Raw genomic sequence first — 144,179 nt, forward strand, 5'->3', positions numbered from 1 at the left:
CCAACGCCTTCCCTCATTTTTCTTAATTTTGTAGAATACAAATATATGTATGTATGTATGTATGTATGTATGTATGTATGTATGTATTTACTTACCAAATTTCCATTCCCTTCTTCAGTCATCTACCCTCCTCCCTTGGTCCCCATCCCACCCCTTTCAAGTACATATCCCTGTGTTTATTTTGTTTGAACTATGATTTTGCCTTTCTAAGGAATTACATTGTTTGAGTTCTCTGCTCAGTCTACCCTATTTCAGTTAATAGGTTGTGTATACTTGCATTCCACTCAATGTATTTACTTATGTATTCATAAACTAATTCTAGCATCCACATATGAGAGAACACATTTATGTTTCTTTTCTGGCATTTATCTCATAAAACATGGATTTTAAATCCCTGGAAAGATAAACAAAATGTTTTTTTTTTCTCCATGTTAGCATTTGTCAATGTGCAGAGGTATTTTTGTCATGCCCGGTGAAGGGGACTATTGGTATTTAATGAGTTGAAGCTGGGGATATTGGCAAACATTCTGTATTGAACAGAACAGCCCTACAACACAGGTGTTTTTGGTGAAAATATCACTCTGGATAGAGTTAAAAATTTCTACATGAACATAAAAGTGAACCTCCACTATTGAACATACATTTCTATTAAAGATAAATTTTAGCCAGGTGCTAGTGACTCACACCTGTAATACTAGCTACTCAGGAGGTTGAGATCTGAGAGTTGCCCTTTGAAGCCAGCCTGGGCAGGAAAGACCATGAGTCTCTTATCTCCAATTAACCACCAGAAAACACCAGAAGTGGTATTGTGATTCAACATGGCAGAACAGTAGCCTTGAGCACAAAAGCTCAAAGACAGCACCCAGGGCCCAAGTTCAAGCCCCACAACTGACAAAAAAAGAGTATATTTATAAATACATTTGATCAGAAGTCACCTTCTATTAGAATGATATATAAAACCAAAACCCTTTTAAAAAAATTTTATTGTGAAAATACCATACAGAGGGGTTACAATTACATGGGCAAGGTAATGAGTACATTAAGTTTATATTTACCTTTAAGTGATTGAACAGCAAAGTAGTATATGAATACAATGAATCGTGATCACTGATCCTGAATTAAATAAATCACTATTTTGTCCAATCATTTTGATGTGGGTGGTTTATAAAGGCAGAAAAGGGTAATTGTTAGGGAATCCATAAAAATGCACTAGTTAAATATTAATTTCTTTAGCTTTTAGTGCTCCTGAAATAAAAGTTAAACCCTTTTCTAGTACTTTGAATAAGAAATATCTACCTATTATTACTGTCAAAAGCCAGAGTAGGTAGTTTTATTTTAGTTCTTTATTATAAATTAAATCAGTTTTTCTAAGACCACAAGACTCAGCAAATGGAGGCCAATGATAAAAAAACATTAGTCTGTGGATATTATCGAGAGAGAAATAACATGCCCCAGGTACTCAGATAAATACTAAGCTAAAACTCAAAAGACTGATTACAACAAAAGTTTTGAGAGCGTATTTTGGATACCATTTATTATTTTGCTCTATTTGACACTGTGTGGTATATTGCAACTATAAATCAGTCACAGCAAATTATTTAATGATGCATTAACTGTAGAATTTCACATATATTACTGTTCTTTAGCCAATGTTGAGTGCTTTTTCAATAGCTTAATCCATCCCTGAAGTACTGGAACAAACAAAGTCATCCATCATTGGGAACACAGAGTTTGAAATGCAGTTTACTTATGTTCTTTCATTTTATATATATTAAAAAATCTTGCTATCACTTGTATGTTGTGTAATAACTAAGAACACCAATGTGATTGTACATACTGACTTTAATTATTCCTTAAAGTTTTTTATTAGTTCATTTATGGATAGGTTTTTTTTCTTTCTCAACTCCAACACATCTTATATGGAAAAAGTTAAACTAAATGACACTGGACAATAAATTTTGAAAAGAGGACTTGAAAAAATTAACATCATTATAGTATATTTGGATAAGGATAATTAAATAACGCATAAAATTTAGGTAGTTATTAGACAGAAAGTGAATTACTGGAGCTTTCATTAAACAGACAGAACTGAACATGCTTATTTATCCCTACTCCCTGCTGAAATTTAGCTGAAATGATGGTAATTAAATATGAAAGTTACTAATCCACTAGGAACCTACAAAATTAAATCTGGGATTAGAGTTTTAATTTTGAAAGACTTGCTGTATGTATATTGATTTTTTAAAATTCTTGCCCCAAAATCATGCTTTCTTGGACTATACTTCCTCTCAAATACCATATAAAAATCCATCATCAAATCATCTTTGCTTGAGTTTTAATGTATATCTGAGTTCTTACCACACCTGCCATGGCCCCAGAGTGATATTACATTTCACCTCAATTATTATTAGTTACTTTCTAATTATTTCTATTCTCATCCCTTTTTCTTTCCAATAAAGGCAACAGTTACCTTAAAATAAAAGTTAGATTATGACAACCATCTATGAAAACTCATGAAATTTATTGGAAAACAAATCCCTTTTCTAAGTCACCTATATGTCCTTGAGGAAGTGATCTCTTTTCTAATTCCTCTTCCACCTCTTGTCTTTTTTTTTTTTAATTGTATTTTATTTTATTTGAGAACATACTGTACAGAGGGGCTACAATTACATGGGCAGGATAATGCATACATTTCTTACCAAGCATTGCAGCCTCCTCCTTTGTTTACCCTTCACTTCCCTTCCCCGCCTCCCCCCTCCCCCCACCCAATTTTACCCCCCTCCCCCCACCCAATTATACCCCCCTCCCCCCCCCCACACCGACATTGTAAAGCTGGTTTTGACATGACATTTTGTACTTCTCATTGTTGCAACAGGTCCACCTGAATCCTTAAACGACTTGTTTGTCCCCATCTCCTCCACATGTTATACTGACATCAAATATAGTGAAAGCGGGGGTTACACTGTGGGGGAGGGACATACAAAGCAACAAAGAAATAATCTTATAAATGCGTTAGAAACACATGCATGAAAGAAACGAAAACATTAAAATACATATTTAAGGGTTCATTTTCCTAACATCACATTATCTGACCTTTTCCGCTTGACTCATACCTATACTAGATATTGCAAATAAGGGAAACCATGGGACCTATGCTTCTTTGGGCCTGGCTTACTTCACTTAATATAATTTTTTCCAAACCTTTCCATTTCCTAACAAATGGGGAAATGTCTTATGGATGATGCTCCACAGTTTTCTAGAACATCCAAAGGTCCTGCTTCAAAGTCTTTCAACTTATTCTTCCCTTGTGCTGAAATATCTCTTTCAGAATGGTTTGCACATCTTCTACTCATGTTTTACAGCAATGTCATTTGTGGTCACCTAAGAAATAATAACCTTGTCTCACTTGACTTCTCAGCTACGGGTCAATGGTATTGTCTGTCCATTTGCTGATGTCTGCGTGTTATTTTTTTAATTATTTATTCCTCTAAATTATAAAATAAACTTCATGTCCAGAAAATTTTGTGGAGAGCTGCGGGAGCCCCGACCAAAGACGGCCCGGCCGCAAAAGCAACATTGTAGCTCCTTGGTAAGATGGCACGGGCTCCCGCCTTCCGTCTTCCCGGTGATGGTGACGAGTGCTCTCTGTAAAAAACAACTCCTTATATGGCTATGACTTGGCTCCTAGTTTGCTTCGGTGTTTGCAGCCCTATCGGTATATGCCACGTGGCGCTTCGGGATTGGCCATCCAGGAGGCTTATAATCGGAGGGGGGGGACACACAGAGAAGCAGAGAGAAGCAGGAAGAAGCCGGGCAGGAGAGAAGAAGCTGTAAACAAGGTCCTGAATAAACCGCCTGAGAGAAGAACCTGTTGTCGCGTCATCCTTGCGGGTGGAGGTGGTCGCGACAAAATTTCCCTGTTCTGTACATAGATCTATAACTACCATATATATCACATATACATATATATATAATATACACATATATGTTAATAGAGGCATTTTTTTTCGGTCATGGGACTTAAACTCTAGGCCTGTGCACTGTCCCTCAGCTCTTCAGCTCAAGGCTAGCCACAGCATCACTTCCAGTTTTCTGGTGGTTAATTAGAGATGAGCGTCTCACAGACTTTCCTGCCTGTGCTGGCTTTGAACCGTGATCCTCAGATCTCAGCCTGTTGAATAGCTAGGCTTACAGGCATGAGCCACCAGCACCTGGTAAGGTAAATACTATTTTTAATAATCAGATAGATTAATAGCATTGGGATGCATCATCCATGATAACTTATCTGCCATAAAATTTTGGATTCTGGAAGTCCTCACTTTGACCTGTTTCCTATGTAGATCTTTGTAGGTTTCCAAAGTAATCCCATCAAGTATGCTTAAACTCAGCATTCCTCATGCATCCACATTTATTCATAAGCTTTATTCTCTCATTTGTTTTATAACTAAAGCAAGAAAATACTAGTCTTTCCAAATGGTTCTAGGTCACAAAGATCTTTATGTAGCTTCTCTCAAGCTCCTAGGGTTATGTTCATACTGAGAAAAATGCCTCTTCCTTTCCTTTGCTCTTATTGCCACAAAATTTCATAAACCTACCATTTTTGAATTTAGAACCAATAAAACTGTCACTGTTGTTAAGATAACCTATTAAGTTCTTCTGAAGCTTACTGTTTCCTATATGGAAGTATATTATAAATTATAGCTATCATCCCTCTCAATGATATAATAGAAAATATTATTACAAAAGGAGAATAAAACACATCCTAGTATAAATATCTCAAAATTCATATTTGTTATTTAACTATATTCTAACTGGAGATTTCCTGTCCCATGAACTCCAGTGCTATTCTCATGTTTACTAACGTTAGAACATATAGTCCTATTATTTCCTATGTTTCAATGTTCTATCTGAAATACCATGTAAGGATCATTCCTGACCTGTAGTATTATATTCCTCCCAAGACAAAACACTAGGCTCATTCATTCACAATAATGAACTTACTTAGAGAATTATCAGAATTTTAGCAATTGCTATTCATCTTTTAAATATCCTATCAAAGTTATCGTACCATAGTAAACATTTAATATCTTTTGATAAGGTTAGAGCATGCACATTTTCTGACAATAATAAATACCTCTTGATTCTTTGGATTTGTAAATTATGTAAATTTGGGCAAATATAGAGTAATCTTTCTAGGACCCTACCTTTCTGGGTATCTTGTATCTTATGTATGAAGAAAAAGTGTGATAAAATATTGCTTCAAATTTCTTTGTCTTTTAGTATCCTATTCTCAGCAACAGATAGGTCATATTGCCAAAACATTAGAAAAAATTTTCAAAATTAAATAGCACAATGGAACAAGTGGAGTTGATAGATTTCCACAGAGTATTTCACCTAACAGCTATAAAATAACACATTCTTCTCAGCAGCTTGTGGAACTTTCTAACACTCCATTTCAACATAGAATAAAAGCAGATTATTACTCTCATTTTACACATGTTTAAATACTACAGATAATGATTCAATACACATACCCATGAGTATTGTCTTTGTTATGAGATGTTGATATACTAATGGTTATGTTCATATGTGTAATTGTATTCTGAAGTACCTGTTGAAATTGTTGCCCATATACTTGTGGATGTTATGTTATTTGAAAGCAATTCATTTTAGAGGTCATCATTTAATTAAGATGTCATCATTACAATGTTCTCTAATCAATTTAACCAATATTTGAGTGAAAGGAGTGATGGAGAGACAAGAGTAGAAGAAGAGGCAGAGAGTGGGGTTATATGAAGTATGTGACACAGATGAACAACCTCTTCCAGAAGCTATGGAAAGACCAGAAAAAAGTTATTACCTAGAGTTCCAGGAAAGCTTGATGTGGCCAGCACTTTTTCTTGAACTTCTAGTCTCCAGTACTGAGACGATAAAAAAAATCTTTTTGAAAACACTCAATTTGTATCATGGTACTTTGTTACAGCAGTTCCTTAAACCTAATGCATTCACTCTTGTTATCAAATCCTGAACAGCTTTGCTGCTAAAGATGATTGTTGAGAGTCTTTGTTTTAATTGTGTCATTTGAACAGATTCCATAGTTCCAGTGGAAGTAACATCATCATATTTGAGGAATTCCAGGGATTTTTAGATAGTTTTGTTCATGTGAAGATTTGGAGTCCTAAAAGTTCAATGCTATCATTGAGTTGTTTTATGTGTCATTGTTGGACTTCCAAAAAATCTGCAGTTATCAAATAAAATTATCTGGGTTTGGAAAAGAAGAAATAAATTCTTAGATTAAAAAAAACATTCCTTAACTTATTGTGGTGACAGCTATTTTCACACATAGGAACAAACTCATTATTTGGAATCATGGATCGATAGTATAAAATTCAGAATCAAATATACTGAGCAATCATAGACATTTCAATGAGCAAAAGTGCATGACACAATATAAAAATTAAAATATTGAAAAACACCTCTGTTCATTATCTACTTGGACACATTCAAGTCTTATTTAACTTCATTTGATTTCAACGTGGCCCAGGAAAAATATGGGGCAAACGTTTAAATGGCACCTATTTAAAATGACATAGCAATGAAACATGGCAAAATGAATCTCTGGGGAAAGAAACTTAATAAGACTATAAATTTCTCAATATAAATTTAAATGAAATGCCTTACAAGATTGTGAAGGATTGCTGGTTAGCCTCTGGCTATCAGGGAAATGGTGGAACTATCCCGTGAGAACAGAGCTTCTGACAAAGAATGGTTTTCTTTAAAAAGGGAAATACTATGTTGGGAAATTAATCTCAGCTGGAAAGCCTAAAAGGGCGGAACTTAATGGGTTTTTGATAACCCTCATGTATATAGGTGGTATTACCTGGCTTTGAAGAACATTCTTTTGTGTGATGGGCTTTGATATAATGTATAACCCTCACTCATATTTTGAGTAATAAGTGGTATATTTTTGTAACCACCTGGAACTGACATGCTGTGTGTCAAATCAGAAAATGTTTCATTTCATATAAAAAATGCTTTTATCCCAAACTGTTTCTTTCCAGAGAAATACTTGCAACACGCATTTCTGACATACATTTAGGGGAAAATTCCATTTTTATTATCACAGAAAGTCACTTCAGGCTGTTCTGAGGTACTGATTAATGCTTGTCTGGGTTACAGTGAAGGTACTCATGTTTCACAGCGTTCTCTAGACAGTCATTAATCCCTTCCAATGCTCCATGCTAAGTCATTTCTTTTCCCACCTTGGAAGCACTTTAAAGAAAAAAAAAAAACCTTCTAACATGGGGTGAATAACACAGTCAGAAAAAAAAAAACACACAAAAAATAAAGCTGAGAGGAAGCTGAAAGGACCGTCACCCTTATGGCCTTGTTTCTGTAGCCCTAATTTAATTTTCCTGACTTGTGAAACTGGGTTAAACCAACAGACAGAAAAGAAAACTTGCCTTCAAGCTTTCATCTTCACATCATGGTAACAAATATAAAATAAAAATTGAGAGGAAGAATCAAGATATCTTTGCTTCCTATTATATAAGTTACGGTTTAAGGTGTAGGGCAATTTCTTCTTTCGAAATCTCTATTTGGTTCATCTGCATGTATTCTCTGATGATGGCTTCCGACATTGATTAGGATAGGAAAGGCTAGCCATGCACATGATGAGCTGACTGAAAGCAGTTATCCAGATATAAATTTCAGGCATTTCTCCTTTATACTCCACTGATCAACTGCAGAACGTCTTTCTTAATATCCTGCCAAAATCATCTTCCTATTAATATTATCACTAAAAAGTGTGCAACCAAAATTAACTACATTGTTTTTGTTTTTGTTTATTTTACTTTTTGCTGATCCTCGGAGTGTGGAACTGTTTCTGAGCTTCCTTTGCTCAAAGCTTGTGCTCTACCACTTGAGGCAGAGCTTCACTTAGTATTTTTTTGAGCAATTCATTAGAGGTAACGAGATTCACAGACTTTCCTGCTCAGACCAACTTTGAATGGTGATCTTAAGATCTCATCCTCCTGAGTAGCTAAGATTATTAGCATGAGCCACCAGTGCTTGGGATCTACATTATTTTTATGTCTTAGATATTACCATAACATTGACATGCACCAATATATTTAATTATCAGATTAATGCTACATACTTTGTGATAGTTCAGGAAAATATTACAATGATTAGTAGACTAGGAAATTAAGGAGCAAGGACATTTTATGAGTTTTGTTGAATTAGTGGTAAACAGATGGAGGAATTCAAACCCACTTTGGTTTCAATTCTTACTGAACAATCTTAGCTATTCTTGAACATGATGACAACATCAGGAATGCAAATTGTCCTTTGAAATATAAGAATATCAAAGTTCATGAGCTGATTCACATTTCTGTAAATAACTGAATTCAAATATTTGAGATGACATTTAGGAAATCAATTCATATGCATGATATTTTCAGCTATTGAGGTTATAAAATATTCATAAAAGAAAATATTTCTAATTCAATGTAGAGCAATGCCATTAAAAATCATTTCAATTAGATCTCCTATAAGTATGTCCCTTGGTCAAAGCAATATTTCAAATGTTATCTCTTCAATTCCCAGAATAATGGAGCTTTTTTTTTTTTTGGTTGGTCGTGCGGCTTGAACTCTGGGCCTGGGTGCTGTCCCTGAACTCTTCAGCTTAAGGCGAGCACTTTACCAATTGAGCCACAGCAGCATTTCCATAATGGAATATTTTATCTACTTTAACTAAATAATAAATAACATTGAGTTTGATCAAAACAGTATAACATGATGAACATTTCTGCAATTATCAATGAAGTTAATTGATTTTATAAGAAAATATAAGAAAATATTTTTTGTTTTAATAACTGGGAGGAAATTCCAAATTTTGACACACCCTTAGTTTCTACTAAGAAACACATTAGAAATAGAAAGAAAGAAATGCAAAGGAAGAAAGTTACAGGAAAAATACATTTCTCAGAAAGATCAGCAAATTACTATACCAATACAATAATAATTCATAAATCATTCTGACTTTTTCTACATAAATATGATTTGTCATTCCTGTTTTCCTCTCAAAGCTAAATTGTTATGAAGAAATCTTCAATTTATAGTGATCATATTGAAACATTATAAATTGGATTTTCAATGATTTCGCCATAAAGAAATGAAACATGTTGGAGAAGATTTAATATTTAAATCATATAAAATTGATTTAAATATTATGAATGTTTATATGTACTAAATAACATGGTACCCAGTAAATAGGTGCATTTTTATGATTTTTATGCATAAGATATAAAATGTCTTAAATTAACTATAATGCCTTTGATTAATAACCCCACAGATGCCTACATTCTGCTAAAAATGGCATCTTCTGTTTAGTAAGCCTGTCAGGCAAATCTAGATTAACCCAGGACACATTATGCAATGTAAAGCCTTCTGTTTTCTGTTCTTTTCTCATGATTCCTATTGCTCTAACAGGGTTATTACCAACTTGACAATTCAGGTGCTTCATCTCTGCTGAGCATATTTTCTAATGTGTCACTAAAGGCGTAATTTATCTCTCCTTGTCCCTTATCACTATGTATGAAAAATTTAATAATTGACATGTTACATTGTCTGTATTAAATCATTATGTCAGTAGCCTTTCATTTATTGGAATCCACACAATCATAGCTTTTGTCCCCTATGATTTGAAAAGAGAAAATAAAATCCATATTGCTATGGCACCATCTCCTCCATTGGTGGAACCGTTAAATCGTCTTCATGCTTATTCTCTAGTGCATTACAGAATACCTTGTATTTCCAGAAGTGACAATGAGTATTGAATAGAGAATTTTTACTCTGAGGTAGAAATGACCTTTTTCCTCAGAAGTCCAAACATGCTCATCTATAAATTGGGCAGCTTGAATCTAATGAGCACTAACTTCATTCCAGCTCTACCCTGACACAAAGCTGTGAAAAGGACTCATTGCTACATGGGAAATAAAATGGTTATAAAATTCATTTAATCCATTTTGTATAGAAGCTGAAAATGAAATATGAGCACATAGTTTACTGACCCTAAAGTAATGTCTAGTGGATCGTCATGTGATCTAATACCAGTGGAACTACTGATCCAACAGAACATTCAGTATCCTTTAACATCATCATAGTGTTTAACATTTACACATAGTTTCGGCCATAATTTTCTAATGCACATGGTATTATTAACCCACACAAAAATACCTGTCTGGAATCAAGATAATGCATACAGGTTGAGTTTCTAGAGAAAGGAGTCTTGTTTGTCACAATTAGAGAGGCAAAAAAGAACTAATCCTTACCTGTATTGTATTGTTTAATTTAATTGTTTAATGCCCTGCCAGCAGCATTAAACAATTTCTCTCATCACTGAAAAGTTTAAATTGAGGAAACCATTAGTATTATGAAGTTAAAAAAATCTGTTTCCCTGTAATTTTTATTCCTGCGTTGTATTTCTAAGTGTTAAATATGTGTACTAACTTTGGCTACTTCCAGGTTCAAGTTTTCTCTGAGGCAGATTGTTCATGATTAAACTATTCTTAAATAATTTGGACTTCAAACATTCACCAACCTAATTACTGCCAGCTGGGGACACTCATTTTCCATCATGCCCCTGATATATGATGCAGACAGTGAGACACATCACTGAATCAATATTTAAGACACTAAGGAGAATTAAGGCTGTGATTTTGTTTTTTAGAGTATTGACAACCATTGTAGTGGTTTTACCATGGTAATTTTCAGAGAACCCATGATTTGTGCCACCAGACATATTTGTGTATTCTTAGGCAGAATGAGAAGCACACTTGAAGTGAGAATTTATTACTCAAGAGATTTTATGGTCCCATTGCTACTGTTAATGTCTATTATGTGAATCTGTATCTTGGCAAACACTATGACATCAATGAATAGGACATACACATTGTTAAAATCGACATGGAATTTGTTAGGAAACCAAATATGTGTATGTTATGTTAATGGTAGTAGCAAAAATATTTAGAAGATCTGATCATTTGTGTGTTTTCTAAATACTTTAAAGACTGAAGTGCTGTAAACAAATTAGCCTTCCAAAATTATTTTAGATTTAGAAAAAAAAATAGAATGAAGGTAGGAGGAATCTGGAAACAGAATCAAGTAAGACAAGATAAGAGAAAAAAAGCTGAAAGAATTCAAAGAACTATATGACTATATTAAATTCCTCACAAACATAAATTCTAAGATTTTGGCCACTGTTGACAGCACATGATTCACAGGTGAAATAACATATATTTTTAAAATATTTTTTTCTGTCAAATCACTGATTATTATTTACGAAGAAAGAAAAAAGGAACAAACTTCAATTTAACTCATCAATATCAGGGCTTTCCTACCCAAGAATTTGACAGAGGAGTTTGTGTATGGTTAGTATGCTTTGTTTCACTTTACCTTCACTCTGGAGTGATCCTAGGATAGAGGGAAAATGTAGAAGGCTTATGACTGAGTATACAATGTACTCACTGATACTGTAAATAATGACTGTGTAACTACTAGAATTCTCTGAACTCAAACAGGTTTCTTTAATAAAAGCTCATTTGAAAGTTGGTGTACATTGAAGTCAAAATCAGAATGTCATCTCTTAGGAAAATGGGAGGAGTCAGGTTAGTTAGTATAAACACTCTCCTGTAACTTCTTAAGTATTACTTTTGTTTTAAGCAAACTGTCCTCCACTTCTAAGGAAAATATAAAATGTTAAATTGGAGATATCTAAGTGTTTTATTAACAAACTTTTGTGTGAACCTGGACCAACACCCCCCCCCCATATTTCCTATCAAGAAAAAGTAAGTGATCATATTTCAATTCTCCAGGGTATTTTTGTTTGTTTGTTTGTTATGTGCTCGTCCTAGGGCTTGAATTCAGGGCCTGGGCATTATCCCTGAACTTTTGTGCTCAAGGCTAGCACTTTACCTCACTCTACCTAGCCCCAGATCTACTTTTGGCTTTTTTGTTTTGTTTTGTTTTGTGTTTGGGGGAATGGTTAAGAGATAAGAGATATGAGATAAGAGCTTCCCAGCTTTTTCATGATCTGCATATCTCAGTCTCCTGAGTACTAGGATTATAAGAGTGAGCCCCTGGTACCCAGCTCAACTCATCAGTTTTGATCAGAATTCTCATGCTTCTGGGTGCCTTAGAAACATGCTTCATATATTATCCCTTATGCCATATCACACTGTTTGCAAGGTTGTATGAATAAGTGAGTACATCCATGTAGGAGATGTTCATACACACATCCTTATGTCTAAAAGACTTGCTATTTGTAACCTAAAGATCTTATTTTCAAATTTAATAGTCAAATCTCAGAAAGGGAAGACATGTTTGTGTGTGCTGTGTTGATTATTCTCTTATAAAAATAGAGTACAGTATTTTATAATCATATAATCTTGACTTTTCTAAGGCTTTTTTTAATCGCTAGTCAGTCTCTATCAATTCCTTTGTTAAAGAGAACTTTCCTAAAGATCCAATTTTAAAATGGCTCTTCTTTTCCACCTGATGGAAAAGGATATCTCAGGAAACACGAGTCATTCACCTTGGACTTCAGGTATTCTGGGGAAGGATAAAAAATACTCACAAATGTAGATTTCATGTGTGTTACTTGATATGACACGGGAGATGATACACGAACCATAAACTCTATTTTCTCTGCTTCATCTATTCACAAAGGCCAGATCAGTTAGATGAGCTGTGCCAGGATGGAAATGCACAACACTAGCCTTATGACTGGTCTCCAATAATGGAAAAGAAAAAAGAGCAGTCTTATTTGTTTACTCCCTCTTCAGAGTCAAACATGTCAGCAAACACATAAAAGCCAGCAACAACAAAAGACAATAACAAGTACTTGGGCTTTGGATTAACCTAAGTAGTGGAATTTCTTTGCAATACATTTACATCTCTTATATACTAAGGATAAAACTATGCGAAGGACACTTTCTCAAAATAATTCATTTTAGATAAGTATTTTCTTTCCACTTATCTATACCTTAAACTCATCAATGTTAAAGCTAATTTTATGTAGATCTAGATTCCAGCTTCCCACAAGTTTTTCTTTTTTTTCTTTCTTTCTTCCTTCCTTCCTTCCTTCCTTCCTTCCTTCCTTTCTTTCTTTCTCTTTCTTTCTTTCTTTCTTTTCTTTCTTTCTTTCTTCCTTCCTTCCTTTCTTTCTTTCTTTCTTTCTTTCTTTCTTTCTTTCTTTCTTTTCTTTTTTTCTTTCTTTTCTTTCTTTTCTTTCTTTCTTTCTCTCCCTTGACCTCCCCCCTCTTTCTTTTTTTATTATTGTGAAAATACCGTACAGAGGGGTTTTCTTTAAACAAATTATCCATCACTTACAAGGGTATCTTTCTCACTGAGATTCCTTTTCCTAGTCCCTCTATATTAGGGTGATACAAATTAAAAGTGAGTTAGTTTTCTCCCTCTTGTTGCAATAAAGACCTAGGAAAGAACATGTAGGAGCATTCCTGCACAATATCATTTTTTATTGTCCTAAATTAAGCAGATACCAACTGCTGCCTTAAATATCACTGAAATAATATCTCCTATTTTTATGATATATTTTAAGCATTCAGACATATACTAATAGTGATGGAAACTAACCTATAAAATATTGTCATTTGCTTGATCCATTCATCTACTGAGAGGTATCTAGGTTGGTTCCATATCTTAGTTATGGTGAATAATGATTAGATAAATATAGTTGTGTAGGTAGCTTTAGTATGGCCTTGTTTGTGATCATTTCAGTAAGTACCCAAATGTAATGGTAACTCCATTGTACCTCACCTTGACAATAAAAAAAATATTGTCATTTGGTTTTATATTTGTTTGTAACTGGAGACAGGTTTCTACAGACTTTTCTGCCTGGGCTATTTAATTTAATTTATTGTAAAGGTGATGCACAAAGGCGTTACAGTTACATAAGTGAGGTTATGAGTACATTTCTTACCAAACATTGTTACCCCTCATTTTTCCTCCTCCAACTCTCCCCACCCCTCAAGTTGTAAAGTTCATTTCCAACATAGTGTCCTATGAGTATCACTGTTGCACTGGTTCACCCGTTGTCTTTTGTCTCACCATTTTGTTATTCCCTTTCCCTTCCCCAAATCAGATACATGTAAATACAAGACTCAGGGCACCAAAATTTAAAAACAGTGACAAAATTTAAAAACAGTGATAAACCAAAGGGAAAAACATGAAAGAAAAAAGAAATAACTTCACACAGTGCATTACAAACTACAAGGACAACAACTAAACCTCTTGTTCTTTTTCTTTTTTTTAATTTTAGCTCTGTTGATTTCTTTTTTTTTAATTTAATTTTATTTTATTTGTGAACATACTGTACAGAGGAGTTACAATTACATGGGCAGGATAATGCGTACATTTCTTACCAAGCATTGCAGCCTCCTCCTTTGTTTACCCTTCACATCCTTCCCAGCCTCCCCCCTCCCCCCCAATCCCAATCCTTCTCCTTACCTCCCCTTCTCCCCCCCCCCCACCCCACCGACGTTGTAAAGCTAGTTTTGGACATGACAACTTGTACTTCTCATTGTTGCAACAGGTCCACCCCTGCTTTCACTATATTTGATGTCAGTATAACTTGTGGAGGAGATGGGGAAAAACCAGTTGTTTAAACCTCTTGTTCTTAAAGAAATACAACTCACAACTTTTCTTGGAATCTGTAAGGACAATGAATCAGAAACTGTGGAGTTGGGCTAAAATATGAGTATTTACAGGATTCCAATTATGGAGTGTTCTACTATGGTTTGAAAAGCACTGCTTTAGAGAAGTGGCAATGTTGTTAAAATGTACCTTTTCATTCTGCAAATCTGTAAGTTGTTCTAAGATTATTTCTAGCTGATTCTTTGGTAATTGGTTTACAGATTTCACTTTAAATACCAAGAACTCATGGAGTTAATCTGATCCTGGATGTTCCCTTTAGCATACTTATTTGAACTATGTTCATTTGGAGGTTGAAGCCAACATAATCCTATTGTTCAGCATTCATTTTGGTATGAGGTAGATTCATCAAACTGTGTGAAGCCTTATAGGGAAATTATTAAAAACTGGTAGGTGTAAGAGATTGCTTAAAATGGAAAACAATATATGTTGGAAAAGAATCTGGTCTATGTCTTTATCAATCAGATGAATGTTGTTAAAGAAATAAGACTAAAATGTGCGTTTTGGAAAAGACAGGTAATACAAACTCTGTTTTACAAGCCACCCCTCCCCCAGCTGCATGCATATGCATTGCATAACTACTGCCACCTTCCACATTCAGCTGCCTAAACCACCTTAGCATGCAGTTGTTGATTTACTCTGACACTCAGCAGTACATTCTGCTCCATTGCCAATGAGATACCATTACTCTAACCTTTGCTGCTGGTGATTTAGACTTTCTCTTTTCCTTTCTCTTTTGTTAATTTAAACCATGCCTCGATGGGTTGTCATAGCATGTATTTGCCCTCCACTGTCACATAATAGCTCTAGCTCATCCAAGCAGTTTCTATCTCTTTCAGTAGTCTCAGGCCCCACTTGCAATGATGTACTGGTGACCTTAGCTTCATTGGTATTCTGTAAATGTCAAAGATATGCTTGCCTCAGCTGCCTGGCTCCTCATGAGCAGGTGGAAAAGTGACCAGTTGAAAATGAGTTGTTAAGACCACTACAGTGAAAGGATTGATGCAATTAATTTTTCATTATGCACAGTGTCTGTGGATTCTAATCAGTTTGGATTGTTCTTCCTTTGAGGCACAAATAAAATGCAAATGGATTTGGAATGAAAGGGAGCATTCTTTATGGTATAGACTTTTCAACGCTGTAAAATGGTTCAGAACTAATCTGTGGTGTTAGAAATATTTTATGAATTAAGCCGAGGCAAGCTGATATAAGTTCTGTCTGGAAAAATCCAAGCTGTAATAACTGCACGAGGCAACTTAAAGGTGGATTTCAAGGGCACTTACAACCAACAAGAATGATCTATGAAGAAAACCTCACTGGTTTAAACAGCGGGTAGAGGGAATAGAGGATTTTATTGACTAAATTACTAAGGTATAAATAACCTAAAATCAGTCATTATACATGTACATAGATAGGTTTATTTTCATAATACATTCAAACAACTATGTGAAGAAGGAATATGGATTTTGAATGTTTGTTGCAAAATTGTATTCTATTTTTGTAGAGCTGCTAAATTTCACAAATGTATCATAATATTTGGAGATGGGCCATGTGGGTCCTAGAAGTAAAGTTCTGTTTCTTCTTAAAGATGTTAGTTTGAACAGCAAAAATATTTGTATTTTCCACTAATTGAATGAAATGAGGAATTAAAATATGCCTTAAGTGACTCTTCCTTAAATGAGATAACATTTTATGAGTTGTGAAAAGCTTTTGATAGCTTTATATTATAACATGACTTTAAAAAAAACATTTGAATCACTCCTACACACTGTAAGTCCATCCCAACATGAATGACTCAGAGTACTTAGTCATACAAACTTTTCACAGAGAAGATAATAGCTACAATTGTGTTTCATAATCCTTCATACAAAATCAATTTACCTTAGGGACAGAATGCACTCATTTTTGTTAAAGTTTCAATTCCCAATTTACCAAGTTTTTGTTTTTCAAATAATAACTACATGTATACACTTTAAAAATTAATTTTAATTTTATTGTAAAGGTTATATAGAGAGGAGTTAGAGTTATTTAAGTAAGGTAATGAGTATATATATTTTTTTGACAGTGTTACCCTCTTCTGCATTTTCCCCATGTCCCGCCCCATTCCTCTCCTCCCCACCTGTTATAAAGTGCATTTCTAACATACTCTGCTTAACATTCAATTAACTATGACAAATCTTCATTAGGAACATTCAGATATATGTGGTACAAAGTACAGAAACCTAATCATTCTCAATAAACGTTATTGGTTGCCCTGGTCATTTTTCCTAAAGTCTCCTCTACGCTACACAAAGCAATGAAGGATTTGTTGTTGTTGTTGTTTGTTTGTTTTTCTTCTATTTATTTCTAGCTGTATTTAATTTGCTCAAGTCAGCAAACTAAAGATCTGAAAATGATAATTGCAAATCACTAGTCCCCATACACTCATATTAAAATTTTACAAACAATGAAAAATTTAAAGTCTAAAAGATTTTCTAACTTGGGGGTGATGTGGAGAGGCATAATTACCTCTGTACTGTGAGAGTTGTAGAGATGTTCTGTCAACTTCAATATCAACTCTGCTTATTCACTCTCTCAAGCACTTAGAAAAACCTACCTCAGAAAAAATATTAACTAGATTTTAAAATTTTGATTGAGAGAAAGAGAAAGAGAGAGAGAGAGAGAGAGAGAGAGAGAGAGAGAGAGAGAGAGAGAGAGAGAGAGAGAGAGAGAGAGAGAGAGAGAGAGAGAGAGACTCCAAAATTGGGGAAAAAACAACTTCGAATGAGGTAACAGTACAGATTTCACTCTACATGTTTTTTTCTGGGTACTTTTCTTGAACTTGTGTTTTAGAGAATGGGAAAATGGGCAAAATTTCCATAGATTCCAGCTCTCATCTTACAACTAGCTTTTCATGTTTTTTGAAGAAAATAATAATATAGACATACTTGTTAATTACCTCAAATCTTAACCTTGGGAGATAAGAAAATCAAGGATATCAAACAAATTGTGCCATAATATCAGATATGTGAAAAGACTCATTTAGTGAAGTTTTGCTAAACTTGCAATAAAGATCAATGCCTCTCTTATTCTTATATGCATTTCTGTGGGAAGAAAATGTGGCATTTGAAGTCGACTTACTTAGATACAAACATTCCAATGTATTACAAAGTTAAATGGAAATCATGATAACAGATTTTTGTTAAATGATTCAACCTTTATATTATATTTATCCCCAAATGAGTGTAAAAGAAGGCATTAGTGAATTCCTAAAATACACCATTTACAATTTTATGAGAGTTGTTCTGGTGAGTGTTTGCTCCATAAAATGTTACCTTTAACTAAAATCAGCTGGTATAATGAGTAATAACTAATAAAGAGTCTTGAGAAAACATTTTTTTTGTTTGTTTGGTTGGGTGCTGTGATTGAATTAAGTAGAAACCAAAACCTGAGGTTATGTGACTTGAATGGCTAAGAAGTTTTAAGTGAAACTGAAGGAAAATCTAAGTAAGTTGAAATAGTCATGTGTCATACATCCATGAATTAGCCAAGGTTGGGCTACAATATGTGTATGTGATAGTAATTAATACAACTCTAACTGCTAATGATGTTGCAGCTGTCTTAGTACTTGTAAGTATACACTATCGTGTGTACATTGACAAATGTCTAATGACACATTTCTTACATAGCTCCCATAATTAAGTGATGTGTGGCTGCATACATTAGTACTTGCATAGTAAAGAAACTGTGTGATACACACCCTAAGTCTTGGCATAAAATCCAATAGCTGTCATTGATATAACCAAACTTCTTCTAGTCTCTTCTTGGTTTCATTATGAAGATGTCATAATACTTACATAAATATATAGGGAAAGCAGAACAACACTGCAAGCTAAGCAGTGCCTTCTTCTAGTCATTAGAAATTTTCGTTCACTGATTTGTGAAAAAAAATTCTGATGTAACAATGCACTTATAAAGTTTCATATTGAATTTGTGTTGTTTTAATGAAACAGACACAAGTTCATGGTGTGCTTCAATCCCAGCACTAGGGAGGATGAAGAGACTCCTGAGCTAGAGCCTAGACTAGAGAGAGAAACAATTTCTCAAAAAAAAAAAAGACATAAAGAATAGTGCATGTAGAATTATAATGATTTCTCATGCCAGAAAAAAGTTATTAGAGTTTTTATATGAGAATTTATAGGAAGAGAATATTTAAAATGAATTAAAAATTAAGTCTAAAGCTGGGAGCTAGTGGCTCACATCTGTAATCCTAGCTACTCATGAGGCTGAGATCTGAGGATCCAGGTTCAAAGCCAGCCTGGGCAGGAATGTCCATGAGACCAATAAACCACTAGAAAACCAGAAGTGGTGCAGTAGCTCAAGTGGTAAAGCACTAGCCTTGAGCTGAAAAGCTGAGGGACAGAGCTCAGGCTCAGAGTTCAAGCCCCATGACCAACAAAAAAAAAGCCTATTTGCATTTTCAAATAGAAGGTTTTATTTATTTATTTATTGCATCAACCAAACTTGGTAAAGACTCAGGGTCTGGATACTGTACTTGATTCAAGGTCACATAAATAACAAATCCACTTCCAGCTTTTTTTTTTTTTAAGTAGTTAATTCAAGATAAGAGCTTCTTATACTTTTCAGCACAGAATAGCTTTGAACCACAAGCCTCAAATGGCAATCTCCTGAGTGGGAAGGATTATAGGTGTGAAGCACCAGCTCCCCAACCATTGTTATTATTTATGAGAAGTATTAGAGTATCTTCAATTAAATAATAGTAAATATATTTCATTATGATAAATTATCCTAGATAAAAATTAGTTTAAAATAAATATAAAACAATTTAGATCTCCCATAAAGCCAAGTTTCTTTGGTTATTTTGAAATAAATAGTGGAACTGAGTATCATAATGAATAAATCCCTTTGTATATGCTCAAAAGTATATTGTTAAATTTCTATTGAAAACTATCTGTTTACAGTAGGATAAAAATCAGTTTTTGCAAGTCAAGTCACAGTGCATTGTATAGTCAATAAAACTTAAATTCATGTCTACATTGTATAGATATTTTCCAAGAAAGATTGGGGGAATCAATCCCTCAGAATAGTTATGAGGTCTGATATTCTTACTAAAACCCCTATGTGGTTTTATAGTGCCCTTGGATGCTTGATGATGGAGAGGGGAAATCTACATATAGTTCTTGTTTAGTGAGATAAATTTCTTTAAACTAATTTGATGGAGTGCAATTGTTACTAGTCAAGTAGTGTAAAAATAGCCTGCTTGTATTCTCTTACCATTCACTGTGACAATCCATTATCATCACAAGACCAGAGGTCACATTGTAATATGAGCATGTACAGTAGTGTTGAGCATTTGAAATATATGGATGGTGCAAGGAGACTAAGTTTCAAGTAAATCTGCCCAGAAGCTACCCTGGGAACAATTCTTTGTGTGTTTGTGTATGTGTATATAAATAATATAAAAATATAATAAATTTATATAATATAGAAATAATATAATGTAATATTAGTAATATATATGATTACTTTCAATGCCTATTTTAAATAGCAATCCTCTGTCATCAGGAATAAGCCTGAAAATGCAGTTCTCACAGTTAAAAATATACCATTCCATTGAGAAAGTATTTTCTGTAGAAATTTTAGGATTCTTTGTTGTATAATTAAACCTAGCAAAATAAAGTAGACAAAGATATTATATTTTGCATAGTCACTTGCATATAGAAGACAAATTCCAACCAACTATCTTGATAGACTATTTTTTTTAGTAGTTAATTCAAGATAAGAGCTTCTTATACTTTTCAGCACAGAATAGCTTTGAACCACAAGCCTCAAATGGCAATGTCCTGAGTGGGAAGGATTATAGGTGTGAATCACCAGCTCCCAAAAGGTAACAGAAAGTCATTGTCCTAGGAAGACAAAATAAAAAAATTGGTTGCCAACACTCCCATTTCCAGGAAATATTAGAGGTGAATATATCAATAAATTGTTTTCTTGGATGTTTTTTATACTTTTCAGTTGGTTACATTTATAATATTTTCAGTTCTTTCTCATATAAATATTCTTTCATGACTTATTGTATCTTTATAATTTTGTTTTCTTAAGCAGAGTTCTTCAAATTGTTTAAAGTCTATATCCTAGAGAATGGCATCTTCTTTCACTTTTGAGATGATTTAAACTGAAGAAAAATAACTATATGAACTTTATTATGCATATACATGTAGTTATACATTATATATACAAACAGAACTGTTGAAGGAAGATTTTTGGATGAAGATTTTAGAGATTAAGCTGTGCATGAGTCAAGCATCAGGGACTCCTTCTTGTTATCCTTACTACGCAGGAGGCTGAGATCTGAACCTGAGTAGACAAAATTGATAGACTTTAATTTTTCTAATTAACCAGCAAGAAAGCCAGAAGTGAAAGTGTGGTTCAAAGAATAGAGTGCCAGCCTTGAGCGAAAAAGCAAATATTCAATTTCTTGAGTCTAATCCCCAGTACTAGTGTGCACGCATACATGCACACACACACACACACACACACACACACACACATACAATTTTAAAAACTAGATAATTAGCTGTTAGGGTTTTGGCTTAAGAGATGAAATGCATGTAGAAGGAAACAGGGGTGATGTTACTCCACCTTCCAAGTCCTGTCCTCCATCTTCCAGTGCATTGCTTCCTTGTCTACCCCGGTGGAGAAGGATGGACTTACTTCCTCCAATTGCCCTGGGTGACAGGTACAATATAACTGCTTTCTTCACTTCATCTGTAGCATTGCAGGTACACTGCGGTACAGGTCTCACTGAAGTTCTGAAACCAAATATTGACTGTTTTCAAGAGACATTATTAATATTGTTGTTGCTGCTGCTGTTGTTGTTGTTCAGTCGGTCTTGGGGCTTGATCTCTGGGCCTGAGCGCTGTCCCTCAGCTCTTCAGCTCAAGGCTAAGGCTCTACCACTTGAGCCACAGAGCCACTTCCTGTTTTCTCATGGTTTATTGGAGATAAGCGTCTCACAGACTTTCCTGCCCAGGCTGGCTTTGAACTGAGATCCTCAGATTCTAGCCTCCTTAGTAACTAGGATTATAGGTATGAGCCACCGGCACCTGACTTGTCATTATTTGTAAAGATAATTCAGACACCAGATATGACCAAGCTACTTTGGCAATCTAATTTTTTTTATTTATTTATTTTGGTCAGGCCTTATCATCAGACAACTAAGAAATTAGACAGAACTAAGAAATTAGCATTACAGTAGAATAATGCAAATCATAATGTTTGAACAAATTCTTTTTCTCCCACCAAAAATCATTGTAGGCCGTTTATTTTCACTCTCTTGAAGAAAAACATAATTTCTTTTGTAATAAAATTTGTTTGTCCCCTCCACTTTTTTTGTATTTTTTGTATTTTTTTTTTTTTTGCTTATGTGGTGCTGAGGAATCAAACCCAGGGCCTCAGGCATGCAAGGCAAGCGCTCTACCACTGAGCCAACTTCCCAGCCTGTCACTTTTTTGGTATTTTAAGCATGTGAGCCTTCCAAATGAACAAAATATCTTCTGAACTCAGCAGTTTTTCATGCAAATAAAACTGCTTTGAGCAAGCTTTCCAGGACTGCAAAGGCTAACAAGAGACTACTCTTGGTCTTTAACCCATGCCTTTCCCTGAAGACAGACCTGAACTACTTGCTTCTTGTCTCTGTTGTACTCCACATGGGTCAATCTAGATTTTATTTTATTTTATTTTATTTTTTGTTGTGTGGCTTAAACTCTGGGACTGGGTGCTGCCTCAGTCCTCAGTTCAAGGCGAGTGCTCTACCACTTGAGCCACAGTACCATTTCCAATGTGCTAATCTAGAGTGTGCATTAAACTTCACAATCTGATAAACTAAAGGCATCATCATATTTGATTCAGAAAACACTCTGAAAGAACATTTAGACTAATTAAAATATATCATCAGTTAAGAAAATCCGATGAATATGGAAATTATGTGGTTTTAAAAAATCAGTAAAATTACAGTAGTTACATTAAGATGAAATAGATACTTGAAGTGAAGATAAATTTATCTCATCTTCATCTGGAAGTAAAATGTGACCTAGAGTAAGAATAGAAACCTTTAAAGGGTGGGAGGGAATCTTAGAAGTTTAAAAGTTAACATTAGTATTCAGTCATTACCGGACCTATGTAGCTCTCTGTACATCTTCTCTACATTAACAATAAAATATGTTAAAAAATTTAGTATTCAAGGATTATATAACACTTAGTGGTATGAAAATGGAAAATAGAAGAGCCCCACACCCTGAGGAGTTACACAATGTTGGCTTCTGTCTCAATTGCCAGACACTACTTCAGATTGACTCTAGTTGAAAAAGAAAAAAATCTCATGAACCCTGTTTTTTTGTCTCCTCTGTAGGTATTTTCCTTCCCTTTTATAATGTGACCTAGTTTGGTTTCCAGAGCCTTATTATTTGGCTGGAGACCTCAATTTTGGACGTTTTAAATTCTGTATGTTTAAAATTAGTATTTATCTTTAAAGCTTAATAAGAAACAACAACTAAGTTCTGGTTGAGTGAGGCCTGCAGTGACTTATATGGATCCTTATTATTTTTCAAAATCATCCTTAAGTAGTTATACAAAGGAGCTTCAATTAAACATGTCAATAATGTACATTGATCAATCTTTCATCTCTCCTAACTCCACCCAAGCCCATCCTTCAGTTTTCATAGTTCCATTACATGCATCTTAAAAATAATTGAAAAATCAAGCATACATCCTAACAACCCCTTATGTTTGCAAAATATAGACATCATTATCTAACAGTAAATGTCTGCAGAACTACTGTCCTTACTAGCAGTCATAAAAAAAGAAATTTCCAAGTGATGTCTAACCATAATAACAATGACAGTTTTGCTGCAATTAATATTAATAGCATTTACTCTGAGGACTATTAATTAGGATATCAGAAGACATTCTCTCCTGATTGACTATGTCTAGTCTGTTTTTGATAAAATACAAGAAAGTAAGTTTCTGTAACAATCATGTCAGTCCTTAGAGGTTAGCTAGATGACTTACTTGATGCTATATAATTTCTTATTCCTATGATTTATTAATATTCTCCATGTTAGTTGCTATTACTACTCTATTTTTGTTGCTTGATTTGCCTCATTTGTTTTGAGAAATAGTAATTTACATCAGAAAAAAACAATTAAATGTCAAAATTATATTTTATTTTCATTATGACTAAAGAATCTACAGAGACTTGATTCTACCAGAACTATTTAAACATATAAGGAGATTAAATCATACAGTTTTGCATATCAAGTAAATGTTTGCATATGGATATATATATATATATCAGGATTGATTAACCAAATGCATTGTAGTGCTGATGTTGTCATAGTGTAACTGAGTTGGCAGCCAACTTAGGAAAAAAAATAAGATGATAATGAAACTGAATAGAATTTTGCCAAAATTCTTACTTTATATCAGTGAAGAGATTTAACACTAAATTCAAGTTCAATTAAAAAGAAAATTCTAGAATATGTTTTGTTGTGTGGATGAACTTTGCTGAGGCTCTCGATTTTTGAGAAAACATCTTAGCTGTCTGTGGTGAAGATAGCAGCTGCCACACTAACAAATCTCCACTGTGACTTGTAGACAGGGCCATTGTTCAGTTCCTTAGCGTGGTATAGCTAAATTTGCTAAATAAGTAAGTAAATAAAATTTGCTAAGTAAATCTACTCACTCTGTTCAGAGTGAATAGATTAGACAAATGTATTTCAGAAATGACATCCTAGCAAACCTAATTACTCTGAATATTTATCATGCCTATAAATATTTCACATTTTACATTGCTATCTATCAAGCATTGAGTTGATGAAATTATGGTATGGCTGTGGAAAGGGTACAATAAGCTCATTGTCCTAAGAATGATTCCATTAATGTTTTTCTCCAGAAGTGACTTACTTACATGAAGAAACTCAGAAGCTACACTTCTGCAAGGTCATCTGTTTCTAAGTTACTTAAAGTGTAAATTTACATCAGCTATTTCAGTCCATTGCTGTTATATGCATATTATATGGGTTCTTTTACTACTTAAGAATAAACTACAATTTCAAAACTATCAATACCATATTTGTCTCCATTATAGAATAATTGTATTTCGAAGAATATTCTCCTACAAAATACTAATGTGTGGAAGCAATTCCACCACATATTCATCTCATCATTTTCTACATCTCTTTATAACTAATTAATTTTTTATTAACAAATATAATCAACAAATACAATCAACAAATACAATATCAACAAATACAATACCAATATTAACAGTTGACCAACAACACTGCTGTGGGAATTCATATCATTTACCATTTCAAGAAAATGGTCTATAATATGGTTACAATTTAAGTCAGAATTTGATCCATTAAAGGGTTTATTGAAAATCCTATGCCATCTCTCTTTATCTGAATGATCCACAAGGCATTTTGTACTTTCCCTGGTAAGAAAATAAATGAAATATATCAAAGATAAAAGCTCATTGAAACTGAGGTGACTGAGGAATTACCTCCTTTAATAAAGCACTGGGCAGTCTCTTCAATGACAAAAAAAAAATCCACCAAGGAGGTCTTCAGACATAGAAACAGACTGTAAAAAGTATGAGAATACATAAGTGAAGCTTGTTTCAACCTTGAATTCTAATACATAGTATAGAATTCCTGAAATCCTGTTGATAGATTCAATTGCAGATCACCTATACAGTACTTGTGTTAAAATGTATGCTTTTGTGATAATGAGATATATAAATTTGACAAATAACTCAAACTTTGCACATCCTCTTTTCTTTATGTGAACAATGAAAATAAGGGTATCATCCTTTCAGACAGTTGTACATCTCCAACAGAGAACCTGAGATGTATCTATGAATAATTATTAATCCCCCTCCAACATACTTTATGCAGTCCTTTGCCTGTGGGTAAAAAAAAAATAGCTGAAAGCTTTTGAAGTATTTTCCTTACCTAGCTTTGGTGCTATCAGTAAGGTAGAACTATGTAAATCTCTGGTCATTAACATCTATTTCTTGTCATGAAAATCCATAGAGCAACTCAGAATTGCTTTTGCCAGCTGCCTGATGTACCTCAGCTCTATATTCCTTCTGCTCACATCTCTTTGCCTCCTAGCTGTAAGCAGTAAGGGGCTCAGGGAGAGGGGCCAAGAAGCTAATTTCTCTATTGTAAACAAAGCTCCATCTTAGCTTTTTGTTTTTAACTTAAATTTGCCAACCTGCATCCTCATAGAAAATAATGTATTGGGATTCTGTATAGCTTTATGTTTCCACAATTTTAGAAGATAAACATAGTCTAATGAATGAATGAAAGTTCTACCCTAAAAAGGTAGTAACAATCCAACTACATGAAGTAGATCACATTTTGAAGATGATTTACTTCACTACACCACTGTATCTAACATAAACCAAGTCAAACAAGATGAACATATGCACATTGTTGAGCTGAGCGGAGGAATGGCTCTTTCTAGCAGCAACACACCTGTGTAACAACATAATTGCCAGGTAAATAGCTGTTTTATAGCTTATTAGAATTCAGGTTGAGATAGTGTTTTGAAGCATGAGCCAGAAAACACAGCGATTTGTGTGCATCCTTGACAGGAGAATTATGTGTCTGGGAGATGGAAAGGTCATTTTCACATGGTTGTTTTGTTGCTTTCACATCTGCTGATGAAGAAAATAGACATGGAAACTGTTTCAGTTAGCCCACCCACTCATCAAATAGTGGGCAGTTTGATCTTGCTAGATAGGTTATATGAAGCACGTTACTGAACTTTTCATGAAGATTAATGTGCTACTTAGCATGCTACCTGTAGAGTTTTGAGTACTTTTGGTGCTCACTTTGCATTACGTGTCAAAGTGTGTGTGTGTGTGTGTGTGTGTGTGTGTGTGTGTGTGTGTGTGCGCACGTGTGTGTGTTTGCCAATACTGTTCTTTAAATTCAGGGCCTTGAGTTCTTGTGTTCTTTTTCTTTTGTAAAAAAAATCATTTTATTGTAAAGATGCTGTACAGAGGGGTTACAGTTCCATGAGTAAGGCAATGAGTACATTTCATGTTGAGTATTGTGAGCCCCTCCCCTGTTGTTCTCCCACTATCCCTTCCCTCTCCCAAATCCCTTGCTCCTAACTCCCTCCTGCCCATGTTGTAAGCTTCATTTCCAACATAGTGTCTTGTGAGTATCACAAGAGAAAATGTCCATCCTGTGTCCTTCTTTCAACATTTTGTGACTCCCTTTCTCCTCCCAAAATCAGGTAAATGGATATGCAAGTTGCAGGGTACAAAAAATCAAGTACAGTGACAAATTGAATATACCATAAGGAGAAGAACATCCAAAGGAAACAAAAAAATCACATAGTACATTAAAAACAACAACAACAAAGAAAAAAACTCTTGTGTCCTTGTCTTGGAGTTTATTGCGCTTAGCATTATCTTATGTGGTCATATGTACATAGCTTTTGAGCTTTTCTGCACATCTGATAAAATTATCCTAGAGGTATACTAATTATTGCAAATGAGGGAAACCATGGGACCTATATTTCTTTGGGTCTGGTTTACTTCACTTAATATGATTTTTTCCAGGTTTTTCTATTTTCTAACAAATGGGGCGGTGTCATTCTTTCTGATGGATGCATAGAATTCATATATATATGCATATACATATATATATATATATATGTATTTATTTACCACATTTTCTTGATCCATTCATCTACTTAGGAGCATCTGTGTTGGTTCCATATCTTAACTATGGTGAATAATGCTGCAATAAACATAGTTGTGCTTTAATGATAATTTGGGTAAATGTCCAGAAGTGGGATTGCTGGGTCATAGGGGAGGAGCTCTATGTGGAGTGTTTTGAGGAACCTCCATACTGCTTTTCAGAGTGGTTGAACAAGTTTACACTCCCAACAATGCAGTAGTGTTCTCTTTGGGCTACATCCCCTCCAGCATCTGTTATTATTAGATTTCTTGATTATAGCCATTCTAACTTGGGTGAGGTGGAATCTCAATGTTGTTTTGATTTGCATTTCTTTTATGGCTAAAGTTGAGCATTTCTTCATTTGTCTATTGACCATTCTTATTTCCTCTTCAGAGAAGTCTCTCTTTATTAATGGGGCAGTTGTTTCTTTGGGAATTTCTTGTTGGAGGATTTAATTTTTTGAGTTCTAAGTATATTTTAGATATAAGGCCCTGTCTGTTGTATAACTAGTGAAGATCTTCTCCCAGTTTGTGGGATACTGAACTTACTATCTATGTCCTTTGCCATGCAGGAGCTCTGCAGTTTCATGCAATCCCATTCGTCCAACCTTTCTTTGATTTGTTGTGTTTCTTGGCACAAGCCAAAATTTTCTTTTTCACTCAGGGCCGGCACACTATCACCTGATCCACACCCCCACATGGGCTATAGGCTATGATTACAAACATTAGCCACCAGAACTCCTTACTCTGTACATATAAATATCAACATGGTTTCTTGTCCAAGGAGAAAGCTGTTATGAAGAACCTCCTTATACCTTTGGCAGGAAGCACAAATCCTGTGACTCTTATGGTTTTAGGGGAAAGTCTGAGGGAAATGAAAGCATAAGATGAATTAAGGTGCTTGAAACTACTGTTAATTTAAAATTAGTTGGCTTTTCCATCAGGAAACAAAATCCTCAGCAGAGCAATACAGAAGTAGAGTTGAATCACCTATGGCATCAAGTCTTGTTCTTTAATGATTTTCTTCTCCACATAAAGGATACACACCAATGGTTAGGAAAGAAAATGAGGAATAAAAGTCAAGGAATTATCTCAGTGAAAATAATTCAGACTTATTGTTTATAATTGAAACAACTGAGGAAATCTGCTTTTATAAATGATCCAGCTGGATTGACCTGGATGGGAATTCTTGTCTCATTTTTCTGTTAAAGAAAGAGCTTTCATGTGCTTGATGGCCAATGTTTGAAAACAAACATAGAAGTAAATTTTGCTCTCAGTCCAGATCTTGGCAAATAGTTTCAAACAAGAATTTAGGTAGAATAAAATGTCAAAACAATCACATTACATCAGGGAAAACAAAAAGAAACTTCATAACTGTATTCTAAACACAAAATAATAACTTAGCAAAATGATAGCATTTGTATCTGTGTTTTTCAATCACAAGTTTCACAAGTAGACTATATTTGCAAAGTTGTTGTACCTGGACAATGCTAATTATTTTGTTAAAATCCTATACAAATAGCATATTATGTTTACTAATGCCATCATGATTGATCTCCACTCATTTTCTTTTTTCTCATAAAATACTTGTGGATATAACAGTTATAGATCCCAAATTCCAAATATATGTTGTTTATGAAATTTAAATTTTAATTGTCTAACATAAATGAAAAACAAAAGCACATTACAGTTTTTCTGTGGAAGACTACCCTCTTGTGGTTGTAATTGGAAGTACATTAGTCCAACTGATAAGCCTGCATTCCTAAAAAACTTAGAATAGGAAAATTTGAGAAGTAAAAGTCACTTTAATAATTGTCTCATAAATTACATATTAAGATAACTTCACTTTGAAACTAGTGCACTGAAGTCTGTGGGTGCAGAATAACACGGAATTAAGAGACAAGCCTTAAAATCAAAATACTGCTTAATCATTTAATAGTTGGATTTGTACATTATCTTTACTATCATTTTATGTCATCAATTAACTAATATTTTAAATCTAGAGATGTATTTAACATAAAATTTAAAATTTATTCCCCATATTTTGAGCTTACATCTTTACAAGTTTATATGAGGATTATTTTTCCAGTAATTTTTTTAAAGTCAAAAAATGCAAATTTTATGTAGCATGAAATTATCAAATAAAGCAAGTTATTTATCTGGATGAACTGATATTTTAGAATACCTGTCAGAAAAGAAAAGTTTAATGCCCTAACACTAAATGGAAACAGGTAGTTACTAATTCAAGTGGTTAGGCAGTTCCTCAGTCTCAAACATATTGGCAAATTAGAAATCTTGAGGCCACTAGCGAGCTTAATTGTGTAGAATTAAATTATCATATAAGCCCAGAAAAAGACTGCAGTTGTAAGTTGATTCTAGACTACAAAGAAGACTCTTTTGTTTATTTTGAATCACTGTAGCCACAGGTGCCTAAGCATATATGAGTCCCAGTTCCCTGTGTGTGTAACCTATTTCCATTAGATTGGAAAACAACAGGATAAAGAGCAAAGGCAAATTCAATGTGATACCCATCAAAATTCCAACCTCATTCTTCAAGGAAATAGAAAAGGCAATCCAAAAATTTATATGGAACAATAAAAGACCCCGAATAGCAAAAACTATCCTCAACAGAAAGAACATTGCTAGAAGAATATCAATACCAAATTTCAAACTCTACTATAAAGCCATAGTAATCCAAACAGCTTGGAACTGGCATAAGAACAGACCTCAACCAATGGAATGGAATTGAAAACCCAGAAATGAACCCACAGACCTATAGCCATCTAATCTTCGATAAGGGAGCTAAAAAAAATAGAATGGAAGAAAGACAGCTTCTTCAGTAAATGGTGCTGACAAAATTGGTTAACTACTTGTAGAAAACTAAAGCTAGATCCTTATATATCACCCTGCAACAGAATCAACTACAAATGGATCAAAGACCTCGGAGTCAAAGCTGACACTTTGAAAACATTACAGAATGGAATAGGAGAAACCCTAGGTCTCCTTGGCACAGGCCGAAATTTTCTTATTAGAGACCCAGAAGCACAAGAAATCAAAGAAAGGTTGGACAAATGGGATTCCATGAAGTTGCAGAGCTTCTGCATGGCAAAGTACATAGCTAGTAAAATCAATAGAAAGCCCACAGATTGGCAGAAGATCTTCACTAGCCATACAACGGGCAAGGGTCTCATATCAAAAATATACTTGGAACTCACAAAATTAAATCCCCCAATAACAAATCCTCAAAGAAACAACTGCCCAATAAATAAGTGGGCTAAAGACTTAAAGAGAAACTTCTCTGAAGAGGAAAGGATGGCCAATAGACACATGAAGAAATGCTCAACCTCCCTGGCCACAAAAGAAATGCAAATCAAAACAACATTGAAATACCACCTCACCCTAGTTAGAATGGCTATAATCAAGAACTCTAATAACAACAGATGCTGGAGGGGATGTGGACAGAAAGGAACCTTACTGCATTGTTGGTGGGAGTGTAAACTTGTTCAACCACTTTGGAAAGCAGTATGGAGGTTCCTCAAAAGACTCCACATAGAGCTCCCCTAGGACCTAGCAATCCCACTTTGGGGCATTTACGCAAATGTTTACAAACAAGACCACACTACAGCTACCAGCACGACTATGTTTATTGCAGCACTATTTACTATAACTAAGATATGGAACCAACCCAGATGCCCCTGGGTAGATGAATGGATCAAGAAAATGTGGTATATATACACAATGTAATTCTATGCCTCCATCAGAAAGAATGACATTGCCCCATTTGTTAGGAAATGGAAAAACTTGGAAAAAAATTCTATTAAGTGAAGGAAGCCAAGCCCAAAGATACATAGGTCCCATGGTTTCCCTTATTTGCAATATCTAGTATATGTATGAGTCAAGCAGAAAAGGTCAGATAATGTGATGTTAGGAAAATGAACCCTTAGATATGTATTTAAATGTTTTTTACTTTCATGCATTTGTTTCTAACGCATTTATAAGATTATCTCTTTGTTGCTTTGTATGTCCCTCCCCCACAATATAACCCCTGTTTCACTATATTTGATGTCGGTATAATTTGTGGAGGAGATGGGGAAAAACAAGTCGTTTAAGGATACTGGTGGACCCGTTGCAGCAATGAGAAGTACAAGTTGTCATGTAGAAAACGAACTTTACAACTTTGGTGGTGGGGGGGGAGGAAGGGGGGGAACGGGGTTGGGGGGGGAGGCTGGGAAGGGATGTGAAGGGTAAACAAAGGAGGAGGCTGCAATGCTTGATAAGAAATGTACTCATTATCTTGTCCATGTAATTGTAACCCCTCTGTACAGTATGTTCACAATAATAATAAAAAAAAAAGAAACATAGGTCCCATGGTTTCCCTTATTTGCAATATCTAGCATATGTCTGAGTCAAGCAGAAAAGGTCAGATAAGGTGATGTTAGGGAAATGAACCCTAAGATAAGTATGCAAATGTTTTTTTTTCTTTCATGCATTTGTTTCTAACACATTCGTAAGATTATTTCTTTGTTGCTTTACATGTCCCTCCCCCACAGTATAACCCCTGTTTTCACTGTATTTGATGTCGGTATAATTTGTGGAGGGGAACGGGAAAAACAAATCGTTTAAATAGGGATACAGGTGGACCCATTGCAACAATGAGATGTACAAGTCGTTATGTCGGAAATGAACTTTACAACTTTGGTGGGGGCGGGGGAGCGGGGCTGATTGGGTGGGGTGGCAGGGGGAGGATGAGAAGGGATAGGAAGGGGAAACAAAAGAGGAAGCTACAATGCTTGATAAGAAACGTACTCATTATCTTGCCCATGTAATTGTAACCCCTCTGTACAACATTTTCACAAAAAAATAAATAAAGAGCAAAGGCAGGAAATGTGCCCCAAGTTATGTAAATTTACACTTCTATTCATGTAGCAGATTAGATTATTGCTCAGAAACATGCATGGGTCTGCTCACCTCCACTAACACAGCATCCATACTCAGTCTGGAATGTTGGGCTACACAATGTGAGGGATTTTTGATATCAAGATGTCATCAGATACATTCTGGTACACATTAATGAAATTATAATTGCTGTAACAAAATACCTTGGTCTGGGTTTTATCTATCTAACAATCTATAACATTTATTTATATATTGTATATATTGTGCATATTATATATTATTATAGATGTTAGATACAATATATTTATATTTGAAATTTGAAACACATAAGGATCAGTTCCGGAGGCTCAATGCTACAATGAACTCATCCCTGGAAAATTTTTTGTCCCTACACACCATCATGATATGGACTAGGGGTGCAAATAGGAGCCAGAAGAAAAGTCACATGGTAAGACAGCAAGCCAGTCCCATTTTGTTTTCTTTCATGATAATCTCTTTCATAAAACTGACCAGCATTCCAAGGAAACTGTATTAAATCCTACTAAGGATTGATTCCATATCACAGCTATGGTAAATAATGCTGCAATGAACATAGTTGTGCAGGTAGCTTTAGTGTGATCAGTTAATGTGATCATTTCAGTTAATGCCCAGGAGTGGGATTGCTGGATCATATGTGAGTTCCATGGTTAGTCTTTTGAGGAACCTCAATATTGCTTTCCAGAGTGGTTGAACTAGTTTACATTGCCACCAATAGAGTAGTTGCATTTCCTTCTGGCCACATCCCTGACAGCATCTTCTGTTATTTGTTTTCTTTGTAATGTCCATTCTAATTCAGGTAAGGTGGAATCTCAATGTAGTTTTGATTTGCATTTCTTTGGACAGAGATGTTGAGCATTTCTTCATGTGTTTATTGGCCATTCTTATTTCTTCTTTTTTTTTTTTTTTTTGGTCCGGTCATGGGCCTGAACTCTGGGCCTGGGCGCTGTCCCTCAGCTCTTCAGCTCAAGGCTAACGCTCTACCACTTGAACTACAGCACCACTTCCGGCTTTTTTCTTTTTGCCTATGTGGTGCTGAGGAATGGAACCCAGGGCCTCATGCATGCAAGGCAAACGCTCTACCACTGAGCCACCTTCCCAGCCCCTCTTATTTCTTCTTCAAAGAAGTCTCTTTTTAATTCTTTAGCCCACTTACTGATGGGGTGTTTGTTTCTAGGACAGTCCTAGAGGAGGGTCACAATAGCCCTTTATCTATGTACATATGACCACATAAAATGATATTAATTGAAATGAGCTCCATGATATGGAAACAAGACATTTCTTTTTTAGTGTACTGTTTGCAGTTATTTCTCTTTTTTCCCTTTTTTTAACCTCTGGTTTATTCTTTGTGATCAGTTTTTTTTTTTTTTTTTAATTTTGGTACCCTTTGTCTTGTTTATAAGTTTATCTGATTTGGAGAAGGAAAGGGGAGTCACAGAAACGGTGGGACAAAGTGTGCACCAGTCCAACAGCAATATTCATTAGACACTATGTTGGAACAGAACATTACAATTTGGGGTACGGCAAAGAGAGAAAGTGGGAGAAAATGAGGGAGGAGGTGACACTGTTCAAAAACAAATATGATCATTACCTTAACCTCTCGGTACAACACCTTTACAATAAATAAAATAAAATGAAAAACAAAATCCTACGAAGGGTAGTTTGTTCATCCTATTGACTCCTCATCATATTGCATCTCTTACAAGTCCCTCCACGTGTCAATATTACCAAGATGAGGAGAAAGTTAAAAGCTTATCAAAGTTAAAAGCTCCACACTCAAAGCTTGAGTGTGGAGAACACATTCAAACAAAGGGATAATCTTCGTGTTTCTGCCAGTGTCTGTTTGCTCATTTTTGCCTCTTTCATGACCACCAAAAAAGAGTATGCAGTTGGGTCAACTGGTCCCAGGAGGGAGAAAAAAACCCTTGAGCCTGCTTCTTTGAAACAAAATCAGGCTAAGTCTGTTGACTCTACCTCTCAGAGAATTCAGAACAAATTAAGTGTTGAATGATTTCATTTACTTTCATTGTAAAGGTGACATACAGAGGGGTAGAGTTACATGAGTCAGGTAATATTTCTTTTGGAACAGTTTCACCCCTTTCCTCATTTTCTCCTGTTTTTGTTTTCCCTCCAAATACCCCTCACCTACAAGTTGTAATAGTTCATTTTCAACATAGTATCTAGTGAATATTGCTGCTGCATTGGTTCACCATTTGTCCCACCATTTCTGTACTTCCCCTTCCGCTCCTCCAAACAGATAAACTTTTATACAAGATAAAAATTACAGAAATCATGAATAGTGGTAAAGGAAGAGGAAAATAAAGCAAAATGCAAAATAGCAAAGATACTTTTGTTTCCAGTTCTTGGAGTTCATTTTAATAAATGTTATTTAATATAATCATATGCACATATCTCTTGTGACTTTTTGTTAAATAGGCCACCACAAAAGACCACATAAAAGCTACCAGCACAACAATGCTCATTGCAGCCAAGATATGGAATTGACCCAGATGCCCCTCCATGAACAAATGCATCAAGAAAACTTAGTACAATGGACTTCTATGCTTCTATCAGAAAGAATGACATTGCCCCATTCATAAGAAAATGGAAAGACTTGGAAAAAATTATAAGCAAAGTAAGCAGGACCCAAAGAAACAAAAATTTCATGGTTTCTCTCATTTGTATTAATTACTATTTGTTTATAAATCTACAATTAAACACAATGGATGGTAAAAGACAAAAAAATACTTGTACATGATAAACTAAACAAGACTCTAAACATGTAAACAGTAAGACCAAAATGTTCATTAGTTATAGGGCTATACATGTGTGTGGGTGTGCTTTTAATTGGTCTTGCATTTTATAGTGTTGTCATTTTTCATAGAACACAACTTTTTTTCTCCACATACGTCGATGCTTCATCGTGACCTTGTAGTGATGCTCAGCCAGTTTTGCTCTTCAAATCTTTTTATACCTCATAGTTTTTCTTCTTAATATTAAATTAATGTCACCTTCTCAGCTTTAGCTGTCTGCTTGTCATCTTATTGACTCTTTCATGTAGTTAACTTGTTTTGTTCAAAATCATTTGAGAAAATTTCCATTTCTTCTTCTTTTTCATTTCTCATTGATATCTAATTCCTCAATCAAATATAACATGCAGGAAGGTAAAACCCATGTGTTCGCTGTGGTTTTACCTGCTATATATGCAGTCTAGCTCTATATTTCTCTCATTAAATATTTGAATAAAAAATGAATGATTATTGACATTAGTAATGTATCAAAGAATTCTATTATCTGATCATGTTGTCTTCTTGAAACAGCACTTTATAAACTTCAATTTAGATTTAATGTCATGCATAACTGTTCTTTCATTTCATCTGTGTCACAACTGTCATGGATTCAGTAGTTGATCAATACTACATTATTGATACATAACTTCTAGCTCTTAATCAAACAAAGCACACAGTTTTCTCAATTACTGTCAGCTATTTTCATCTGAAAACATTTCTTCTTGTTATTACATTGATCAATAAAGCAGTACTCACCTTAACATTGTGTAAAACCTGCATTTTTTAAATGAGAAACAAAACTGACTCCATAACTGTTTGTGGGTGTACTGCTGTTCATCAGTTTTGCAACAATGCATGTGTAAATATTGGAACATTTCTAGAGATTTCAGCTTGTGAATTGCATTTGCTGAATCTTTTTTCTTCCCTTCTTCATTACTCCCTTTCTTCCTCTCTCTCTTTCTCCTCTCTCTCTTTCTCTCTTTCCCATTTTCTGTCTCATTTCTTCTTCCTTTCTCTCTTTCTTTTTCCTTCTTTTTCTTCCTTTTTCCTTCGTTCCTTCATTCTTTCGTTCCTTCGTCCGTTCCTTCCTTCCTTTCTTTCTTTTTTCTTTCTCTTTCCTTCCTTCTTTCTTTCAATCCTTCATTCTTTCCTTCTTCGTTCCTTCTTTCCTTCCTTCCTTCCTCCCTTCCTTCCTTCCTTCCTTCCTCCCTCCCTCCCTCCCTCCCTCCCTTCCTTCCTTCCTTCCTTTCTTTCTTTCTTTCTTTCTTTCTTTCTTTCTTTCTTTCTTTCTTTCTTTCTTCCTTTCTTTCTTCCTTTCTTTCTTCCTTTCTTTCTTCCTTTCCTTCTTCCTTTCTTTCTTCCTTTCTTTCTTCCTTTCTTTCTTCCTTTCCTTCTTCCTTTCCTTCTTTCTTTCTTCTTTCTTTCTTTCTTTCTTTCTTTCTTTCTTTCTTTCTTTCTTTCTTTCTTTCTTTCTTTCTTTCTTTTCTTTCTTTCTCTTTCTTCCTCTCTTTTGCCTGTCCCAGGAACTAATCCAGAGCTTTGTGTATGGTAGGCAAGTGCCAACCCCTCAACAGAATATGAATAGAAAGACACATTTAAGACCCAGAAGTCCCACTTCTGGACATTTATCCAAATGATCATAAACAAGCCCATACTAAAGCTACCAGCACAACCATGTTTATTGAAGCATTATTTACCAAAGCTAAGACATGGAACCAACCCAGAATGCCCCTCATTTGATGAATGGATCAAGAATATGTGCTATATATACAAAATGGAGTTCTATGCTTCCATCAGAAATAATAATATCACCCCATTACTAAAGAAATGGAAAGACTTGGAAAAAATCATATTAAGCCAGACCCAAAGAAACATAAGATCCATGGTTTCCTTCATTTGTAATAGTTGTATGTGTCTAGGATAGTCTTAGCAGGGCATCACAATAGCTAAATATGTATGTACATATAACCATATGAAATGATGCTAATCAAAATGAACTCCAAGATATGGAAACAAGAGGTTTTACTTTGTTGTTGTTGTATTTAATATATTATGTGATTCTTTTTTCTTTTCTGTTTTATTCCCCTATGGTTTATCCCCTGTTGTCATTGTATTTGATTTTGGTACCCTGGGTATTGCATATATATTTATTTGAATTAAGGAAGGGAAGAGAAACAATAAAATGGAGAGACAAAAGACAAAGGGCAAACCAATGCAACAGTCATACTCACAAGACAATATGTTGGAAATGTACTTTATAACTTGGGGGGTGGAGAGAGAGAAAGTGGGAGAAAAATGAAAGAATGGGGTAACAAGTTTGAGAAGAAATGTACTCACTACCTTATGTATGTAACTATAACCTCTCTGTACATCACCTTGACAATAAAATTAAATTTAAAAAGTACTAAATGCCAAAATAAGAGTCAAAATGGAACAAGTATTGAGAATACAGTGAAAACAGAATTGGTAGGAATGTAATTGTATGTATTTTATTGAATGCAATTGTAATGTGCTATATGACATAATAAATTATAAAAAATATTTTTAAAGAATCAGATCAGAGAAGTAGCTCTGTAGCTCAAGTAGTAGGGTGCTTTCCTTGAGCTGAAGAGCTGAGGGACAGTGCACAGGCCCAGAGTTCAAGCCCCACTACCGACCAAAAAAAAAAAAAAAAAAAAGAATCAGATCACATTTTCAAGTCTTAACAGCTTTGGAGAAGAGATAAATACTTTCCACCATGAAGAAGCCAGGTAGATATTGTGATACACGATATAAAACAATGGCAATTTTATGACTGAGACTTCTCTGGCAGTTTGTAAGTTTCAAAAGCTGCATTTTTTAGAAATATTCTTAAGCATTTGTTTCAGATGGATGCCCAGCCAATAGAGGAAAACAGCTAAGCATAAGACAATTTGTGACATGACCAGTCCTTGATGGTAGACTAGAAATGAATAGAATGTCATTCTTACCGGAAGAAGACTGCCATTTTCAAGGCTGGAGAAGGGAAACTCATCTGCTAACACCTTGCTCTTGAGACTTGAGCTCCAGAATTGTGGAGAATAAATTTCTCAGGGTAGGCCTAGCAAAGTAATATAATGTTCAATATTAAGATCCCATTGTCAAGTTTATAAAATAATGGAAAAATGTTAAATAGTGAGGCATAGTTTCCCAGAAAGTACAATAAAGTTTTATTCATTGTGAAACAATCAAGTGCCATTTGGTTCATTCCAAACTGAACTTACCCTCTTTTTAACTTTGGAAGTGCTCTTCACATTTCAGGACAGAGGGAACACTGAAAATAATTGAATAAATATTCTTTCTTACTTTTCTTCTTTTCTTGGCAATACCAGGCTTTGACAAGACAAAAAGAAAAGAAAAAGAAAAACAGCAAAAATGAAAAAAGAAACAACTCTTACTTCCATTTCCTGGAATTCAGTTTAGTAAATATATTTAGTAAATATATTTAGTATATTTAATATATTATATATTAAATATATTTAAATATATTATATAATATATTAAATATATATGTATATATAATATATTTAATATATTATATATTAAATATATATTACATATAATATATTAAATATATTTATCAGTAAATATATAGTAAATATATTTATCAGATGCACATAGACATTGTGCCTTTGTGTTCCTCTCTTAAGAATACCCTGTTTGGTCTTAATGTGTGTGAATTCCTAGAGTCCTGTATAATTTATCAGTTACATTTATCATGTATTTTTGATCTAGCTTCCACTTATGAGAGAAAACATGTATCATTTGTGTCTCTGAGCTTGGCTTACTTCACATAATTTGCTCTTGGTGTATCAATTACCCTGAAAATAACACAATATCATTTCTTTCTAATGGCTGTGTAAAATTCCATTGTGTATCTATACTATATTTTTTGGGGGATCTATTTATTTATTGTAGGGCATCTGGGATGCTTCCAATGCTTGGCTAGTGTGAATAGTACAGCAATGAATATGGATGGGCAAGTTTCTTGTGATCTTGGCTTACAATTTCTGGGTAGATTCCCAGGAGTGGTATAAATGGGTCATAGGAAAGATCTGTGTTTAGTTTTTTGAGGAATCTCCAGATTGCTGTCCAGAGTGGTTTATGTTCTCATCAACAGTACAATAGCTTTCCCCCCACATTCTTCCCAATATTTGTTGTTGTTTGAATGTAGGATATTGGCCAATTTAACTGGGGTAAGATAAAATTTCAGAGTTGTTTTGATTTGCATTTCCTTTATGGCCAAGGATGATGAGCATTTCTAAACGCATTTCTTTAACACACACTTTTTTTCATGCCTTTCATCCCTGTAATGATATTTCCCTCTTGTTTTAATAGACTTAAGTAAGAAAAGGAAGAAAAAAAGTGTGTCACAAAACGTTTAGCAAATGGGTTTTTCTCTTACAAATTACTGTGCCACCCAAAACACCTGTTCTGACCTGTTGTGGGAAAAAGAGATAGATTCTAGTCAGCAACTCACACTTTTATAACAAAATGATTCAGCCTGGATAGCTTATATACAAATTCATCTTCTTAGATTTCTTGGTACTAGTCCATAATCCAGTACCAGCCAACAGGGTTTCTAGTGAGGGCCTCCTGGCTGTGAACAGCCATCTCATCTATTCTTTGCTTGGATTTTTTTCTATATCTGTCTCTGTATCTCTGTCTCTCTTTCTGTCTTTGTCTTTCCCTTTCTATCTCTCTCTGTCTCTCTGTCTCAATCCTTGTCTTTCTCACACTCTCTTTCTGTCTATGCCCCTCACTGTCTATGTTTTTGGCTTTCCTTCTGTCTGTCTCTGTCTCTATTGCTCTACCCTTATTCTAAGGACAAAAATCTTATTGCATCAAACCTACCTTAGGACTTCACTTAAAATAAATTACCTCTATAGAATGTCCATCTCCAGATAGAGCCATACTGAGAAGCCTCCAACCTGAGTTCCAAGGGAATAGATTCAACCCAAAAGAGTGGCTGATAGCAGAACAATAACTTCAACAAATATGCATCCTTTTCTGGTCCACTGGCTACATAGTTTCCAAATAATACCTCATGGTCCTGAAGGGCCAAAAACAAAAACCAGAAAACAAAACAAAAAAGCAAAACAAAAAAAAAGTATATGCTATGGAAGAGAAAAACACAGGGGACATTCAAAGTGCCTTTGCAAATCTCTGAATTTCATTTCTTTTCTTTCCATTCCACTGCTGAGATCCCAGTACATTTAGATCAGGACATCTGGTGATGCATCATTGCTACAGCAGCTGAAGACAATGGAACAAGCCTCAGAGCCCTCAAAAATGATTGCAATGTCTTATTAACTGCTTAGGCATCATTCTCCATTCAGTATTAGATGCTTAAATGATGTTGAATTAGATATCACATGACCACACATAAATGCAAAATTTTGATATAAATATAAAGCATAACATTATATATATATAAATTTTATAATAGAAGAAAAATATTTTTTTTACAGTGAGATTCTAAAGTACATTTTCCACAGGGTAGTTTCCTCTGTTTTAAAGAAAATTTGGTAGTTGGTTTTTGAAAGTGAAAGAGTTAAGAACTTGGACTATAATTTTAAAAAAATTGACATAAGTTTCTGGTTCTTGTACTTTGTGAACTTCAGCAAGTTATTTAGCTTTCCTAAGCCTCTGACTTCTCATTGGGAATAGTTGAGTATAGAGAATAAAATGGGAAGAATATAAAAGCTATTCCACTGGATCATTCTGAAAGCTAAATGTGCTGAAAAATTAATCTTGTAAAGCTATCACATTATTATTTCCTGCAATATAGTAAACACTAAGTATTATTACCTGTATTGCTGTAACAGATATAACCGTATAACTATAACTTTGGAAGTTGAGCATTATGGTAAGCCCCTAGACACCCAGCAATCTGAAGAATGCCATGGGATGGAGAGTTTAAGGCAAGCATACATACATATATATATATATATATTCATATATACCTACATATATATATGTATATATATCAAGACTGATTCAAACACCCAAACAAATAAACCACAAAACATTATTGACGAAAGAGCATGCAGAACCATGGTGGGCGAAAGGAAAGTGTCTGTTGAGGCAAGAGCCCTGGTCAATCCTGACTCTTGCCATGTGATATATCATGTCATAAGCTATATTAGGTCACCAACTAACAATTATACATGACCTGAATGTATTTTTACTAAAAATATCAAATTATGTGCACCTATGGCCTAAATGTTTGGGATTCCCAAACTGTGTGTTAACATCCTAATCTAACAAGGGAATGATGCTCACGTGATTAGATCCTAAAGACAGGAGTCCTCACAAATAGTGTTAGTGCCTTACAGAGCCGCAACTGGGAACTTGCTGCCCTATAGGAGGAATGGTCCATCGATGAAGAAACTGAGCTCTAATTAGACACTGTGTCTTCTGAGTCACTCTCAGAACGGCCTTCTCAGACTCTAGAACTGTGAGCAAAAAGACTCTTTCGTTTAAAAGCTCCATAGTCTGTGTTAGTATAACATCCCACATGTATTCCTGGTAGGGTACTTAACTGGCTTTTCCCCCCCTACGTGCTCATTTTCTACTTAAAAACACAAGAGAACTTTGCATTTAAAATTAGACCATAAAAATGATGCTAAGTGAAATGAACCCCAAGATAGGACACAAGAGGTTCTTTTTTTTTTGTTTTTTGTTTTTGTTTTTGTTTTTTTTTTCATCGGTGATGGGGGTTGACCTCTGGGTCTGGGCTCTGTCCCTCAGCTCTTCAGCTCAAGGGTAGCGCTCTATCACTTGAGCCACAGCGCCACTTCCGGTTTTCACAGCGGTTTATCGCAAATAAGAGTTTCTTGGACTTTCCTGTCAGGCCTGGCTTTGAACCCCGTTCTTCATATCTCAGCCTCTTGAGTAGCTAGGATTATAGGCATGAGCCACTGGCACCCGGCTTTGCTGTTGTTTTTAAATGTACTTATAATGTATTATGTGATTTTTTTTTGTTTCTTTTGTATGTTCTTCCCCCATGGCATAACCCCTGTTTTCACTGTATTTGATGCCAGTGCCCTGTATCTTGTATATACATTTTTCTAATTTGGGGAGGGGAAGGGAAATAACAAAATGCTGGCATAAGAATACCGGTTGATCCATTATAGCAATGAGATGTACAAGACACTAAGTTGAAAACTTTACAACTGGGGGCGGGGGGGAGGGAGGAGCTGGGGAGGCGGAAGGGAAGGGGTGGTAGGGGATAAACAAAGGAGGGAGTAAGAATGCTCGATAGGAAATGGACTCATGACCTTACTCATGTATCTGTAACCCCTCTGTACAGTATCTTTACAATTAAAAAAATTAAAAATAAATAAATAGATAAAATATGTGAAAACGTACTCACATATAGCTACAAGTATATAGGGTAGCCAGATAAAAAGAAATACAGATGTTTGTAATCCAGATTTCAGAGAAAGACAAAAAAGCAATTATAATATAGGTAGAGTTCCTGAGAGGAGGGGGGAAAAAAAGGTATTTCATTTGAAGATGAGAGCCACACAAGTTTTTAAAATCACCTGGTGAGGTGATTCTGATTTTTTTTAAGCTACTTAGGTCTCCTATATTAGCAATATTGACATTAGAGTATAATTCAATGTGAACATTTTCCAGGCAGAAATCACAAATCCTGGCTCTGTAATCCTATCATAATCTTTGCTATGTACTTGACTTATAGTGAGTGTTAGAATTAACACTCACTAAGCTTCTGTTCTCTAACTTTAAATGGGAAGATTAAGGTTAGGGTAAAAAAGAAAACATGGAATAGCAGATTTAATTTCTTGCTTTCTTTCTTTTCAAGTAGCTCAGAGCAGTTAGTTCCCAGAGACATTTTATGCCTGATAGAATTATTGCTGCTTGGAGAGAAAAAGAATCCTCCTAGCAATAAATTCTATTTGATCATTAGATAAGGAATATCACATAGAGTTGTGGAGGATGTACTTCACCACTCTTCTGATACATATTGAAATTTTCCTCTAATAATTAATTTTTATTGAGCTTTTATCATAGTTGAGAAATGACCACCTTAATCGCAAGCACATTTTTCTCTTTGGTTTAGATCATCTTGATGCTTTATGTTCCCAGAGCTACTTCATACAATGTTGTCTTTACTTTCTCCCAGAAATTATCTATGTACATGGGTGTGTAAGTTAACTTATCCTTTGAATTTTTCATTCATAAAGTCCTATCAGAGAGAATATCTACTTAATAATATATCAATGACCTACTTTATTTGAATATAGCCATTTTGGTCCTGCTGAGAAATTGAAAGCAGAGCTTTATAGATTCTAGGCAATCTCTTTCTGTCTCTGTCTCTGTCTCTGTCTTTCTGTTTCTGTCTCTGTCTTTCTGTCTCTGTCTCTGTCTCTCTCTCTTTGAGCTACAAGTTCATCCCTACAAATCTTAAAATTATCCTTCTTTCCTTCCTTCCTTTCTCCTTTCTTCTCTCCCTTCTTCAATTTTTTTCCTCTTTAGCATGAATACACATATGCAGATGTATATACATATGAAGTGTATTTACTATACAAAGCACATATTTCTGTGCATATACATACAGGTTACATAAGACATTTTCTTGGACAAAAAATTATAATTGTTGTCATTCATGAGTAAATATATTCTTCTATAAATATCTTCCAGGTTCAATCACTTCTAATTTTCTTTGCTAAGTGAAACAATGACCTTTATCAGCTTGGCACACATCAGTTTCCTAAGATGAAACTTATTAGAATAAGAACACAATGCATGTTCCCATTTCAGTTTGTCCAATCATCTGTTCATTGTCTGAGAATGCATCCAATGACTAAAGATGCTGCTTGTTTCTCTTCAGGTTTCCCAGTAGCCTTGTACTTTAATCCAGCTGCTGCTTTGCATTTGAAAACTGAATCAGCCTCAATATTTCATCATCTTTTTGATCTTGCCTTTTATGATAATGAGATTTTTGTCCACAAAAACCTCTATTCAGATCATTCAAACAGATTTTAGCACCTGTTAGCAGGTGTAAACGAATAAAGTACCTTATTTAATTTCTTCCATCTTTTGATTTAACTCATCTACAATTAAAACCATTCTGCACATGTGAAGTAACCTAGAAAGGGATGGCAATGCTTTTGCATTTTTATTTTTATTGTGAAGTCCCCGAATTGTTAGCTTCTTATCTATACCTATCTAAAAATGGGGAGGGATAATGGAGGAATCAGCCATTTGCTAAGTCACAGTTCCATAGTAATACGTAATAAAGATAGCCGAAACTATGCAGCATATTAGCCTCACCAAGGCAGTAAAAACAAGAAAAGTAATTTCCAGGGAACAATGTCCAACCTACTTTTAAGGCTGAACTACCCTGTGCAAGGGATGCTGTGCAGATCAGGAATTTGCTTTCATAGTTGCCTTGATGACTGGCAAATTTACTTTTTAAGGTAACATTTTGTTTGGCACTGTAAGAAACTTCTTTTTGAAGGTTATCTTATTAAATGAGTCCCTCATGTTTATATTACTGTTAATGGTGAAAGAACTTGGCAAAGAAAAAATTGTTGAATTATGGAAGAAAAATCAGGGGTTATATTTTGTTTCTTTTGTAACATATTGAGTGTGTCACAATTATAAATGTATAGGCACATTGTATTCTAAAATGTAAAAGCATTTAAATTCATTTCATGCATCTCTCATACATGAAATAATATTCCAGAGCAATTTTTAGCACTTCTTGTTTCTTTGCTTTCTAACAAGTCCCTGAAATGCTTTGAGAAGAAACATGAACTTTTCAGCCTGAACAGTGATCACTCCCTTCTCAGTATCACAATTAGCTAGGATTACAAGCATGATCCATCAGTGCCTAGCTTGAATGTTCATATTTGATTAGAATCTTTACGGCTGGGTTTAGAATAAATTTGAACACCAATGTACTTTATAAAAAATAAAATAAGAAAAAGAGCAAATTGTCAGAACACATCTTATGGATTAATACAAAAGTGACATTTGAGGGTGGAGGAAAACCTATCCTAGAGAATAACAGATTTCTGAAGAAGTCACAACAATGTTCAAACATTTTAAGGAAATAATTCCAAGAAGACAACAGAAACATCTGTACTTCTCTTTGGAAATGAAGAAACAAGGTAAAATTATTCTCAAATAAATAACTTTTAACTAAGATATTAAGATATTAATAAAAGGATCCATATTTTCTTGTTATTGCTCATTGGTGATGGGAATACTATTTTAGATTCACAAAGAATACTGTTGGAAGAACTGGAATCTCCCTTGAAAACGATCACTCCAATCTTTGCCTTCACTTCCATGTCTGGTTAGTTCCAGTGCATTCACATCACCATTTATTTTATAAGGAGAACACAATTATGGAAGTCAGGAGTCCAAGATGAGGGCTCAGCATAATTTGGCTGAAGATCATTCATTTTTTTTTCCCAGTCCTGGGGCTTAAACATTGGGCCAACATGTTATCTGTCCCTGAATTTGTGCTCCCACTTGATCCACAGCTCCAGATAGGGGTGTGTGTGTGTGTGTGTGTGTGTGTGTGTGTGTGTGTGTGTGTGTGTGTGTGTGTGTGTGTGTGTGTTGTGTGTATGTTTGTGATTAATTGGAGATAAGATTCTCAATGTTCAATAGACAAATGAAGAAATGTTCAACATGTCTGGCCATAAAATCAAAGTCACATTGAAATTTCACCTTACCCCAGTTAGAATGGCCCTTATCCAAAAGAAAAAAAAACTAACAAAACAAATTATGGCAGTGATATGATCAAAAGGGAACTCTATTTTCTGTTGGTGGGAATGAAAACTTGTTCAACCACTTTGGAAAGCAGTATGGAGGTTCCTCAGAAAGCATAAACAGAGCTATGCCCCAGCAATTCTACTCCTGGTTTTTTTTTTTTTTTCCAATAGAACAAAAATACAGCAACACTGAAGTTACAGCACAACTATGAATTTTGCAGCATTGTTTAGCATAGCCAAGATATGGAATCAACCCAGATGCTCCTCAAATGGTGAATGGATCAAGAAAATGTGGTATATATACACGATGAAATTCTACTCATCCATCAGAGTGATATTGCAAAGAAATGGAAAGACTTGGAAAAAAGTTATATTAAGTGAAATAAGCCAAGCACACAGAAACATAGGTTGCATGGTTTCTCTCCTTTGTGGTATCTAGAATATGTTTATAAGTCTACAAGCAAACATACTGGATGGTAAAAAAAAAATACACTGGATCGTGCCAAGTGAAATAACTATGTGCATCTTACCACATAAAATAACATTTACCAAAATGAACTCCAGGAAATGGAAACAAGAGGATCTTTGTTGGTTTTGTTCTTCTTGTTGTTGCTGTTTTTCTTTTCATTTCAATTGTTTGCTTATCTGTCTTTGAGAAGATAAGGAGAGTGGTGGAGAAATGATAGGACAAAAGGTGAACTAATTCAACAATCATACTCACTAGACACTATGTTGAAAATAAACTATACAATTCATAGCTTAGGAAAGGAGGGAAACACAGGGGAGGGGATGAGTTTGTTCAAAAAGCAATGTACTCTTGCTGGGCCTTGGTGGTTTATGCTTGTAATCCTAAACTATTCAGGAGGCTGATTTGAGGATCATGGTTCAAAGCCAGCCCAGGAAAGTAAGTACGTGAGACTCTTATCTCCAATAAACCACTAGAAAACCTTGTGCTGTGGCTCAAGCATTAGAGCGCTTGCCTTGAACTGAAGAGCTGAGGGATAGTTCCCAAGCCCAGAGTTCAAGACCCAAGACAGAAAAAACAAAACGAAACAAACAAACAAAACAAGAGAAATGTACTCTTAAAATGCTGAAACAAGAACTTGTTCAACCACTTTGGAAAGCAGTATGGAGGTTCCTCAAAAGACTCCATATAGAGCTCCCCTATGACCCAGCAATCCTACTTTTGGGCATTTACCCAAATAATCACAAACAAGACCACACTAAAGCTACAAGCACGACTATGTTTATTGCAGCATTATTTACCATAGCTAAGATATGGAACCAACCCAGATGCCCCTCGGTAGATGAATGGATCAAGAAAATGTGGTATATATATGCACAATGGAATTCTATGCCTCCATCAGAAAGAATGACATTGCCCCATTTGTTAGGAAATGGAAAGACGTGGAAAAAATTATATTAAGTGAAGTAAGCCAGGCCCAAAGAAACATAGGTCCCATGGTTTCCCTTATTTGCAATAACTAGTATATGTCTGAGTCAAGCAGCAAAAGACAGATAAGTTGATGTTAGGGAAATGAAACCCCAAGATATGTATTCAAATGTTTTTTTTCTTTCATGCTATTGTTTCTAACACATTTATAAGATGATTTCTTTGTTGCTTTGTATGTCCCTCCCCCACGGTATAACCCCTGCTTAAACTGTATTTGATGTTGGTATAATTTGTGGAGGGGAAGGGGAAAAAACAAATTGTTTAACTAGGGATACAGGTAGACCCATTGCAACAATGAGATGTACAAGTCATTATGTCGAAAACGAACTTTACAACTTTGGTGGGGGGGGGGGAAGAGAATTAGGTGGGGGGAGAGGATGGGAAGGGATGGGAAGGGGAAACAAAGGAGGAGGCTACAATGCTTGATAAGAAATGTACTCATTACCTTGCCCATGTAATTGAAACCCCCCTGTACAGTATTTTCAAAATTTTAAAAAAATGCTGAAACAAGGACACAGAATGACCCATTGCAACAATGATACTTACAAAACACTATGTTGGAAATGAACTTTTCAACTTCTAAGGCTGGGAGTAGTGGGGGGTGGGTGAGGAAAGGGGATAATAGGAGAAAAACAAAGGAGTGGGGTAACCTTATTCGTGTAACTATAACCCCTCTGTACAGAATCTTTACAATAAAACAAAATTTAAAAAAGAAATGTATGCTTTATCTGACTTACGTAAATATAATTGCTCTGTGCATCACATTTACAATAACAACAAGTAAGTTTAGAATAAAACGTCTGGCCAGGCTGACTTCAAACCTCAATTCTCAGATCTCAGCCTTCTTTGTAGCAAGAATGACAGCCATGAACCACTGGCACCCATCTGAAGATCATTCTTTTTTTTTTTTTAATTTTTTATTGTGAACATACTGTACAGAGGGGATACAATTACATGGGCAAGATAATGAGTACATTTCTTATCAAGCATTGTAGCCTCCTCCTTTGTTTACCCTTCACATCCCTTCCCAGCCTCCCCCTCCCCCGTCCCCCCCCTTCCTCCCCCACACCGCCACCAAAGTTGTAAAGTTCGTTTTCGACATGACAACTTGTACTTCTCATTGTTGCAACGGGTCCACCTGTATCCTTATTTAAAAGACTTGTTTTTCCCCTTCCCCTCCACAAATTATACTGACATCAAATACAGTGAAAGCAGGGGTTATACTGTGGGGGAGGGACATACAAAGCATCAAAGAAGTAATCTTATAAATGCCTTAGAAACAAATGCATGAAAGAAAAAAAAACATTTAAATACATATCTAAGGGTTCATTTTCCTAACATCACCTTATATGACCTTTTCTGCTTGACTCATACATATACTAGATATTGCAAATAAAGGAAACCATGGGACCTATGTTTCTTTGGGCCTGGCTTCCTTCACTTAATATAATTTTTTCCAAGTTTTTCCATTTCCTAACAAATGGGGCAATGTCATTCTTTCTGATGGAGGTATAGAATTCCATTGTGTATATATTCCACATTTTCTTGATCCATTCATCTACCGAGGGGCATCTGGTTTGGTTCCATATCTTAGCTATGCTAAATAATGCTGCAATAAACATAGGTGTGCTGGTAGCTTTAGTGTGGTCTTGTTTGTAAACATTTGGGTAAATGCCCAAAAGTGGGATTACTGGGTCATAGGGGAGTTCTATGTGAAGTCTTTTGAGGAACCTCCATACTACTTTCCAAAGTGGTTGAACAAGTTTACACTCCCACCAACAATGAAGTAAAGTTCCCTTCTGTCCACATCCCCTCCAGCATCTTTTGTTATTAGAGTTCTTGATTTTTGCCACTGAAGATCATTCTTAAAGGTAAACTTCTGGCTTTTTTGTTGGGAACTCACACAGAATATTTAAGCTTTCATGTGATCCCAGAGTTCAAGAGCAAGAAGCCTAATGCCTAATGCAGAAGTGTTTAGAAGTGGGACTTTATGGAATTCTATGCCTCCCTCAGAAAGAATGATATCGCCCCCATTTGTTAGGAAATGGAAATACTTGGAAAAAAATTATATTAAATGAAGTAAGCCAGGCCCAAGGAAACATCAGTCCATGGTTTCCTTTATTTGCAATAGCTAGTATAAATGGAGGAAAAGCAGAAAAGATCAAAAGCTATGTAAATATGACCATACAAGATGATGTTAAGTGAAATGGGCCCTAAGATAGGGACACAACTTGTTTTTTCTTTCATGCTATTGCTTTTAACATGTTTAAGAGGTACAATGTGATTGTTTTTTGATTCTCTTGTATGTTCTTCCCCCAGCCTATAACCCCTGTTTTCATTGTATTTGATGTTGGTGTCCTGCATCTTGTATATACATTTTTTTTCTAATTTGGGGAGGGGAAGGGAAATAACAAAATGCTGAAACATGGATACAGGTCGGACCATTGTAATAATGAGATGTACAAGACACTATGTTGAAAACGAACTTTACAACTTGGGGGGGGGATTGAGAGGTGGGGAGGGAAGGGATGGTAGGGGACAAACAATGGAGGAGGTAACAATGCTCCATAGGAAGTGTACTCATTACCTTACTCATGTAACTATAACCCCTCTGTACACTATTTTTACAATTAAAATAACATAAAAAAGAAGATCTTGGTCACAAAGTCTATTCCATGAATAGATTAAGGCATGATTACAGGACTAGGCTGTGATAACAGGAGGTTCCCCGCCCTCTGTCAGTCTCGCTTTCTGCCCCCTTCACATTCTCTCTCTCTGTCATTTTCCTTCCCTCTCTGTCCCTCTCATTCTATCTCTCTCTCCTTTCCCCTGCTTTTTGTCCTCCTGCTTGTCTGCATTGAATTGAATAAATTTCAATACCATATGCTCATATTAAGAAACAAAACACCAAAGTTTAAAGTTCGTATAATGGATGACTCCAGGCAAATCATAAACACAGCTTATGCCTGACAGTTACCTAATAGAAGAATGGCTTAAGAAAGGATTGCTTAATGGATATCCAGTAAAATTTTGAGGTGGTACTTTCAGATTAGAGAGAAGCAGTTGCAATATTATGAATAAATTAAATGCCACAGAATCTACATTTTAAAATGATTCATTTTGCTATCTGAAAATTTCACCTACTTTGAAAAAGTTTTAAAAAGATGATAAGAATGTAAATGAATTAATAGCAATAATATGCTCGTAATTTGGCTATTTTCAACAGTCCTAAGTTGAACATGGATATACAAGCATCTGCACTGTATTCTGATTTATATTTCTTCATATATATATATATATATATATATATATGTATATATGTATGTATGTATGTATACCAAAGAGTGGAATAGTTGGATTACATCATTTTTTCTGTTCTTAATATTCTGTTGTTTGAAAAACAACAGATTTCATACCAGTTATACTACATTACATTTCTACAGTGTTTAAGACTCATAAAGAATATGGAATTCATATTTAAAGTGTTATTTATGTACTTTCAAAATTATTACCCTGGAAAAAAGTATAAAACACAGTAACTAAACAATACAAATGAAATAAAGTAATGTGACATACTCATGGATCTAAAAACTCAAAATTACCCCCAGGTTTATTTATTATAGTTTAATATATAATTATTTTATTACTTAAAAGATTAGTTGTATAGAGATATTGTGGACTGAATATGATTACATAGATTATAATTGGCCTATGTATGCAGGTTATTTAGCACTTTGCATTTTTTGATATAATAATTGTGCTCTACTACAATTGCCTATGTTTTTCAGTATAGAAATATTCTGAGTAGTTTTCCAACTCAGAAACTATGAGATTTACAATACAGCCCAGGTATATAATAAGTGCTACTGATAATCAATGCCCATCACTGTATTAAAACACCTGAGATCATCAACTTAAAAAAGGAAAAGGTTCTTGTGGTTCATGATTTCAGCATCGTTGTCATCCCCATTGCTTTTCCTGTGATGGTACAAGACATCATGACAGAATTCACGAATTAAGAGACCAGGTAGAGAATACACAAAGATCACTAAAGGCATTCATGGAATCCATTAACAAAGAGCTGAAGGAAGTCAGGGAGACCACAAAGGGAATGCTGAATGGAACCCAACAGAAGGAATGGGAGTCCAAAGAAACCATAACCAATCAACTAAGTGATTTGAGAACAAACACTGAACACCAAATTAAGGAAGTAAAGAAATTCATACAAGACCTAAAACAGAGCTTCAACAAAGAACTTGAAGCCATCAAAGCCGACCAATTAGAAGGAAAAGAGATAAAAAACAAAGTAGAGAGTCTTGACAGCAGGTTAGACCATGCAGAAGATCGAATCTCAGGGATTGAAGACAGCCTAGATATTATAGAGAAAGAACATACAACCATCCAAGACAAGTCCAAGAAATATGATAGGTCTATCCAACACCTGGAAGACACCATCAGAAGGCCCAATCTAAGGATAATGGGTGTAGAGGAGCACCTAGAAACAGAAGTTAATGGTCTAGGAAATTTGTTTAACAGGATCTTAGCAGAGAACTTCCCAAACATACAAAAAGATAGGCCTATTCAGATACAAGAAGCTTTTAGAACCCCAAATAGACCAGACCAGAATAGGACATCCCACCGTCACATTATAATCCACACAGGATCAACCCAGACCAAGGAAAAGATCCTTAAAGCTGTCAAGGAGAAAAGGTTAATCACCTATAAAGGGAAACCAATTAGAATTACCTCAGATTTCTCAGCAGAGACAATCAAAGCAAGAAGAGCCTGGAATGACGTATGCCATGCCCTAAAAACAAACAACTATCAACCAAGAATACTGTACCCAGATAAACTCTCCTTCATAACTGAAGGCCAAATAAAAACCTTCCATAGCAAAGAAAAATTGAAACAATACATCTCCACCAAACCAGCCATACAAAAGATTCTTAAAGATGTCCTACACATAGAAAACCAACAAGAATGCAACAAAGGCCAAGAAACTGCACCCAAACTGAGAATCCAAGAACCTTAGGAAGAACCCAGCTTTCACAGCCCCCAAGAAGGTGGATAACATGGCAGGAACTCCCAAATACCTCTCAGTCCTATCTCTTAACGTTAACGGACTGAACTCTCCAATTAAGCGACATAGACTGTCTAATTGGATTAAAAAACAAGACCCTTCTATCTGCTGCCTGCAGGAGTCACATCTTGCCCATAAAAACAAACATATTTTCAAGGTTAAAGGCTGGAACAAAATCTACCAAGCAATCGGCCCTCATAGACAGGCGGGAGTTGCAATCCTAATATCAGATAAAATAGACTTCAAACTAAAATTCGTGAGAAGAGATAAAGAAGGTCGCTACATACTAATTAAAGGATCTCTCCTTCAGGAGGATATTACAATTCTAAATATCTATTCGCCAAACAATGGAGCACCCAAATTTATCAAAGAAACACTACTTTCCCTCAAATCCCATATAGATCCAAAGACATTAATTGTTGGGGATTTTAACACACCACCCTCCCCACTAGATAGATCAACTCGGCAAAAACTCAACAGAGAAACCGCAGATCTAAACAGCTGCATAGATCAACTAGACTTAACAGACATCTACCGAACATTTCACCCAGCAGCATCAGAATACACGTTCTTCTCAGCAGCACATGGAATAGATCACATTTTAGGCCACAAAGCAAACTTGTCTAAACTCAGAAACATTGAAGTTATACCTTGCATTCTCTCTGACCACAAGGGAATAAAATTAGAACTCAACACCAAAAGCCACCAAAGAAAGTCCGGTATCACATGGAGGCTGAACAACACACTGCTGAACCAAGAGTGGGTCATGGAAGAGATTAGAAAGGAAATTCAAATGTTCATGCTATTCAACAAAAATGAACACACAAATTACCAGCTCCTCTGGGACACAGCAAAGGCAGTACTCAGAGGCAAGTTTATAGCTCTGAGCTCCTACATCAACAAATTGGAGAGATCGGAAACTAGCAATTTAATGACACATCTAAACCTCCTTGAAAAAGAGCAGCAAGATAAACCCCAATCCAGTAGACGGAAAGAAATAATCAAAATTAAATCAGAATTAAATGAATTAGAATCCAAAAAAACTATAGAAAGAATCAACAAAACAAAGAGTTGGTTCTTCGAAAAACTTAACAAAATTGACAAACCCTTAGCAAACCTTATCAGAAAAAGGAGAGAACACACCCAAATTAATAAACTCAGAGATGAGAATGGAAACATCACCACGGAAACAACCAAGATTCAGAACATTATTAGGGGATACTTCTCAAAACTTTATGCTAATAAGTTTGAGAACTTGACAGAAATGGACCTTTTCCTAGCAAATATTGACATGCCAAAACTAAACCAAGATGAGTTAAACCAGCTTAACAGGCCCATATCAAGCATTGAAATAGAAACAGCAATAAGAGACCTCCCAGCTAAGAAAAGTCCAGGACCAGATGGTTTTACAGCGGAATTTTACAAGGCCTTCAAAGCAGAGCTCACACCAATACTCCTCCAACTCTTCAATGAAATTGAAAGAGAAAGCTCACTACCGAACACATTCTATGAAGCCATCATAACCCTCATCCCAAAACCAGGCAGGGACTCATCAAAGAAAGAGAACTATAGACCCATTTCTTTGATGAACATTGATGCAATGTTCATCAATCGACTTCAACAATTCATCCAAAAAATCATACACCATGATCAAACAGGATTCATTTCAGGGATGCAAAGCTGGTTCAATATACGCAAATCAATTAATATTATTCATCACATCAACAGGAGCAAGAATAAGAACCACATGGTTATCTCAATAGATGCAGAAAAAGCATTTGACAAGATCCAACACCCCTTTATGATGAAGGTTCTGGAAAAATTAGGAATCCATGGAACATTCCTCAATACAGTAAAGGCTGTATATGACAAACCTACAGCCAGCATTATACTCAATGGTGAAAAACTAAAGCCATTTCCTCTTAACTCAGGAACAAGACAAGGATGCCACTCTCTCCACTTCTCTTCAATCTAGTATTAGAATGCCTAGCTACAGCAATAAGACAAGATGCAGACATAAAGGGGATCCAAATAGGGAAAGAAGAAATAAAACTCTCCCTCTTTGCAGATGACATGATCTTGTATTTAAAGAATCCCATAGACTCCACTCCCAAATTACTCAAGCTGATTCAAACCTTTGGCAAAGTAGCAGGTTATAAAATTAACCCCCAAAAATCAATGGCTTTTCTATATGCCAACAATGAGAAAAGTGTGGTGAAATTAGGAAAGCAACTCCATTTGTAATAGCCCCACAAAAAATAAAATACCTAGGAATTAACTTAACCAAAGAAGTGAAGGACCTCTATGATAAAAACTTTAAAATCTTGAAAAAGGAAATCAACACAGAACCTAAAAAATGGCAAAACCTCCCATGCTCCTGGATTGGCAAGATTAACATCGTGAAAATGGCAATACTTCCCAAGGCTATCTACAAATTCAACGCGATACCTATCAAAATTCCACCCTCATTCTTCAAGGAAATAGAGGAGGCAATCCAAAAATTCATATGAAACAATAAAAGACCCCGAATAGCAAAAACGCTCTTCAACGGAAAGAACACTGCTGGAGGAATATCAATACCAAATTTCAAACTCTACTATAAAGCCATAGTAATCAAAACAGCTTGGTATTGACATAAGAACAGACCTCAGGACCAATGGAATAGAATTGAAAACCCAGAAATGAACCTACAGACCTATAGCCATCTAATCTTCGATAAAGAAGCTAAAACAATAGAATGGAAGAAAGACAGCCTCTTCAGTAAATGGTGCTGGCAAAATTGGTTAACTACATGTAGAAAACTAAAGCTAGATCCTTATATATCACCCTGCACCAGAATCAACTCCAAATGGATCAAAGACCTTGAACTCAAAGCAGACAGTCTGAAAATATTACACGATGGAATAGGAGAAACCCTAGGTCTTCTTGGCTCAGGTCGAAATTTTCTGAATAGAGACCCGGAAGTACAACAATTCAAAGAAAGGTTGGACAAATGGGATTGCATAAGATTGCAGAGCTTCTGCAGGGCAAATGACATAGCTGGCAAGATCAATAGAAAGCCCACCGATTGGGAGAAGATCTTTACTAGCCATACAACGGACAAGGGTCTCATATCTAAAATATACTTGGAACTCAAAAAATTAAACCACCCAACAACAAATCCTCAAAGAAACAACTGCCCAATAAATAAGTGGGCGAAAGACTTAAAGAGAAGCTTCTCTGAAGAAGAAAGAAGGATGGCCAATAGACACATGAAGAAATGTTCAACATCCCTAGCCATAAAAGAAATGCAAATCAAAACAACATTGAGATATCACCTCACTCCAGTTAGAACAGCAAAAATCAAGAACTCTAACAACAACAGATGCTGGAGGGGATGTGGACAGAAAGGAACCTTACTTCATTGTTGGTGGGAATGTAAACTTGTTCAACCACTTTGGAAAGCAGTATGGAGGTTCCTCAAAAGACTTCACATAGATCTCCCCTATGATCCAACAATCGCACTTTTGGGCATTTACCCAAATGTTTACAAACAAGACCACACTAAAGCTACCAGCACAACTATGTTTATTGCAGCATTATTTACCATAGCTAAGACATGGAACCAACCCAGATGCCCCTCAGTAGATGAATGGATCAAGAAAATGTGGTATATATACACAATGGAATTATATGCCTCCATCAGAAAGAATGACATTTCCCCATTTGTTAGGAAATGGAAAGGTTTGGAACAAATTATATTAAGTGAAGTAAGCCAGGCCCAAAGAAGCATAGGTCCCATGGTTTCCCTTATTTGCAATATCTAGTATAGGTATGAGTCAAGCAGAAAAGGTCAGATAATGTGATGTTAGGAAAATGAACCCTTAAATATGTATTTTAATGTTTTCGTTTTTTTCATGCATGTGTTTCTAACGCATTTATAAGATTATTTCTTTGTTGCTTTGTATGTCCCTCCCCCACAGTGTAACCCCCGCTTTCACTATATTTGATGTCAGTATAACATGTGGAGGAGATGGGGACAAACAAGTCGTTTAAGGATTCAGGTGGACCTGTTGCCACAATGAGAAGTACAAAATGTCATGTCAAAACCAGCTTTACAATGTCGGTGTGGGGGGGGGGAGGGGGGTATAACTGGGTGGGGGGAGGGGGGTAAAATTGGGTGGGGGGAGGGGGGAGGCGGGGAAGGGAAGTGAAGGGTAAACAAAGGAGGAGGCTGCAATGCTTGGTAAGAAATGTATGCATTATCCTGCCCATGTAATTGTAGCCCCTCTGTACAGTATGTTCTCAAATAAAATAAAATACAATTAAAAAAAAAAGAATTAAAAAAAAAAAAGAAAAAAAAAAGACATCATGGCAGAAACGCATGGGGAAATAGGGCAGAGTAGGGACAAGCATCCCAACAACTGCTCTGAGGATGTGCCCTAGTGACCTGGATTCCCACTTTCTATGGTTTCCAACATGTCCCCATAACAGCAGAGGCTGCAACCAAATCTTTAATGCATGGGCCTCTGAGGGACATTCAGTATCACACCACAGGAACCTTACAGTCTGGTGTTCACAGGTGACAAAGTGTGGAACTATGTACTTATCAGAATATATTCCCATTCCTTAGTGATATGTGAGTGAATTTGGAATTTCCCTTTTTTGTGAAGAAAATGATTTTGGAAAATGTTATGTCAATGATAAGCCTTTAAATATTGATGAGAAAAATAGAAAATTTTCTATGAAACATTTTCATCAGCAATGTAGAATCACTGCAACAAAAAAAATCCATTCATAAAAAGTACTACCTAGACAAAAGACACTTTGCAGTTTTCTGGATAGCTGTGCAAAATTACTGGAAGAACTACTTGAAGAATATTTTTTTCTTCAAGTATTTCAAATAATTATAAGGATCCATTACACTGGCATTGGCCTACCAATATAAAAAGGCATATAAATGAAATTGACAAAGATATTTTAGAAGTTGTCATGTTTTCTATGATTTGACTAGATGTGAGCATATTTGTTTATAATTTTGTAATGACTGTTGAATTATCTAATAATAGAAATTTTGAGGAAATTATAGGTGATAGAACTAAGACCATCATCTCAAGCAAAATATACCAGAAATAGAAATAAAATATACTGAAAATTTAGACATTAAAAACTTGAAATTATTACTATTATTTTTTTGGGTGGTGTCCAGTTCTGGGGCCTGAACTCTGGGCCTAGGTGCTGTCCCTCAGCTATTCAGTTCAAGGCTAGCGCTCTACCACTTGAGCCACAACGCCACTTCTGGCTTTTTTCTTTTTGCTTATGTGATGCTGAGGAATCGAACCCAGGGCATCAGGAATGCAAGGCAAGCGCTCTACCACTGAGCCACCTTCCCAGCCCCTTGAAATTATTTTTGAGTGTTAATTTTATACCAAAGTTTCTGACCAGCTCAAGTTACTTGGGAGTGGAGTCCATGGGGTTCTTTAAATACAAGGTCATCTGCAAGAGGGAGAGTTTTACTTCATCTTTCCTTATTTGGATCTCCTTTAGGTTTGCATCTTGTCTTATTTCTCTAGCTAGGCATTCTAATACTAAATTGAAATGGAGTGGAGAGAGCGGACATCCTTGTCTCATTCCTGAATTTAAAGGAAATGGTGTTAGCTTTTTGCCATTAAGTATAATGCTGTCTGTAGGTTTTACATACACAGCCTTTATTATATTGAGGAATGTTCCATGGATTTCACTCTGGAAAGCAGTATGAAGGTTCTTCAAAAGACTACACATAGAGCTCCCCTATGACACATCCCACTTTTGGCATTTACTCAAACAATCTCAAGGCCATACTAAAGCTACCAGCACAACTATGTTTATGGCAGCATTATTCACCATAGCTAAGATTGGGAACGAACCCTGATAAAAAAAATGTATCTATATATCACATTTTGTATATATCACATTGTATACACACACACACACACACACACACACACACACACAGAGTGGAATTCTATGCCTCCATCAGAAAGAATGACACTGCCCCATTTGTTAGGAAATGGAAAGACTTGAAAAAAATAATATTAAATGAAGCAAGCCACACCCAAAAAATATAGATCTCATGGTTTCCCTTATTTGCAATAACTAGCATACATCTAGGATAATCTTATCAGACAAGCAGAAAAGGTCCAAAGCTATGTACATATGACCATATAAGATGATGCTAAGTGAAATGAATCCCAAGATATGGACACAAGAGGTTTTTCTTTGTTGCTGTTGTTTTTAATGTACTATGTGATTTTTTTTTGTCTTTTGTATGTTCTTGACCCTATAACCCCTATTGTCATTGTATTTGATGTCAGTGTCCTGCATCTTTTATATACATTTTTTCTAATTTGGGGAGGGGAAGGAAAATAACAAAATGCTGAAATGAGGATGCAGGTTGACCCATTGTAGCAATGAGATGTACAAGATTCTATGTTGAAATCTAACTATGCAACATCGGGGGATGGGGGAGAGAGGAGTTGGGGATGTCCAGAGGGAAGGGATAGTAGGGGAAAAACAAAGGAGGGAGTAACAATTCTCAATAGGGAATGTACTCCTTACCTTACTCATATAACTGTAACCTCTCTGTACAGTATCTTTACAATTAAAAAAAAGATTACTTAAGAAAAACTTGAAATGAGGGTTGGGAATGTGGCTTAGTGGTAGATTGCTTGCTTAGCATGCAAGAAGCCCCAGGTTGGATTCCTCAGTACCACATACACAGAAAAAGCAGGAAATATGGCTGTGGTTCAAGTGGCAGAGCATTAGCCTTGAGCACAAAGAGGCTCAGGGACAGTGTTCACACCCTAAATTCAAGTCCTAGGACTGGCAAAAAAAAAAAAAAAAAAAAAAAAAAAAGCAAGAAAACAAAACCAAAACAAAACAAAACAAAAAACAAACAAAACTTGACATGAATATAAATTGACCAGTGAGAATTGAGTAGGAAAATCAATGTATGATCCAGTGATCGATATACCCAATATGTAAGAACTAAAATGATGAAAACTTTAAAAATTGTAAAAAGGAAAAAAAAGTATAGAGGGGACGAGAAAGAGTAAGAGTGGGTTTGAATATAACCTAAATACATTATATGTGCAATTATAAAGATCAGAATAAAACCTTTTTGTAAAATTAATACATATTAATATAAAGTACATAATAAAACTGAAAATAAGATATAAGGTGCCTCTAAAAATCACAGAATAAACATAAATATAATTAAGTATAGAATCTAACATCTAACATAAAAATCATATATGATATATAGAATACAAAGGAATATATAAAGTGCATGTTTATGTGTGTATGTGTGTGCGTGTCTGTATCATACTATATTTTTTCTTTCCTGAAATCTGCTGAAGGAAAAAGCATTAAAACCCATCACATTCACATTTAAATAAGGCCCATGTTGCAGATGCTAAGGTTAAGAGGGCATACTAATCAACACAGCTGCCATGTTTTACTATAATTTCCATCCCTGTTGCTCTTTTAGAAGAAGTCCACATGTTGTTAGAAAGAAATAGATGATTTCAAATCTGCTAATTATTATCATGATGTTATTAATTTAGAGTAAGATAATAATAAGATGGTGTGTGTGAAGAAAGACTTCATTATAGAATTAATTGCTTTGATTAGGGTCAACACTGGAGAAAAATTTGCATAGCATTTAAGAAACAATTACTTTGATGGCTATTCAGAAGGCAAAGACATGTAAATTTAAAGAAAGCATTCTACACTTTCCCTTTTTACATTCAGATGTTAAGTTCTCTGATAAACTCCATTTGTTCAACAGAAAATTAAAATTACTGAATTGAAGCAGCTCAGAGTAATGATGCATTATCGATGTATTCTGTAAATGTTCAAATTATTCTTGGCTTCAATTTTGAATTTATTTTATGGAAACAAAAAATAGCATTGCAAAGTCAATTTTAATCTTTGTGTTGATGTTTTGGTTGTGTTCCCTTAATAGAATATCCATAGAAGTAGATTATAGTTATCTCTGTGAATTTACAGTTACACTTTTTATTCCCATAGTTCTTGACTTGATGGTACATTTTCAGAAAAAAAATTGTGTATTTAACACCTGCTTTTGATTCATTAACTAAAAACACAACTTCACTCTTTTGTTTTCCTTTTACTAAGTTTTTCATTATTATTATTTTACTTTCCCTTTAATGAATTTTAAACTATATTTAAAGGCAAACACATCACATATTCAAAATTTATTCCTCAGGAAAAAGGACAGATGGCCAATGGATTTGGCATATATGAAGAGTTTAATAATTATTCTTTTGATTGATTTTGCCCTACAATATTCCTTTGAAGTAACTGACAGAATTACCTCAACACAAGATTAGGTTTCTAAAAATCAGAGACAGAGTTATGAGATGTAAATGTCAAGACATTTGACCCAGATTGAATATTAATTATATTAAAATGTATATTACTGTTAAAAGTGAGCATTAACTAAACAGCCAGATGTTTTCCTTAAAGACATACATGCAGAAACAAATTTTTTCTTTGTTTTTATGTGATGATCCCACCCACCCCCAGGTTGTACAGATCTTTTCCAGCATATCATCATGTGCATATCGCTCTTGCATTGGTTCCCTCCCCTCCTTTGTTTCAGCATTCTCTTGCTTATTCCTCTTCCCTTCCCTAATTCAAATAAAGATATATACAATACAAAGTGACAACAGGGGATATAAAATCACATAGTGCATTTAAAACAGCAACAAAGAAAGATCTCTTGTATCCATGTGTTGGAGTTCATTTTACTTAAAGTCATCTTATAGGGTCATATGTACATAGCTAATTGATTCTGCTCCTCTGTTAAGATTATCCTAGATGTATACTAATTATTGGACATAAGGGAAACCATGGGACCTATGTTTCTTTGAGTCTGGCTTACTTCACTTAATATGATTTTTTCCAAGTATTTCCTTTTCCTTAGGAATAGGGTAGTGTCATTCTTTCTGATGGAGGCATAAAATTCCATTGTTTTTAGACTGCTATGACCCTGTAATTTCAATATGTCTGATTAGTTTCCATCAAAGATTTGCAAACCTAGGAATTCACCAAATATTAACAGAAGATAAATTATTGTCTATAAAGGTATACTCTTCAACGAGATTTTTTTTTTTTATAGCCCTGAGAATAAAGTGAGGGCCCCCAATCTAATAAGGCAGATGACCTCTCGCTTTAGCTACATCTCCAAGAACCTTTTCGTGCCAGTTGTTTTTGAGGTAGGCTTATTTAAAGGTTTAAATTGGCTAGAATTTCTTTGCTTTTACTTGAACTTTCCTGTTTATTGGGATTGCAGGCACATGGCCCCTGTTGTGTCCTGTAGTTAGGGTAACAGACATGAGTCTTTTTGCCCAGTCATTAAGTGAGATGGAGTTCCTCATACTTTTATGCCAGGGCTAGCTGAGAACTACCATCTCTTGTTCTCTGCCTCCCAAGTAGCAAGGATTATAGGCTTGAACCACATATCAAACATCAGATATTTCTTAAAAAGCAATGGAAAATACTGAGCTTAGGGAGGAGTTGGGCAGTTGGGGAGGAACGGGATGGAAAGGAAAAACAAAGGAGGGGGTAACAATGCTGATAACCCTATTCATGTAACTGTAACCCCTTTGTACAGTATCTTTACAATAAATATATATATGATATTAACATAGACTAGTAAATATTTTTTAAAGTAATAACATAGAAAATATATAGTATAAAAACTAAAATGCCAAGAAGTTAGAATTGCTTTGGGAACCAGAGGTGGTGAAGGGAAATCAAACTCAAACATTTGCCATCCTGGGGATGGGAAGGTGGCTCAGTGGTAAAGCGCTTGCCTTGCATGCCTGAGGCCTGGGTTCGATTCCTCAGCACCACATAAGCAAAAAGAAAAAAGCCGGAAGTGGCACTGTGGCTCAAGTGGTAGAGCACTAGCCTTGAGCTGAAGAGCTGAGGGACAGTGCCCAGGCCCAGAGTTCAGGCCCCAATACGGGACCCCCCCAAAAAAATAAATATATAAAACATTTGCCATCCTAAGTAACTATGTAAGAACCCTATAACAAGTTGGGAGCTTTCAAAGAAATTGCAAGCTTAATAATAGACAGTGCTAGAAAACAGACTTAGTGGTGGCTCCACGATTTCCACTCAAGCAAATTTGTAGAAATGCACTTTATTTAATATGTAAGGTTTACTATAGAAATCTGAAGTTAAAATGTAAATTTCCCTGATCCATCTGAATAAAAACACAACTGTTGAATACCTAAGTTCATACATAGGCAAGAGTAGGTTATGACGTTTACAGGTGTCATGTCTATTTTCTCTCTGATACAGAATATATTATGAAAATCATAAACCTTATTAAGAGTGAAATATTATTATATAGTCAAATATTATTTTTTCACAGGTAAACTAATCTTTATGAATGTAGTTTGCTTTGTGGATGGCATTTTTGTGTTTTTGTTTCTGTTTTCCGGTGCTGTGGATCTAATCTAGGCCCTAGTAAGTGAGAGTAAAATCATGTGTGTGCTCTACCCTGAACTTCCTCAAAAGTTGAAGATATTTTATTTAACATTAATAGAGTGCATATGATAAAAAATGTTAGAAATGGTCTGAGAAATAACATCTGTCTAAAAGAGAATGTTTGCTAAAATACTTTATAACAATATAAAAGTTATCATCTTGTATATTTAAAGGTGTTAAAATATAACTGCAATTTCTCTAAGATATCATGTTAAAGGAGAAGGTTAAGGGCAAATGTCTTATATGAGGATAATTATTCTTATTTCCCAATGTATTTTATTTTTTTTATTGAATGAAGAGTTATTAAAGATACTGTTGGACTATAAAAGGGAAAAAAAATCTTCTCTTTGCAAAGTAATCTCCCAGCTAAAACCATATGATAGAGCAAAGAATCTCTAACAGGGAATTAGCCTGATTTAGATGATTTCAACTCAATTTTATCTCTTCCATATTCCAATTCTAATTGTCTATATTTCACTCTTTTCAAAGTAATGCACTGACATTTTCCTAAGATACCTTGTGAGTTTGTATTAAATTGTGTCTTAAATCATTTTATATAGAAGACTAAAATTGCACTGTGGTTTTCAAAATATAGTAATACAATCATTCAGTCTGGTGAATTACTATCAGAGTTGTAATACATACTTTAAAGCAAGGGTTAAGGAGAATATACTCTTTTACTTTCTTTCTTTTTCATATTTTTAAATAGCCTTTATTTTAGTTAGTATTATTACAATTGTTGTTTATGAGCTTGGAAATCTGTTCCTTTATCCTAGAATATGTCTAACCAAATAAAATTATTCATTTTTAAATGAGTAATTTAATGTCTAATGGCAAAAAGGTTTCCAAAAGCTTTGCCCTAAACTAACGCTGCATTCCAGGTGATGTGAGGCAGTAAGAAAATGAGCTTGTGTTGTAGTATGTTCCACAGTTGGCAACACAAGTATCATGGTATAATAATTGTGGGATTTTCAGTTTTCTGTTTGAAGGATTCCTCACCAATCCCAAATTTCTCACATTTAGAATGTATAGAGCCCAAACCCTTACATTTGAATCATTCATTGCCTGGCTATGACACTTGGTTTAATAAGTTAAAATCAACTCAAGCTAACCTAAACAGAAAATGAATTAATTCTCATTGTAATTTGATTGGACTCCTCGAAAATAAGGAAAATATAGAGAAATTAGGCAGAAGTACCAGGTCTTTGCCAGTTTGATCAGAAATTATTGTTGGCTTGCCTATCATAGGATAATACTAGTTTTGGGTATTTCTAAAACATGAACAACGTGCAACACCACCTTATATTTCTCTGCCAAGAACGTTCTGATTCATGAGGTGAATACATATGATCCTTTATTGTCTTTCTGGCACATTAAAATAAATTGATAAAAGACCCATTCACCACAAGTGGTTCACATGCCAATCCTCTTGCTGCCAGTGTGTAGGGGAAACAATGCTAACCTATTAGGCTTTAGCATGAAAAGCCATGGTTTGCTTCATTGTATGAAAAATGCACATTTTTTTGTGGCTTTGTTGTTTATTTTGGAGATGGAGACTCGCTGATTTTTCTGTCCAGACTGGCCTTGAACCACAATCATCTGGCCCTCATTCTGTTTAGTTAGATGATATTACAGGTGTGAACCACCCACCAGTGTATGGCTACAATTTTTTAAAATAAGTTTTCTATTGTGAAAATACTGTACAGAGGGGTTACAGTTACATGAGCAAGGTAATGAGTGCATTTCTTATCCAGCATTGTTGCCTCCTCCTTTGTTTTTCCCCTACCATCCCATCCCTCCCACCTCCTCAACTACATTCCCCCTCTCCTCCCATCCTCCCCCCACCCCCACCCTGCCTAAATTGTAAAGTTTGTTTTCAACATAGCATCTTGTTAATATCATTTTGCAATGGGTCAATCTGTATCCCTATTTAAACATTTTGTTTTTTCCCTTACCCTTCCCAAATTATACCAACATCAAATACAGTGAAAACAGGGGTTAGACCATGGGGGAGGGACATACAAAGCAACAAAAAAATCAGATGGTACCTTATAAATACATTAGAAACAATAGCAAGGAAGAAAAAAAACACTTATGTCCCTATCTTAGGATTCATTTCGCTTAACATCATCTTATTGGAGCTTTTCTGCTTGTCCCAGACATATACTAGTTATTGCAAATAAGGGAAAGCATGGAACCTATGTTTCTTTGGGCTTGGCTTACTTCACTTAATATAATTTTTTCCAAGTCTTTCCATTTCCTAACAAATGGGGGCAATGTCATTCTTTCTGATGGAGGCATAGAATTCCATTGTGTATATATACCACATTTTATTGATCCATTCATCTACTGAGGGGATCTGGGTTGGTTCCATATCTTAGCTATGATAAATAATGCTATAATCAACACAGTTGTGCTGGTAGCTTTAATATGGTCTTGTTTGTGATCATTTGGGCAAATGCCCAAAAGTGGGATTGTTGGATCATAGGGGAACTGTATGTGGAGTCTTTTGAGGAACCTCCATACTACTTTCCAAAGTGGTTGAACAAGTTTACACCCCCACCAACAATGCAGAAGGTTCCCTTCTGTCCACATCCCCTCCAGAATCTGTTGTTATTAGAGTTCTTGATTCTAGCCATTCTAACTGGGGTGAGGTGGTATCTCAATGTTGTTTTGATTTGTATTGCTTTATGACTAGGGAGGTTGAGCATTTCTTCATGTGTCTATTGGCCATCCTTCTTTCCTCTTCAGAGAAGTTTCTCTTTAAGTCTTTAGCCCACTTATTTATTGGGCAGTTGTTTCTTTGAGGATTTGTTGTTGGGGGATAAATTCATATGGAACAATAAAAGACTCCAAATAACAAAATGATCCTTAACAGAAAGAACAGTGCTGGAGGAATATCAATACCAAATTTCAAACTCTACTAAAAAGCCATAGCAATCAAAACAGCTTGGTACTCGCACAAGAACAGATCTCAGGACCAATGGAATGGAATTGAAAACCCAGAAATGAACCCACAGACCTATAGCCATCTAATCTTTGATAAGGGAGATAAAAAAAAATAGAATGGAAGAAAGACAGCCTCTGCAGTAAATGGTGCCGGCAAAATTGGTTACTACTTGTAGAAAACTAAAGTTAGATCCTAATATATCACCCTGTACCAGAATCAACTCCAAATGGATCAAAGACCTCAGAGTCAAAGCAGCCACTCTGAAAACATTACAGGATGGAATAGGAGAAACCCTAGGTCTCCTTGGCACAGGCTGAAATTTTCTTAATAGAGACCCAGGAACAAAAAACAATCAAAGAAAGGTTGGACAAATGGGATTGCATGAAGTTGCGAGCTTCTGCAACATAGCTAGCAAGATCAATAGAAAGCCCATGGATTAGGAGAAGATCTTCACTAGTCATACAATGGACAAGAGTCTCATGTCTAAAATATTTTTCTTTTTGTGCTAGAGCTATAGCTTGAACTCAGGGAATGTGTGCTTTCTGTCAGCTCTTCAGCTTAAGGCTAGCGCTCCAGCACTTGAGCCACAGTGCCACTTCCAGTTTTCTTGTGGTTAATTGGAGATAGAAGTCTCAAGGACGTTCCTGTCTGGACTGGCTTTGAACTATGATCCTTAGATCTCAGCCTCCTGAGTAGCTATGATTATAGGCGTGAGCCACTGGCACCTGGCTGTCCCTGGGCTTTTTGAATAAGGATAACACTCTATCACTTGAGCTACAGTTACACTTGTGGCTTTTTACTTAATTGGAGATAAGAGAATCTCAGACTTTTCTACCTAGGCTGAGTTTGAATTGCAATCTTCAGATCTCAGCTACCTAGGAATCCATGCATGAGACACAAGCATTGGGCTTTAGTCTACATTTTAAAAAGAAGATATTCTTATAACTTTGTTTCTTACATTGAAAACTTTCATTAATTTTTGCTAATATTTTGTGTATTGTTTGAATTGAAATCTCAAATTCTTTTGGGTACACCATTTTATATTTATAAAGTTTGATGGAGACTAGATGGTGATGGCTCACTCCTATAATCTTAGCTACGGGAGATGGGATCTGAGGATCACGGTTCAAAGCCAACCTGGTCAGAAAAGTCCATGAGACCTTTACTCTCCAATAAACCACCAGAAAACTGGAAGTGGCGCTGTGGCTCAAATGGTAGAGAGAGAGCTAGCCTTGAGCTGAAGAGCTTGGGGCAGCACCCATGCCCAGAGTTCAAGGTCCATGAACAAAAAAAAAAAAAAAATGTTGGAATCACATCTTTTGCTATAATGAATACATCATTAATCAATCCTTTCTAGCTACTCATATTCTGGTTAATTTCTCCTTTTATTTTTGTTTATTTTTATTATTAAGAAATTGTACAAAGGGATTACAGTTCTATAAATGTTTATGAGTATAATGTTTTTTCATCAGTGTCACTTCTTCCATTTTTGATTTCTTTTTTTGGATTTTTTTTTTGTAAAAATGCTGTACAGAGGGGTTACAATGACATAAGCAAGGTAATGAGTGCATTTCTTATAGAGCATTGTTGCCTCCTCCTTTGTTTTCTATCCTTAGTTTCTAAAAGTGATATCACTGAAATGAGTCCTGTTCTAATAATCTATTATTTTATATTTTATTAATTTCTTCATCTCTGTAATGTGTTTTTTAATTATTAACTCAAGTATGTTCAACAAGGCATATTAAATACTACAACAGGTATATAAATTCTCTACCAAAATCATTTAGACATTCAGCATAGTCATCAAGATTGCTTTAGTCTCTCTGAACTACTAGAATGAAGGCCAGTCCCCACGTCCCAAGAGAGGACTAACAAAGACTGGGTGTTCTATGAACTAGAACAGCAAACAAAAGCCTGGGCTTATGTGTGATTAAACAAAGTAAGATAGGAAAAGTTTGTAGATTCCCCATCAGCAGTACAGATATTCTTGAAAGATCTATGTAAGGTGTTCTGTAGGAAAGTCAATCAAGTCCATAAAAATACCAAGTGATTGTGCAGAGGCTTATAGTATATATGTGGAAGGGGAGTGGGTAATCAGAATTAGGTCTAAATGAATTGGGGTATACAAAGTCAGAAGTAACAAAAAATAAGAATCAAAATAAACTTTTTGACACGTGGTAGTGGATCATGCCTATAATCCTAGCTACTCAGGAGGCTGAGACCCAGACAATCAGGGTTAGAACCTACTTTGGGTGGAAACATCTATGAGACTTTCTTCCAAAATAATTAGCTATTAATGTAAGAGGAGAAAATGAACATGTAGATGATGGATCTTTAGTTGAGGTAGCATAGAATGGAATTCTGAAATAAACATCTGAGATTCAAGTTCAATGAGTAGACAGCATAATCACTTTAAAGCAAGGAGTATTAAAAAAAACTACATATTGCAATGCTCTTTAGTTTTCACTGAATTACAGCTATTTCCTACTTCTAGATCTACGGATGTGTCTTTTAAAATGTAGAATAAACATATAAAGCAAAAGGAAGCCTAAACCTTAAAATATTGACATTTTCGTTAGAAAATTATAATTAAGTTTCATTATATAGTGCTGTCACCTTGAAGCATATAGTGGAAGTTACACTGAGCAGCTGTTATTTAATTTTGTCCAGAACCACAAGTGAGCAAGTGTGAGAACTGGCTAGATTAGATTGAGTAGAAATGAAGGTATCTTCTTTTTATGAAGAGTAGTGCATTGAGTAAGAAGTGCACATCTTTGGCACAGTTATCCCAAATGAAATGCTGAGTCCACCAAATACCTGAAGACAGAATTTTATTTATTTATTTATTTATTTATTTATTTATTTATTTATTTATTTATTTATTTATTTATCTTTTTTGTTGGTCATTGACCTTGAACTCTATGCCTGGGCACTGTCCATCAGCTCTTCAGCTCAAGCACTCTACCACTTGAGCCACTGAGCCACTTCTGGTTTTCTGGTGATTAATTGCAGATAAAAGTCTCCTGGGACTTTCCTGCCCACACTGACTTTGAATGAACCCTGATCCTCAGATGTCAGCCTCCTAAGTAACTAAGATTACAAGCCTCAGCCACTGGTACCTGGCTGAAAGCAGAATTTTTAAGAAACAGAAGGTAAGCTCTGGACACTTGAAGAGCTACTCAATTTTCTTTTTTTAAGAATTCAGATTTTGCAAGTTCCCAAGATCACCTTTATGTGTTTTAATATTAAAAAATATGATCTCTGGGTGGAAGGTTGAATGCTATTTCCCATTATTTCTTTGTTTCTCTTTTATCTAAATTCTTATTGTTCTTCCTCAGTTTAACTAGAAGTCAGATTTCAGAATGATGACTCATATTTTTTTTGTGGGTTTTGTTTTTGTTTTTGTTTTTTGCCAGTCCTGGGTTTGAACTCAGGGCCTGGGCACTGTTCCTGAACTTCTTTTGCTCAAGACTAGTGTTCTACCACTTGCGCCAGAGATACACTTACAGCTTTTTCTGTTTATGTAGTACTGAGGAATCAAACCCAGGGCTTCATGTATGCTAGGCAAATACTTACCACTAAGCCACATTCCCAGCCGAAATGATGACAATGTTACCTTACCTATAAAAGGCCTAACAAACTTGGAGATATTTCTATCAGTATAAGGTTGATATCTCTGATCATTCTAACAGTTTATTTTCTGTTCTTGTTAATAAAGGGATATCTACTAATACATTCCAGAAAAAAAGATAAATGCAGTTAATCCTTGTAAATGTCTGCACTGAGATGTAATGCTACAGCTATTTTATGGTAAGACTGCATCTGTGTAGTATTGAATTGCAAGGTCAGTCAAAGCTAATCGATTACTTTGACTATTTCACCACTTATACATAGTCCTCTAATTTTAGGTGATGTGAATCAGCTAATCGATAGATAAAACCTGCTATGTAGATTTTAGAAGCACTTCTGTCAGGCATTCTGCTATAATTATCTCTTGATGAACTTAACATGTTTAATGGCTGTGAAATTGTATTTCTACAGAGACAATGCACATCTGGAACAACAGCATGAATTCAGCTGCCTCCAGAGTACTGTCATTGACTTCAAATACACTCCTCACCATGAAAACAAGTTTGTTCTTTGACATGCTAATGCCTATGTTGGCTGGGTATCATTTTAGGCTTGCCAGTACAACAAACAAACTTCAAAGCGGCTAGGGGCTACTTTAAAGTTGCAATAACATCCGCTTGTGTTGAGGAATGCACTCTTACTATTAGATGAACAGTTTAGAGCTTCTTTATCTCGCTTTCACCTTATCATCTTTAATTAGTGAAAAATCCACAAGGACCTGCCTGTGAGATCAAATGGAGATGCCTGTTTGATGATCCAAATGCCTTAAGAGGCAAATGGAGGAACAAGTGTTTTGTTTAAAGTGAAAGAAAACAGAAGGTAGCATAGAGGTGATGTGTGTGAAAACTTAATCATCTCCAAATGCTAAATGGCCATGTCATAGTTATATGATGTGAAGGGCTGTGACTGGAAACATTTTCTACTGAGGGTCCCTGATATCAAAGATCCCTTCAGTCCCAGCCCTGGGGCCATGGGCTTAGTACCAGACAAGAAAATTTTCCCCTGAGCTAGTATTTGGCACCATCACTTATGTTCTTTGACAGCATTTTCACAGTTGGTGCTCGCATTTCTACCCATGGAGGATGAACTGGATGAGTGAACTATCTGAGTTGGAAAGTTTGAAGTACTTTGCCATTAAAGTATATGGATTATCATAAAATTGGTCATTTTTTATAACTATGCTCATGTAATGGCATTCATTAGCCTTCAAAAACGTTGGCAATGACAGAAAATAAAGTTTGATTTCAGGCTGAGTTGTTCTAGACACTAGGAAACTTCTCCCTCCCTCTCTCCCTCTCTCCCTTCCTCCCTTCTTTTCCTTCTTTCCCTCTCTCCCTCCCTCCCTCCCTCCCTCCCTCCCTTCCTCCCTTCCTTCCTTCCTGTAATTATTGGTAGAATTAGGAATTGAACTCAGAGTCTCATTCTGTCCAGGTAGGTACTGTATCACTCAGCTTGATTTGAAGATAAAATTTGAAGATAGAATTTATCCACTTATTTGTGGAGAACCCAAGTTAGCCTTGGCCCATGATCCTCCTATGTATGCTTCCCTAGTGGCTGAAATTACAGGCATGAATCACCATGCCTTAAATATTTGTAAGACTTCACCGTAGGGCTTCCAAAATATGATACTGTATTTGTAAAGAGACAATGAATTTTATGTTTAAACTATAGTCATTTCATTGGAAAAATCAAATTCAGATCAAAATAATAATAATAATGATAATGAGATTTAGCAATGTTCTCTTAGTAATTGTTATAGCCATATTTATACTACTTGAAGGCTTAGTTAGTCATAAATTATATGGTAAGATATTATAAAACTTTCAAGCCTATAGCCATCTTTATATGGTTAAATAGCATAGAATTTCAGAGTATTACTATATTAGTCAATTCAGCAACAAGGATAAAGGGTACTAGAGTTTATAATTTCATTTTTTGCAGAGGTTTTACCTCCAATTTAGACTTTGACATTGTTATAGCTATATTCCCTTCCTTGGGTCACAGACAGTAGACATTTTTCATATTATTTCATATTACTTCAGAAACAGAATGCCAGGTATTACACTGTTTCTGAATGGACTCTATGGATTTTCATGTGCTTAAAGCAAGGGCTATTAGTTTTAGAGCTCTTGAGTAAAATGATTAAACACGGGAATCAGCTTGAAGTTAGTGGAAGAACACATAATGAGCAGTGCAGCAATCTTGTCCAGGCACCAGGCACATTGAGAGAAATGGATGTTTTCCTCTGAGCTCAATACAAGGGCAATGCATGAGTATCTAACAGAGAATGCAGTCCATTAAACAGTGATGACCTAATTCACTTTAGCTCAGTAATTGGGTCAGGATGCAATAACTTGTTACAACATCACATAATTCTAGATTAAAAGGGGAAAATGCTCTCTCTCTCTCTCTCTCTCTCTCTCTCTCTCTCTCTCTCTCTCTCTCTCTCTCTCTCACACACACACACACACACACACACACACACACACACACACACACACACACACACACACACACACAAGTGTACCACAACTTTATATTTGTTATTTTACTAAAACATATGAGAAATTTGTCAGAGTAAAAGAAAATCTGGATGATGTCGCAATGACATTGGAATGTTTTTACCTATCACTATTCCAAGTAACACACTTGATATACACCAAGTTTGAGAAAATAGATGTTAGACTGATGATCTCATCTAAAATGTTTCTCAGAAAAATCCTCAAGTTATTAATATGCATGACACAGCCTTCAACTCTCCACTAGCTTTCTATGCCTTTATGTTTTTTCACATGTGAAAGGTGCATAACAATATATATGTTCCATAATTTTCTATACAGATTAAATGAGCTAATGTATGTTAAGTATGGGAATCAGTGCTCAATTTTGTATAAATAAATATAACCACCCATGAAAAAGGTTTCTATCTATCTATCCTTATGGATGTTTAGGGGTTGGTTATTAGTACAAAATGTTGATTTTATAAATGTGCTAATTAATGCCCAAATATTTCAGCTATGTCAAAACTTGGGTAATAAATCAAAGGTGGACTACCATCTGCTTTTATTAATGGAAGACTAGTGAAAGAAAATCATCTAAATTTATTCATGTATCGCTTATAACAATAGTTATGCCACTAAAGTATATTTGAAAAGTTGCATACTTGGCTTACAAAACTGTAAATATAGTCTACTGGGTCATTTACAGAAAAACTTTCAAGACTAAGTCATAGAAGAAAGGCATGTTCTTATCCAACAATGCTATGATAACAAAAGAATTTTAACATGGATACAATATAGAAAAGTATGCACTATGTGTTCAAATTATCCCAAGTTTCTGTAATGATTCCTTCGAGTTATTTTCTTGGGATCTTTCTAATCTTCTTTTTCTGTTCCTCAATACATAATACTTTGATCAATGAATTTTCACTTGTACAGGAACAGGTGGCTCATGCTATTATCCTAGCTACGTGGGATATTAAGTTTGGTAGATTATGGTTCAAGGTCAGACTGCACAGAAAAGTGTGTGAGATCTCTTCTCAACCCCCCCCCCCACCGTTGGTATTAACAGTGACATTCATCTATCATCTTATACTATGTAGGAGGGCAATATTGACAGGATCACAGTTGGAGGCCAGCCTAGCACTGGAAGTGGGTATAGGAAACATTTATACTCCCATTTGAACTTTGGGAAGCTAAGGTGTCTAGGGAAAACACCTGGGCAGGAAGTGAGACCATATCTTAAAAATAGCTAGCAAGAAAAGGGGATAGCACATCTTCTATCTCCTGCTTGTAAGCTAAAAGTCATGGCTTCAAACATGAGTACCACAAGCTTTACACTTTTTCCAATATTTTCTCATTTATAATGGGCCTCCATCTGATATGGAGTCAATTTGTCTGTATTCCAGCCTTCTTCTACCTCCTTTCATTAATCACATCATCTCCATCACTCTGTCCAGAGGCCTGCCGCCATAGCTGCTTTACTTTATGTACAAATGGAAGTTTGGAGTTTGCTATGGTGTGAATGCTTATGTCCTTCAGAGTTTATGTGGAAATTCTCATCACCTTCAGGATAACAGTAAGAACTGAGGCTTGTGGGAAGTGATTATTTTATGAAATCTCTGTGAATATTAATACTTCATTATGGATGAGAAAACTAGATTTTTTCTTTCTTTCTGACTCTGGGCCACATACTTGATAGGAAAGGGTGCTACCCTTGAGCCTCTTTTAATTTCAGTTGTGTTTTAGATAGGGTCTTGCTTTTGCCCTTTGTAGCTTTAGCTTTCACCTAAACTTCCACATAGAACTACAAACAAATGTCACCACATTTTACTTGTCTCTTGAATGGGCCCTTCGCTATTTTTTTTTTGTCCAAGATGGCTTCACATGGTGATCTTTCAAATCCCTACTTCCAAAGTAGCTGGGATTAATTATATATCTCCATTTGAAGCCAGAATAGTCTTCATTTTAAAAAGTCCCTACAGATGATGGCTCTAAATATAAACTTATTTCAAGTTTTCCCTAGTCTAAATATATAAAACAAACAAACAAAACAAAACTTGAGGGTGTTAGAACAACTAAAGCATCAAAACAAAATAGCTCAATTCATCTATATGTGAGAAATTATATTCTCTAACTGTTGCAAATCATGCCAAGCAGTCTATATGTCTCAAATAAATATGTCATAATCTTTTTGCTATGGCTTCAAAATGAGCTCAGATCATTTTCCTTAAGAAATTAGTTCAGTAGTATCTCCTGTTGTACACCTAAAAGTGGCATTGCATGGCTTTGGGTTAAATAGGGAGGATTGGGAGCCCTGTATGGGAAGGATGTGTATAATTAAATAGACACAAGTCACAGATATGCTTTGGTTGACCAAGAGCTTTGAACTCCAGAGATCTGAAGGTGGTTTATAGCTTTTGCTTATTTTCTTCAAGATAATAAGTAAATGTCATTGCCAGAAGAAGGGCAGTTTGACTTTTGTCACAAGAAGTTTATCAGTAAACTATGTTCTTCTTGCCCCTCAAGATGATTGTAAAGTGACTACAATAAGTCAGAGATCAGATCAGAGGACACCGAGGCAAACTTGGGACAAACTGGGGACTGAATATCAAGCTTTTACTTAGTTCATAAGCCCAGCAGATACAGCTTTTAAGTTGCCTCTTATAAATAAATTTGAAAAGATATTTTTAATTTTATTGACAAATAATTATCATTGATAGAGGCCATTTGGTCTTGCAATATAATATAAATGGTTGAAATTAACAGTAAGATAAATGTTAAGATTTTGAAGAGCAGATTTTTTGGATGTTACACTGCTATGATTTGTGTATAGAATAAAAATACTTATAATGAATAATACACTCTATCACTATTTATCTGTACAGATAAAATTTAAATGATGATTTGCAATACTCTATATTAGATGGATCTTCTTAAGAAGATAGGCATCATTTAAACAGGACTGGACTTGGAGTTCTAAAATCTGAATTTGTATATTATTTCTTTGTGACTTACAACCTAAGGAATAAATGATATTTTTGTTCTTTTAGGCTCTTGGAGTCAAAATCCTAATTTTGTTTTGCAGTATTTTAAATTTTCCTCTGGAAATCTTTGCATCTTTAATGCCTTCTGGTTATGTATTTTCGACTTAATGACATACTTATGGGGTTTTTTTGTTGTTTTTTTTTGTTTTTTTACTTAGTAGTAACTATTATTAGATCAATTTAAGACTCATTTTCTTTCAGAAGGAAAACAAAAACCAGAGCATTAAATTGCTCCTTCTTTATTGGAAATACTGAAACCTTCATTGTTTCATTAAATGATAATAGTTTGTCTGAACCACACTGAATTATTGTTTCCAGAAAGCATCCATCATTAAGATACTTTATTTTTAAACTTAATTCAGTAATATTTAGTATATTTTATGAGTTATTCAATTATGAGTTAAGAGATTTTTCAATCATATTTATACACAATGAAGACCCACAGTTATCTCTACCAATCTCAGTTCTTAGAATCAGGCAAAATAGTCAACAAGGAAAGCTTTTGTTCTTTTTATATGAAAAATGAAATCTTGCAAAGAAAAGACAAACTAAAGGGATCTAGGACTTGAGAAATTATTGGGAGATTCTTGGAGATAGGTGTAAAGCTAGTGAATGATGAGAGCTACTTTAGCGAATACATTGATTAGTTCCAATGCAGCACCAAATCTATTTACATTTAATAAAATCAGAGAAAGCACACTTCCTAAAGCCAACATTGGAGGTAAGTCAGGGAGAGGTAAGTCAGATAGTACTTCTGCAGATTGAACTAATCATGCTAATTATCATAGATTCTCACTGATTACTATACAATGAAAATAAAAGAACAACATTTGGGAAGTAAAAAAGCATTACTGTGGAATTGAAACCATGACTACTTAAATAAGAAAATTAAAATAAAACCTAGATTAAATTAAAAATTGAATAAACACAATATACATCAAGATTCTTCTTTTTTTATAATCTATAGTGCTTGGTAGAATTTTATAAGGTTTTAGTAACAAAAAATGCTTCATATTTAAAATAGAATGAAAGAAACCAACAAGGATGACTGTAAATATTTATTTTTATCTATATTATCATTTTTCAATACTGATTTTAGGACAAATGGAAGAAACCCCTGTTTTTATTTTATAACATTAGTTAATGTAAATGGGAAAATAAGTACATACCACATGCAGTCACTTTGGAGAAATTTCTCTCATGGCAATTCATGTTTTATTTAATAGTTACATGAATTTATATTCATATTTTATGATTTATATTATATTCATAATTTATATTATAATATTGAACTCATGTACATAAAATGTGTATTGTTATTTTAATAAAATATAAAATTAAGTGATCTCAAGAATGTGGTGGAAACCTGTTTAATGCTTAAAATGTTTTGTTTTGTTGTTTTTCTCTGATTCAAAGTCAGCTCTATGTTTTTTGGACTTTTTACAATGCTACGTAGAAAACTGAAGAACTAATCAAACCCAAACGAATGGTGTTACAAACCAGTTTTCAAATTTGTGGAGTTAGTAACATTGAGATTCTAAACACATTTTTTCATATGAAAAATATTTTGACAAGCTTTGTTACCAATTACACATTATTAAGAAATGAACATTCTCTTAATTGATATTAAGGATATATTAAAATAATTCTTGGTAGAATGATGATATGCATTTTCATGTTGTATGTAGCCTAAAGTTGAACAGAAACTAGGTTTAAATCACAGATATTATTTTAAAAAGATAAAAATATGATTTTCCTAGTAGTTTTTTTGATACATATTCTACACAAATCCATTTTTTTCCTTTTATTCTTTATTTCTCATTGTTCAAGTTTCTTTCTTACACCATTACACAATGGAAACTGTCCCATTGATTGACAAAGAATGAACACTGATGAATTCCACAATACCATACATTATGCAAAAGGCAGGGTGTCTGAAATATCCCTGCAATGTGCTATTGTTCTCCTTGACAAAGAAGAAAACTAATGTTGAATGCTGCTTGATTTTCACAATATTTAGCAAGGCCTTAGGGTTTATTTTATTTTATTTTTTACTCTTTCAAACATAATTTTTTTCACCAACAAGCCACGTTATAGTTGAAATTATATCTTATTATGGAAAATAAACCAAGAAATAGTTTTAATTTATATTTGATTGGATTTTTACTACATTCCTATTAGGTGAACAAAGTATGAATTTTTTTTTCTTTTTTTGTCTTTGACAATTGTAACTTTTATCATCTGTATACAATCTATAAAATGATTAAGATATATGTGTATATATGTATATGTATGTATGTATAATTCTAATCTTTCTTTAATTATATGGCATCAATGCAAAATAATGCTAACAACATGGGAATTTGAAATGTTTAGGGATTTCTCACAAATTCCACTGAAAATTAATTATCCTCAATGATCTTTGCCTCTTTACAAATAAAATTAAGCATTCCACTTGTTTCTTATGTGTGGAATGTGGTGTATTTTTTATGGTCCAGAGAAAGTTGTGCTGGGCTTTTCAGGATCATTGCTTTGTGAAACATATTTGCAGTAATGATGCTTTATTGTCTTTTTCCTGATAGTATAACTTCCTTTTTCTGATTAATTTTGTAAATTACTTATAGTACTGAAATTCAGATTTCAAGTGAGACCTATCCATGTTTAACAATGGAACTGAAAATAAATGTGATATAAAGCTTTAAGTTAAAAGATGTGAAGAATGGAGAATACTTAGAATAAAAGTATTTATGAATACATAAACTATTCTTTATGTTTTTTTATAGTTCTTGTAAGATTGTTCTAAATATAAGATTAGAATGAGATTCGAGGTTCAAAGCCAGCTGGGGCAGGAAATTCCATGAGATTCTTAATCTTCAATAAACCACCAGAAAACCGGAAGTGGCACTGTGGCTCAAGTGGTAGAGTGCTAACCTTGAGCTGAAGAGCTGAAGGACAGCACCCAGGCCCAGAGTTCAAGCCCCATGACCTACAAATAAAATAAATAAATAAATAAAAATTAGAAAAAAGTGTTTTCCCTAAACTAGGTGTTTAGGATCAGTATATTGATATATTTTATTTATTTATTTATTTATTTATTTGTTTATTCATTTATTTATTGAGGTGGGGTGAGTTCTAAGGCTTGAACTCAGGGTTTGGGAACTGTCACTTATCATTTTTGCTAAGGACAGAGCTCTACCACTGAAGTGGGGATGCTAGATCTAACTGCAGCCATCTTGGCCACATGGTGGATAGAGAATTGGTTTTAATGGCCCTATCTTTGTCCTCAAAGTAAAGGAAGGAAGTCCCACCTCCTAGCTTATGGGCATATCTGAATTCCTAGAGGCAAGGGCAAAAACTTGTATATTAGGTTACTAGACCTGTCACTCCTGTGCCCAGAATATGGGAGACTGTTGACTTTCCTGTGACCCTGTCCCCTGACCTGTGCTGTTATCCCAGGTCTCCTGTACTGTGTCTTGTCTCCTGTTTCTCCTCTGGTCAACATGGCATCCCATTTGAGCTCTCCCTTGATCTGGGTTGTTGGTATTGTTTTTCTGTTTTCTCTTTCCTCTCCTATTCTTATGGCTCAGTTTTCTAACAGTGTTAAGTGTATTTGCTGGGCTACAAGTCTTTGTGTCAAGAGTCAGTCTGTAATGGCCAACTTTCTAATAAAGACTCCCAATTCCACCTCACAAAATGTGGCTTCACTGTGCCTTGCTGACTGGATTCATCTTACAACACCATTTGAGTCACACCTCCACTTCTTTCTTTTTTGGAGTAGTTGTTGGACATAGAGTTTCACAGACTAGCTAACTACTAACTTGTATCCTCAGATCTAAGCCTCTTGAGTAGCTAGGATTGCAATAGATGCATGAGTCATCAGGTCTGGTTTATCTGCAGATCTTGGTGTGAAAATCATGGTTGGTATATCAATCTTACCTTGATTGATTAATACACTATTATATGATATTTTTGCCATATACTAGCAGGTGTATTGATCATCTTTGTCACTGAGACATGTCTGAGCAAACCATCTTGAAGGAAAAAAGACTGATTTTGCTCCTAGTTTTAGAGGCCTTAGTCCATAATTGTCTGGCTTGATTGTTATTACCTAGTGGGGAGGCAGAAGAGCATACTGATTTAATGTGACAAAGGAGGCTGCCCACTTCATTGTGGAGAGGAATTAGAAATAACCTGTGGGATACTTCAGTTAATACAATTGGGGGGGGGGGTAATTGGGACAAGATATGCCTTATAGAAATAACTCTAGTGACTTTCTTCTTCCCAGTATACCACCCAAACTCTACTTCTCAATGATACCATCATATTATGACTACATCAGTGGAATATTGCTCAGATGTAGTTAGATGATCATAAACTATTCACCTCTACATAATGGGTTCCACCCAGTGAGGACTAAGCCTTCCTCATTACCCCTGTGACAGAACACTTCATTTTCAAATCAATATTTAAGTCAACAATTAGCTTTCCCTAAAAATTAATAGATGCATATGACACTATGAACTTGACAGCTTTGTGGCAGGAGGAGTTAGGGAGGTGGGGAAGGGGAAAGGAGAGTAGGAAAAAACAAAGGAGGGGTAACAATGCTCGACAAAAAATATAATCATTACCATTCTCATGTAACTGTAACCCCTCTGTTCAGCATCTTTACAAGAAAATAGAATTTAAAAAATTAATAGATGTTTTCTACTTTTCTCTTTTACTTTGTGGCTTTTCTCCATATTAAGAAAATTAATTATGGTAATTTCATAGGAAAAGATGACCAGATTGGCTGATGGAACATGACTTGAAGAAGGCACATTATGTGCAACAAATGTATGAGCAGATTTAACCTAATGATTGAACATTAATCTTGTGAACATTATTAAAAAAAAAGTATAATCAAGCTATTTCTAATAGGATGCAATCCTTTCTAGTGTATGATTTATAATGTGTACTTAAAAGTTCAGTTTAAAAATAGAATGTTGATAGGTTTTTGGATAATATATACATGAAAATAAAATTTTAAAGGAAGTTACTCATTGTATTTATGGAGGAGTGATAATAATTTTACAGATTCTGTATTATTTGTTAGTGATGTTTAATTGTTGGTTTTGAAAGCTAATAATGACTAACTTGGGAACTTAACATACTGTCCCTTTATCCTGAGTCATAGCAATTATCTGCTCAGAAAACAAAGTGCAAAAATTCTGACCAAATGCCAAGGCTAATTATTGGGGTGTAGAACTATCGTATAATTTTCCTAATTTATCAGAAAGATGCAAATGAATTTCAAAATTGATTTTATTTTTGATTAAACTCTTCTTGCACATTATTATGTAAATTGATGCCCTTGGGTTCAAAGTAATTTGTCAGTACAGTACCTCTAACCAGGCAAATGAAGCACAGCATATTGAAGTCAGTCTGTACAGTTATATGACTATAGTCATTTTTTGGCAACTATCTGAGATATTTTTCTCATATATAGAGTCAATCAGAGATTTCAAAAATGAAAATAAAAGTTAAAAGCAAGTCACTTATTGATGTGGTTTTGGTTGAAGAAAATTTATTTTTGCAATATTTCCTTTGTTTTAATATTCCACATATAATTTTGATTTGGTTGACTGGGAATTTGGTTTATTAAGCATGCTGAGTTAAGTGATCACTCACTAATATGATTTATTATATATTATAAAATATTATTAATACTCAATATGTTATATATAAACACATATTACATATGACACTCTTATGCATATATAATATCATATGTATTTTATAGAAATCAGTTTAGCATTACACCAGTAGTGTTTATTCCAAAATACAGTCACTGACAGAGAAGACACCCACTCTCAGAGGAGCAGAAGTAGAGTTTCTCTGTGTACCATCCATGAGCCATTTTATGACATCTTGCACTTACAATACATGACTCCATTGACCAGGATATTTCATAAATCTCAGTATTTTTACTGTCTTCCTGCCCTCCTGCTAAACTTTCTCACTGATTCAACCTATCAACGTCTTCATTATTTAGGTGACAAAGTACTAGAAGAGAATACTTGCATCTTTTTTATACATTCTAAGATATGATTAGTTTCCCTAATTATTTTAAACAATTGTAAAGATTACAAAGAAAATAATTTTAATCACTTATCAACCAGGTGAAAGCATATTTACTGAACCTCTGCTTTACTTCAGTAGATGTAATTAGAGAATTTTATTTCATGTTCACAGTGACATTCAGGGTAATAATCTTAATTTTTAGATAAGGGAAACAAATTTCAGAGTGAAGTACTAAGTCAAGTCATGAGTGTTAATGAACTGAGATTATGTTTCCTTCAGATTTTCTGACCGTGCATTTAGAACATAGAATTTGTCTTTAATTAATGACTTCAAAAAACACCACTTTGCCATTATAATTCTGGCAGTGAAAATATTTCCAAATTATTAGGAGCAAAAGTTATGGTAGTTTCTCAATGGTACATCCTTAAATGGGTAAGTAAAGCCTACATAGAGAAGAGAGGCAATGGAAATAATTGTGACAATTACCAGGAACATTTTGTGACAATATATGATGATGTAATATAAGGTAGATTGATAGAATTTAGCTGTGCACTGATCAATTTATTTTCAACCTTTCTTAAAGTTTTTTTGCAAAACAAAATCAAAGGAAACTTAGAGGGCTGGGAAGGTAGAGTGCTTGCCTTGTATTCATGAAGCCCTGGGTTCAATTCCTTAGCACCACATAAGCAAAAAATGCAGAAAGTGGGGCTGTGGCTCAAGTGGTAGAGCAATAGCCTTGACCTGAAGTGCTGAGGGACAAGGCCCAGGGCTAGAGTTCAGGCTCCACAACTGACAAAAAATAAAAAGGAACTAAGATAGGCAAATTAATATTTTTATGAATTTCTTTCATCTGTGTATTTACTTATCTGAGCAAGTGTTATCATCTTTTCTGAATTGGTATCTTTCATATCTGATTTTAAATGCTACTAATCACAAGAAGAGTTCAAAAATCCTATATAACAAAATTAATTTCAATTAACATGTTTTTATTAGTTACAATGTAAGAAATTTTTAGTGTCACCCATTTATTAAAATAGAAATGTTTAACAATTCTTAGCTACTTGACTTAAGATACTTTAGCCATAAGAAAATGTTTTAAAAGCTGTTTAAATGTATACACAATTCTTTATCATCCTCACTAAGATTGTAAGTTTTATAAAACAAGTGTTCTTAAAAAAAACTAAAATTAGTGTGCAAGCTAAATTTAAAATAACATTTTGCCTTTTTCAAGTTTTATTTGAAAATTTGTGGCAATTAATGTCACCATTCTCATAACAAATATTAAGCAGAGTTCAAAAGATTCTATATAGACATCCAGGATATCCATTTTTATAGTTATGACAAATCATTTGTAAAGTTTTTAATCTGATGTAAATTGTGGTGTGATGCCTAATAAATTTTTATTATTAATATCTATGAAGTTGTTTGTGAACAAATGTTAATATGAATTGTGTTGGTTTAATTACAGTTATTAGAATCATATGAAAGATATATTTTTAACTTTTTATTGAAATATCAGATTGTTGTAAGTCTATACTGCTTTCTGTATATAAAAATATAAATTCATCAATAAAATAAACAGAAAAGAGAGGACCAATTGTAATTTTAGGAATTCATAATATATATAAGGCTTATGCAGTAGGAGCTGACCATGTTGACCAGAACATAAAAAATGGTTCATTTCATCTGCTCATAATAATTAGAAATTAAACACATTGAAATATATTTTATTTATAGTTGTTACAAATTGTGGAATGTTAGGAATATGTATTATAACTATACAATAATACACACAAATTATATAATAAATGATATGACATTTACTTGCTTTTGCTATCATGAATATCTTCATTTTGGATTAGTATTTTAGCTTATTGTAAAAATATATGAAAATTAGACTGTGTTCTGCTAAAACAAGGCAAATGGTACAAGTGCTCCAATGTTTAAGAACTGCCTTCAATCTTTATTTTCCCATTTGAAAATTTGCACTTTTGCAATGTTGATCATTGAAATCTTCATCTTTCTGCTAAATGCCACACATCTGTTTTGTTCCCTGCCTTGTGTTCATATGAATCAGCAAAACAGATTTAATTCAATCCATTAACCATTCCCTTTCTTCGCATGTGCAATCAAGTACAATTTCTTTCAAATTTGGATATTTCAATTTCAATATTTGTTCTCCATTTTTATTTTGTTGTTTTGAGATTAAGCATGAACAATCCTCCACTCCTACTTTATTTTTAATGTTTTTTATTGTAAAAATACTGTACAGAGGATAATAGTTACATGAGCAAGGTAATGAGTACATTTCCTCTCAAGCATTGTTACCTCCTCCTTTGTTTTTCCCCTACCATCCCTTCCCTCACCACCTCCACAACTACACTCCTCCCTTCTTCCTCCCCCTCCCCCCCCCCTGCGTGCCCACCGGCCTAAATTGTAAAGTTTTTCAACATAGTGTCTTTTACACACATCTCATTGTTACAATGGTCGACTTGTATCCCTATTTAAGAGTTTTGTTTTTTTCCCTTCCCCTCCTCAAATTAGAGAAGTGTATATATAAGATGAAGGGCACCGACATCAAATAGAGTGAAAACATGGGTTATACCATGGGGAAGGAACATACAAAACAACAAAAAAACACATAATACCTTATAAATAAGTTAGAAACAATAGGAACAAAAAGAAAAAAAGCAAAAGAAAGAAGAAAGGAAAGAAAGAAAGGAAAGAAAGAAAGAGAGAAAGAAGAAAGAGAAAGAAAGAGGGAAAGAAAGAAAGAAAAAGAAAGAAAGAAAGAAAGAAAGAAAGAAAGAAAGAAAGAAAGAAAGAAAGAAACAAACAAACAAACAAAGAAACAAAGAAAGAAAGAAAGAAAGAAAACTTGTGTCCCTATCTTGGAGTTCATTTCACTTAACATCATCTTACCTAGTCATATGTACCTAACTTTTGATCTTTCCTGTTTGTCCCAGACATATACTAGTTATTGAAAATAAGGGAAACCATGAGACTTATGTTTCCTTGGGCCTGGCTTACTTCACTTAATATAATTTTTTCCAAGTCTTTCCATTTCCTAGTAGATGGGGTGATGCCATTCTTTCTAGAAGGAATAGAATTGCATTATATATATGTATATATATTACATATATATTTATATATATATCACATTTTCTTGATCCATTCATCTACTGAGGGGCATCTTGTTTGGTTGCATATCTGAGCTATGGTAAGTAATGCTGCAGTAAATCTAGCCATATAACGGATAAGGGTCTCATACCTAAAATATGCTTGGACCTCAAAAAATTAAATCTCCCAACAAATCATCAAAGAAACAACTGCCCAATAGATAAGTGGGATAAAGACTTAAAGAGAAACTTCTTTGAAGAAGAAAGAATGATGGCCAATAGACACATGAAGAAATGCTCAACCTCTCTAGCTATAAAATAAATGCAAATCAAAACAGCATTGAAATTACACCTCATCCAATTAGCATGGCTATAATCAAGAACTCTAATAACAACAGATGCTGGAAGGGATGTGTCCAGAAGGGAACCTTGTTGCACTGTTGGTGGGAGTGTAAACTTGTTCAACCACTCTGGAAAGCAGTATGGAGGTTCCTCAAAAGACTCCACATCGAGCTCCCCTCTGACCCAGCAATCCCACTTTGGGGCATTTACCCAAAATGATCACAAACAAGACCACATTAAAGCTACCAGCACAAATATTTTTATTGCAGTATTATTTTCCACTCCTACTTTATATTCCCACAGCTCTTTCTAAATTTGTTTCATCCTTTCCACCTTCATGACAATTGTTTCTACAATTCTTTTACCAAATGTTAGTCAAGCAATTAACACATATGAACTGATACATTAAGACACTTAAAGAAAATATACACACTGAGGCACATACATGGACACCTTATATAATATAGAATCCAATTCTTTAAGTAACATTCTCTCATGTTTCTGCACTTACACAGTTACTACTAATTACTGGACTACTTCTTGAAGATTTTGGTCTTTATTTAACTATCACTTCTCTTTGGAGTTTCATTAGGTGTAAAATCATGATTAAATCATACATGGGTGTGGCATTCAGAAATCAGAAACCAGACTAAACCTTTTAGCTTAAAGCCACTGAGTAGTCTTGATATCAGTAACAAGAGAAGCAGCCTGAAAAATAACCAAATTAAAGAAATTAACTAAAAATGATTATTTGGAGGAATATTATGTACACAAATTATGTACACTATTGTGGACACAAGGATCCAGAGGTGTCAAAACCATTAGATAAGCAATTATCCCAAGAAAAGCCAAGTGTTGGGGATTTTAGAAAATAATAAAGCAATTTAATAAAAGTTCAAATGAAAACAATGAACTACTATTCTTTCCAACTAATTACTAATATGTATATCACTCATACAGTGGTAATATAATAATTCAGATAAATATTTTTAAGACAAATATAATAGGTATGTTTTTTAAACAAGCTCTGTTTTTCAATCTAACTGCCAAAATACATATCACTAGGTATTGTTCTTCAAAAGTTTAGAAGTGTAAGATAATACATTTTTTAAAAGATTCATTATATCTTTTTCTGGATCAATAAATACTGCAGTATTCTGGGTTTCTATTAAATAAAACATTCATTTTTTTATTGTAAAGATACTATACAGAGGGTTACAGTTACATGAGTGAGGTAATGAGTACACTTCCACTTCCTCTTGAACATTGTTACCCCCTCCATTGTTTTCCCCCTACCATCCCCTCCCTCCCTCCCTTCCCCAAGGTTCTTTTTTTTTTTTTTTTTTTTTTTTGATTGTGATTAAGTGATTACTTAATTTCCGGAAATTCACAGTATTGTGGAATAATGATGCTCATTTAAAGTCACAAGTTCATTCTAACTTTCCTGGAGCAAATTGTCTATCACAGTCTGTAATATATAACGGTGCTCATATAAAACATTCATTTTTAAACACAGAAATTTATACATATTTAAAATACATATTTGGTTTCTAAATTAGTATTACATTGAGCACCAATAATCATGAAGTAAAAAATTAGACTCTATACATTAAATGAATATTTCATTCAGTATAACAGACACTTTAAAATCAGGTAAATAGAATTACTTAATACATAGTGTTATGATTGATAAGTTTTGCTGATATGATTTTAAAAAACTACCAATGTGGAAGTGGGCATTCTATAATTTTAATTGCTGTGATTTAATGATGATTTTAGGAATGATATTGAAATTCTGATTTTGGTACTGTGGGCAAATTATGTCATTTAAATTATTATCAGATGAAAGATACTATGACTGAAATTCAATGGAAGGATTTGTTATGACTTACTTTGTTAAATTACAATTAATGTTAAATGAGTACATGGGGGTTTTCAAAAGTACATAAAATTATTTGCAAATGAAAGATTTTTTTACATTGGTGATTTTTCCTTAGAACCAGCATTACCATTAGTGATTATTGAAGACCATTTAGTAAAGAGAACCTAAAAGAATGTTGTGCTTCATTAATGGGAAGAATTCACAGCAGTAAACATGTTGCAAGTATGGGAAAACAATAGTTTTATCAAAATGACTGCCTTCACTGATAAATCTGCAGAGAAATGTGAGATCAAATCTTAAAGATATTGACTGCATATTTTAGAAAAAGATTGTAACTTCTTGTGCAGGTGTGAATGAAATAAACAACATGAAAATTAAAAAAGACAGAATTGTAGTTACTTATGAATCCTTAGCTCTTTTTTTTCATTATAGGCTTTTTTTTCTCATCACCAAAAGTAATGTTGTATTTTCATGTTTCTTCTCTTTGATTTAGTACTTTAATATTTGTATTGAATATTATTTATTGTGCAGCTGTTTCTTTGAAGATTTCTTGTTGGGGGATTTAATTTTTTGAGTTCCAGGCATATTTTAGATATGAGACCCTTGTCTGATGAATCGCTAGTGAAGATCTTCTCCCAATCCATGGGCTTTCAATTGATCTTGCTAGCTATGTCCTTTGCCATGCAGAAGCTCTGCAACTTCATGCAATCCCATTTTGTCCAACCTTTCTTTGATTTGTTGTGTTCTGAGTCTCTATTAAGAAAATTTCGGCCTGTGCCAAGGAGACCTAGGGTTTCTCCTATTCCATCCTGTAATGTTTTCAGGGTGTCTGCTTTGACTCCAAGGTCTTTGATCCATTTGGAGTTGATTCTGGTGCAGGGTGATATATAAGGATTTAGCTTTAGTTTTCTACAAGTGATTAACCAATTTTGCAAGCACCATTTACTGAAGAGGCTGTCTTTCTTCATTCTATTTTTTTAGCTCCCTTATCGAAGATTAGATGGGCTAAAGACTTAAAGAGAAACTTTTCTGAAGAGGAAAGAATGATGGCCAATAGACACATGAAGAAATGCTCAACCTCCCTAGCCATAAAAGAAATGCAAATCAAAACAACATTGAGATACCACCTCACCCCAGTTAGAATGGCAAAAATCAAGAACTCTAATAACAACAGATGCTGGAGGGGATGTGGACAGAAGGGAATTTTACTTCATTGTTGGTGGGAGTGTAAACTTGTTCAACCACTTTGGAAAATAGTATGGAGGTTCCTCAAAAGACTCCACATAGAGCTCCCCTATGACCCAGCAATCCCACTTTTGGGCATTTACCCAAATGTTTACAAACAAGACCACACTACAGCTACCAGCACACCTATGTTTATTGCAGCATTATTTAGCATAGCTAAGATATGGAACCAACCCAGATGTCCCTCAGTAGATGAATGGATCAAGAAAATGTGGTATATATACACAATGGAATTCTATGCCTCCATCAGAAAGGATGACATTGACCCATTTGTTAGGAAATGTAAAGACTTGGAAAAAATTATATTAAGTGAAGGAAGCCAGGCCCAAAGAAACATAGGTCCCAAGGTTTCCCTTATTTGCAATAACTAATATATGTCTGAGACAAGCAAAAACAGTCAAACAAGTTGATGTTAGACGAAATGAACCCCAAAATAAGGACTCACATTTTTTTTCCTTCTTGCTATTGTTTCTAACATATCTATAAGATGATTTCTTTGTTGCTTTGTATGTCACTCCCCCACGGTATAACCTTTGTTTCCACTGTATTTGATGTTGGTATAATTTGTGGAGGGGAAGGGAAAAAACACATTGTTTAAATAGGGATAGAAGTGGACCCATTGCAACAATGAGATATACAAGATGTTATGTCAAAAACGGACTTTAACACTTTAGCGTGGGGTGGTGCGGGAGGGAGGGAAGGGAGATGGGAAGGGATGGGAAGTAAAAGCAAAGGAGGAGGCAATAATGCTTGATAAGAAATGTACTCATTACCTTGCTCATGTAATTGTAACCCCTCTGTACAGTATTTTCACAATTAAAAATATTTGTCTTGAATATTTAAAGTGTACACATGTTGTTTTTATATATGTAAATGTACATACATGTAGATATAAATGTATATATTTCCCAAAGGTAAGCAAATTGACATTACCTTTTCTTTGACCTACTGTAGGTATATTTTTTTTAATGTAGTAACAGCACTTAAATCAAGGAGGGGGTAACAATGCTTGACAAGAAATGTACTCTTTACCTTACTCATGTAACTGTAATCCCTCTGTACAGCATCTTTACAGTAACATAAAATTTTTAAAAAGGTGTCCCTCAAATGGATTCAGTACACAATATCACATAGGATTCATTTGTAGCACATTAGATCTTGTTAAATATACATAACTACAGACAAAATTTAAAGAAAATTTAACAATTGCTGATAAATGAACATATTTGTGGATAAAGAAGAAGACCCACTGTGATTCTAAGTTAATGCTTTTATTCTCAGCAATATCAATTTATACACCTAAAAATTTATAAAGTTTGTTATATTACAAAGTGGATATTTTTTTCCTTTTTTGTCTTTGGTATCAAAAATACATAGGCAAATGGAATGTCATACACTCATATACATGTAGGTAGATATATAGGTATATAGATGAAGAATTTAGGAAACTGTGAACATTTGGAGCTATAAAACATGATAAATCTTTTCAATAAATAATTCTAGAATAATTGAATATGCATATGAATGAAATAATAAAAATCTTCAAAAATATTTTAAAATGTCCAGATGAATTTATATACTTAAATGTTAACATCGTTTTAAATAGGATACAAAATAACTGAATATAAAATATACACTTATGCATTCAATTTAAAGTAATACCTTTATGCATTGAAACATACCATACACAACAAAAGCTAACACATAGAGAAAATACATAGAGAATTTATTCATTTTATTTTACTTATTTACTTATTTATTGTCAGGTGTGGGGCCTGAACTCTGGGCCTGGGTGCTGTCCCTCAGCTCTTCAGCTCAAGGCTAGTGCGCTACCATTTGAGCTACACCACCACTTCCAGCCTTTTCTGCTTATGTAGTGCTGAGGAACTGAACCCAGGGCCTCATGTAAGGCAAGTACTCTACCACTCAGCCACCTTCCCAGCCCAAATTTAATCATTTTAGAAAGTATTATGTAACCAAAGCAAAAATAACTGCAAAAATACCCAAGATAATCTACTTCTCTATTTTAAATTGTATTTTAAGTATTTATACAAATAGGTTACAATTCCAAAGGTCATCGTACGAGTATCATGTTTCTTGATCAATGTCACTTGTTCTCATCCCATCGCTAGGTGGGACCCAATGAACTAGACTGATCTCTGATGAAAATAGATGTAAATCTCCTTAATAAAATACTAACAGAATTCAACAGCTACTCAAAACAAAACAAAACCTGCTGCACTACAATCTAGTCAGTTTCAACTCAGAAATACAAGGCTAACCAACATATGCAAATCAATCAATTCAACACATCACATTAACAGAGTCAATAACAAGAATCACATGATCATCTTGATGGCTGAAGAAAAAGCCTTCAACAAAATCAAATATTCATGTACAATAAAAGCTCTGGAGAATCTAGGAACAGAAGGGGCACACCTCTATAATAAATGCTATCATTGGCACACCTACTACTGACATTATATTAAATGGTAAAAAACAAAAGCTATTTCCTCTAAAATCAGGACAAGCAGGGACATGTACACCATTCCACTCTTTTTCAATTTCTTTTAAAACACGAATGTTTAGGAAAAGAAGTAGCACATCCAGCAATACAAATGGTGAGATTCCAATAGATAAAAACCTAAGCTCTGTGGTATGATGATGTAAACTTAGGAGAGCAGAGGAAATAGGGGCGCATGGAGTGAGTGACTGCATCTCTCAAGTGGAGAAAGTCCTGACACCTGCCAGAATGGTCGAGTTCTCATAATACTCTGAAGTAACCCCAAAAGGTCATATGTTGGATTTTTAAAAGATAATATTTAATCTGCAAATTTATGTTTTCTACATTTTTCTGTTTCTTTCCTGTCAAAATAAAGTATCTGAAAAAGAAAAGAAATGGGGCTTTAGGGAAGGGACCCCATTAAATAATGTGACATTTGTCATTGCCTTCTTATTGGATTTAAATCCTAATGGATTTAAATCTTTTGTATAAACATTCAAAATACAATAAAAAAAAGGAAGAATAAATTATAGGATAAAAATACTCCTCTTCACTGTTCACAAGTAATGAACTAATCTAGAAATAAATTATTAGGTAAATCTATTTGAATTTTAATTTTCTTGCAACCTATTATTATTTGATAAAGGACTCTTTAATATCAATGAACATATGATAACTGGTTTCTAATAATAAAAGCAAGTGAGTATTTAAGTGATAAAAATGCAGGGGCATTTATTAAATCAGCTTCTTAGAATGGAAATTAAAAATATATAAATTTAATAATGCAAGTTAACTTAATTTTTAATCATCTGTTAGAAATTCTGTTTGCCATAAAAAGAGATTGGAAATAATGCATGATGGCAGATTAGCAAAGGACAATAATATTTATTCAATTTATTTTTTGCTTGGTTCAAGGATAAGCCACTAAACTTAATTTGACCTAGAAACTAAATATGATAGTCCCAACAGTGCTGATTAGAGGATCTGAATTTTTAATAAATAACCTTCAAATCATCTCTAAATTTATTCTTTGCTTGTAAAACTTGCTGCTTTCCCAAGTGCTCCATATGTCTCATTTCATATTGCTAATGAAACAACTCAATCAACAAGCCAGGTTAGCACTTGAGCATATTTAGGCTGAAGTAAAAGCTAAGTAAAAGCTAAGCTCTGCCCCATATACGTTTACTTTCAAGTGAGAAGAAACTACTTTATTTTCTTATAATCCATTCATTACTTTCTAATCCACCTAGTCATTGTTTGTTTGAGTGATCCTACAACTAATTGCATTTGTCTTTTTTGCAAAATAAGAGAACTGCAGGAAAAATTTTAATCAGCTATAACTCCCCTCTTATTTTGATGATGAATTTTATAGCATTCTAGATATTTTAAACTACATTTTTATCAATGTATTTTTTTTTTACCAAGCCCCAAATGTGTTTTTATGATTCACCAAGAATGTGAAGGGCTCACCCTATTTAGTATGGAAGGAGCAAGGAACCATCAAGTGAACTGGCCAAAGCTCGTGAATGAAAAGTGACATGAAAGCACCAACAAAAGCACCAACATGCCATTAATGTTTACATTCAGTGTTCTTCCACTACTAAAGAATCGTTTTCTTTATTTTATTTCACTTTATTTTGGGGGCTGGTCCTGGGGCTTGAACTCAGGATTCAAGCGCTGCTGTCCCTGAGCTTTTAGACTCAAAGCTGGAGGTCTACCACTTGAGAGACAGCTCCACTTTTAGCTTTAGCTTTTACATGGTTCATTGAAGATAAGAGTATCAAGGACTTTTCCTGCCTGAGCTGGCTTTAAACTGTGATCATCAGATATCAGCCTCCCGAGTGGATGACAAATGTGAACCACCAAAGCCCAGAAAACATCCATTCTATAACTCAACACAATTTTTTTAATTGTGAAAATACTGTACAGAGGGGTTACAATTACATGAGCAAGGTAATGAGTACATTTCTTGTTCCTTTTTTTTGGGGGGGGGGTCCAGTCGTGGGCCTGAACTCTGGGCCTGGGCGCTGTCCCTCAGCTCTTTAGCTCAAGGCTAGCGCTCTACCACTTGAGCCACAGCACCACTTCCGGCTTTTTTTCTTTTTGCTTATGTGGTGCTAAAGAATAGAATCCAGGACCTCATGCATGTAAGGCAAGCGCTCAACCACTGAGCCACCTTCCCAGCCCCTTAATATGATATTTTCTAAGTCATTCCATTTCATAACAAATGGGGCAGTGTAGTTCAACCATCCCATTAATAAATGGACTGAAGACTTAAAGAGAGACTTCTCTGAAGAGGAAATAAGAGTGGCCAGTAGAGACATGAAGAAATGCTCAACTTCTCTGGTCATAAAAGAAAAGCAAATCAAAACAACACTGAAATTCAACCTCCTCCCAGTTACAATGGCTATAATTAAATAACACAATAATGACAGATGCTGGAAGGGATGTGGCCAAAAGGGAACCCTACTGCATTGCTGGTAGGTGTGTAATCTTGTTCAGCCACTCTGCAAAGCAGTATGGAGGTTCATCAAAAGACTCCACATAGAGTTCCCCTATGACCCAGCAATCCCACTTCTGAGCATTTACCCAAATTATCACAAACAAGGCCATACTTAAGCTACCAGCACAACTATGTAAAAGTTCTTACATGTTCATACATCATAATTTTTTTCAAAAGACCTTTAGACATTATCCAAATAGTTTTTTGTCAGAAAGAAATTTTCTAATGAACTAATAAAAGTTTTTTTGTCTGCACATATTATATTCCTAATAAATAATAAGGGGAATTAAAATAAACCAATGGAAATTCTATTATTTAATATGATATTAATATATCCTTTTCTTGAAGAACAGCTTGCAAAGTAGCATTTACATAATCAGTAAGCGGGAATAAAAAATATATACTTAGTATTTGATCCCACATATTAAATTATCATTTTGTACCAAAAAGAATTACTGTAAAACAAACAAGGATGTTATTGAAAAAAAAATTTAAGAGAAAAACTGAGAAGTATAATAAATAATTGCTCCCAGGGCCTCATGCATGCAAGACAAAAACTCTACCACTGAGCCACCTTCCCAGCCCAATAAGTACATTTCTTATCAAGCAGTGTTGCCTCCTCCTTTGTTTCCCCCTACCATCCCTGCTCCCCCATCCATACCCCCCACACCCCACCCTCACCACCCCCGCCAAAGTTGTAAAGTTCGTTTTTTGACATAACGACTTGTACATCTCATTGTGGCAATGGATCCACCTGTATCCCTGTTTAAACAATTTGTTTTTTCCCTTCCCCTCCACAAATTATACCAACAACAAATACAGTGAAAACACTATTTTTATTGGACAAATTGTAAAGATAAAAGGAATAAGAGCTGGGTGCCAGTGGCTCATGCTTGGAATCTCAAATACTCAGAGGCTATGAGCTGAGGATTGAGGTTGGAAGCCAGTTTCAAATGTATTTATATTCTCTTTTTTCTTACAATATTTCTAAATATTGCTTTCATTTAATCAATATACTGATATACACGTGTGTATGCATGTATGTGTGATACAAACAAATGAAACCATGCATATACACATAGGCCAAAAAGTTCTGTTGATAAAGGTGAGAAACTTTGAAATTATCTTTTTGTTTAGTCTTTGTGATCTACAAGTATATGGGTTCCCAAAGGAAACACACTGTAATCAAAGAAAGCTAAAGAACTTCTAATCTAAGTTCCTTTTATTCTCCTCTAATTTCTCTTTTATTGAGTTATAAAGAACATATGTCAACTTAAGACAAATATTCATTTCTGTGTTCTATATTAAACTTATGCATACATTCAATTATTCATTATTTATTTATTCATATATTCAATGAATATGTGCTTATCACTCTACACCAAATCTCTATAATTGTCTGAAGCAGAAACAATTATTGCTTAGCCCACTGAACTTGAATTCCACCCAAGGATCTATATCTGAAAAACAAATAATGATACTACAAGTTCTACTTTAATCTATTAATTTTTATTGTGAAATCTTGTATTGTAGAGATATAGCAGAGAAACTCAGGGATAATTTCACCCTCAAAATAGGTCTTTATATAAAAATGAAAACATTCCCGATAAAGAAAAGAAATAGGTATATTTTATATAGGTTTAAACTATAATCCTGAAAGACACTATCCTCAAATCTAAGATCCTAATGATAAAAACTATGCAATTGGAATTAGAGAAAAATGATTTTAAAATGTTTTAAAAGATAATTACTTGGGCTGGAATATGGCTTAGTGGTAGAGTGTTTGCCTAGCCTGCATGAAGTCCTGCATTCGATTCCTCAGTACCACATAAACAGAAAAGGCCAGAAGTGTTGCTGTGGCTCAAGTGGTAGAGCGTTAGCCTTGAGAAAAAAAGCTCAGGGTCAGTGCCCAGACCCTGACTACAAGCCCCAGGAAAAAAATTAAAAAATAAAAAAAATTACGCAATTAAAAAAAAAGATTTAAGATAGAAAACACAATGGAACACATCAGAGAACATTGCACAATAAAATAGGCAATGAGAACACATATTTTTTTTTGCATCTTCAAAGCCACGGCATACAAGTGACTTTGCATGGATATAACAACAGTTATGAGTAAATAAAGAGGATTCATAAATGGTCGTACAAAAAGAAAAATGTATTGTTGCAAATTGTTCCACATTTGGTCCTTATTGAATGGAAATTGTGCTCATCTAGCTTTATATCAAAGGGCATCTTAAATTCTTCCATGAATAACTTCATCTTTAAGGAGATTGATTCCAAACCACAATAGGTCCTATCATGGTTGCAATCTTGAAAAGATGAAATCCTGAGACATTTTATCTTCCACACATGAAGATGCCCCCAAAATAGCTGTATTTTTTCAATTATTTGGGTTTATTATGAAGTCTTGTATTCAGAGGAGTTTCTGATTCCTTAATGGTACATAGTTCTCTTCAGAAAATATTTTGCTATTTTGAAAATTACTCTAGGATAATTTATAAACAGACCTGAGCATTCCCTACTAAAATTTCCCACGTTCCAGGCCATTGTCTGTTTATTGGATCCATGGAAATTCATTCCATTTGTATTCATATATAAACAACAAATTTGTTGCACATCTGTCCCACCTTTGAGAGAGACACTGGTTTCTTTTCTGTATCTAAATGATGCTCCTCGCTATATTGAGGAACGGTCTTTCCCACAGATCTACTCACACACACCAACCTCCTCTCCTACACCTTGATGGATGAATCTGAAGTAATAGGACCAGACTTCTATCTGCATTTTCTGCCTAGCATGATCCTACCCTCAGCATACAACTAAAATCACACTAATCTTTTCATAAGCATTTGTCTTTCTAACCATACATTCCCTTTTCTGGAAAAAAAAAACAACTGAATTTTTCAGAATATCAGCTTTAAGAATTTCAAAATTCATTATTTTAATCTTTGGAATTGTGAGTTTTAGGATTTTCAACTTGAGAGGTTGAGAACTTTCAAAAGGTCAACAGTGTATTACTTGCATTATTATACACATTTCTTATTCAACTACTTAAAATCAAAGGTCTATAATTTATGTACCAGAAACTATACAAGTTTCCTTTTAAGCCTAATGTCTTCTTTATTCATTTGGACATAGAGCCACTCATTTGTGTAGTGTATGCTAATTATTCAAAGGGTTGCACTATGGTGTTTTGCACATACATATAACTGAAATGTGGTCAGATTGATTCACTTCTCTTACTTTCAGTTCATATCACTCTCATTATTTAACAGCTTTCTGTGAGGTTCTTTTTGCCATCTTCCTTTATAGGGTGGGTGCATTTTGGTGTTGTTGAAACTTTGCATATCTTTTCCCAACTCATAATTTTATCCTTTCAGTTTTATTTATTAGAAACTATCATCTGGCTTACTTAGTTTAAGATGGTAATCTGCAGTTCCATTTATTTCACTGAGTGACGTAATTTCATTCTACATTATCATTGAATACTTGTTATAATACTTCAATTAAGTTTTAAAATCGTTCCCTAACATTTTCTAATCAAACGAAAATCCATGAAAGAGTTATAACCTATCAACTCCTTGACAATATTAAGCAAATTGTGTTGCTCTTTTTGAGATATGGTCAAGAGTATTTATGAGAGTTGTATAGAGTATAACCGGGTGTCCAATGTCATTTATTAAATAAATGTGAAACTTGAGAACAAGTTAAGTTCTTCGCTTTCAGAACTACGTGGAAATAGACGAATGGTCATATTGTAAGAACAGGCTCACACTGGCTCACAAGAACCGGTTGTGCACACCCTTTTTCAAATCTAGGTTTTCTGATCTCAGTTTAGTTTAAGATGATCTGTAATAAAAGAATGAATACCATGAATACCAGAAAAATGGCTAAAATTAATTAGGGCAAACCTCTACCTCAGGAGAACTGGTTATCTAACTGGCAATGAGACAGACCAAAAGTTATAAAATTGCTCTCACATTAGAGGTGAAGAAACAACAGAGAGGTATTGCATATTCCTCAATACTCATGTCATATTGAGGACGCTAGAGTCATAACAGTTTTCCTGGCAAGCCTGGGAACACCAGTCCAGACTCCATTCAATACTAAAAACACATTACAACAGAGCTTTATCCTGGAACCAACAAAAGAATGGGGTATATGAAACACAAACTCCCCTTTTTTATCCCTTAATATTTTCAGCAAGTACATTCCATTGAATCCAGCTGGATTTCAGTAAGTACATTCCATTGAATCCAGCTGGAAGTCAATAGCTGAAGGGCTGTGAACCACATTTATCAGGTGTCAGCCTTACCCTTTCTAACCCAATGCATAGGAAACAAAGAATAGTTTCGAGAACTGGATCCGGAAGCATTAAAATTTTCAGCAAATAACTCACAAAATGAGTCTAAAAAGAGCATGGATAGAGTTTTTGCAGGGAATTGTTAGGGACAATAGCTTTATGTACCACAGACCTATCAATCACAGAGCTTGCTCTTCAACTAAATGACACAGTAAGTGTGGTATGTATTTGTGTGATGAAAATTGATGTAAATATGTAAACAATTCTTAACGTTCTACTATTTGTACAAGCTTCTATAAATATGTTCTTAACTAACCTAATAACTACTAATGAACCTAACCTTCTTAGAAATATTATTATTTCTTGATTACCGAGAAGCAGCAAACATCATGAGTTCTGATAGGGAGATTAGAGTAAATCAATAGAAATTTGCCCCTAGAGAGAAATCTGCCCTTTAGATGCATGGCATATGACCTACTTGGTTATTCAACAATGTCCAGAGAAACTAATTTCTATGCGAGGAAAACTCAGTGGGAAAGAATCTCATTCACAAGCATAGAAGACAATAATTGCGTAGGAATTTAAAACTAAGCAATTAGATAGTTTTATGGGTACTAAAACCTATAAATCTGTTATTCATGAAGGTGGTACAAAATACTTTTGTTTTATGGCTGAGTATGTACACATAGCACATACTTTTGAAACTATTGTTTGATCCAGTATGAAAAAAGATATAAAAACTAAATGAGACTGTACTGATTAATGAATTTTCCCCCCAAATGCTAAAAAGACCATTAGATACCTAGGTTATACTGAGATAGTGAAGTGTATAATGAAAACATGATTTTGAAGATGAACTTTCAACTAAATATAATTCTTTTGTGTGTGTTCTATGCCACCTTATTTTTTAACTCAATTTTATTGTCAGGGTAATGTACAGAGAATTTACAGTTATATATATAAGGTAATGAGTACATTTCTTGTCAAGCATTGTTACCCTTTCCCTTGTTTTTTTCTCCTACTTTCCCTTCTAACAGTTTTGAAATTTAGTATCTCTGTCTCTCTATCTCTGTCTATATATCCATAAACATGCAAATATATAGATATATAAAAGTAATATAAATATCTACATAATCACATACTACTTATAACATAAATATGTTTGATTATATGTATGATTTCAATATTGTATCTGTATGAGTATTAATAATAAAAATAAATACTAATCTGAATGTACATAAATACCCACATGTGTACAAGGAAGAATAACTTTTTAGCCCTGTCTCTAATATGCTTAATGCATTTTGTAAGATGTGCTGATACAAGTCTGAAAATACAAGTGATTTCTTTCAAGCTATCTCAGAGTATATTATTATGGTTCAAAGACCAGGCATTCTTTTTTTTTTCAGCTGCCAGGAGTTTGACCGTCATGTCTTCATAAATTGTGGCTTACTGTTGAAAATATGTCCTAGCTGCTCCTCTTAGGGCTATATCCATCTTTGAAATAATTCATTTAAGTGGGAGCCCAAAACTTCTTGTTGTGACAAGAACTAAAATATGACATACTAATTGGTATATATTCTGAAATATTTAAATATCACTAACCTTAAAGGAGAATCAAGGTTGTATGGCATGTTATTAGTTAGGCAAGAAGAGCCAGATGGTTGGGACTAACATGACTCATTGGTCTGCAAAGTGATCTCAGACACTAGGAAAGCAAAAGGCTGTGTCTCTCAAAGAAAAAGCAAGGTTGAATACATCTGTGAAAACAGAAGTATCAGCCTACTTAAGGGACCTCTTACTGGACATTTGTGTTAACTCCTATCTTAAAGTCTTCAGGATTAAATTAATCAGCTAGCTAAAGAAGATAGAATGAACAGAAAACAGCAATGGAAAGAGTACAAGTAAACATTTTTATTTTATTGAAAGGAGTTTAGCTTAATCTTTAAAGAGAAAAATAACTATGTTTCTTTTTCTTCTGTTTTACAGTTCAACCCCAATATAGTTCATTGAAATGTGTTGTATCTCATCAATAAAAATGACATTTCATAAATGCTGATATTAGTAGGGTACTTAATTATGGAACCACCACAACTATGTGCTTGGATATATATTAAACTTTTTATTGTTTTTTGCTATATTTTTATCTTTTTCTTTTTTTTTCTTTTTGCTTTTTGTCAGTGGAGGGTCTTGAACTCTGGGCCTGGACGCTGTCCCTCAGATCTTCAACTCAAGGCGAGCACTCTACCACTTGAGCCACAGAACCATTTCTGGTTTTCTGGTGGTTTAATGGAGATAAGAATCTCAAGGACTTTCCTGCCCAGGCTGGCTTTGAACCATGAACATCAGATCTCAGCCTCCTGAGTAGCTAAGATTATAGGCATGAGTCACCAGTGCCTAGCTTTAGTTTGATCATTAAGTAGAAGTTTCAGTTAACAAATCAGTTTATGTATAATGCATCATAGGCAACATCAACTGTGTACTTTGTCAATGAACTAATTTTGCTGAATATTATATGATGAACATATTTTCTAAACAAGTTGTTACTAGAAATTATTTAGTTTAGTTTTTTGTGAAAAATCTTCTTTAACAAAATTTTTCCCATAATTTTATAATACAATTGTAAACAATCAAGATTTCAAGAAAATGACTTTTACATAAACAGACTCATATCTCTTTATAGTTTTTGACTCTGTTATTTACATGGTTCATTGCCTACTACCTTTTGGATCCTTTTGTTGTCCTAGAGAAATTTTCAGATATTGAGTTCCTGTCCTATAATGAGATGCATAGAAAGTAGAACTGTGAGACCCATTGTTCATCTTTACTTGTCCATTTGCTGTTTATATCCAAAGAACTTCAAAGTAAGTCATAATTAGTAGAGCTTTGAAATACTTAAGATTCTGGTTTGGAAAGAAATTGCTTTAAATGTGAGATAAAAGGCAATTTATTGAGGGAAATCCATACTACAATAAGAACCTTGTTAGGCCCCCCAAAAAATTGCACATTCTCTCCTCCCCCTCCCCCTCCCCCTCCTCCTTCCCCTCCCCCTCCTCCTCCTCCTCCCCCTCCTCCTCCTCCTCCCCCTCCTCCCCCTCCTCCCCTCCTCCTCCTCCTCCTCCTCCCCCTCCTCCTCCCCCTCCTTCTCCCCCTCCTCCTCCCCTTCCTCCTCCCCCTCCTCCTCCTCCTCCTCCTCCTCCTCCTCCTCCTCCTCCTTCTCAAAAAGGTTCCTTCCAATTAGAAGGCAGTATTGAGACATGATGTGGGGTTTGGCAGGCCCTTCAATCCACACTTTGCCCACATGTCCTCATTCTCCTTCGACCCATAGTACTGTAATGAATATTGACCAAATTTAAAATCCAGTTTTCACTTGCAAGAAAGACTTCATGTATGGTAAGGGGAAACAAAGGAGGAGGCTACAATGCTTGATAAGAAATGTACTCATTACCTTGCCCATGTAATTGTAACCCCTCTGTATGGTATTTCACAATAAAACAACAAAAAAAAAGATTTCATATAGTGGGTGGGATGACGTGCTATAACATACATAGTTCAAACTCCAGGCATTCTTTTCTTCAGCTGCCAGGAGTTCGAAGGTGAGTACATCATAGATGACAGCTTCAGGTTGGGAAGATACCCTGTCTCTTCCTCTTGGGGCTATGTCCATTCTTGAGATGCTTCACTGAAGTGGGAGCACCTCTTCACACTTGTTGCCATCACAATTCAAGAGAGACTTTGGATCAACAGAAACTTCTCTTAGGACTAAATTGAACTGCAATACTGTTTAATCTTATTTTCATTCATTTTAATTAATCAATGAATTTTAGTGTTACAGGGTATTGTGCCTGTTAGGAGCACTGCCATCTAAAGCATGCATTCCTAACTGGTATATGTCTGAGACAAGCAGAAACGGTCAGACAAGTTGAAGTTAGGCGAAATGAAGCCCAAGATAAGGACTCAAATTGTTTTTCTCCTTACTATTGTTTCTAACATATTTATAAGATGATTTCTTTGTTGCTTTGTATGTCCCTCCCCCCCCCCACGGCATGACCCCTGTTTTCACTGTATTTGATGTTGGTATAATTTGTGGAGGGGAAGGGAAAAAGCAAATTGTTTAAATAGGGATACAGGTGGACCCATTGCAACAATGAGATGTACAAGACAGTTATGTTGAAAAACGAACTTTACAACTTTGGCGGAAGCTGTGGGGGGAGGCGGAGGGGGGGAGGGATGGGGAAGATGGGAGGGCAGGGATGGTAAGGGGAAACAAAGGAGGAGGCAACAATGCTTGATAAGAAATATACTGATTACCTTGCTCATGTAATTGTACGGTATTTGCACAATAAAAAACGTATTAATAAAAAAACACACAGTCATTTTAACATATGAAATTGAATTATTATTATTGATAAGATACATACTCCACTTCTCCTTAATCATACTTCTGCATAATCTCTCTTAGATAATCATTGTTATATATTCTGTTTAATACTGTATAATATTTTAAGATTTTTATCTTTAATACAAAGCCCATGTTTACAGATATTTGCCCATGCACATATCCAAACATAGGGAATTATTTTACATTACGTTAATACAATGTAATAATAAATAAACATTTAATAACTAGTAAAATCAAAATTAGCATACTTATAATAACAAAACTATATTGAAACATGGATATTATGGCCTGTTAAATGATTTAGAAGGAGGTATAGACCCAGAAATCCATCCCAAGCAAAATTGAAAGCAACCATTTTGAAATGAAGAACTGTACTACTTTAACAGCCCACAACCCCTCTGGAACAAGACAATTAACCACTACATCCAATGAAAATTGTCATAGGAATTTATGTAGGTAAAATGTAATTAACTGAATTAGAAGTAATGAAAATGCTGCCCTTAAACAGTAGTAGATTGTACAGAGATTTGATATACTATGCTGGTCTGAGGTCCATTTGAACTCCTATATACAATTAAAAGATATTTCCTCTAAAAAAAATCAAGGGATTTTTATCACAGAAAAACTGCTGCTTCTAGCCAACTCTTTTCCTAATGAGCTTTAAAATGCTTATCTTGTACATGTGCCAACTGGCCCCATTTTGTCCTCAGGCAGGTGGTTGATGTCATGTCACTTCTATCTGGATAATAATAGTGTCACATTGTCTTTTCCATCTAGCTCAGATCCAAAATCTCACAGCTCTGAAATCTCTAGCAGGGTAAAAGGAAAGGACGTCCTTGATCTAGTTAGACAGAAAAAGACAAAACATGAAGTGAAACCCATCTTTCAGGATTCCAATTAATATTAAATAAACATTTCTATTCTAATTTTTCTTGAGGATAACAAATACAGAATTGTAGTATTTTTCCTATGATTTTTATTTTTAGTGGAACCCACAGCAAAAATGCAAAGAATATATTCTAAACGTCAGTCTAGTTTTTACCATGTTTGTGAATTGCAAATATTTTTTTTTTATTTTATTTTTTTTTCTTTGGGGTCCGGTCGTTGGGCCTGAACTTTGGGACTGGATGCTGTCCCTCAGCTCTTCAACTCAAGGCTAGCGCTCTACCACTTGAGCCACAGCGCCACTTCCGGCTTTTTTTCTTTTTGCTTATGTGGTGCTGAGGAATCGAACCCAGGGCCTCATGCATGCAAGGCAAGCGCTCTACCACTGAGCCACCTTCCAAGCCCCAATATTTTTTATTTTTATTTTATAAAATAGATAACTTGTCAAAATTTCTGCCTATCAGATCATTTATTGTATGTAGATGAATTTCAGCCATATAGTCCTTTCCTCATATAACTTTAGAAAAACATAAAATAGCCTGGCACCAATGGCTGATGCCAGTAACCAGGTAGCTGAGACTGAGATCTGGGGATCTTTGTTCAAAGCCAACCTGGACAGGAAAGTCTATGATACTCTTATCTGCAATAAACTACCAAAAAAATCCAGAAGTGGAGCTGTGTCTCCAATGATAAAATGCTAGCCTTGAGCAAAACGCTCAAGGACAGCACCCAGTTTCTTAGAAAACCAGGACTGGAATAACACACACACACACACACACACACACACACAACAACAACAACAACAACAACAACAACAGCAACATCAACAATATAAAGTACATAATAAAGGCTAAGTTATGAGGAACTGCTGTACCCTGAGTTCATGCCACTTCACACCGTGTTTGTTCAGCAGAACGTATCTATGTATCATTGTTCTTCAACTAACAGAGTGAAATACATTTTTACAGCTGAAAATGTATAAACCACATGGGAAATGAAATAAAGGAAAATACATATAATATTGGGATATTTTCTGTTTTGACTGAAGAGATAATTAATTAATATGTTAACCTACAATATATTTTAATTGTGTGAGATATAGCATCTAGGCCAAAGATATTATTTCTATATTTACATATGAAAATATCTTACCATTGTTGTCACCCTGGTTAATTTATATATCACCTTTCTTCCCAACTGAATGTTAACCACTGATGTAAGACACCTTGTTGCGCTGACTCGATATTTTACAGAATCTGGATGGCAATACCTGACATTCAATAAATACTAGTTAGCATTTTCACACAAAATTATGTTCTAACTTGCTAAAGATCAGGTGAATTATTCATCTTTTACTTCCTAATTGCATTTCAGTTTCATGATTTCTCCTGAATATGTGAACTTTGCAATTGTGATTCATAAAAGTCATGATTTTGTAACATTAATAGGAACATCTTAAGGTACACAATCATACTATTACTTGAGATGTCTATTTTTACAAAAAAAAAAATCTGAAAGAAAGATCAGATCATTAATTAAAGTTTTTTTCATAAACTGTAAGCTGGCTTTTACAGAATTTTTAAAGCCTTTTAAATGGAAAATAATTGTTTAAAATTTCATTCTTATGAGTAAGAATTTTCATAAATTGAGAACATGAATTTTAGAGAAAGAAAACCTGTTTTTATCTGTAAGGATCTGATGGACACGTGTTACCAGACTGCTTATCTATTGTAATGAGAAGCATGAAAGCATATGTAAATAATCTTAACTCTGAGAGGAAAAGTCATTTATGGTACTATTTTCTATCTAGCAAGATTAAATACAAAATGATAGCTTTTAATTGTCAAAGCTTTCAGAAATGAACCCCAACATAGGGACACAATTATCTTTTTTATTTTCTTGCTATTGTTTCTAAGGTATTTATAATGTACCATGTGATTTTTTTTGTTGCTTTGTATGTTCCTCCCCCATGGTATAACCTCCATTTTCACTGTACTTGATGTTGGTGCCTCACATCTTGTATATATATTGCTTTAATTCGGGGAGGGGAAGGGAAAAAATTCAAAATGCTTAAATAAGGATACAGGTTGACTCTTTGTGACAATGAGATGTACAAAACACTATGTTGAAAATGAACTTTACAACTTCGGTGGGGGGAGGGGAGTAGTTGTAGAGGTGGGAGGCAAGGGATGGTAGGAGGAAAACAAAGGAGGAGGCAACCATGTTCAATAGGAAATGTTCTCATTACCTTGCTAACTGTGACCCCTCTGTACAGCATTTTTACAATAAAAAATTTACAAAAACGTTTTCATAAAAGGCAAGCAAGAATGTTTTAACAAAAAAGATAAATATATCTACCCACTGAAGTATTTAAATGAAACTAAGATATTGCTCTTAATTTCAAATCGATGTCAATTTAATTGTGTCCTAAAACTGCATGTGTATGTATTCTCTAAATACAAAAGACATTTAATCAATGTAAGTCAATATGTCTAAATAGGAGACATTAAACGAGTCATTAGGATCTTCTGAATGCTGGGTACTTCCTAAGAAGCACCAACTACCGACAACAAGAATGCTATAGGAAAATTTATTATTGTCACCTTTAAACAATTCTTTAGCACATAAATTGAAACAGCTATGATCTGACAATGCTTAAAATTCTTTTAGGACATTGGTATCCAACAAATTACATTTCACTGTCCTGTATTTTTGGAAACACAGTTCCAAAAACTATGATGCTTGAGCCTACATAATTAAATACAAGGGATAGAATCCTGCAAATTGTACAATTCTTGAAAGAGATATGCATCTTCACTAATCCCAATGTGCTCTGCATGTCCCACAGTTGAAGACCATAGTACTGTGGTTCTCCTTTCTTTTAGTTACATTTTAAAATTTCATGATTAAAAGATTTCTTACATTAAAATCTTTTCTGTGTGACAGTTGTGTGTACACATTCTGCTAAAAATCAACTGATGGAACAATTATAATTTCACACCCATGAGTATACAAATAAGTATCCTGATTACAAATGATAAATTATTTAGGGAATGTTTAAGTGGAAAATTTGACAATTTGGGAGTGTTTAATGAATCAAACACTGCAAGAAGCCTTGAAAATTTTATATGGTTAAAAAAGTAAATAAATATATATATATATATATATATATATATATATATATATATATATATCAGCCATTTCTATTGGGCTTCAAGTAAAAGGAAATATAACTTTAACTCAAAAATTGTTGTTCACCCATTTTCGTTGAAAATTTCTAACTTATGCAGGACTATAAGCATAAAATACAAATAATACTCTAAAAAATCCTGAAAAAGAATAGTAATTACCAGAAATATTCTGGAATGTACACGTGTTTCAAAATTATTAAGAATACTTTTGTCTTTCATTTTTGTTTTATTTTTTCTCCTCTGATTTATTCCTCGTAGTAACTGTCTCTATTTTTGGTAACTTTTGTCTTGTATATAAGTTTATTTGATTTGGGGAATGGAAGAGGAATCACAGAAACAGTGGGACAAATGGTGAACCCATGTAACAGCAGTACTCACTAGACCCCATGTTGGTCATGAACTTCACAACTTGGAGGGAAAGGAGACAGGGTGAGTGGAAAAGCAAGCAGAAACAAAGGAGGGATAACACTGTTCAAAAATAAATGTAATGGTAACCCCTCTGTATATCATCTTAACAATAAAATAAAACTTAAAAAGAAGTAAATAAATTAACAGAAGGAGGAGAAATAAAATTACTTGCTTTGAAAATTGGCTTGTGAATTATTAACACATGTATTAGTGTTTAATGAATTTTGGGAGAATGCACAAATTCTATGCCATTTCCTAACATTGTCCCAATCTAGTGCTTTTATCTGCTGGATTATCTTGCATGTTCATTTTATTTGTTCATTTATAGGTATGAATTTTAAATATATAAGTGGGTATTGTTGGTTACATTTTTCTGTACTATTGCTTTATTTCTGTGACATATTGAGAATTTGCAGTTTATTCTTACAAGTGAAAAATATTGACATGAAAAATGGCAACACTTTATAATGTGTATAATTTGAGTACCTATATTTATCTCTTAAATCACCAACATCTAGAAATGTAACATTTAAATTATTCATACCTATAAACATTCAGAATACAGAGCTTTAGTGCATCATTAAGAAAATAAATGTCTCCTCTTTGGCATTTTTTGAATATAACTCTAAGATCAAATTATTTTACATTTGTTGAGGAAATAGTTGCCCCCATATGGAATCGTTATTATTGGAAGTCTTGAAATTTGAAGAAATATAGTCCCCTTTTTAACTATTCCTCTGAAAATACAGACATTAAATCATATACAGATTATTAGAACTTGATGAACTGATCACTGTGCAAGTGACCATGAAGTATTTTTTTAATTTAAATCTAGGGGATATTAAGACATAGTATTAGTAAACACTGGAAGCAACTTGCAACATAAACTAACCTAAAACCTTTGTACAGTATGTTGACTCTTTTGCTGCTACATATACTCAATGTTCCTCTATCATTTATTAATTTTTTGAAGAAATATATATTGCATTCTGTGTCCCCCAATATTAGAATATATTCCATCAAGAAGGAGGAGGAGGAGGAGGAGGAGGGGGGGAGGGAGAGGGGGAGGGGGAGGGGGAGGGAGAGGAGGGGGAGGGGGAGGGGGAGGAGGGGGAGGGGAGGGTGAGGGGGAGGGGGAGGAGGGGAGGGGGAGGAGGGGGAGGAGGAGGAGGAGGAGGAGGAGGAGGAGGAGGAGGAGGAGGAGGAGGAGGAGGAGGAGGAGGAGGAGGAGGAGGAGGAGGAGGAGGAGGAGGAGGAGGAGGAGGAGGAGGAGGAGGAGGAGGAGGAGGAGGAGGAGGAGGAGGAGGAGGAGGAGGAGGAGGAGGAGGAGGGGAAATAACTGAAAAAGCAGTATGGATCTAGAGAGCTTTTACAGTTTTGTTTTTTTTTTTAATGGATAGGCTCAGGATTATTGCAGTAGAGTACAGTTTTGTAGCATGAGCTGATATGAGAATTTATAGAAAGAAGTAGTGTTTGAAGAATGCTTCCATATTCTGATTTGGATGCCCTCCTCAAAATTCTTGTTGGAACTTTATATTTCCATTGCAAAAGATTTTAAGATATGGTAAAAATAATGTCATTATTTCAGAGACTCACAGCACTTTTGTCAAAGACTTAAGTGTTATGGATCAGTCTCTTCTGCCATGTGTAGAGTCAGCCTTTCTGTCCTTTAGAAGAGATCCTGTTGGAAGAGAAGGGACCATCTTGGAAAGACCCTTACCAGACCTAGAACCTTCCAGTGGCTTCATTTTGGACTTCTGGACTCCAGATTGATAAGAAATACATTTCTAACTTTTATAAATTACTCAGTCTAATACATACTATAATAGCAGCATAAATGGACTTGGTAGGTACCTATGGAACATATTTGGAAGAAATAATAAGAATTTGTCACAAAATCAAAAAGAAATTTTACATAACATCTCAGATTTTATGTGTTGACTTAAGGTAATTGATGGCACTAATTACACAGAAAGAAACATTGCTATTGATATTCCAGCTAAATAAGATGATTGTTTTGTTTTACATTTACATTTAATTTAATTTTTTAAAATTTAATTTACATTTAATTTACATTTATATGTACATTTAAATAGTCCATATTGATAATTGTAATGGTTACTCTTATCATTTTAGTAGAACTCAGAAGAAAATATATTTACTGCTAGAAAACTACACATATTGAAAAGTATACGAGCTTAGAACATCAGATTGTAATGGCTTATATCTTTAAGTGACTGAAGAGAATATTTAACACATATTTAAGAAGACAAGTACGAATCTGGGTTTTATTAATAACTGCAAAAGTGCACAGACGTTTGAAGTATGGAAACTAGAGCCTGAGTCTTACAGAGCTCTGAAGCAGACTTTTCATCTTCTTTGTCATGCTTCTTTCCCATGTTCTGAGCTGTTGGTCACATATCAGCTTGATGTCTCTAGATTATACTTGTATTTCCTTCAATCTTAAACTATAGCCTAATAGATATCAAAGAGTTATTTTAAAAATCAGTGTGATCTTGAAGTATTTTTGAATGAGAATAGGTCAATAGGAATTGATAGGATCATAGCAATGGACTCCTACATACGAGCTAATTGATTTACGACAGATGAATAGGGAAAGGACAGCCTTTTAAACTAAAAATTGCATAGACCCTAACCCCAATTCAAGAGAGTGAGGTAGGTTTAAATACAAGGAACAAGCAAAAATTGTGAGAAAGAAAATGCTGTCATGAAATTAAGGAACTAAAAAATATACAGGATTCAAAAGTGGTAATAATGCAAGCTAAAGGGAAAAAACATATGATATAGATAGATAGATAGATAGATAGATAGATAGATAGATAGATAGATAGATAGATAGATAGATAGATAGATAGATAGATTCAGGTAGCTCCAAAAAGGAGAAAACAATAGAAGAAAGTATACCCAGTACAAATGATCAACCGATTCTAGAGTTTACTCCATGTGAGGATCTTCTCAGCAGCAATTAGAAAACAGACTGGCACCGGTGGCTCACGCCTGTAATCCTAGCTACTCAGGAGGCTGAGATCTGAGGATCACGGTTAAAAGCCAGCCCAGGCAGAAAAGTCCATGAGACTCTGATCTCCAATAAACCACTAGAAAGCCGGATGTGGTGCTGTGTCTAAAGAGGTAGAGTGCTCACCTTGAGCTGAAGAGCCAGGCCCAGAGTTCAAGCCCCACAACCGACAAAAAAAGAAAAAAAAAAGAAAAAAGAAAAAGAAAACAGACATAATTCAGCAAATACATAGGCATGAAACTTACACATGCACTTTGCAGGACAGTATTAAAATAGCTTATTTCTACATTAATTACTCCCTTCCTGAGAGTCTAATTACATATGTAGGTCTGCTGAGTACTACATTTCTCAGAGGAGCACAATTTATTCTCAAACATTTTTTTTCCTGTCCTTCACACAGATAGTATCAGCTCACTGATATTTCTTTCAGTAACCTCTAATGTGCTCTCAGTCCATAGAATTTTTTAAAATTTCAGTTTGAGGTCTTCCTTTTGTTTGTTGTGTATAATAGTCAGTTCTTCGTTTAAGATTCCTATCTATTATCTCATTATGCAAATTAATCAATTTGTATCTGTGAATATATTTGAGTTAATTACTTCAAAGTATTGTCTAACTAGATATCCATATGTGAACAAGACAAAGTAACAATACACAAATATCTAACTTCAGCCTAAAACAAATGAACAATTGGCAATCTCTCACATACATACATGCACAATAATAGTTTGTATTCCTCTTATAAAAGAAACAATTTATAACAGAACCTGACTTAATACTAATATGTAACAAAGGAAAAAGTTCTTGAAGCTCTCTGAGAATGGACTTTGCACATAGTTTCTCCAGGGGAAGCCGTCCTGTGACACTAGCTGTGTATGCCCCTTGCCTCTGGATGGCTCTCATCATGCATCTGGTAACACAGCTACCAGAAAGATCTGCACTCACATCTGCGGCTTTCTGTCTCCCTAGACTCATCTTTAACAGTAGTTTATCAAAAAGGATAAAGTTGGCTTTAATTTTTAGAAGCTCATTAACTAGCATCACCTAAAACCCGTGAACACAATCATTGTCAACTACAACATGCCATGTATATAAGACCAAAATAAATGAGATTTTCCTCTCAGATGAAACGAACACAAAATTCAACTAATTGTTGGACAGAATTAAAAAAGATGTGGCCAGGCTAACATCAAACTATAGAAATCTGTAGTTTGAATGCTGTATTAATAACATGTGAGGTAGATTTCCACAAAGGTTTCAAGGCTAAAGATTGTACCCTATAATGGTTAAGGGGGTAATTTGTCAGAAGGCATGAGAAAGTACAAAGTTTGATATACCTATAATAAAACTGAAGAGCATGAAGGATGAACTGAATTATAAGACATAGGCAATCCTACAACTATAGTGAGAGATTTCAACATGAATACCCTCAAAATTGATAGAGAAAATAGTCAGTAAATATATTACATACTTGGGCAATAGGATCGCCCAAGTTTCCTGAACTGAAATTTATATAGTACTCCACATGAGAAGCATATAAATCTGTTCCATTTGAGTCTACTCTAGAAAGATACTAAGATAGATGACTTAGTGTGTAATGAAACTACTGTCAATAAATTTAAAATAGTCTAAGCCACAAAAGTATAATCTATGACCTCAATGGAATTAAGCAGAAATTCAATAGCAAAAAGATATTTGTGACATCCCAAAATATTTGGAAACTAAGTCATATACTGCTAAATAACTTACATATGTTCATTTTCCAGGATTGCTCTGTAAAATACCGACACGTGGGTTTAAACAAGATATATTACTTTTGTCACAGGTCGACAGGATTGAAATCTAAGAACAAAGTGTCAGTAAGCTTTCTTTTCCACACCAGTTGATTGTACCATCTCCCGCTTTCATCATTTGGTCTTTGCTCTGTGCACCTGTTCATGAGTGCATGTATCTATTTTTACCATGTCTTGCAAAGACAGAAGTCAGATTGTATTAGAACCAATCTTTTTGATATGACTAACTGAAATTGCCTGTTTAAAGTCCCTTATTACCAAGTAAAATTCACATTCTGGGGGCACTTCAATGTACACTTTTTACAGAGATTTTTCATATCCATCCATGATATTATATATGCAAGGAAAGTAACAAGAAATTAAAAATATTGAACTGCATGTGACTTAAAAATAAAACATTTAAAACTTCAAGAACTGACTACAGTCATTTAGAGAGGGAGTTATAGCACTTAAACCACATATCAGAAAAAATTTATATCTCATATCTTAAGAACAGAAGAAGATTAACATAAGATCAAAGTGAACAGAAAATAAAGGAAACATTAAAGAGTACAAAGACAGAAAGAATGGATCAGAGACATAGGAAGTACATTTAGAAAACAAAATCTGCTTTGGAAAGGTTTATAAAATTCACAAAAATAGCCACACTAAATTTGAATAATAACAATAACAACAAAGAGCCAATATCAGAACATAACAGCTATGCAACAAATCTACCTCAACTTTTCCCTAAAAATTATATTTTATTATCTGCTTATTGCAGACAGGGAAACTAAGGCTTAGAAAAATTAAATTGTATGCCAAAAATGAGCCATAATTTTTATACTGGCCTTCCTAACAAGATTACTGTATAATTTCACATATTCTTATATTCTATCAAAATATGGCAACAAAATTGAAATATTTACTTGTTTGTAATCCTATATGAAATTAACCATGGCTGTGGAAATTATAAAATAAATTCCTGAAGAATAGGTCCAGGATTTTTCTTTCTTTCAATAAACATGCTGAGAAGTCAAAGGATCAAATGTATTATATTGGCACACATCATGAAAAGTAAGTAAGATATTAGATGTGAATTATATTTACTTGTTTATCTGGTCATTTCCTGTATTGGGTCCAGGCACCATGGCTCCTATTAAACATTTCTTCAGGCTGAGAAAATGCACTGCTTTGGTTTGGTTTAGGAAGGATTCAGTGCAAAGGGAAATGTCTCACTCCTGACACCTTGTGGCAGCTTCATGTTCTTGCAAGTCCTTTTCAAAGTATGAAGGAATTGATAAATTACCTTTAATAATTGCAATACAGACTTCAATACCGCAGAACTATAAACTCATGCTTAAATAAGACATACTTTATTTCAAAATAAATTCTACATCAAATCCCTCAGCTACTTATCTTTGCCACATGACTGTACTTATCTGTAGGCTCCCATACAAAATATGTATTTGTCTAAATTAATACATGTTGCAAAGAACTTTTTTGTGCATAACACAAGTTTTAAGTCATAGTCCTTATAAAGTGATTTAAATAATACTAATGTCATTTTCTCTGCTGGATTTGCAAATAGTGACATGCCTACTGTGAAGAAATTGTCCTCATTTTTGACAAATTTATTGTTTGGAATTGTATTTTAGGGATTTTATTTTTTTTAAGTGAATCCTACAATTCACTTGACTGTGTTAAAACCAGTATTAATTTTCACACAATTTCAAGGTAAGAAGCTTTACATTCTCATCTTTTAGGAAACAATAATGTAGCACTATTTCTGTCTCCAGGTCACAACAAAGCTGTAAACCTTCTTGAAATATTTGAGCTGCATTGCATAAAGAACAAATATAGTTGTTCTTAGAATAACTCAATAAGCTGTATTTTTATTTATCCTCTATTTGAATGGAAGATCTACATTCCACACTTTTTTTATAGTACACTAAGAACATATCTGTATATAAGAAACAATGAGAGAGTATAGGCAGATTAAACTTTTATTTAAGTGCATATTAGACTAAATAAAAGATGTATAAATTATTTGTACATACCTATATTACAAATAATCAAAGTAATTCTGAGATTAAATGTTAACATTTGCTTAGGATTCCAAAATGACTGATTATAATCACTAACTACTTGTTAATCATTAAGTTAACAAGATACATACTGACACTAACAAAAAGTTTTTAAATTAATGTCCTAAATTACATAAATTAAAAATCATTGTTGCATTTACAAATAATATTTACACATAAATACTGTTTGTATCAAATACACTGTTTCCTTGTTAAAAAATGATCATGACCCATAAATAAATTATAGACTTTAGAATACAATTGAATTTTGTTTGAGGTGAAAATAAAACATATATAAATCCCCAAGAGCAGAATTGCTGGATCATAGGGTAGTTCTTTTTTAAATTTTTTTGAGGAGCCTTCACACTGCTTTCCAAACTGGAAGAGCAATGTTATATTCCCAAGCAGCAGTGTATTATGTTTCCCTTTTGGACACATACTTTTCAACATCTACTGCCATTAGTTTTCTTGATAATGGTCATTCTAACTGAGGTGAGATATGATATTTTAAATTGCATTACCGTATGGACAGGCAGGTTGAGCATTTCTTCATGGGTCTATTGGGCATTTTACTTCTTCTGAGAAGACTCTCTTTATCTTATTAGCCCACATGTTTATTGCAGCACACACATATTTATATATATATATATATATATATACATTTATAAAGACATGTTAAATAAATAAATGTGTCTTCATAATTTTCATAAGCGGTCTATTTCCTCTGGGAAATCTCTGTACCTTAGCAACAGGACAATGAATTTAGAAAGAAAACAAAATCCATGTTTAGTTATTTTACATAAATTATTAAGAACAAGAGCAAACATAGAACTTAAAGTGTTAGTACTATTGACAAAATGGAGAAATTTTACAACTATTCACTTCTTCTTCTAGAGTGTGTTGAGTGGCTGTTATTGATAGACCTATGTGCAAAATTGCCAGAATGAATGCATTTCTTTTCTCTTTGGGTATTTCTTTCTTTTGCTATTCAATTGGCTAAAAGGTATTTCAATTTTTCTTTCTTTTTTATTAGGCTCTGGAAAATAATGCAGCAAACTTGAACTGCTGTCTTGTAATGTAGACCCCTGGAAAGACCTTAGAAAACTCTTGAAAATAATTTTAAAATTCTTTTTTATTTCACATCAAAAATGTAAAACATTGGTCAACATATAACATAAAAAACATGCAGGCCTCACCATTAAAATACCAAAGAAACTAATGATATTTGAAAATCATCTCCAAATTTACTAAATAAATTTATTTGTGAATCAAGGAGGAAACCTTGACTTTTATGTTTTCTTTCATACATGGTTGGCAGTTACATAGATTTTTTTCTATCAAATCAAATAATTATTAAATTTCAAGTCTTTTCAATTAAAATTTACTGAAATTGAGTTTGGCCATTAACAACTGAAGGATCGCTGAATGTAACGTCATGTACCTTGTAAGGTAAACACGTATTCCAGAGTTTTATCTGTTTTTTCTATTTCACAATTAAAATCAACAGATCCTTTTGTTTTTTGTTTTTGGGGGATTTTTGGGTCAGGTTGTGGGCCTGAACTCTGGGTCTGGGTGCTGTCCCTCAACTCTTCAGCTCAAGGCTAGTGCTCTACCACTTGAGCCACAGTGCCACATCCGGCTTTTTTTTTTCTGCTTACGTGGTGCTGAGGAATCGAACTCAGGGCCTCATGCAAGCTCTCTACCACTGAGCCACCTTTCCAGCCCAACAGATCCTTTTAAGAAAGCAAGATACATAAATATTTTTTCTTTGATTCAGTTTAACCTAGTTACAATTTCTCAATTTCCTATTAGTGTGTTTGTGCTAATTTAAGGAACCCCATTTGCCTACAGAAATAGTTCTGTGTAAATAGTCACTTTCTCTAGCCATTGGATGAGTTTCTCAAAATAGAAAAATTCCAAGTTGGTAATTTGGCTGCTGAAATTACGAAGATGTATAGCAGAGATAATTTATACAAGATGGAACTTTGTTCTCATTTGAGCCCATGAAGCCATGTGAAATCATTCAAATTAAGCAAAGATGCTTTTTCCAGTACATTAGAAAACCTATTACAAGTCTGTAATTGAGCAGGCTGAAGAGTTTTAACTATGCTCAGCTGCCTATAACTTCCTCAAATGAAATTTTATCATATATTTTTTGAAGAGTTAGAAATTACGTCCAGTAATTCATGATGCACATCAGTTTTTTTTAAATTTATATTATTTAATGAAACTTGAGGAGGGTATTGGTGCCCAGAATGTCCTGTAGAGATTCTCAGTCACATTCGAGTTTTGAGTCAGCCTATACTTGCATTTGTGGTAATGATCCAAACACCTTTATACTCTTCACAAAACTCCTTAATTGGATACTGGCACTTGTTTGGAAGAGTGCACTTTATGGTATTTTAATAATCACTGTATATTATTGCCTCTTTTATTACTTGAGGATGCATCTGTTGGACATCCTGTAATCCTTCTTCAAAAACAAAGAAAAACACCAAACAGTGATTACCTGTGTTATTACAATTTTGCAGGTATATATTTGCAAAGTAAATTAGTATTTCATTACCATAACATTTCTTGCTAATCATTTACAGCCATGGGCACATACTTCAATCTTATTTCACTGAAAATATTTGTCTCTGAATAGGTAATATAATCCTTCTGTATAATTTTTATGCAGTGGGGAAATAGCATAGTCATCATGAAAGTAATTGCCTAAAATGACAATGAATCAGAACAGTCATTTATGTGAATGCACAGAGACTTTGAAAGATTTTCTATAATGTGATTTAGTACTAATTACATAGATCAATAAAGATGTTATGCTTGCTTTTTTTGGAACACAATTAGTTCAGTCGTGATAGAAATCTAGAGAAAATAGAAAAATTATGTTCCCAATAGAGACAAACTAAGTGATTAAATATAAGCCTTAATTAGAGCATCAGTATTGCATAACCACCCAAGGCTCATGACAAGAATCGAAAACAGAGATAAAGAATTGTTGTTTCCTCATTATTATATCACTAACATCCTTTACTTACAGCACTAGATTTAAATTTGTATATTTATAAAATAAGATTATCGCAAGATGGAATAAACCACTGACACTGAAATTATTATTGAACATTAAGACACCCTAAGTGAGCTCCAAAGTACAATTCACTGCAAATTTTACAAATACCCAATGGCATAGAAATATATTGTGTGTTTTTATTTCTTTGAAAGCCATTACTAACTTGTATAAAGTCTGTCACAAATACTGAAAGTGTGTCTTCCTGAAACCGCAAAGGTTTGCATGTGGATTCTACTGTTACTTCACCAATTAATGTAGGCTGAAATAAAAGAAATCCCTTTATTTTTCCTTAAAGAAATAGAGACACTAGAATCCCATTATGAGAAATAGACCAATTCAAAGTCCAAAATGTCTATAAAAGCAACAGCTTTCCCACATTCTCCTACTTTTCACCCTTCTCTTTCCTTCTTTTTGAGTGCTGGTTTAAAACTCAGGACCTCACCAAGCCAATGAAGCCAATGACCTACATCCTTAGCCATGTTTTTACATTAGGTTTGTAAATACTTTTATCTGATAAATTAGTCTGCGTATTCTCTGGGTTTCCCTTTTCATTTTGTTTTATTTCTATATGTGGGTAAGTGATTTATGCTTTTTATGTCTACATACATTTTGATTGTGTTTATCAGGGACATAGTATTGCTCTAATTGGAGAGTCTGGATAGTATCTTTCTGGAAAGTGTTTTGGGTTTTGTTCTGTGTTTGTTAATTTAGTGATGCTGGTGAAATTTGCTCTTAGACCTGTTATAGTAGTTTGGTGGATGCCCTTAATTTCATAATGTATTACTACTTCATCATGAAGGACTACTTCTGAAATAGACTTTGTTTTTAAAAAAATGTCATCCTAGTCTGCCACTGAATATAACATAACTTTAGTAGTGTTTCTATTTTCGGTGGCAATTCAGCTTGTCCTAGACACATACTGTCTTTTCAATTTGAACCTACCTCTTGATGTTAAATTAACAATGCTCAACTAGGAAGAATTCAGTCTTGGCAGGTACATATTCAGTTTATCAGTTTAGAACATGGGGTAAACTCAAAGAAATCCTGAAACATCATTTTCAGGTACTTTTTATCTTTTCCATCCCCTTCTTGTTGCGGGATCTCGTTGACAATTATGTCATTAGACAGGAAAGGCAATCTCTACTTCAGCTGCCTACTAATTCTATTCATTTCTATTTGGTTTCTTCTCCTACATTGCCTATTTACAAAAATCTCAGGTTCACTGTGTTTGTTTTTCAGTTTCAGAAACCAGTTACTTCATATTCTTTTTTCAGGGGGCAAATTAGTTATGATACAAGGCCACATCTTCAATCTATTTCTCTGTCATCTCTAAAATGTTGACATGAATTACTAGAAATATCTACTAAGTCTTTCATAGGCTGCTCCAATCTCTTTGTACTTTTCACTTAATATAAACTCCTCTGTTAAGCAAAATATTTTGAAATGCACATTCATGCATGTTCTTATCATGTGCAGCATCATGCTTGAACATACTGTGGCTTTCAAGAGAAATAATAAGTCAATGAGTGAAGGACAGAAATAATTAGCAAAATAAATGATACATGTATATAGGTTGATCAACCCAGGTTGATTTCCTAAATATGACTTATAGGAACTGAATTATTAAAAAATAAGAATTATTTAAGAAGAAATAAGGAAAGATCATTCCAGAAACATGCAAAATTGCTCTAGTGAGAAAAGAGAATTTCCTTGGGGAAATAATGATACACTGGACTTTGGCAGTGTAAGATAAAAGAGCCAATAGAAGATAAAAGAATATTCAAACTAACTGCTTTTGTGTCTAATTGGACTTTTGAAATGTGAAAGATAGAATAAACCTCAGACATTCTTTTAACATGGTCAAGTAGGTAAGTAGAAAGGCCAATCAAGATAAGAAATACAATAGAAAAACACTCTCAAAGGTTTAATGAACATCACTTTCATTATGTATTTCAAGTTTTGAGAAGATTGTCAAACATGTGAAAAATAAAGTCTGGAAAGTACTAGAAAGATTTAAACTGCTTCTCATCCTGAAATAGAAATATGAATTTCCCAAGTTGGTGAGTAAAGAGGAAGAAAGGTGTAAACATGAATATATCAAGTAAAGTAACATATAAGTTGAGGAAATAATCTAGAGAAGAATATGGAAATCTGGAAATACACATGGAAAACTACCAGAGAAGTACAAGTAAACTTTGGTAAATGCAGACAGATTTTAGAAGTAATGGGCCATCTATACGGATTTAGAGAAATGCTTAATCAGAGAGGAAAACCAGTGTCTTTTGAAATTGACCCATGGGGTTGGAGGCGTGGCTCAGCCCCAGGTACACAGTTCAAGTTCCAGTTGCAGACCTAAAAAAAAAAAATGAACTTAACCCAAGATTTGTAAGTAGACAAGCACAATGAAAACAGGCTATTCTTTGAAGAAGCTCAGCAGAGAAAATGTGAAAAACAGATGTGGTTGATTATATAAAACTTCAGTAAGAAAAGAAACATGTTATTGAAAATAAAGCAAAAACTTTGCTTCAGAGGGAGAATATCTGAGAACAGCGTGTAATTAATTCCCTTGGCTAAGGCAGCTGAAAGTGAATTCCTTGGACCCAAGCAGAGGTACTATTGCTCCTATAATTTCCAGCAGGAGAGGTCTGAGAAAGGGAAATTTGTACTTCTGAATCAAGGTCAAGCACAAGAGTTTCACCCCACTAGGTGATCCCATATAAACATCACATCACTGTACATGTAAACTTCTCTTAAGGAGCCATTATCAAGAAATAATTAAGATTTTCTCGTATCAATAAGCACATTGTAAAGTCAAGGCTACCATTGTCACACACATAAAAGCAGGCATTAGATAGACTCGCAGTGACACTACCCTAGGTTTTAGTATTTGTGTGATTGGATAGCAAGAAATTATGTGCAGATGTATGTATGTATATACGTATGTGCGTGTATGCATACATTTATATGTATTTCTGCTTATCACTTTATATTTACCAGATTCTGTATTATTTTCCAGTTGCTTATTTATAAGCATTACTACAGTCTTGCCATACTAAAACAAAACACTTATCTTGTAGTGTGAAGGACTATAGGCTAAATACAATAGAAGGCTGACTTCCTTCTAGACAGCTTTTTTTTCTGCCTTTTATTTCCTGCTTACCTAATGACTTCATTGCACTCTTGTTACCACTTCACTATTGTATCTCCTGTGACCCTTTAGTCTGTGAGGCCCCCCTGCCATACAAGTGAGAATAATCATCCTGTCTCAAGGTTCACAACTCTATCACACTTTTAAAGTCCTATTTGCCCATGAAATTTGGCATTAGAAATCAATAATTAGGATCCATAACTTTTTGTTAATATGTGAGGAGCATTCTGTTTGCTTTTCAGAACATTAAAAAGAAAATAGGAAAATTTTTGAAAAAATATATACTGGATATATGCCTGAAATTCTATGAAAAAAGGATTGTCTATGATGAATTTGGCATACTATTAATTTAAAAACATGCATATAAAGATCGGAGAGGATATCAAGACTTTCCAAATAAAGGTAATCTGAAAATTTACATGTTGCTCAGTTAAAGTCTCTTTTTCTACTTCCACTGCCTTACTAATTAAATGTTTGCTTGCAAAGGCCACTATGTTAATATTGATAGTAGCCAGTAAGTGTACCAACGTGTTGACCTGGGCGGACTGATATTCTCCTAGGTAGTTTGCAAAGCCCCATTGCACAGTAATAGGAACTTAATGATGGGATGCTGCCGTCAAAGCAGCATTATATGACGAATGTCATATAGTCTTACCTCTTGATTGTTATTATCTGTGATAAGGTTATTGGCTTAAGATTATTTCACAGGTGAGAAGAGCTTCATTAGGAAACCATAGGTTAAAAGCACAGCCATCACCAAGTTACTATTTCTGCTAATTTAAAGTAAGTAGTTTTGCATCCATGTGTGGTACCATTAATGATGTTATATGTCAAGGTAGTTTGCTCGCCAGTCTTGTGTTAGCAATCTTTCTTTGAATGCATTCTATACTTCTTATAGCTTCTCTCTTCACTTTTTTTTTTTTTTAAAGAATTTAAGCCATGCTTTAGATCATTAGTAGTGTTATGTATTTAACTGGAAGTACCTTCTTCCCTGTGTGGGTTTGATGAAGTCAGGCTTGTATATAAATATAATTCTGCACTAAGCCAGAGGACAAATTCTGGGCACCTCAGTTCACCAGTTCACATCAGCCAGTGTGAAGGTGCTAAGAATAAAGACAGGTAACTTCCTCCCGCTGGTACAGTGTGACACATCTCTGATCCAGCACTGGAGAGGTGAAGGTGACAGAAAGAGCTCTGGTTTTAGGCCAGCTTGGGATATAATTACTTTCCATCATACCAAGGATGAGAAAGTCTCTGCCTTAAAAAAGAAAATAAAGGTTTCCAGAGAAGGAACGAAAGGTCAGCGAGAATATAACTTTTAAACATTCAGAACACTTAGGGTCTTCTAATTCATCTAATATATGGTGTTTAAGTGACTAGTGTCTAGCATATATATATATATATGTATATTATATATAGTGTATAACATATATACTATATACAGTGCAATTATATAATACATAATATGTATTATACGATACACAGCATTTACATATGTATATAATGTTTAAGTGTCTGTCTTTATATTTGCATATGATTACATTTAATAATTTAAGGTTTAAAACATTAAGAATGTCTCTGAAAAAGCTGTGTTACTATATAATTTCCAAGTTAGCAAATGTTAAGGGCATGGAGAGAATAATCTTGCTTTAGAGAGTCGATATTTCAAAAAAAAAAGCTCTTTCTTCTTGAGTTTGCAAGCAGTCTGGAACTCTGCTAAGTATTCCTAATTAATCTACATAAATACATTTGCAAATGAACATAGGCAAGCTGTGCTCACTCCATCCCAGTGTGAGCAGTTTCACACTAAATGTGTGCTTTAAAGATGTCTGATACCTGTGTATTTTTCTGCATCTTATGATCTTTATAAAATCAATTATAGTGCTGATGGGGGAATGAAAATCAAGGCCTTGTGCTTGCCAGGCTGACATTCTGTCACTTGAGTCATGCTTTATGGTGGTTATTTTGGAGACCGAGTCTTGGGGACAGTTCTACCTGTGTTAACTTGAACCACTGTTCTCCATAGCTCAGCCTCCTGAGTAGCTGGAGTTGCAGACAGGAATCATCTAGTTATATTTTTCCATTATGGATTATTAATGCTACTGAAACTGTATAAACTAGAGTTTCATTAGGACATCCTCATACCTGTATAAGCTCTTTAGTAAAACATAGAGTAGTTCTGGCTCCATCAGTGGGTTTTCTGTCAATAGAGTAGTGCCTGACTGTAGTACTGGAGATGCAGAGAGCCATACAATGTATTTCTTCTATACAAATCTGTTACACAGGAGTCACCGAAGGCCCAAATTCCAGCCCTGGGTTTAAGGCTGGTGAGATCTAGGGGAATAAGGGCTGCCTGCACTGTCCAGACCTGACCTTGTAGCTGTATCGTCTTCTTTTTCTACTCCTGGGGAGCAGGGATTGAAGTGTGGACTATTTCATACATTCTCTGTGTGACCTTCCTGTATATCATTTTAGCTATGGTCACCTGTGGTTTGATTGCTGATCCTTCTCTTTTTCCATGCTCAGAATAATGTCTCTCCTTAGTTCTCCTGCTTTTACATTCACAGATACCTCCTGAACACACTCCTAATCAGCTGTTTATCACGGTAGTCCTCTTTCACACAGTTCTCCAACCGAGTTTTTTCTTTTATTTAAAAGACATTGGAACATTTTAGATTCTTACTGGCTCAATTAATTGATTTAATAATAATATTATTGTCTTCCCAACAAATGTATAACTACATTTTATAACTACATTGGTTTTCTTGATATGTTTGTACGGTCGTGAGGTTTGAACTCAGGTCCTGAGCGCTGAGCGCCGCCCCTGATCTCTTTTGCTCAAGGGTAGTGTTGGGCCAATTTGAGCCACAGTACCACTTCCTGTTTTCTGGTGTTTAATGGGCGATAAGAGTCTCAAGGGCTTTCCTGGGCCAATGGGCTTTGAATCAGGATCTTCAGCTCTCATCCTCCAGAGTAGTTAGGATTATAGGCATGAGCCACTGGTGCCCAGCTTACATTTTTAAATAAATAAAACTATCTTGTATTTTTAAAAAAATTTTTAAATGATTTCTGACTCTTGTGTTAACAAACAACAACAGATACCTTTTTAAGAGAGTAAATAAGCTTTTTTTTTTCTTTATCAGTCGTGAGGCTTGAACTCTGGTCTTGGTTGCTATCCCTCAGCTCTTCAGCTCAAGGCGAGCGCTCTACAGCTTGAACTACAGCGCCACTTTCGGTTTCTTAGTAGTTTAGTGGAGATAAGAGACTCAAGGACTTTCCTGCCCCGGATTGCTTTGAACTCTCAGATCTCAATCTCCTGAGTAGCTAGGATTACAGGCGTGAGCCACCGGCACCAAGCTGTAAATAAGCATTTTTATGACATACTATTCTTGAAAATATAGCACTAATGATTTTATTCAGCCACAGTTTCAATGTAGGACATGTTGGACATGGATTTCTTGTCAGCTTTGAACAAATCAAAAGGGTATTTTGTTTTATATGGAGAACAATTATTTCCAAGCTTGGAAATATGTATTTTCTGTACTAATATTTATTTCAATTGGAACAAAAAAGAAATGTCCAAGAGTTCCATTTCCTAAACTTATACTAGGAATTTAATGTTATTAATGGACATATTTAGCTAAAAGGTGTGTTACTACAGGCTGAAACAGGTATACCTAAGCATTGACACTATATTGAAGTGTATAATTACAGGACAAATCTCATATAGAAATTTCTTGGAATAACTTTTGTTTTCATCTGGCGGCATCCAGGTTTTCAGTCTTTCCTGGATACATCCCCCAAACTTTCAGAATTTATTTTCCATATTTGCCATATATAAGGTCACTGTGAATATATCTTACATTTATTAGCTGTCATTTGATAAATAGTGGTACCTAAACACAATTGAGTTTCTACATGGAAAACACCATCAGTCTGTGTGCATTCCTAAGGTTTTTTTAAAGCTGTCAAAAATCACTAATTACATTCAGTATATGTAGATATTTTGAAATGTATGGTTGAAATAAAAATGATATTTTATGATTGTTATTCGGATGAGTTATTACTTTCTCACTGAAATTCTTTCTCCCTTCAAAATTTAGGAATTTTGTGAGTTTGCTTTTTAATCATTATTTTTCATCTCTGACTTGGATCTTAGAAGAAAATTACCATGTGATGAATCATATCTATTTCTTGGTCTACTAATTAAGTGAAAATGTATACTGCAATTTCTGTGTCCTTAACTTTCATGGCTTTATTTGTTTGTTTTGTTTTATTTTTCTTCTCAGAGTAGTGATGGCTCAATTATTATGTTAGTTAGGTTTCTTGTGAGGAATATAAATAAGAAAATTTCATCTTTATCTCTGCCATCATGTGTGTGTTTGCAAGGAGTATTTATTGGATTGATTTTAAATGATTAGAGGCTAAATAGTCTAACAATAGCCATCTGAATGTGGAGACCCAGAGAACAAAGTGACTCAGGCTCTAATCCCATTCTGAGAGACTGAGGGCTGGGAAGCAACCTAGTTGTCATCTGGCTGTCACTGGCAGGAGTCCACATCTGATGAAGTGGTCCAAATTCATGATGGTTCATCCCCACTCAGCTGCACTCTTACTGCATAATCCTCTCTAGAGATGCCCTTAAGACACAGAAGTGTGCTTTGTTAATCATTTATGTACTGCTCAATCAAGTCAAGGTGACAATCATGATTTCCCATTACAGTTATATGACTAATGCAGTTATTTAAACACTCATTAATTTCAATAGGTTAATATCCTGTCTTAATTTAGGGCAATATATCATCTTTTTTATTTAAACTTGGATTCCACACAAAAGGGAAAATATTTTCTTTTTTTTTTGGTTGGTCATGGGTTTTGAACTCTAGGCTTGGGCACTGTCCCTGTGCTCTTCAGCTCAAGGCAAGCACTCTACTTCCTGAGCCACAGCGCCACGTCCAGTTTCCTAGTGGTTTATTGGAGATAAGAGTCTCATGGACTTTTCTGCTTGGGCTGGCTTTGAACTGCGATCCTCAGATCTCAGCCTCTTGAGTAACTAGAATTACAGGTGTGAGCCATCGGCACCCGGCCCACGGAAAATATTTTCTATATATATACATTTTCTAACATCATACATACATACATTTTCTAACATCAGTCTTATTCTTAAACTTATTTTTTAAATGGAGGCACCTTGAACTTGGCTTTTTTTTTTAACCTAAATCTTGTTTTGCTGTTATTCAGGAAAAACTAGAAATACAGATACATGGTGATGATATTGCTAGATAAGGTACCAACTAATTAATAGATAAGTTGCTAACTAGTAACTACCCTGTTAATTGTTATTTATTATTAAAACAATATGCACTAATTAGAAAATGTATTCATTGAAGTGTGTGCTTTGTATTTTTGAAATGTTTAAGTCTAACTCTATTAATGACAAGGAATACCTTCATTGTCTAAAGAATAAACTGTTCTTGCATAGGTGTTTGCTTGTTATTTCTTTGTGTAATTGATGGCACTGATCCAAAAAAAAAAGTCCTCTATTGTTCAAATGGCTCATATATTTGTACTTTATTTGGGTGCAGTTTCAATTTTCTACATAGAAAAGAAGGGAATTTTGTCAGGCAAGTGGATAGTTTGTGTGCATTACAATATTTAATCCTCATAATGACTCTGTAAGATTAATATTGTTAATACTTTCATATGAATGAGAAAACAAAAGTGCATTTTATCATGGACCTTCAACAAGAAAGGGAAAAATCATGACATTTTGGCTTTTATTCTCCATCATTTTTTATGCTGAATATTTTATTTCTTTCATATGTATTCTCTTCATACACATACATTTGATTTGTATATTCAGGTCAAAATGCATGTGATTTAACTTGTCCAATTCTGAGTCTTCATTTCTTCAAATCCACTTAAAGTATAACTATTTCTTAGCAAAATTGAGATTAATAGACTTTGCCAGAGAACCATGCAGACATCCAAGTACAGAGAACAAAGAAAGGGGGAGGGGGCCTGCAAGACTCCTTCTCACAAGGGAGGAATGAAGAAGAAGCACTCCCTATTGTCTGGGGTGACCTATATAAGCTAGGAGGTTTAGGAGGGGCTAGAAGGGGCTAGAAGGCGGAGACCCCCCCCGTGTGGATGTGTGGGCCAGGGACTTCATCATGGTGGACTAGGATTTATGGCTGTCATCTAAATAGATTAGGGTCCTGCAGCTGCCCGAACTTGAAGATCTCTTAAGGGGCTCTTATTGCCTTATGTGGTGGTAGCTGCCCCAGATAAGTTCCATCCCAAGGTAAAGGGGATTGGAAGTTGATTATTTACTGCCTTTACTGCAGGGGCCTTGTGCTGCCTAGGAAGGAAGCATGCTAAGCTGTGGAGAAGGGAAGGAGTGGACTAAGCTATGGGAAAGAACTCAATTCGCTAACACTATTAAAATTTAAATTCTTCCCTCATTGGGACGCACATTAAACCCATTGAATACTTTTATAATTCTGAACCTCTTCTCAAATAGCAGACCTTAGAGCATGTTACATTATGCAAGAATTACCATAGAGTTCACTGCAGGTAGTCCTAACAGATTATGCATAAGGGACTACTATTATGAAGTTTTGCCAGTCAGAGTGACATATATATGAATCTAGAGTACCATTGTGAGAGAGGGTATTAGAGAAAAGTGAAAATTCAGATTAAAATACCAGAATAAAATGTCATATATTTAGATAAATTACTATATTCAGTAATGGTAACGTTACAAAATATTGCCCACATTAGATACAGTTAGCTAAAAATGAGAATACATTGAATTATTACAGTTACAACTACAGTTTCAACAATCAGAAAACGTATTCCATGGCTTTAAAGACTTTAAAGGAGTAATTTTTGAATGAGGTTAAGTAGAAAGAAAATCATTCCCATGTAATTCCACTAGAGGGTAGCATTGTAACACTATACACTAAGGAAAAAAAAGTTTTAACAAAAGCCACATGCATCAACTATTTTGATTATGAAAATTGATTAATTAAGAATATATTTTAATTGTATTATAGTTTCATTTTCCTCCATAGCCCAGTGACTAAAAATTTCTCTGTGATATTACTGATTGAACTGAAAATAGTTTTGTTTTGGTTGTTACTGTTTTTGTTTTGTTTTGTTTTGTGGTCATAGAGCTTGAACTCTGGGCCTGGGTGCTGTCTCTCAGCTCTTCAGCTCAAAACAAGTGCTCTACCAGTAGAGCCAAAGTGCCACTTCCAGTTGTTGTTTTTTTAAAATTAATTAGCAAGTATTGGTCTAAACACACACATAACAAAAGCTCCACTGTGTTATTGCACCTCTTTTATATATCCTTAAAAATTTGTTAGGAAATATAATTGAAACACCAAACTAAGAATAATGTTGTACACATGTAATTCCAGTATTCAGAAGGCTGATTCAGAGTGTTCCTGGTTTGAAATCAGCCTGGACCATATAAAAAGCAAAATGTTAAATTACAAGCCCAAATTCATTAACGGTATTTTAAAGGATTTGATTAGCATTTAGCAAGTGTACAAGGGCACTTCGGGGTCATTCTCAAACATTCCCATACATACCACATACCCTAGCTGACCACTCTCTATCTGTCTCCTTTAGATCCTATGTCATTCCTAAAGCACATGCAGTAGAATTCACTGTGCTATGTTCATGTGAGTAGAAAAGTATTCTAAATGTATATGCCTGCATTTGAATGAACATTTTCATAATTTTAAGTATATGAGTCTGTAACATTGCTAAAAATTCAAAGTTAAAGCATAGTTACAATAATAGTAGATCTTGATATTTCTCATATTTTGACTTTTAATGAACATTGACTTTGTCAACTGGTTCTGTATATTTGTCTCAGCTACTTCCACTTCACCCTGAAAGGCTTTTCTTGAAATCGGGTTTAGTTATTACAAGTACTTCAAAAAAGTTTTTACTCATTTGTCTTATGTTTATATTATTTTATTTTAGTGGTACCTGTCTCTGCATATATGTATTTTTATTGGCTTATGTGAGCTACACAGAGTATTTCAATGTTATATTCCCAATAATGTTAACCTCATGCTTCAATTTCATCCCCTCCACAACACTCCCTGAACCCCTCCTTCTAACGAATCCATGCCCTCCGTAGATTTTCCGGTTCCATTTTCATTGTTATAAATACACTTTTGACGTTATTCAGTCTTCTTTATCCTTTTCTCTTTTTCTTTTCTGTGCATTTTCTATGAAAATCCACTCATGTAAAACTTACCTAGTTCTTGCTATCTGGAGGGAAAGTAGGAGAAAAATGGGGGAAGGGATGACAAGTTTGACAAGAAATGTATTTATTACTTTACTTATGCAACTATAACCCCTCTATACATCACCTTGACAATAAAAAAGGGAAAAAAAAGAAAAGAAAAAGATATAAAGAAAGCCAGTCACTCTTTTGTAGCTGATTCTTTCAGTTAGAATTACTAAAAAAAACAACTCTCATCTTATATACTTAAAAATGAAAAGTTTTAGTACAGAGAAGTTTTGTTTATCTTCTTCCTACAGACCTATGACAGCATCTAAGGTGATGCTATATAACTCACTTGACCAGGTCTTCAAATCATACACCTTTCTCCAAACCTTGTTTGGATGCCTTCTCTTTTAACATAATTAACATACTCTAAGGAAGCCATAAACACTGACAATTAGACACCTCACTCTGCTTTGCCATTGAATATTAAACCCTGCAAGTTATGGAAATGAGTTTTTATGAGGAAGGTCTGTCAACAACCCATCAAACTACCCCAACCTATACCATATGCAATGGAAGTGAGTTCTCCTGCTGAGTAGTGTCCTAATTGAATATGCAAGTTGTTTATGTGTGTATATGTATATATTACACTTATACAAGTGTGAAATAACATGATAAATCCCTTCACATAATTATTATATACCAATAAGAGTTTTATAATTTAGAAATAATTGTAACTAGTGATTATGAAGTTGTTTTCTAATTAAGAAAAGCATATATAGATAATAATAATAACATACTCAGGATTAAATAACTACTGATAAGGAATCTGCACCTATAGTCATGCTTCTTTATACTAGGTTAATTAACTGGTCTTTATGTCAGATTATTATAGCTCTCAGGTTTTGCTGATAAAAAAAAACCATAATCCAGGGAAATTGTATCATTCTCCTAAGATCTCAATGATAATTAATGGCCAGGCAAAACTAATTAATGTCAAATATCATAATGTGCCCTTTAAATTACAAAGCAGCCTTTCCTATAATACAGTGTATTTTATCTGGTTACAATTAAATGTTTTGAAGCACAAGTCAAACAAGTTCGGCAAACATCAGTAACTAAGTAAAATCATGAATCTTTTATTCAGGAAAGTGTAAGATAATGTTTTATTTCCTAACACCTGTTACTAGCAGTTCTTGATTTTTTTCATGGGAATATGGTTCTTCATTGATTTATAAGAGATGAAATATGTCAACTTTTCTCAGAGCATAAGTAATAGTATAGAGCATAAGTTTGTTCCCTAAATTAAATGTAACCTTTCGCTTACCTAAATTCATAAAGGACTCATTTTATCACTACATAGTATAAATGTAATATACATTTCTAAATGACAAGATTGGTGGATATCAGTCTGAATTTTAAACATACTTAGCGACTTTCTCAGCTAGCAATATTTGATAAATTTCATGCATCAACAATTCATTCCTAAATATATTTGATGAACTCACCTGTACTCTTATAAATTTTATGTTCTAAACCATCTATTTCCCTGCTCTATAGTTCACTTTATTGTTTTGTTTATGATAGATAGAGCAAAGCTTGCAATTTTCCCTTTCCTATTTGGTTTTTATGTCACAAATTACTTTTTATGGCATGTACAATGTCTTGTAACCTTTGCAAGTTTTGCTTTTGTTGACAATTTATCATTGCTGTCCCAGAAAGTATTTATGCTCACTATCTGATCATTTTAACCGATGGTTTCTGTGCTTTCTAGCCTATTAAATATGACTCATTGCTTCTCCACACAGTGATGATGAAATAATTTTGACCACAAGGTAAATAAAGCATGTTTGATTGCCATCTTGATCATAAGTGAATGCCAAAAGTCTCCAGAGCTGATTTTGTAAAGATATCTGCACTTGCAGTATTCTAACATTTGGGAAAAACTGAAAAGAAAAGATAAAACAAACAAAAAAAACTGTCTCCTCACCACTCTAATAAAAGAAGTCATTATTTTTTTAAAAAACAACTAAGGTTTTTATTGTGAAAATACTGCACAGAGGGGTTACAATTACATGAGCAAGGTAATGAGGACATTTCTTATCTAGCATTGTTGCCTCCTCCTTTGTTTGTTTTTCCCGTACCATCTTTTCCCTTCCCTCCAACTCCACAGCTACACGCCCCCCCCCCCAAATTGTGAAGTTTGTTTTTCTACATATCGTCTTGTTTAAATAGGGATACAGGTTGACCCATTGCAAGAAAGAAGTCATTCTTAAATATTTGCAATAACTAGTGTATGTCTGAGTCAAACAGAAAAGGTCAGATAAGTTGATGTTAGGGAAATGACCCCCCAAGATAACGACTCAATTTTTTTTCTTTCATGTGATTGTTTCTAACATAGTTATAAGATGATTTCTTTGTTGCTTTGTATGTCCCTCCCTCACGGTTTAACCCCTGTTTTCACTGTATTTGATGTTGGTATAATTTGTGGAGGGGAAGGGAAAAAACAAAGCGTTTAAATAGGGATATACAGGTGGACCCATTGCCACAATGAGATGTACAAATTGTTATGTGGAAAAACGAACTTTACAACTTTGGTGGGGGGATCGGGGGAAAAAGATTAAAAAACAAAACAACAACAACAAACAAAATCTGTTCTTGGGAGGGGAGCTGTGACTCAAATAATACAGCAATTGCTTTGTGCAAAAAAAAAATTCAGGGACAACCTCCAAGGCCTGAGTTCAAATCCCAGGACCAGCATGAAAAATAAATCATAATAAGAAAAAAACAAGATCAGTCCCCTGCTAGTTTTTATCCATATCTTTCACTAAAATTTTCCACTAAAATAGGACATTTTTGAGGGAAAGAAAACATAATTTATAATTTGAGTTTATATTTTGTTCATATAAAACAAATTTCATATTAATTCTGTAATTATTTAGCTGATTTATTGATTATTTTTAAGTAGTTTTACAAAGGAGTTGCCATTTAACAAAGCACTTTATGAATATAATGCATCTAGGTCAAGGTCACTGCTTCTATCATTCTCACCCATCTCTCCCACTTTTTCTCTCACATTACTAATATAAAAAATGATCCAGAATTCTTCATCTATGGTGACAGATAAAATAATAGCAAAATTTATGGTAAATTAAAATAACAGGAAATGGCCAACATAGTGCACTGAAATAAAAGTTCTATTTGTTTCTGGAGAAATAAATTTGCATTGAGGAAAACTATAATTATTGATTGAGAGGAAAATTTTCCTACCTTCAGATTTGCAAAGGATGCATTTTTTCAAACTTTCTGCTTATTGATCTGTGTACTTTTATTATTTTTTATTTTTTTAACAGAAAGTGACCTCTGCATTAGTAAATTTGGGACTAAAAGAGGCAAGAATCTTTCCTTCCTTTGTTCATTAGGATCACTTACCAGGGAAAAGAAAAAGACTGTGCAAAATTCATACAAGAGAAATCATTGACTGCCTAGTTTAATTATGTACTTCTCACAAGTTTGGGAATCAACCAAATGCCCATCCATATCTGAACAAATGATGAAACCACTTAGGAAAATGTTTGGAACTGAAGATGATTATGTTAAGCATAAAACAAGCAAGATACAGAAAGAAAAGTACTGTGGGCTTCCTTTCATATGTGGAAGCTAGCTACTCTTCTATAAAATATATATTATATAGCATATATAATATATTACATTTATTTGATGAATATGTTTTATAAATCCATATACTATATAGATTTTATAAATCCACATAAAAATATGTGAAACAATTAAGACTGTCTCCATGGGGGCTTGAACTTTGGGCCTGGTGGCTGTCCTTGAGCTTTTCTGTGCTCAAGGCCAGCAGTTAACCTTGAGCTACAGCTCTGGCTTTTTGTGAGTAGTTTATTAAAGAAAAGAGACTCATGGGCTTTCCTGCCTGGGCTGGCATCAAATGATGATATTCAGATCTCAGATTCTCTGGGAGCTATGATTGCAAACATGAACCACCAGCACTGGGCTTATAAAACCATTCTTGATATACGCAGCTTATATTCACTAAAATTAGAATTGACTTAAAAAAATAACAGCATTGAGAGATCAAAAAAGGATTTTGTGTACTATTTCTTTACCCATCAGTGTTGGGAAAATGAATGTTTTTGTTTGTTTGTTTTTAGAGATGAGCTAGACTATTTTGTCTCTGACTTTGGGGCACTGGTAGATTGGACCACTGCCTGACATATGTTTTATTTTCTTTTTCTGTTTTATTCCTTCCATTTCTCATGTTTCTTTTCAGTCTGATGAAAGTCAGAGTGAACATTTCTACGTATGATTATACCCAGATGTAAAGAGCTGCCAGAGATCTTCGTAACTCAGTAATGTCAGAGAACTTAACTATATACCACACTCGAAGAATAGAATGGGTCAAATATGTAATTGCTTTCAGAAATAATATTGTGTTTTAAATGGAAATGTCCTTTAAGTTATTAGTAATGTCTTATAGTCTAGTGAAGTATAATGAATATAGATAATGTTTTATTATTTAATGCTTATTACATATCCTAATTTTTAGAAATCTCTTCTAAAAGAGGATTTATGTCATTATAATTCAAGTAAATCTTCAGATTTAGAGTGGGGATAGAAGATATTTAGGTGTGTGTACATCTGAGGATTTTACCAATTCAGGAGGATGAGGTCTGAGGATCACAGTTGGAAGCCAGATCAGGTAGGAAAATGCTTGAAACTCTTATCTCCAATTAATCACCAAAAATGGTGTATATAGAGAGGGGCCTCAAGTGGTAGCGTGCTACTCTTGAGCAAAAAAAAAGCTCAGGCATAGCACTCAGATCCTGAGTTGAAGCCCCAGGACCAGTACCACCCCCCCCACACACACACCCTGAAAAAATACCTCTAAGGTTATATACAAAGTGAATATAACATTTCCATAGGGATAACACTAGTTTATATGACTTTTCTTCCTAATTTTATCCATATAATCTCCAATGTTTGACCTGAAGGGGTCACACACAATGAGTGTGTGTGTGTGTGTGTGTGTGTGTGTGTGTGTGTGTGTGTGTGTGTGTGTGTGTGTGTGTATGTTGCATGGGGCTACTAGGCTACTATGTTATAATAAAGTTAACATTTTAACTACATAAATAATAATGATGACTACTTTAAAATTTCATGTAACCTTAACTGGGCAGCAGACATTATTATAACTGTTTTAATGCATTTGGAAATTTAACTTTTACAACCTTCTTTCTTAGCACGTTACCACTAATTTATTGGAGATTTCAAAATGGAGTTCTAGAATGATTAAATAACCTCCTTGTACTCCTGACCCATTTTATATACCAAAGGGATAAGATATAACTTGCTATCTAGTATCTCACTACACGTGGTACAAAATTGTGACACTTTATGATATGATATACTTATAGGGCACAACAGGTGATTTCTGAAGAGAGCCATCCATGAAATTACTGAGTAAATATTAACAAGCATTTTTAACAAGTAGTCTTTCAAGTTTAAACAAAGAACATTGAAACAACTGACAAACTTACTTGGTAAACATCAAATTAGGAATTTCTATTGTCAGTTTTTTTTTTTTTTAGGGATTTCTTTTCCTACGATTTTTCATATGTCATCTGGGAGATTAAAAAAGAAAATATATGATTTTGTGATAGTTGTAAATGACAAAAGAGCTGTATTGGTATTGACAGCCCATGGGCTCTTTTTTCCTTTTCTTTTCTTTCTTTCTTTCTTTCTTTCTTTTTTTTTTTTTTTTTTTTTTTTTTTTTTTGTCAGTTGTGGAGCTTGAACTCTGGGCTTGGGCGCTGTCCCTGTGCTCTTCAACTCAAGGGGATCGCATTACTGTTTGAGCCACAGCGCTACTTAGGGTTTCCTAGTGCTTTATTGGAGATAAGAATCTTACGGACTTTTCTGCCTGGGCTGGCTTTGAACTGCGATCCTCAGATCTCAGCCTCCTGAGTAGCTAGGATTACAGGAGTGAGCCACCGGCGCCTGGCGTTGCCGGTGGGCTCATAGTTGAACAATCAGTACTAATTCTACTTCTCTATTTGCCCCTGTGTGAAAAAATAAATAAAACAATTGAAGAACAAAATAGCTGATTTAAGTAGAATTCTATTAATCATATCTGGGTTTCTTAAATATGTTTCTTGATTTATTTTTATTTTTTGTGCTCCCCAAATCAAAATGGTAAATGTGAAAAAAAAATTAAGAAAATTATGAACACTGGTCTTTTCCTGTTGCTATTGGTTTATTGTTCAAACATTTATTTTTAAATCTAGTATCTGTTGAGCATTTTTCATGTAAAATGTTTTCTGTATGCAGTTATTCTCGACTTGCATTCTTTGTCATCATGAAAGTTGTTAATTACTGATTTTTATATTTAATATGTCAATGTAAGTCCTACTAATACTTCTAAGAAGACAAAGTCATTATTTTGATTTTGAAATTCTTTAACATAAAATATCTTTTCTGAAAGAATATTGTCTAAAAGACATCAACAATATCTTTTTACTTAACCAGTTACCAAAGGACCACCACCATGCTGTTGAAATTGAACACAATAGAAATACCTATCACATTTTGGGAATAAACATAAAATCTATATACCTTGGCTCTTTTGTTCAAAGTGGAGATTTATGTACTACTTCCAGCAAATTGAAACTTTCCTTGGGCTCCGAAAAACTATTAATTAAAGTAATATTCAGTGTAAGTTCATTAACTCAGTCAAGAAGAGAAAATGTCAATGTGATTACTGTAGTTGGTTTAACTTTTTTCTTTGATTGATAAAAATAAAGCAAGTCAAGAGCAACTAAAGTGGAAATAACTAGTATCAACATAGATATCTTTTATTTACAATAAATGTCTTTGTAGTTACTTTTGGTTTTAATGGCAAACAAAATTCATTTAAAAAATAGGATCAATTAATTTGAGTTTGATAAGAACAATAGACTTTAAGGGGAAAAAAAAATCACCAGCCAAGATTCCTCGTGGAATATAAGAACCTTTAAAAATATCACCACCAATTTACTTAAAATAAAATATGACCCAGGTGCTGGTGGCTCACGCCTGTAATCCTAGCTACTTAGGAGGCTGAGATCTGAGGATCATGGTTCAAAGCCAGCCTGGGCAGGAAAAGTGGTGAAACTCTTATCTCCAATAAACCACCAGAAAACCTGAAGTGGCATTGTAGCTCAAGTGGTAGAGCGCTAACCTTGAGCTGAAGAGCTAAGGGACAGCGCTCAGGCCCAGAGTTCAAGCCCCATGACCAACAAAATAAATAAATAAATAGATAGATAGATAGATAGATAGATAGATAGATAGATAGATAGATAGATAGATAAATATGGAATTACCAAATGGTGAAGTGCGGTTTCTTGAAAAAAATTGCATCAGTTTAATTTTTATAAATAATGTAATATGTCATATGAATATATTTAGCTATACTGTAAATACAATTTCAATATATTCCGATAAAGAATTTTTGTCCTCATGTTAATTGATAGAAAAGCTGTATTGATATCAACAAAAAAGCAATAAAGTAGATACAATATTTTAAAATGTATATTCTATGACTATTGACATGACATTCTATAAAGTATTAAAAAATGAAAGACTAAGGACAGCTCAACTATTTATTTATCTCCTTGTTCTTATACTATTCATTCATTCATTATTTTATTTTTAAGACAGTGCTTTATTATGCTGGGTTCAAACTTGTAATCCTCCTGTTTCTCCTCTCCAATTACTGGGATTTTAGCTATACATTTTAGTAGTTTTTCTTTTTTGGTCGGTCATGGACTTGAACTCTGGGACTGGGCACTATCCCTCAGCTCTTCAGCTCAAGGATAGCAGTCTACCACTTGAACCACAGTGCCACTTCAGGTTTTCTGGTGGTTTATTGGAGATAAGAATGACATTGCCAAAGAAAAAGAAAAATAAAAGCGAAAAAAGCGAAGAATGACATTGCCCCATTTGTTAGGAAATGGAAAGACTTGGAAATAATTATATTAAGTGAAGTAAGCTAGGCCCAAAGAAACATAGGTCCTATGGTTTCCCTTATTTGCAATAACTAGTATATGTCTGAGACAAGCAGAAACCGTCAGATAAGTTGCTGTTAGGTGAAATGATAAGGACTCAAATGGTTTTTCGTTCTTGCTATTATTTCTAACATATTTATAAAATGATTTTTTTGTTGCTTTGTATGTCCCTCCCTCACTGTATACCCCTGTTTTCACTGTATTTGATGTTGGTATAATTTGTGGAGGGGAAGGGAAAAAACAAATTGTTTAAATAGGGATACAGGTGGAACCACTGCAATAATGAGATGTACAAGTTGTTATGTTGAAACCGAACTTTGGCGGGGAGTGGTGGAGGGCAGGGATGGAAACAAAGGAGGAGGCAGACAACAATGCTTGATAAGAAATGTACTCATTACCTTGCTCATGTAATTGTAACCCCTCTGTAGGGTATTTTCACATTAAAAAAAAAACTTATTAAAAAGAAGAGTCTCACAGACTTTCCTGCCTGGGGTTGGCTTTGAACCCTGATCCTCAGATCTCAGCCTCCTGAGTAGTTAGGAATATACATGTAAGCCACTGGCTCCTGGCCATCTTAGTAATTTTTAAATGTCCCCAAATTACTTAAGTTCCTGGCTACCTGTAAGCATTTATCTGGTGTAGATGCAAATGGTTTCTGTCCAGTGGAAAAGATTATTTCAAAATGTATAGTTTATTTTCACATAGAATATTAATCACATGAACAGCTTTCAGTTATTTATTATAATACTTAATAACATACAGATGTACAAATGTGGTGTGAACCAGGTTTGTCATATTGTTCATTTCTATAAGAATGAGTTGAACTAAATTCTTTATAGATTCATACTTATATGAGTATCACAGTTTTACAGCATAAAAATCATAATTTTAAAGAACGAACATTGTAGGACTTAGTCCAGAATTAAATGAAATAAGCTGAAAAAAATAGTAAAAGCAGTACTTTGCTATGTGGTAGAGTGAGTGAGTATTAATGTTTTATTACAATGCATGGCATGTTTTGTGTATAAGTGTATAATTACTGCTCAGATGCATCTGGGAACTGTATTATTAAAGTAAGGCAGAGCTTTGCATACCTCATTAGGTCACAGCAGAAATTCTGTGTTTGCCTAATAGCATTCAGATGAAGGAAAGTTGTGATCTTGTTTTCAGAGAAAAGGAAGAACTGTCCATCATTTTGTCCATTTTGAAATTTCATATAATTTCAATCATGAAAACTCTGTCAAGTTTCATCAGTGTCGTGGAAGAATTTTTTGTAATCCCTTGTAAGCCTGTGAGCCTGGAAACGGAAAAAAATAGCGATTATCTTTAGTATGAACGCCATATCTATAATTTCATCTGTCTTATTTTAACCTATGTATCAACTGTATGAAGAATATAATATCTACTCCAATTTATAGATGAATATTCCAGGCTCAAGGGGTTTTAATTGTATTATCAGTAACATAAATAAAAGATGTTACAGAACTGGCATCTGAATTATTTGTCAATCTACAAAGATACTGATCTTTAAATAGTAGTGTACAATCTTTTAAAATTTTATTTTATTGTAAAGATGCTGTACAGAGGGGTTACAGTTACATGAGTAAGGTAATGAGTTCAGTTCGTGTCGGACATTGTTACCCCTCCTTTTTTTTCCCTACTATTCCTTCTCTCCCCCACCTCCCCCACTCCTTCCTGCAACCAAGCTGTAAAGTTAATTTCTTACATAGAATCTTGTGAGTTTCATTGTTGCAATGGATCATCCTGTGTTCTTGTTTCAGCGTTTTGTTATTCTCCTTCCCCTCTCCAAATTAGATAAATGTGTATATAAGATGCAAGGTTCCAAACATTAAAAAAGCCTGGTTGCGGTAGCTTGCGCCTGTAGTCGAAGCTATTCCAGAGGCTGAGATCCAAGGATCGCAGTTCAGCGCCAGCCCAGGGAAGGAAAGTCCATGAAACTCTTATTTTCAATTAACCAACAGAAACTGGAAGCGGCGCTGTGGCTCAACATGGTAGAGGGCTAATCTTGAGTGAAAAAGATCAGACACAGCACGCAGGCCCTGAGTTCCACCCCCACGATCAATAAAAGCAAACAAATACACAGAAAAGAATCGATAAAAAGCTGAAACATTGGTCGCACTGGAAGAGCTCAGAGAAGGAGCCAGGGACTGGAATGCCACAGAATAGCCAGAGGAAACCTTATGCTTCTGAGAATAGTAGCAAACCTGAGTGAAGGCCCGCGTGGTGGACTGGGACACGCAACCTTGGCAACAAGATCCAGATTTTCAGGGCTGCTACAGGGGGTGTTGATGCATCCTTTGTGCAAGGGAACAATGCCCTGGCTTGTGCCACCTTGGGGGTGCTCAGCTAGCCAGAGCTCCAGGTAACCTCTCTGGCATGAATTTGCCACACCTGAGAGAGGCAGGGCCTCCAGGAGAGGACAAAGCCAGAGTAGAGCATGTCTTAAGGACAAACGAGGGATAGGGAAGTAAAGGGATTCTGAAAATGACTCAAGATCTTGACTGTCATTTTGTATAGCTCGCCTACACCAGGCTACCCATTCTAGAACTTTGCCTTCATGACCCTCCTCCAATTCCAGGCCCACAGCAGCATCATTTCTTCTGTCTCTTGTCTGCCTCCTCAATCATCTTCTGTCTGAGCTGCTGCCATCGATCCTATAGGGGACTGAGCCATAACTTCCATGGTCCTCCATCTCAGGTGTTGCTCCTTGGTCCCCACTCCTAGGAGAGCAATGAGGCGGTGAGGGCGTGGAGAGGTTGTGGGGCCTGAACTCTGCGCCTGGGCACTGTCCCTCAGCTGTTAAACTCAAGGCTAGTAGGGCTCTACCACTTGAGCCACAGAGCCATTTTCCGCTTTTTCTGCTTGTGTGGTGCTGAGGAATGAAACCCGGGGTCTCATGCATGCAAGGCAAGCGCTCTACCACTGAGCCCCCTTCCCAGCCCAGGAGAGCAATTTTTGTAAAAATGCGAGTGTAAAAGCACTTTATTGCCCTTCCCATGCCCCCGTGGTAAATAAAGGGCACACTCATTGGAAAAAAAAAAACAAACCTGAACACTTGTTTTTCTTATTTATTTGGTCTGAATTTCTGTGTTTGCTTGATATGAACTGGTCAAACCATTCTCTTGAATCTAAACAAGACTCTTTACCCTTGCTTATTCAGGTCAGGATCTCCTACTTTTTGTCAATAATCACAATGTTTATTTTACTAATGTGGGGAGTGTGATCTTCCTTTTTCTTTCTTTTTTTTTTTCACTGATTTTGATGACATTTCACTTTCTATTCAGCTGAATACATATAGATAAATAGATAGAAGCACACATTTCATGTCCACAGCATCAGATATTAATATGAGACAAGTTATTATAAGTAGATTGTAAGTTTATATTTTCCTAATTACATATTCAAAGTAAGACATTTGATTGTTTTCCCCTCTTACGGTAACTTGCACATGTTTTTCTACAAAGTGGGAATATATTTATGTTCCATAAATACTTACATTTATTTCCAAATTTGGCCTTAGAATTCTGATTTTGTTTTGAATTTCACATTTAGAGTATTTTATTTGTGAAACATCATTAGCATTTGAGGATGTTAAATAGAGAAAAAAGGAAACATGAAGATAATGTTATCATCTTTCACCGAACTTGTGTTCAAGTAAAATACTAACTTTTTAGGCTTAAGTACCATTTGTGCTATGCTAGAATACTCAGGCTCTAGTGGTTTTGTATAAGACAAGGGAGCTTTAAAAACGGTTTCCTAAAAACAAAAACAAAAACAAAAAAACTAATAAACAAAAAACAAAACTTTCCTAATTTACTTAAAAAGCAAAATAAGGCTTTACATTTAAATTAAAAGTAAATTAAAAGTTGTTAAAACTATCCTTATCTCATGAGTTGGTTAGAGAAACATAATAAAATCTGTTCAAGGTTTAAAAGACATTTGAAACACATTTTTCTAATATAAAAATAATGTATATACACTTATCTAATTTGGTGAGGTGAAGGGAAAAAACAGAATGATTAAATAAGGATACAAGTTGATCCATTGTAACAATGAGGTGTACAAGACACTATGTTGAAAAATGAACTTTACAATTTAGGTGGGGGTAGGGGGTAGAGGGGGTGTAATTGTGGAGGTGGGAGGGAAGGGATGGTAGGGAAAAACAAAGAACGAGGCAACAATGCTTGATAAAAAATGTACTCATTACATTATTCATGTAACTGTAACCCCTCTATACAGTATTTTTTAAATAAAAATGTATTAAAAATGATGTAAAATCAAAATCAGAAAGATTTAAACTTTTTTCTTTACCTGCCTTGCCTGCCTGCCTTTCCTCCTTCCTTCCTTCCTTCCTTCTTTCCTTCCTTCCTTCCTTCCTTCCTTCCTTCCTTCCTTCCTTCCTTCCTTCCTTCCTTTATTTTTTTATTTCTTTCTTTGTTTTTGTTTTTTGGTCCAAGACTGGGACTTGAACTCAGCACCTAACACTTTTACTCATTTTCTGGTGGTCTACTGAGACATGCATCCAACCCCAATTTTAAACAGCTTTCTCACACATATACTATCATAAATTATAGTACCATAGTACCATATCATAATAAACTATTATATTTCAGGTATTACACCTCTCATGCATTTTCCCTTACTTAATTCTATTAATAACATCAAGTATATGTGTATATATAGTGAGTATTTACATTTATTATGTAAACAAGTTGAGGTCTGGAGAAGTTATATAACTTGTCCAAACTCCTGTAGTCAGTAGTTTGTAATCTGGAGCTCAAGTTCCATTTTGTTTTATTCCAGAGCTCAAAATTATGGTGTCCCTAAGCTCACTTTCCCTTTGCTGTGGTGTCTTCATTAAATTATCAAAGACAACAATAGACCTCTATTGTTTTCACACTGGCTCCTGGAATGACAAGACCTACTAGGTGGAATACCTGACTTCTGTAGAAGATATTTAACTTTGAGAGACACAAAAACACTACAATATACTGAAGAAAAATATTCTAGTAAATACATAAACTGTATTTCCTAATTAACGAGTAAAAAGCATATCTGAATACCAGATTTAAAATTATTCCAATGTAATCATAATAGAGACTCTGGTTTCGGGCCTTGGGAAGTGCTAGATGCCTGACATTAAATGGCAAAATGGGTACTGCGTAAGAACAATTGAATTCATTCTGGCCAGGCCCTGCATATACAAATGGCATTTAGAATGCTCTGAAGAGCAGGTGCTTGGTTTGCTTTCCAAGTTCAAATATATTGATTTTGTAATTTACGTGTTTTAAGCTTTGTGAGAGGCAAAGTAAAGCCTCTAACGCCCTTTTCAATTGTGGTCCACTTATAATGTTTTCTTATATTATCTCATTGTGAACACAATTCATTCCTGATTTTAAGGCTGCAAAACTATGTTGCAAAGTCATTGTAACGTTCATGTTTTTATGCAATTAATGTGCTAATCACAGTAAATATTGTGCTTCATTGTACTTTTAAGGCCGTTCCCTCTAAGGCATGCATTCTTAAGGGTGGAAAAATGAAAATATTTAAGTCAATATTAAGTAAATAAGAAAAAGTAAGGCAATGGTAATGACTTGTCATTTTCAGTTGAGCAGAAATTTGAGGGCAAATTCTTTGCCAAAATGTGTGTGTGTGTGTGTGTGTGTGTGTGTGTGTGTGTGTGTGTAAATATTTCAGAAAGAGAGAACTCCATGTTCACTAACTGACTCAAGGAAACCTATGTGTGATTGGCTGTAGCAAAGGCAGGAAACCCTGCTACCCAAGTGCTCAGAAGAGGAGGTCTCCCAGATTCTATTGCTTTTGCTTACAGGGAAACATGATTTGACTATTATTCTTGTGGATAACCAAAATATTGTTCCTAGAAGAACATTGGATTTGGGTAGGTGTGATGGAACCGTAGTAGAAAATGTGTATATAGCGTAAGAAACTGCCTGTTGCTAGTGGCTCATGCCTGCAATCCAAGCTACTCAGGGGACTGAGATCTGAGCATCACAGTTCAAAGCCAGCCTGGACAGGAAAATCCATGAGACACTTACCTCCGATTAACCACCACAGAACTGGAAGTGGCACTGTGGCTCAAGTGGTAGAGTGCTAGCCTTGAACTGAAGAGCTGAGGGACAGGCCCCATGACTGACAAGAAAAAATAAAAGAAAAAAGAAACTGAGATAGAGTTTTTCCCAAGAGTTAATGATGGTGGGATGTCATTCTCTTACACCAGTAATCCTATTTACTCAGGACGCTGTGGTTTGGAGGATTTCAGTTTGAAGTCAGATTGGCCAGGAAAAGTTCACTTAGACACCATCTCCAGAATAGCCAGCAAAAAAAAAAAAAATCCAGATGTTGGATTAAATGGTAGAATGGCCAGACTAGAATGTACAAGGACCTGAGTTTAATTACAGTATTCCCAAAATAAATAAAGAAGTAAAAATGAGTAAATGGTAATTTAAATTAGATAAAAATCAAAGCTTAAGATAACTAAACAAAACAAAGTATCTGTAAATATAATGATAGAGCCTAAGGACAGAGAAGATTTGAGCCTAAAGAAGGTAGTGAATTATTTGTTAAAGTTTAAAGTGTGATGAAATTTTTACTAGTGAAAAAAGCATTCAGTCATTATTGAGTAATTATTTTCTATGTATTGCTTTAGAGTAAACACTTATCATCCCACTTACTGTTGTTATAAGGAAAGCCCTGAAATGAGCAAATTTTGAAGAATAAAGTTGGATGTGGTCCACAGTTTGTGTTTTATAGTCGTTCTTCCATTGGCACCTGTCATTTTAGGCTGTGGTTAGTCCCTCATGTACGGGGATGTTGGCCAAACCTTTTCACCTCGTGGCACATTCTCAATGATGTGTAGATTTTTCAGTATTATCTACCTCTTCACTGTTCCAGAATATACCCAATGTACAACAATCTTAACTGAGCCTTAACATATGGCTTTTGGAAGACATTGAATATCCAACTTACAGCTTTACCCCTGAGACAATAACTACATATCACAAGGAAGTTGAGACACAATGTTATTCATAAAAGCCATGTAACTGAGGAAAGTGGGTTACAATCCAGTTTCTTTTCAATTTGATACCAATATCTAGAAATCTTGATTTTGTCCAGTAGAGAAAGGATCCTTGAGAAGCTGACAGAACAATAGGTCCAATATAGAGTAAGAGAGGTTGTGTAATGACTGAGAGAGCTGTCTGTGATGTAATGAACCCTGTGCTATGCACAGTTAGGAAGTATTGCCCATGATTGATGGTGAAGAGGAAGAGATCAGGGGATGGTACGTTTTGAATGGGTAGTTGAAGTAACTACACCTGCAAACAGAAGATTGGATGGTAACAGTAAAAACTGCATCATTAATTGAACTGCAAAATTATTTTCAGGCTTTAGATATAATGTTGACAAAATAAGGAATATAACAAAAACAACCAATTAAATTTATTTTCAAAGCTAAATGGCCAAGACTTTTATGGGTTTACTATTGTTATGAGAATGGAGATCTTTGTTCATCATCACATGTAGTGATTATGTAAAAAATAATAAGATTCGGATGTTAGAAATCAGGCAAGTATTAAGAAATCTAATATTGGGGAAGAGATTAGAATATATTATCATATGTTTATCCCATCTGTTGTCAGAACAGTATACACAAAAGTATACAAATCACATATATATGTAAAGTTCACAGATAGCATGAAAGCCTGTCTTTGGCAAAGCTTTATAGAGCAGAGTTTTTAAACTATGGATATATTAACATGTGTACCAATAATTTCCTAAACATCTTACTAATTTCCAAGTTGTGTGTACTGGGAATAGAGATGAAGAAAACATTTCTTACACTTTCCTCTGAGATACTGGCAATGAATTTGCATATTTATTTTCATACTCTGGTAAAACACGTTTACTCTTTAGTAAAACTTCAGTGAGGAAGGAGATGAGGATTTTTAATGACTTGGATAGGAAGTGGGCAAAGGAGAAGTAGGTCAATGTTCTGCATTAGACTTACGGCTCTGGAAGGTTTTCAACTAATTTCAGTCCATGGCAAACAGAAATATCGAAGAGGGCAAATGTGAAATACATTACTGTTTATTAACTAGTTGATGCATTGCTGATTAGCTGACAAATTTTATTCATTTTTTATATTCTCAAAGACTTGCCATCATCCTTATGCCCTTATTTGTTTCGATCGTACTCATGAACATACAGGTATCAAAGACTACAAGTAATTTAATATGTCAGTGTACATTAGTGACAATTCAGTTCAATTATCATTCAAAAATTTTGCAGTTGAGGACCTGTGAAAATAGTTACATAGCTGTCATCTTTGATTAGGTGTGGACTATTTTACCAGTGATGTAATTCTTCCACTAGGTGTCAGACTTGCTTTAGCTGTGCAGGATATTGGGCTCAAACCAAAATATCATTCTTACCAGTTCCAGTTAATGTGTTTTCCATTACAAATTCACAATGTTAATTGATATTTTTAATGTATTATTTTCTTTGAGACAATACGTATATCATTAAATGGAGTGTGAAGAATATTTCAGATAAAAGAAAACTTTACACATAAAAGTGTAAATTCAGCGTCTTCAAATCATATTTTAATATTCAACCCGCTTATGATAATGTATTACAAAGAATTTTACTATGTTTTCAATTGAGGGCTTAGGGT

Source organism: Dipodomys merriami, unplaced genomic scaffold (assembly GCF_024711535.1).
Source record: "Dipodomys merriami isolate MVZ:Mamm:240054 unplaced genomic scaffold, mDipMer1.0.p SCAF_9, whole genome shotgun sequence".
NCBI classification, from domain to species: Eukaryota; Metazoa; Chordata; class Mammalia; order Rodentia; family Heteromyidae; genus Dipodomys; species Dipodomys merriami.